At 44.2% G+C, this 132852-nt stretch overlaps 1 protein-coding gene across 4 annotated transcripts; it reads left to right on the forward strand.

The window, feature by feature from the left end:
• The first annotated feature begins 9677 nt into the window (after positions 1-9677).
• Positions 9678-120287, forward strand: TGFA (transforming growth factor alpha). Of its 4 annotated transcripts, none has more exons than XM_023732867.1 (6): positions 9678-9942; positions 46180-46233; positions 105108-105228; positions 111402-111551; positions 112758-112867; positions 115102-120287. In XM_023732867.1, the coding sequence occupies exons 1-6, from the start codon at positions 9903-9905 to the stop codon at positions 115107-115109; spliced, it is 483 nt and encodes a 160-aa protein (XP_023588635.1). In that variant the 5' UTR covers positions 9678-9902; the 3' UTR covers positions 115110-120287. The 4 variants fall into 4 exon arrangements, with proteins under 4 accessions (XP_023588635.1, XP_023588641.1, XP_023588630.1 ...); XM_023732873.1 differs by having other exon boundaries at positions 105111-105228; XM_023732862.1 differs by lacking the exons at positions 9678-9942; positions 46180-46233 and having other exon boundaries at positions 103743-105228; positions 115105-120287.
• Positions 120288-132852: the final 12565 nt, after the last annotated feature.

The following is a 132852-nucleotide window of genomic DNA, read 5'->3' on the forward strand; positions in this document are numbered from 1 at the left end:
ATATGTTCTATCCTATGTCTTATTCCTAACGCTATATAGTTTTTATTTTCTCCCCATTTTTCATGGTTAGTCTTGGCATGGTTTTGTTATTCTTTTCAAAGATGCTTTTGCATTTATTCATTAATTTTGCCTTTTCTAATTCATTAATTTCTACTTTAAATGTGATCCCATATTTCTGCTTTCCTTAGATTCGCTTAATTGCTCTTACCTTTCTATTTCAGTTAAATTGTTACTTCATTTAGTTTTTTCTGAATTAATAATAAAAAATTTTCAAATACAAATTTTCTTTACATATAGCTTTGCTGAATCCCAAAGTTTTGATTTTGTTCTCATCTTTATTTTCCATCATAGTTTTGATTTTCTCTTTGATCTAATATTGATTTAGAATTTTTTTTAATTTCCAAATGATTATATGTTCAAGTTGTCCTTTTATTATTAAGTTCTCATTTAATTGTATTGTAGTCAATGACCATAGCCTGAAAATAATTTTTCTGGAGTTTATTAAGATTTTATTTGAGGGTCAGCATATGATCATTTTTTAAAACATCTTTTAAGGATATTTGAAAAGAATGTGTGTACACTTTGTAGAATAGAAAATTTTGGTTTTTGTATATTAAACCAGTTGTATTGGATAAATTACTCCAATTCATCATGTTGTTGTTGTCATCTAGTTGACTCCAATACTTAATTTGTATCCTTTTGTGGTGCCACAGACACACAGAGATGCTCAGGTCTCACAAAGTGTATCCATTGTCTATTGCTATGTAACAAACCACCCCAAAATTTAGTAGTCTTAAACAATGATGTTTTATTATTTCTCAGGGTTCTGTGGGCTTGTTTGGCAGTTCATTGATTGGCCTTGCCTGGATTCATTCCTGAAGCTGCATTCAACTGGCGAGTCTGATTGGGGCTGTGAGGTGATTTGTCTCTGTTCCACATGGTCTCTCATCCTCTAGTACACTAGAATGGGCTTCTTCCCATGAAGGCATTCCAACGATGTCAGTGAGCAATGAAAGCAGTAAAACTTAATGTTGAGCCTAACTGCTGATTTTTAATATGTTGTCACACTCACTTTGATTGCCTATGAGATGGACGTTTTTCTTTCCTTCCTGATAACAGAATCCTAATTTTGTTTGATTACAATGTGCTCAGCCGTTCCAAGAGGGCTAGTCCTAATGTACAAGAGTGTATTAAGCCTATGCTTGCATTGTTCTGTTTACTGATGTCCCATTGAACAGACCAAGTCACATGACCTAACCCAGAGTCAACGTGGACGGGGAATTGAGTTACATGCCCATGCCTAAGCCAATCGTAAACAATGGGTAAGGGTGTGGATAGTGGGAAGTATGCTTTATTGAGGGCCACTAATACACCAGTCTAGCCCTGGCGGCGCAGTGGTTAAGAGCTCAGGCTGCTAACGGAAAGGTCGGCAGTTCGAATCCACTAGCCACTCCTTGGAAACACTGTAGGGCAGTTCTACTTTGTCCTATACAGTCACTATGAGTCGGAATCAACTCAACGGCAACGCGGTAATGGGATTATAATTTGTCCTTGCAATTATCCTTAATTTTCTAACAGTTTTGAACAAAATAATCCTGTTTTATATTGAATTGTTTTTTTGCTGCAAATTTTCGTTTTCTCATAATTATATTACCTCCCCAGATTTCTTTTGGTTTGCAGTTACTAGGCAATTGTTTTTACTTTTTATATCACTTTTAGGTGGGTTTCGTAGAGGTTCTAGTTGAATTCTGTATTTTAAAACAAGGTGAGTTAAACCTATTCGTGTTTATTGGGAACAGGGTTACATTTGTGTTTACTTCTACCATCTGATCATATGCTTTCTGGTTTTTACATTTTTTGGACTTTTCCTCTTTTCCTGTTATGTTAATCAGATTTTTAAAAATTTGCTTCCCTTTTTCTCTAGAAATTTGGATGTTATACATCCTATTTTTTATTTTATTACTGGTTTCCTTTATATTTTTGTTTTAATGAATGTATGTCTATATCAAAGAAAACTTCACAGTAGTTATTAATTCTCCTCAATGAAAGATGAGAAAATAAGCACGTTTTTACTTTTCTCATTCTGTGGATGGCCACCCTGTCCTCCCAATTTCTATAACAATAATCTAGGCTTTTAGATTTTTATTATTATAATTTAACCCCAACTCCTAACCAATGTGAATATTTTTTCTTTCAATAATTATTTCCCATACTTTTATTAAATTTCCACCCATACTTTCAATTTCACATATCAGGCTAAATGACTAACAGAGGCTCAGACATTAAAGACATTTAATTATACCACATAGAAAGGAGGGTGAAGAGAGGCAGGTCCAGATTGGTTCAGCAGCTCTTCAATGTTAGGGTGCTGTGTGGGCACCTCTCAAATTCTCTTGACCTTCTCCTCATAGTCACAAGATAGATGCCACAACTCGATATTGCATCCTTAAGCAACCATCTTCTAGTCAGGCTACCTCACTGCCTGTCTTTATTAAGAAGCAAATTCCTCCTGAGAAGCTTAACTGGAGACTTTCCCTGACATTTCATTGATCAGAATTGAGTCACATGCCCATGCCTAAACCAATCATCGACAAGGGACAAGGGATTGCCTTGACTGATTCTCTGGAGCCGGGTACATTGTCAATCAAACAAAATTGGGATTCCATTACCGTTGAGTCAGTTCCAACTCATAGTGACCTTATAGGACTGAGTAGAACTGCCACATAGGGTTTTCAAGGAGTAGCTGGTGGACTCGAATTGCTGACCTTTTGCTTAGCAGCCAAACGCTTAACCACTGTGCCACCGGGGGTCCAGATTCCATTAGCCGGACAGAAAGAAAAATGTCCATCCCATAGGCAACCAACAGCGAGTGCAACAATAAAATGTATTAAAAATAAGTAGTTAGTCTCAACATTAAGTTTTACTGCCTTTATTGCTCACTGACATTTATGATTTCTTTTACATTATTGAGTTCATTATTGGCTTGGCTGGAATGCTTTCCCTAGATTTTTTTTTTTTTTCCAGTTAGAGTAGTACATGAATGATTTACTTTTTTATAGCTGCTTTTCTCAGATATCTTGGTAAGGAACAGAATTTTGTGTCACAGGAATTTCCTCCTCAAAATTCTGTGAATTTTGCTTTGTTGTCTTTGGCATTTAGTGTGGCAAATGTCCATATGACTATTTCCTCCAGAGGTAACTTGATTCTTCTGCCTGAGTTCTCCAAAAGAAACACTTGACTTATCAATCATTGTGAATCCCTAGAGCCTAGCCCAGTGCCTGGGACAGAACAGGCCCTCAGTGGACATGTGTGTGGAATGAATGGGTGGAAGAAAACAATTAAGATCGAATTATCTGTGGAGACTAGAGAGGGAACAAAGAGTGTCTTCTTCAAAATGAAGAGTTTCTTCCCTCTGTGTGTTGGAAGTTAGCTGGGAGCTGGTGTCATGCCCTCATCAGGTGCCCCTTTGGCAACGTTCTCTGTGTTGTTAGCTGCTGTCAAGTCAGCACCCGACTCACGGCGGCCTCATACACAACGGAAGGAAAGGCTGCCCCATCCTGCCCCATTCCCATGATCAGTTGTGGATCAGCCCGTTGTGATCCACAGGGTTTTCATTAGCTGATTTTTGGAAGTAGATTGCCAGGCCTTTCTTCCTAGTTTGTCTTAGCCTGGAAGCTCTGCTGAAACCTGTCATCATAGCGACATGCAAGCCTCTACGGATAGACGGGTGGTGGCTGCGCATGAGGTGTATTGGCTGGGCTTCAAACCTGGGTCTCCTACGTGGAAGGAAAGAATTTTACCGCTGAGACACCACTGCCTCATTCTCACTGCACATCAAATGTGAGCGCCCTTCCTCCCCTACAGTGGGATCCTTGCTCTGTATGCATGTCAGTACCTGGGCACTTCCTGGACACTTCAAGAGGATGGAGATTTGCCCCATTCGACTTAGGTGTGATTTATTTTTGCCTGCAACCTGTGTCACAATCAAGCTAGTGGAGGTCTTGGCTTTGTTTTTCTCTCATATCTTCTTTTACATATTTTTTTGTCCTTTTCCTCTGAGTTTGGAGAGAATTTCTTGAGTTTGTCAGGCCAACTGATTTATCACTAGAAAAATAAATTATTAAGCCCCCTTTCTAGCTCTCTATAATTCTTTGATTTCTCTTTCCTTAATTCTTTGTATTTACTTTTCCTGTTTCTCTTTTGCTTCTGTTGATCATCCTTACCCTACTCCCATCAACACTGTCAGTTTTACTTCCTGAAAGAATCTGGGCATTTGACTTAGGATTTTACCCCGAGGACTCCTGAGAAGTCTAGGGTCAATCTTCCCAGACTTCAGAAGTGTGTGGCAGTACAGTTGAGGCTGTTGGGAGACAGCAGCAAAGACAACTGTAAAATGGTAGTAGTAGTAGCATCAGAACCTATCGAACTTCAGGATGCGTAATGACCCAGGGCAGCCCAAAGCTGATCCCTACGAAGTGGAGGTCAGACATACCTTCACTCTCCAACCGTTTTGCCAACTCTGACACCAGCCGTGTCTCCCATGGCACTCTCTACTTCTTCTGGGTTTGATAACCCATTGCAGTGGCCACACAGAACTCACAGAGCACACTTACAGTTAAGTGGTTTATTAAGGAAGCAACAGGGTACAACTCGGGATCAGTTTCAACAGGCTACAACCCAGGATCAAAATCAAGAAGCATGTACACAAAGTCTCCCTTCTTCAGTGCAGGACAGCTCTCTCAGCTTCTCTCAGCTGTGTCTGCCTTCTCTCAGCCCCTTGAGGGCAAGCTCCTTTCGGCCTCCTGAGGACAGGCTCTTCTCAGCCCCCTTAGGACAGGCTTCTCTCAGCCCCGCCATCTTCACCACTGACTCTGCTGCAGGGCCCCTCCAGGTCTATCACCGCTGGCTCTGCCAATGGCCCCCTTCTGGGCCTCTTGCTTTCTTCAGTGTTACAGTCCTCAACCCCTATAACATCTCTTTTAAGAGGTTCTTTGCCTCCTTTCTCTCTCTTCTCTCTTCTTTCTTCCTTCGGCTTCTTCTTGCTGCTTCTCTTCCGGCTTCTTTCTGTCTGGAAAGCCTCTGTGGGGTTGGCTGGTTATATATACAAACTCCTCGTCTATTTCAAGGCAGGGACATCCCACCGGGGCTACGAACTGACCAATCCCCTCTCAGTAAGCCACAGACACTTCATTTGCATAGTCTATTGACCAATCCCTGCAAGGTGCATACCAATTGCTGGGCAAGCTGCAGCCCAGGACCAGACAAAAAGTATCAAACCAAGTTGTTTACAGCTTACCCAGGAAATGTCAGTCAACATGGACAAAAGTAACATAGCCTCTAGGGTAGAAAGTTAGGGCTAAGGTAACTCCTCAGGGCTTAGGGGAGAAATGTCTCAAGCTGTTTTTCCAAAGAGTTCCACATAAGGGAACTCATTTCACCAGAACAGCCAAGACAGGATTGAATGCACAGTTCTTCTGCCTCCAAGCAGAACTCGGCTGTGCTGACTTCTATTGCATCCTAGTCATCCGGGCAGTTCATGGGCTGTGAGAGAAGAAAATGTCTTTAGCTGCAGTGGCCATCTAGTGACCTTAGTAGCAGAGACTCCAACAAACCTAGTGCCTTGACATCATGGAGCTGCTTGAACCAACGGTGGACCACCAACCTCCAGACTTCACTAATGGGCTTTAGAGCCATCTGTGATATCCTTTGGGAAGGAAGGATTCGAGCTTAATAAAAACTTCAGGGTGCATTCCTAAGGCAGACTTGAGAGCTGGGGGTTGATAGATGTTAGACAGTGGGACTAGTCTTGGGACAACACTGGCAATGTAAATCACCCAGGTAGCTGAGGACAAAGATAACTCCTCTTATCTCTTCTGCTGCTGCCCATAATGCTGGTGATGAAAACTGCAAAAATGGGCTCAGTATAAGGTTTCCTACCTTCTGCTTTGGCTAGAGATAAGGAATATACTAATAGCTGATACTTGGACAACACCTTACTTTGGATTAGATTTCTTTTCCTAAATCCCTTATCACATTAAAATTGCCTCACCAAAACTCAGTTCTCCAGAGTCCTTTATAAAGTTTCTCTCTTTTCTCTCTCTCAGATGATTTCTGACCTCTGCCCTCCTACTGTGCCAGGCACCCTTTTCTGTTTTCCTTTAGAGCCTTCTGCTGCTGCTACCCAGAAAGGCCCTGTGGCCACCTGCAGCCCGCTCTGGCCATTGCTTTCCGAGGCTTGTCTGCAGGAACTGTAATTCCTTCAATGCTGTGGCCCATGGCTGTGCTTCCTCCCTAAGAATGTCTGGGCTGTTTACTCATGAGTATCTTGGGTAATTGCCTGATGTAAACAGCAGCTCAGCTGCCTGAATCACTCAGGGAAGACTCAGGTGCTTGCGGCCCCACAATCACTTCCACAAATGATTCAGGAAGGTGGGGGAGGCTGATTACAGTGAAGAAAGAGACTATTTAAACATACACTCCGTAATAAGTATATAGAAGAAAGGAAAGAGAAAACTGACGGGGGATTTTACTGGCCTCTGAGTAGGGCATAACATAGTTATCTTGTTTGCATAGCTAGTAGGAGAGGCTAATGGTCCATGGGTTGGGATTTTTACAGAGGGATTATACTGACTTTAAGGCTACCTGAAGCAAGGTGTGTGTGACGGTAGTCGAGGCGTCATCCTCGTGGGAAGGCCACGTAGGTCCCACATCCACACAGAAACAGGACTCCAGTGGCAAAGCAAGACAGTGGGTACAGTGCCTGTATGTGAAGGAACATATCCGAGTCTCCATACAGCTTCCAGAGGCTACAGCTGGAATTTTACTTGGTGCAAAAATGTTGGAGAGAAATATCCACACTGCTAAACTGCAGAAACATCACATTGTTCTTTAGGAAATGTGATTTCTTTGCTCTAAATCACATTCTGTAAGTTTTTTTGTTTGTTTGTTTGTTTTTTTCTCTGACTTTCCTTACACTACAGGCCAAAAAAACTTGAAATTGTTGGCCCCTGATTTTAGAGGTTAAGAGCTTGGCTGCTAACCAAAAGGTCGGCAGTTTGAATCCACCAGCCACTCCTTAGAAACCCCACGGGGCAGTTCTACTCTGTCCTATAGGGTCGCTATGAGTCAGAATCGGCTGGATGGCAATGCATTTGGTGTTTTTGGTTACCTGGGAAATTATCTCCCATAGGAATATGCACATTTTCATATACACAAGCAGGGGTACTAATTTGGAAATGATAAAATAAAGATAATGGTAGGGAATTGAGAGAAAGGAAAGGTATGTCTGCTGAGGGAATTTTTCTTTAAATAATAGCTAGATTCATTGAACACGTACATCTAATTCTGTGCTAAACTTTCAAGTTCTTGCATTTAGTCCTCACTTCAATCCAATGAGTTAGGTATTATTCTTATTTAAAATGTGGAAACTGAGGCAGCATAGCAGAGAAGCATACATTTGGGCTCCGGAACTAGCTAGTTTTCCTTTCAAAATTGGGCTTTTACCACCTGTTGGCTGTGTAACTCTGCATACATTATCAAACTCTCAGCCTCAGTTGTTTTCATCCTATCTATTTTATAGGATATCCTATTGTATAGAATAGGATCTATCTCACCAGGTTGTTCTGAGGCTTAAATGGGATAAATAAGTCAGAATGTTTTAACATTTTAAGACATTGAGTTTCCTCCTAGTTCAATAAATAAATGTTCCAAAAAATCATTTCAGATCACTTTCCAAAGATGGTGTAGAAGTTAAAAAAAAAAAATCCTGATTATCTGTTTTACTTGAATGAATTGGGAGGTTATAAAACTACAGATATGGACCAGCTCTTGAAAATGTTGAGTGAGAATGAATGATTTCCAAGCATTAGAATGTACTTTGATTTGGGTACTCGCCGAGTCGGCGTCTACTCGAGGGCAACAAGTTTGGCTGGTGTTTTCTTTGTAGATTACAAAATGGCAAATTATCTCCGGATTAAAGAGATTTTACAGTCATGAAGGGGACAAGCTCATTGGCTTGATTCTGCTGCTACTTCCCTCCACCCCTGACTTTGTGTGTGGGAAGGGGGCAGAGAAGAGGAAACCGCTGAGACTGACTCTTGACAGTTGGACAGCCAACCCTCAGCCACAGTGAGTTTGTTGCCTGTGTCCCAGGAGGATCTATTCCCAGTCTTTGTCTGGGGCCTGGAGAACAGAAGGGCAGAGAGATCAGCTGATTCCTTCACTCCTGCAGTCAAAGAAAGCTGTTCCAGTGAGAAGACAGGGGAGTCTCCAGGACAGGGAGACACAAATTGGAAGGAGGTGGGCACAGACACCCAGGGAGTCTGGGACACCCCACTAAAGAAAGTGTGTATGTGCCCATGTAGGGGGACTGCTCATGCACAGGGGTCACCTGAGGAAAAGATGCACCCAGAATTTCCCATAATACCCTCACTACAGATCATTAAGGATTGAAAGGACAACAAAATATCCTCTGACAAATGTATTGAAAGGTATAATCTGTCAATGTAAATTTGTATCATTTTCAAAATTCCTTTTTACACTAGTGCTTCCTGCTCAAATGTGGAGACCAATGGCCTGGTGTCTCCTTTTTGAAACTAGGCCCCTGTGCTCATATGAAACAAACTTAGCAAAAGTCTACCCGGAGTCTGAGCCGATGTTCAAGGAATCAACAAGAGAATTCCCTCCCCCATTCCCACCTCCGTCAGGAGAGTGGGCCTACGTCTGAGCAGTCAGGCCAGAGGGGACAAGAGAAGAAGGTCTGTCTAGGCTGCGCTTTGCCACCTGGAGAATATGACTGGTCACTGCCTCGCTGGATGGTCCCGAGGAACTTAGAGATCTTTCATTCTTCACCCTGAATGGTTTTCCTCTGTCTCCTCCACCTCCCCAAATTCCAGCACCAAGGGTCAGCTCAAGGTCCACAAACCCTGAAAGGGCCACTCAGGTAGCTTCAGCCCACACACTCCTCTTTCGGGTGCGCATTTCGTCACACACTGCCTACTCTTGGCCTCAGTGCCTTGGAGCGAGGCGTGGATAACGAAGTTTCCCGTGGACCCATTTCCCGAGGCCAGATGTATGGAGACGGGCTGATCTTAACAACGTACCCGCCTGGGAACGTGGTTGCGCCCAGCTGGCAGGCAGCCCTAGAACTGAATGTTCCTCACTGGGATGGGGCGCAGGTGGGAAACGTGGCTCAACAAATACTTTGCTTCATTCTGGGGAGCACTTTTGTTAGGCCAAATCTTGGCAGGCTGCCGGCGAAGCTCGAAGGTCCGGTTCCTAGCCCAGCCCGGAGGCGCCCCCTGGAGCGGCCCTCCGCGCAGGTGACCGTCTCCTGGGCGGCTCCATTACGCCGCCTAGAGCCTAGAAGCGGCCACTGCGCCCCAGGACGCCCGGGCTCCAACGCGGGCATCCACCCCGTGCGCAAGGACCCGTCGGCTGCCAGGCGCTGGCAGTCTGGGGGTGGTGTCTGAAGTCGGGCGCTTCCTGCCTTTTCCTCCACTCGGGAGCCAGTCTCCCGCGGCCGGCTCCGGGAATGCTCAGCCGCCCTGCCCCGCCTGCTCGGAGTGCGCAGCGTCCCCACCCCCAGCTCCAAGCCCCCACCCCCTGTGCCCTTTAGGGGGGCACCCCCATTGGGGCGGGAGGGTAGTCGGCCTTGCCCTGGTAGCCAAGTGGCGGAGAGGTGACGGTAACCGCCTTCCTATTTCCGCCCTGCCGGCGGCGCGGCGGGGTGGGTGCGCGCAGAGAGGCGCTCGGTCCGCCCTCCCTCCGCCAGCCCGCCTGCGCCGGGGGCCGGCCTTGCCTTCCCTGCTCCTTTTTCCCCCCGTACCGCGGCGCCGCTCCCACACTCGGGCGCGGCAGGTAGGGCAGGAGGCTGGAGCGCCTGCTGCTTGCCCGCCCGTAAAATGGTCACCTCGGCTGGAGAGCTCGCCCTTTTCGCGCTGGGTAAGTACGCCGCCTGCTGCGCGCGCCCTGCGACCTATACCCTCCCTGCCACCCCGCTTTCCCTTCTCCCCTCCATTTCTCTTTCCCGGGGGCTTTCCATGCCCGCCTAGGAGAGTGGAGGGGGACTAATGCTTTTAAGGGGGTTGGAGGTTGGGAGGCAAGAAGAGTCATTAGTACCAAGGGGATGGCGTTCGGGGAGCCCATTCCAAAGTGGAGGCCGTTAAGCCCCCCAGGCGTCCCTCCGGGAATTGACCGCCTGGGCCATGCGTGAGAACGCCGGGGAAGGGGAAGCAGTGTGTGAACCGGAGCGAACTTTAATCCGCCGCGGCTGTGTGTATCTGCTGGTACGCTTGCCCACACCTATCTGCTTACCTGTGCCTCCAAGCCCATCTCCGCTAACGTCGGAAGCGTGTAGACTAAGGCTCCTCGGAGCGGGTGGCGGGTGCCGGACCTTGTGGCTGGACCTTGCCTGTTTCCCTTCTGTCCCACACTGCCTACCCTTTAGCCCCAGAGACGGACAGATTTTCACAGTCAGTAGAGGCGCCTTCAGTCTTGGAACTTGAAGCGCTTTCGAGCCTCGGGGTAGATTTTGAATATTTGTGTGTGTGTGTGTGTATTAATTGTTTTTTTAATTAACTTCCCTGGGAAAAGTGGTTTAGCTGACTGCCAGGCAGGAGTGAAACCCTAGACAGAGCCTTGCCAGTTTCCTTTGCGTTTGTTCTTGGGCATGAACAAGGGATGGAGGAGGGAAGAGTAAATTACACTCCGCAAACCCAGGTTGGGACTGCGGAGCCGCTGAGGTGTTCAGCGGTCGGTTCACAGGTCGGTCTGTAAAGGGTGAGGGGCACAGCTTGCCTCCCCGCCTCTTTCCCTCGTGCTGCTGGGTCTCTCCGGTGTTGTGGTAGCTGATTAACAGACCAGGTGTCCCGGTTATTGCTGCAGCCTTCCGTGAAATGACTTGCTCAGTCGTTATCCCCTGAATTTAACCCTCTGAAGCAAGTTGCGCGCGACAGGGTCATCTGCTAGAGGAAAGCTGTGGAACTCTTCCCCAAAAATGCCCAGAGCCGCAGCCTCACCCAGTTCCGTGTACAATTTCAGGGGGTTCACGGCCCCGCCTGCAATCCTGTCCTTGAAACACCGATTAAGAATTTCAGCCAAAGGGGAGCATCATCTAGGGGAAATACAGAGCAGTCGTGGAACAGGATGATCCAAGCAGCACCCTCACCTGACACTCGCCAACAGGTGGCATGATTATGGGTGTCTTTTGTTTTTTTCCTCAAAACTACCTTTTTTGTTATGACAGTTGTTTTGACTTCAGATTTGTTTTAAAGCAATAAAGCATTCCGGATACAGTGGAAGCCTCCTGTATTTGTCATGTATTTGCAAATAGTAGTAGTGGTAGTAACTAACACGATTTGAGCACTTACTCGGTGGCAGGCACTGTTGTAACTGCTTTACATGTGTTAACTTATTTAATTTTCACACCAACCTGATGAAGAAGGTATTCTTACCACTCCCATTTTATAGATGAGCGAAGTGAAGCATACAGGGCCCACAGTAGTAGTCGAACTGGGATTATTAAAGAGTGTGGAAGGTATGTGGACATGAAAAGTCACCTAACTTGCAGTCAGTATAGTCCTATCTCCCAGGTTTGGGACTTTACGTTGAGGAGAGACTATGTGGAAAACCCTGGAACTTGCTGTGAAATTGGGTTTTCTGTTGAACTCATGGGATCTCAACGTGGTCTTAGGTTATTCAATGAAAGTTAGAGGCAGGAAATGATGAAGGTAAGCAAATTGGAAATTTGTCCCCACCCCATCATAGTATATTCACCAGTGAAGACTGAATTCATTTATCTTGTAGTTTTTCTCTTTGACTGAGAACGTTCTCTTCAACTTGATCTTTGTTGCCTTCCTTAAGAAAAAAGGTGTATAAACCTAGAAAGACTGAGCAGTATGTAAAAGCTGGCTCATACGCTTCCAAAATATGAAGCAGTTGGAAAAAGTAGAGAAAAAAAGGCAGTAGCAATTTACACCACTGAGGACTCCTTTTTATTTATATTTCTTTTAAAAAAGCAGAGCCATTAGTCCTGTGCATTGTCTAGAACTGGGGCCCCCCGCCTCACTTTCTGCTAGATTCCTAAATACTCATCAGTGCAAATCTTTAATTAGCACATTTCCCCCAGAGCTACTTTATTCTCTAATTTTTCTTAAATTTGTTAAAGGCAGTTTGGGTGAATTAGCCAGTGTTCCATTGCTAACCAAGATCTAGAAAACAGGGATCTCTCTCCATCCTCAGAGGGATAGTCTGGGAACGAATTGGCTTTTATGATCTTGAGTTGAAGCTCTCGATTACTTGGAACTTGAGCATTGATTAATGTTTTAGGGAGAGATATTTTTGGGAGAGAGTGTGGAATGACAATATTGGAAACATAATCTAGGTTCCTGTGGTCACTGCCCTCCCATGTCCAGTTTCCGTCTCTGGCAGGGCAGACCTCACAGGGGCTTGGCACTTCCAGCCACATGTTTTCCTTTGCGTCTAGGGAGCAAGATGTGTAATCTTGGGCAAGTTACTTAGCCTCTCTGTGCCTTGTTTTCCTCATCTGTAAAATGAGGATAATAATAGGGTTGTTGAATATTTTTAATGTACGGAGAATGGTGCCTGGCACTTAGTAAGAGGTTAATTAATTAATCTTAGCACCATCGTCGTTGTTTTTGTTTCTTTGAAGTCCATAGAATTCTAGATGTCATTGCAGGTTCTGTAGGCTCTGGAAGTGGGAGAGTTTGTCCGTCTTATCTCATCTTCCTGCTCCCCACCCTTCCTGAATCAGAAAAATACTACCCAGCTGAAAAACCTACCTAGTGATTTCTGGTAAATATCTTCTGGCAGATGACAAATTCAGGCAAGCTTAGAGGTTTTTCAGAAATCTTGAATTCTTTCACTTTTGATGCAAAACATTTGTATTTCCTCGTTAATGTTCAATGATCAGTTATTTATTGAGGTCGGCACTAATTTCTGGTTTTCTCGTCTGTAAAGTAGGAATAATAAAATTGTACCACCTCACAGGTTGTTCCGAGAATCAAATGAGATGTTAAATATGGAAGCTATTTATAAACTGTAAAAATAATGGGCTCCATACAAAATGAATTTGATTTTATAATATAGAAACTGGGCAGGAGCTTTTGTATCACAAGGCCTCTTGGGGCTTGTCCATGATGCGGGGGATGGGAGAGAAAGTGCCAGGCAACATTAGTTATTTTTATTGGAGCTCCCAGAAGTGAGGACTGATGTAGACCTAAAGAAGGACGTGATAGGACACACAGGGGCATTAAGTGGACTAAGGATGGGTGGCGGTGGAATAGGTCAGCTTGCCCGTGGAATTCGGGACTGAGGGACCAGTAGGGAGCATGAAGTAATATGTCTTTTCTGCATTACAGGAAATGAGGTCTTTCACAGTAGACAGTGGAGATTTGCCTAGAACACATGTTTTCCTTATTGGCAGCCATATTAGGGAACGTTCGCTTAGAACATGGGCTGGTAAAGGGGAAGACTTAGAGGCTGAGTTTCCCGTGTTTGCTTTTCCAAAATTTGCTTTCCTCAGGATAAAGTCATCTTTCTGTAAATCCTCAATGTCCCCTGCAAAAGGGACCTTTCTTATATGAGTAAATGATGCTTCATGTTACTATGGTAACATACAAAATAGAGATGACTTTTCCATTAGACCTATCTCTAAGGACCTTTTGAAAGTGTGTTTTGAACAAGGTCCTATTCTTTGGGTTGCCCACTAAAAGGGATGGGCAAAGGGAAGTGGAGGATGGGTCAGTCAAAACGAGAGTTAATAGCCTGCATGCACGAATTAGAAATCGTGTTCTTGATTTCCCACTCAAGGCTCTATGGTATCTTCTACAGCAGTGTCTTCAAACTTGGACATGTATCAGAATGACCTGGAGAGCTTCTTAGAAAGATGCTGGACTCCATCCCCAGAGCTCTGATTCAGTAGGCCAGAAAACTTGCATGTCCAGCAAGTTCCCAGGTGTGGCTGATGCTGCTTGTATGGGTTCTCACTTTGAGAACCACTGTTCTACAGTTAAGTTGCTGTTAGGGAAATGTCTGGCTTAACAGATTACCTTTTACTAAAAGTACGTTCTGACGTTTATAAATACCACTGTGGATTTATGAGCCGTTATTAAAGGTGCCTCTATGGTCTGTCTTGCAGACTAGGGCAGACTTAGAACTCTTGCTGAAACTTCTTAATTGTTATAAGTGTTCTTGTAGTTTTTCCATGGAAAATGTAATGACCCTGTGTTATTAAATTTAAGCTTACCAACGCTAATCATGTCAGGCTAGCTGGCTTGCTTTCTTTTTGATTGCCAAAAATTGACCATGTTTTTGCTGCCGTTTCAAATATTTTTAATCACTTATATGAACTTAATTCTATGCTAAAGGCTAATATGTTTAGATTGCATTTAGATAGAGGATTGGGGGATTTTTACAATGGCTTTTTGGTTTTGTTTTGCTGGGTTATTTTTCCTGTGAAATGTCAAGTATAAGAAACACAGAATCAGGAAAGCTAGAAATTCAGACTCCAGAACCATCTCTTGGGGGCTCTTCATTCCAAGTATAGGGCACATTCCCTTTAGATCAACTCTAAATATTTGGGTAAATTCTTTTGAAACTTTATGAGTTTATTGTACTAAATATGACTTAAGAAATAGCTGCTAATGGGTTTGGAGCCTTGGTGGCACAGTGGTTAAGTGGTCAGCTGCTAACCAAAAGGCTGGCGGTTCACATCCACCAGCTGCTCCTTGGAAACCTTGTGGGGCAGTTCCACTCTGTCCTTTAGGGTTGCTATAAGTCGGAATCAACTCAAGGCAACGGGTTTGATTTTGGTTTTTTTTTTTGTTACTTGGGTTTAGAAGTTGAAAGCTTATTGAAATAGAATTTTACCTATTTGCTAATGCTTTGTCTAGTCTTAGGTCAGAGGAAGGTTCAACATAATTTCTCTTCATATAGAGTTTTAATAGAGTCCAGTCAAGTGAATTCTGTGCTGAGTACTTTTGCCTTTAATTTGTTAGTGTTGTTGTCCCCACCAACCCTCCCTCTGCCCCCACCTTACCTTGAAAAACTTTGCTTTCCCCGCCTTAGTGTTTACACTCTTAAAGTATTTGTAGATAATTAGGGCCTCTTCCAGTCCCTGGGTGGTGGAATCAGGTTAAACACTTGACTGCTAACTGAAAGGTTGGTGGTTTGAACCTACCCAGAGATGCCTCGAAAGAAAAGCCTGATGATCTGCTTCTGAAAGGTCACAGCCATTGGAAACCCAGTGGAGCACAGTTCTTCTCCGACACACACAGGTTTGCCACGATTTGGAATCGAGTTGACAGCAGCTGGTGGCGGTGGTGGTAAGGGATCATCAGGAAGGACTTCTACATGTGACTCCTTTCATCCAGCCTGCTATTGCCTGGTCTTTTTGGGTTTTAATCTTTGAATGTGTTAACTTTTCTGACTGAGAACCCCAGTAGCAGAGTCCTGGCTCCTCCATGTTCTGCTTCAGACTATTGTCTGCCGGCATTTGTCCTCTCTTCCCTACTAATTGGATGGCTCCTTGAGGGCAGGGATCCTTGGTCTTCAGCTCTGCTCTTGGCACTTCTGAGCATAGGCCAATCTTCGGACGAGACCAGTAAGCATTCAGTGACTCCGCAGAGCAGCTACCCAGCGCAGGATGCTCCATTGTGGGCTCAGTTGGCAAACACTTGGCTGCTTCATTAACATGAATCCCGATAAACTCTTATTATGACAATCAAAGGTGGTCACATAGGAAGTCTTGCATCACTGATGCAACTAGTTCTCAGAATGGTGTTTTGGTTTTGTTTTAAAACCAGATTATGATTTAATATTTTTCTATGATTGCAAAAACATATTTTTACTGTGGAACATATGGAAAATGCAGGGAAGCACAGGAGAAAAATGTTTTAATGACCTATAATCCCATCACCCAAAGATAACCAGAGTTAACATTTTGATGTAGAACCTGATAGATGAATGTGTAGGTAGATATTATTTAAAAGAATATATGAATTTCCTTGGGCTCACACTGTTTAAATTATTTGTTTTTGTAACTTAATCTTTCATAATAAACATTTTTAATGTCATTAGACATTCATCCATAATATCACCCTTAGTGGCTGGGTAATATCCCCTTGAGTATGCTTGGTTGGTTGTTGGGTGCCATCAAATCCATTCTGATTCATAGCGACTCCATGTGACAGAGTAGAACTACCTCATAGGATTTTCTTGGCTGTAATCTTTACAGAAGCAGATCACCAGGTTTTCCTGCAGAGCCACTGGGTAGGTTAGAACTGCTAACCTTTCAGTTAATAGCCAAGCACGTAACAGTTGTGCCACCAGGGCTCCTTCCCCTTGACTGTATATACTATAATTTAACCAGTTTTGAAATACTTTGGCCATATAGGTGTTTCTAACTTCTCGTTGTTGTGAATAATCTGCACATTGTTATTGGAAATTGATACAACATTTTTTGGAAGTCATTTTGGCAGTAGTTATCGATTTTAAACGGCATAACTTTTGAGTCCATAATTACCTTTTTTGATATATAGCCTGCATAAATCCTTACCTAAATCTGCAAAGAAAAATGTAAAGGGTACTTGTTGTTGCACCTTCTGTAACAGCAACAATTGGCTAGTACCACGCTATGATAATTATTTAAAGAGATCCCTTAAATAAATATTTATATATTCATACAGTGTTTTACTACGTAGCCATTTAAAAGAAGAAAGAAAGGTTTCCACGATACATTTCAGAAGGCAAGTTGCAGAACAAAATGTATAGTACAATACCATTGGTTTGAATTGGTTAATTTTTTACAGCAAACATATATTAAACATATAATGCTTAAAGTCAATTAAGATAAATAATGATACAATAGACATTCTTGCGCATGAATTTTTAGCTCTTATGTGATTATTTATGTAGGACAAATTGCTAGAAATTGGCCTTTTCTGTCCACCAGCAGTGTACAGATGCTCATTTGCTTGAATCTTCCATAAAACCAGAAGTTAGTTTTGACATTTGCCAAATTGACTAGGGGAAAAAGATCTCAGTCCAGTTTTCATATTTACTATTTTTTGGGGTGAATGTTTTTGTCTGTTGGCCATTTACCATCTTGTTATTTGCATCTTAAACCTTTTCAATTTTTTTTTCTTACTGAGTGATCATCCTTCTCTTAGAGCTTTCTAACAACGCTTTCCATAAAAGCGGATTAATCACAGGTTGCAAGTCCCCCACCCAAGTTTATTGTGTGTCTTTTGCTGTTTTGTTTATGGTAGTTTGACATACCTAAGGTTTTTATTTTTATGTAGCAGAAACTATAAATCTTTCCCCTTAAACTTTCTACCATTGCTTGTATATTTAGAAAAACCTTCCCTACCCTATAGTGGGAGTCCCTGGGTGATGCAAACAGTTAATGTATTTGGCTGCAACCGAAAAGTTGGAGGTTCAAGTCTACCCAGAGGCACTTCAGAAGAAAGACCTGGTGATCTACTTCAAAAAATCAGCCATTGAAAACCCTATGAAACACAGTTCTACTCTGACACACACATAAGTTGGAAACAACTCAACAGCAACTGGTTGGTTACCCAAGATGAGGCAAATATTTACTCATTTTTTCTTCTAATTCTTTAGTGGTCTCATATATTAAGTTGAACTATTCTATTGATAGTTTATTTTAGTCTATAGTGTAAGGTACAACTCATTTTATTAAAAAAAGAAAAAGGACAGCCAGCTAGTAACCTCATTGCCATTTATAGAATAATCTGTCCTTCTACTTGTCGTTTGAAATTCCATTTTTATCGTGTGCTAAATTCTTACAAGCACTTGGATCTGTTTGTGAAATTTCAGTTAAGTTGTATTGTTTTGAATTTTGCCCTTGTGAATTTATTTATTCTACAAATACTTTTCGAGCACCTATTCTGTACTAGGACTACTTCTAGATGCTGAGAATCAGCCAAAAATAAGACAAAGCCCCTGTTCTCATGGAGCCTGGGTTCTAGTGGTGAGAAATTTCCCCCTGCTATTTAAATGGTTATATTGCTGGTATATTAAAGCTTCTTCCCCCAATATTTATTTTTTAATGGGCCTTATTCTGATAGTCCTTCAGTTGATTCTCTTGGGTTTCCTATGCAATCATGAGTGAATGATGATCACATAATTTTGAATAATGATCATTTTGCCTCCTTTGAATATTTTTCTCTACTTTTTCTTATAGTGCTGGCTAGAACTTTTTAAGAACAACTTTCTTTTTTAAGCGGTAGATATCCTTGTATTTTTCTTGGCTTTATTGATTTTGTTTGTAGCATTTAACAGTTAAGTATGGGGTTGACTTTGGTTTTGTGGATGGATGTGGATATAGTTAGAGATAGAGATAGGGATATACTATTCTTTATCATGTTAATAAAATGTACTTTCATAACTTACTGAAAGACTTAGCATTTTGTTTTGTTTTTAAAACAGGAGGAGATAATGTGTTATGGTTTTTTTTTCCCAAATGTTTTGATAATATTTATTGACTCAATTATATTAAAACTGTCCTTAAATGCCTAGAATAATCCCTTATTGGCTATGTGGTATTATTCTCTATATATACTGCTAGATTTGATCTGTTGTGATCTGTCATGGATTGAATTGTGTCTTCCAAAAATATCTGTCAACTTGGCTAGGCCATGATTCCCGGTATTGTATGATTGTCTACCATTTTATCATCTGATGTGATTTCCCTGTGTTGTAAATGCTATCACTATGATGTAATAAGATGGATTAGTGGCAGTTATACTGATGAGGTCTACAAGATTAGATAGTGTCTTAAGCCAATCTCTTTTGATATATAAAAGAGAGAATTGAGCATAGACACATGGGAACTTCATACCACCAAGAAGGCAGTGCCGGGAGCAGAGCGTGACCTTTGGACCTGAGGTTCCTGCGCTGAGATGCTCCCAGACCAAGGGAAGACTGATGCATCACAAGGACCTTTCTCCAGAGCTGACAGAGAGAGAAAGCCTTCCTCTGGAGCTGATGCCTTGAATTTGGACTTGTAGCCTACTAGACTGTGAGAGAATAAATTTCTTTGTTAGAAGCCATCTACTTGTGGTATTACTGTTAGAGCAGCACTAGATGACCAAGACAGGGTCCTTGTTTTCTCTTTTTAGATTTTGAAATCACAGTTATGCCAGCTTTATAAAAGAAATCTTAAACTTTTCATCTTCTTTTATTCTCTGGAATAGTTGAAATATTGGAACCAGTGGTTTAAAGGCTTGAAAGAAATTGCTTACGATGCTTCAGGCCATGGCCCCTTTTTAGTGACCAGTTCATGTTTTCTATTTCTTCGCTCAGTTCTGGTAATTATTTATTTTCCTCAAAATCTATTCAGTTCAGATTTCTAAAATTTTAGCATAGATTTATAAATAATCTCCTTTTAATTTAAATTTTTTTCTTTTGCATCTGTGGCCCCAGTTAATGTGACTCTACCAAATGTGAAAGAAAATTAAAACCTAGGCTACAAAAATAAACTATGTTTTTAAGTTGGTTTTTCTTGATAATGATATTTTGAGGAGAAAAAAAACAACTTCTTTTTAATCAATAAACCAGATTCCAGTGAAACTTTCATATTGAATCCCATTGCCGAGATCCATTGCTGTCGAGTTGATTCCCACTCATAGTGACCCTATAGGACAGAGTAGAACTGCCCCATAGGTTTTCCAAGGCTGTAAATCTTTATGGAAGCAGACTGCCACATCTTTCTACCATGGAGCTGCTAGTGGGTTGGAACCACCAACCTTTCAGTTAGCAGCCAAGCACTTAACTACTGTGCCACAATGGCTCTCTCATATTGAATAGTTTTCCATAAATCCAGGTAGATAGCTTTTTAGTTTGTTTGCATAGCTGCGTATGCCCAAATTGTTATAGTAATGCCATTTCTGCTTTGAATGGTGAATGGCATTGCAATTTATTGCATAGCCTGCTAAGTAGCTTCCTGATGGCTCCTGAGCTCAAAAACCTTCAAATACACGTTTGCATTCATTAGGTTCTGCTGTAGTGTTTGGAATAAGACAGCCAATGCTTACAGGGGAGATTTTTGTTGTTCGTTTTTACTTTTGTTTTGTTTTGTTTTATTTTTAAGATCAGTACTTAAAATTCTGGACTCTTACAAAGAGACCAAATTCAGCTTAGTTTTTTTTAATGCCTTTAATCTGAGTTTAAGAGGCTCTGGTGGCATAGTGGTTAAGCGCACGGCTGCTAACCAAAAGGTCGGTGGTTCAAACCCACCAGCGGCTCTGTGGGAGAAAGATTACAGCCTTGGAAACCCTATGGGGGCAGTTCTACTCTGTCCTATAAAGTCGCTATGAGTTGGAATCGACTCAACAGCAACAGGTTTGGTGTTGGTTTAATCTGAGTTTGAATGAGGTCAGTAAACAACTCCCTGGGCACTTAGAAGAGTGATGTGCCTTTACTGCCCTTGGAACTCTTTGTCATCTCTTGCCAGATCTGAAGCATTCTCTGTGTAACTGCTGTATTTGCAAGAGGCACAGGAGATTAACCAGCTAAGTGGTACACAGAATGTGGTGACATAAAGGTGGCTGGAGCTGGTAACTGGGAGGTTTGCAATTACACCCTCTGCTCCCCTCCCTCTGCCAAGCCTTGGCACCTGTCAAGGGAGAAACAAACTCACGGTACTTCTCTTGGCTGAAAAAACAGCTTACATCCCTTAACTTTACCATGGCAGTGACTGTGAGGAACTGACATATGAATTCTGGCAAGGCATAACCTGTTCCACAACCCGTCAGTTTGTCATACTGTGGAGACTTGTGTGTTGCTGTGATGCTGGAAGCTATGCCACCAGTATCTTAAATACCAGAAGGGTTATGCACGGTGGACAGGTTTTAGCAGAGCTTCCAGACTAAGACAGACTAGGAAGTAAGGCCTGCTGACCTACTTCCGTAAATTAGCTAGTGAAAACCCTGTGGATCACAGCAGAACATTGCCCAACTCACTTGCTTTGGACATATCATTAGGAAGGATCAGCTGCCAGAGGAGAACATCATATTTGGTGAATTAGAGGGCCAGCAAGCGTGAGGGAGAACCTCAGTGAGATGGATTGACATAATAGCCTCAACGATGGACTCGAACATGCTGGTAATTGCAAGGATGATACAGGACTGGGTAACATTGTATGTATATAAGGTCACTATGAGTCAGAGTCAACTTGACCACAGCTATCTGTCTGTCATCCACCCATCCATCCATTCATCCATCCATCTACCCATCCCCTGTTCAACTCATTTGTCACCGAACTCAACTGGAAACTCCGTGCTTGAGCCCTTCACACCTTGGTAGGGTTTCTGGGTTATAATTTTTGCTCGGGAGGAACTCATCAGACAGTTTGCATGCTGTACACAGTCCCTGCCAGCAAATTTAAACAATGACAGATGTTTCTTTGCACATAGCAGACCTTGGGTGTTATAATTAGGGTTTTAGGGGATGAATCATAGGTCCCTGAACTAGAATGAAAGCAAGCCTGGGGCTTGAGCATTTTTTTCGGGATATGAGGTAAACCCATAGATCACACAAATGGGTAATCCTTCTGGAGCTGGACTTTCCCTGAACCTCATCAACCACTCCCCTGGCCCCCAAAGAAAACTCCCAGAGCAAACACACCCCTTGCACTGGCCACAGTCCAGGCCACTTCGTGCTTACAGAACACGCACCCTCTTGTCAACACCTACCCATGCAGGCTATTCAGAACACGCTCCTTCTCCACCAGCGCGGGTTAAATCCTGTTCATTCTTCTTCCAAAATGAAACAGAAATCAGAACCTACAAACAAAAGAATCTGAAGCACAGCCCCAAAACCTGAGCTCCCCAGAGATACCCTCTTACTAGGTTTCAGTACCAAGCAGACTACCAGATTGCTTTCTGTGCACAAATACAGGTATTGGCATAGTCATTTTTTTTCGTACCTTGAACAACGGCATTTGGTAGATTCTGTTTTGAAATCTGCTTTTCGCTAGCAACACATAGTGAATATATTTCTGGGGCAAAAATAAAAATATATCCAATGACCTATTATTCTTTATCCATTCCTATTGATGAGATGTAGATTGTTTTAGATTTTTAAATATTCCAACCTGAGATGAAAATACTGGCAGCTAAATCATTACTAACATTTTAAATGTTTTTTATGACATACCTATGGAAATGGGTTATTAGATCAAAAGGAACTTACCTTTCCCACCTCTTTAATATGTTTTGAAAACCTGCTTTCCAGAAAGGGTCAGCAAAAAAGAGGAAGACCCTCAGTGAGATAGACTGACTCAGTGGCTACAACAGTGGGCTCACGAGCATAGCAACGATTGTGAGGATGGCGCAGGATCAGGCAGTGTTTCACTCTGTTGTGACCCTATGGTCGCTATGAGTCGGAACTGACTTGACAGCACCTGACAACAACAACATCACCTGTGTGGAGCCCTGGTGGCGCAGTGGTTAAGTGTTTGGCTGCTAACCAAAAGATCGGCAGTTTGAATCCACCAGCCGCTCCTTGGAAACCCTGTGGGGCAGTTCTACTCTGTCCTACAGGGTCACTATGAGTCAGAATTGACTCGATGGGAACACGTATAAGAAGATGATCTTTCAGTTGTCAACTGGTGTCACTTCTGCAGGAAGGAAGGTTTGTATTTTGAGCCCTCTGTAGGCATAGTGGTTCAGAGTTTGGCTGGTAACCAAAAAGTTGGCAGTTTGAATCTACCAGGCACTCCTTGGAAATGCTATGGGGCAGTTCTACTCTGTCCTACAGGGTCATTATGAGTCAGAATCGACTTGACAGCAACAGGTTTGGGTTTTTTTGGTAGGTTGTAGAAGGTTTCAGAGACTGGACTAGTTATGCACCAGTGGGCCATTGAAAGTTCGAGATTTACGCTTAAGAAAACAACATCAGCTCTGTGTAATGTGAGCTTGTTTTCTTGTGAAGTGCGTCTTTCCCCTACTCTGCAACAGAACAAAACAAAACAATCCTTTCAGCTAGATTGGATTTTCGGGGTTTCAGATAAAAGGCAGGGCATTTTTCTTTCAACGCTAGTAACAGAGGCTTTGGAGTATCTCACCTGTCACCCATGTGGGATGTATCTAAGTGATCAAACAGTACTTGTGACCTTTGTGAACCAGGCATAGCATAGAATTTGGTTCTTAGTTCACTCAAGGAGGCGACTTCATTCACTTATGCTGGGTTATAGAGCCAAAGGCATGAATAACGAAAATAGCATCTGTCAGTCCAGAATGAGGGATGCTATTTATCTTTTTTGTTTTTATATGTGGATTTAAAAACACTTCAGCAAACATTTACTGTGTGTGAGGTACTCTGCTGGGCTATGGAGATATTAATAAAAGGGGACTCTGACCTAGCCCTTGCCCCCAGCCCCTGAATTCTTTGCAGACGGTGGCAGAAACAGACACACAGTGTTTCTCAAAACAGCATTAGGTACTCAGCAGGCAACTTGGGCTCAAAAGAAGAGTTCTTGATATGACATGGCTAGGACACTTTCTTAGAGAAGATAATGACCAACACTTAAAACAGAGCCTGGCGCAGAGTACACTCTCTTAAGTGTAATGTACATGCTGCACAAACTCCTTTAGTCCATTTAGCAGTCCTTTGAGACATGGTGATTATCCCCATTTTACAGATGAAGAAACTGAGGCACAAAAATGATAAGTAACTTATGCAGGCTCCCACAGCCAGTGAGTGGCAGAATGAGGGTTTGAACCCAGGCATTCTGGCTCCAGGGCTTGCCTGCCGTCCTAGCCACTCTGCTATTCTGCTTCTCTGAAGGCTGTGGATGCTGAAGTACCTGGAGCCATTCTGTGTGAGGGTGCCATACTGCAGTAGATGTTAGGCTATATATAACCAGACTTTCAGATATCCGTTGCCCTAAACATTTACCGTATCGAGAGTAATTGCCGTTCTGGTAGTTGCTATGCTGGTTAAAAAGAAATACTGTACTTCTACTTCCCAAAGCTGTGAAATATAATAAAGAAACAGGTGTGTAGGACTGCTTTTTCTCCTCTTTCAGTCAAGAGTGCAGATGCTCAGAAGACAGATAAGCACGTGAGGCATGCTATTTAACATGTTTTGTTGTGACCAGGAAACCTCTAATAATCATTAATGCTGGGAATCTGTTTGCATTTCTAGAGTCCCTGGGTTGTATAAATGGTTAATGCACTCTACTGTTAACCAAAAGGTTAGAAGTTCGAGTCCTCCCAGAGGTACCTCAGAAGAAAGACCTGGTTATCTACTTTTAAAAAGTCAGTCATTGAAAACCCTATGGAGCACAGTTCTGCTCTGACACACTTGGGGGTGCCATGAGTTGGGTTCGACTCGACGGCAACTGGTTTTTGGTTTGCATTTCTACCATAAATTATTTAAAAGGTGTTTGCTTTAAAGGGTGATCTCTTCCATTTATGCAGGCAGCCTGTCCCCCAGTGGGTGACATGCCTGAAAGTCAGTGCATGTGGACTGCAGCCTCTAGGACCTTCTGCTGGGGTCCTGGCTTCCCCTCCCCATCACCCACTTCTAAGTCTCCCCAGTCAACGTTTACCCCAAGTAACAGCTCAAGATGGTAGTCTTTTACACTGTTACGTTAACATTTTTAGTTCTTCACAGTCCAACTAGATATAGAACCTGCAGCATTAGCACATTTGCAACATTGGGGAGGACATGTACCCACAGAAAACACCGGCATTTCCACTGACTAATAGCAAATGAGAACAAAAATGCCTTTGCTGTTTCATTTGTGCATAGGAACTTCATTCAGCTAGCGGCATCTTTTTTTTTTTAATGGCCTTTGCTCCGCTGTATAGATACTCAGACACTTTAGTATCTGGCTCATGTCTGGATCCTCAGGTGTTAGAGCCGGGCCATAGTGTGGGCATTCTGCAAATATTTGTTCAAGGTGGATTTTTTTTCCAGGTAAAGGGAAGGGAGTTGTATGCATTGGCAAACAGTAAAACAGCCGATGGGGTGGACCTCTCTTTTGCAATAAGTGAACTTTTGAAAACAAACACACAAAAAATGTGGGTTTTAAAACTCTGTATGCTACTTCAACTTGTTTGATAATCCTTTTCTAGAACAATCTCCCCTCAATTTGTTTGTAAATCCAAATCATTCATTTCGCTGCTTTGCTTGAAGTAGATGGATCTCCTGCAGTGGCCAAAATAAAAAAGTGGACAAGTTGGTGACTATAAAAACCCATGCTACTGGTCTATTATGGGGCTGGGGTAGGAGGGGGACAGTTGATGTTTCAGAGAGCCAGGAAAGTAAACTACCTCCTGAGATTTAAACACACAGACAGCAACTCTTTATCGAAATTCTGTCGTTCTTGGAGCAGAGGCTTTGCATTTCCCACGGTTGCACGGTCGGCTTCCTTGATCTTCCTTTGTGTCAATTAATCTCTTAGTGACACATTATCTAATTTTTTTTTCCTGGTCCAGATGATGTTTAGTTGTAACATTCAGCAGGATTAAAAAATAAAAAAGATTTAATCTTTTAAAACAGAGCAGTTCCCTTGGGTCAAAATGTCTTCATCTTTCAGCTTATACCTCACAGCCCAAGGAACCAAAATTGTGCAGAGCTGGTGAGTGATAACCAGGAAAAGACTTTGGTGAAATAAGCCTCGTTGTTTTCCAGCAGTAAAGAAAATAAACTTGCTTACTCATTCGTAGATGCGCTTCACCCACTAATCATGGAACACTTTCCAGTGTTTTCTGTTCTTCTGTGGGAGGAACTGCCTGAAGCAGGGAGATGGTTCTGCCCCAGCCGTGACTGTTCATGGGCCAAGGATGGAGGCTGCCGTCTGAGGGAGGACGCCCCCACCTCAGAGAGTCAGTGAGTCAGCTCTGCGAAGGGACAGTGGGTCTGAGCTCCTAGCCTTGAGAAATGAACTGCAGGGCAGTGTGTGGGTAGTGTTTGACCCCAGAATACAGGATCTGCTATGCGCCTTTCTTTGACTATACTTCATTAAACAAGGCAGAGCACCAGCTGCCCTTGGAGTTGGGGAGAGGGTCAGGCTGGAAGGTGAGACTCCCGCTCATGAGTGTGGTCTCCTTCCCTGGGTTGCCAGGCCCAGAGGTTGGTTCTCCTCAGGCAAGGATACGCCTCTGGGGCTGTGATGTCATCTAACTCCACTGCAAGCGTAGCAAACACGGAGAAATGGCTTCACTGTTTGGCCCTGAAGATAAGTCATTCACTTTTGTGAAAAAGCATGATTAGGCTCCCAATATAATGTTTAAAAAGCATTAAGGAAATCTGGATTGTTCTAAACTACCTGGCTATGTGCTGTTTTTCGTTTTCTCCATTTTACTTATTGCTGTTGAGTTGATTCTGACTCATAGCGACTCAACAGGACAGAGTAGAGCTGCCCCATAGGGTTTCCAAGGAGCAGCTAGTGGAATCGAACTGCCAACCTTTTGGTTAGCCACCGTAGCTCTTAACCATGGTGCCACCAGGGCTCCTTTTCCATTTTCGCTTCTTTCATAAATAATTCAGTCTCTGCTTTCACCTGGGCTGTTCATCACCTGATGAGCTATTTTCAGAGGCTTCACAGGAAAGATAGAGGCAGAAATTTTCTGAAAATCTGGGACTTTGTTTATATAAAAACCTTTTGCTTTGAGGAGATGAATAAATTGGTATGAATAGCTGTTGATATTCTTATGTACTGTCTTCCTTATGCCTGGGGAAGAAGAATCCACTTCCTTTTGAAGTCATACCAATGGATGTCTCTGGAGGACCCCTTGCTCCATTGACAATAATTGTGTGTGAGAGTGTGAGGGTGAGCGCGTGTGAGAATGAGTGTGTGCGTGAGTGCACACATATGGGAGTGTGAGTGTGTGCGTGTTACATCTTGAGGTTACATATGCTACTTCATGGACTTTTTAGTTCACCTTTGCTCTTTCCCCTGTTCTCATCTTCTGCCATGCCTTGCATAATACCCAACATGAAATGATTGACCAGTATATCTTTATTGATCATAAAAATATTTACCCCTAGGGTCTCTCTTTACTTTCTCCCCCCCCCCCCACTGCTTTCTCCCAAAACATCGTTAACATAGCAGGATATAATTTTTGAGCACAAGTATGAAATATTTCTGCCTTGTAGGCTAACTCCATCATATGGTAGTAGCTGTTGAGAAGGATTTTGAGGCTGCATCTGACTTCAGTTTAATGCTGTGATCAATTAGTAACGTCTGCCGTGTGTTCAGAATGGAGGTGGTGATATATGTGTAGTTTATTTGTATTTCTACTTGAGATGGTGGGACATTGTTTCCAAGGAATTAGTTGAAGGTGTTCCCATTTCTGTTGCTTCCATTTTATACCCTTTTAAAAGTACAGTACTCTGGTTTTGGAGCGCTGGTGGCACAGTGGTTAAAAGCTCGGCTGCTAACCAAAAGATCAGCAGTTCAAATCCACGAGCTGGTCCTTGGAAACTCTATGCAGCAGGTCTACTCAGTCCTATAGGGTCGCTATGAGTCAGAATCGACTTGACAGCAACGGGTAGGTAGGTAAGTACTCTGGTTTTTAAAAGGTGTCCCATAAACTTAACACCATAGCCATGTAGAAGTGCCACTGAGTCCTGTTAGGCAGGATTAGCATCCCAACAAGACAAGAAGCCTGTGAGGGTGTGGACTGGTATGTCCTGTCGTCATTTAGAACATACTGGGGTATTTGCTTCTCTTCAAAGTAAGAAGCAGAAAACCGTAGCTAATGCTGTGTGACGAAACTCCGTGTTGACGCTCAAGTCTGCCAGTCTTGCGCCCTTTTTGAGTCATTAGGAACAAACTCCATCAGTGTTCTGGCTGCCTCCTTGTCAGAGGGAACACTGACTTCTGCCTCTCTAAGAGGCAAGGACTCCTCTTCCTGGAGGATACGTGGTCTGTCATAGTGCTCCAGCCTGGCAGCCATCTCAGCATCATTATACCCACGTTAGTGGGTGGCTGTGTCTGTTAAATTCTCTCTGCCAGGCACTGGGGGGAGGGCAAAGGAGGGAGGAGGCATGAAGGAAAGTATAGACCTGGCTTGTGCATAGGAGGTTGCTGCAGAGGCAGGGCATAGAAACCCAGAGCAGAGAATATTTCCTGGGTTTATCTGTTTGCAGCGAGTATGTGCTCTGGGCACAGGCTGGAGCTGAGCCTGTTTACTTTGCTCCTTGCAGGCCTTTACCTCTGAGTCAGTGGTGCTCTCAGGCCAGCCCTGCAGGCAGTAGTGGTGGGATGTATAGTGAGCAGGATTGGATACTGTGTGAGCTTCCCGAAAGACTTGAGCACAGAAGACATAATCCGGAGGCTGGCTTATCCTGGATGTTTAACGAGTGTCCCATAGGTAAGCCTGGGGTTACCTTGGAATGAGATTCCCAGGACTTGCCTGGGGACGACCATGGGCAAAACCTTCCTTCTGGTTTGTAGCAGAGTCTATCAGGGATAGTGGGCAGAATACTGGAAGAGAATTATTATGGAAAGGTCTTCAGAGAAGTTTTATACTATCAGGATCAAGATAAGATTTACTTGTGTGTATTTGGCTCTTGTGGCAGTTGAGCCTGCTGGTCTGTTTCTCTAGGCTGTGGTTTTGTTGTTGGTTTGTTTGCTTGCTTGTTTAATTTTTTGAGGGAGTCGGGGTCCTCCAGGTGTGGTGGTCTGGGAGGTTTTTGAAGGAGTCGAGGTTTAAACTGGCGTTGAAGTCTGGACATGGCCTAGCAAGGGGAAGAGAAGGGAGGGGAGCGTTACAGGTAGAAGCAAAGTGAAGCGAGGAGGTTCTTAGTGAGCAAGGCCGAAGGACACCTGCGATGGATGTTCAGCCCATTAGCAAGTCCTGTCAACTCTGAGTTGTACTCTAACCCCAACCACTTCTCATATCCTTCATGCTACTGCGCTCATCTTTCACCAGGACTGCTGCAGTAGCTCATCCTCATTCCTCCAGTTTCCATTCTGGCCTCCCTATGGCCTTTTCTGTCCCCAGCACCCCGAGCAATCCTTCTAATACACACATCCATGCTGTTGCTTCTCTGCTGAAAACCTTCCAGTGGCTGCTCAGCTCAGAGTGAAATCCAGACTCCTAGCACGTCACACGAGGGATGTCTGCCTTGTTGTCTCCAGCCTCGTTTCCCACCACTCTCCTGTTCCAGTCACTGCAGCCTTTTGGCTCTTCTTGAACAGGCTAAATTCACTCCCACCGCAGGACCTTTACACTTGCCATCCTTCTGCCTTAGATGTTCTTCCCTTAGATATTTGCAAGACTGCCTTCCTTATCTTATTCAGGTCTCTGTCACTTATTCAGAAAAGACCTCCCTGATGGCTCTATCTACACACACACATATACACACACACACACACACACACACACATTCTCTCTCTCTCTCTGTCTCTCTTCCTCTTTTCCTATTCCTCTCTCTTTCTTTCTCATGATGAAGAAAATACTCCAGTGTCTGCATTATTTTTTGGAGAACTGTCCTTACAGAAAGATTTAAAGGCATTTATTTATTCCAGAATGAAAGAACCTAGATTCCACAAAGTCCTTATAAAGTGTTCCTTCTCAAATAGGAGTTAAAATGCTGTCTCCTTTGGTTCAGACTCCCTGGACTTCTCTGTGGAACTGCCTGGCAGGTTTGACTTGAACTGAATTCATTCAGCAAGTGTTTGTTGAGAGCTGTCTATGTGTCAAGCACCGTTCTGGACCCTGAGGATACAGTGAACAAGAAAACACCATCCCCCTTGGTCTCAAGGAGACAGAAAATAAACAAACAAATACGTAATAAAATGTCAAGTTATGATAGTGATGTGAACAAAAATAAAGTAGGGGATGGGGAGTGAGCCACTTTCATCATTACCTTGCAGAAGGTTTTCCCAGAAGGATGATGCTAGACAGTTAAAAGGACCCTTAGCTCACTCTATTCCTTTCCTGCCTGAAATGTAAGAAAGGGCAGGAAAAAGATGGTGGAAAAGCATTCTATGTTAGTGTCGCTTCATTAAATAAAGAAAGAAAAACCAACCATTGCCATCAGGTTGATTGTGACTCATAGTGCCCCTATAAGACAGAGTAGAACTGTCCCACAGGGTTTCCAAGGCTGTAATCTTTATGGAAGCAGACTGCCGCATCTTTCTCCCACAGAGTGGCTGGTGGGTTAGAGCCACCAACCCGCTCAGTTAGCAGCTGAGTGCTTAACCACTGTGCCACTGGGGCTCCTGTAGCTTCATTAGTTAGGATAAAGTCTGGGTTTGAAACCCACTTGGGAACCCACTCCTAGGTGTAGCTGAAGGGCCAAGAAGTTGGATTAAACCACTCTTGTCAATGACTGTTGTGTTCTGCCCCTTGGTCCCAGAGCTGACATCTGGCTGGCTACAGATTGAAAACCGTATTTATGACTTAGCCCCAGCTGAGAGGGAGCACGTCTAGGATATGTCAACTATTTTAGGTTAGAAACCGCAGAAGCAAGGCCAGTTGCCCTGAAACTAGGATTTCCTTGGTGGTTTTGAAGGACAGATTTCCCGACTGTGTGATGTTACCCTCTCTATTAGAAGATTTCTCTGGAAGACCCTTACAGGTTGTTCCCCTCCCCTGCCTTTTCTGTCTGCAAAGGGAGCGTGCTTGTCCTCTACTTCCTCTCATCTGACACGCCCCTGGTTTGAGAGTGTCTTCCCCTGGCCCAGTCGCATCTGCACTGAGCAAGGCCACCACTTCTTCTCCCTGGGATAATAAATGCTTATTGACAGAGCCTGGAAAGACAGTTCATGGCGTATGAGAAGTAATTGTGCTTCTCACCCTCTCTAAATTTTCAGCCTAATAGTGATGGCAAAGGCTAGCTGGGAAGCGAGTTGTGGGATCTTGTCTTTACATGAAGACGAGCCACAGGAGCAGCAGATGATGCTGAGAGCCAGGATGCTTCATGCCCGGCTGTTGGTCCATGGCTGAGCAGTGGCTCCTCTGTATTTCCAGAAAATACAGCCCCAAACTGCTTCCCCATGGCCTTCCTAGGAGGACACTTTACTTGAACTTAGGGAAACGATAAGACCGGACAGTTCTAAAGCAGAGTGGTATAAGTCAGCTTCATAGAGTTGTAACTGCTGCCAGCTGATTTTGATCCCCACACCACTTTGATTTAGCTGATCTGACTTTTAGATCTGATTTTCCCGGGAGATACTTCAGAAGTCCACTTGTTTTTGTTGTGTGCCATGGAGTCAATTCCGAGTCCTGGTGGTCCTATATGACAGAGTAGAACTGCCGCATGCAGTCTCTAGGCTGTCGTTTTTATGGGAGCAGACCTCCAGGTGTTTTCTCCTGTTGAGTGTCTGACGGGATTGAACTGCCAACCTCTCAGTTAGCAGCCTCGCCCTTAACCATTGCGCCACTAGGATTCTTTAGAAATACACTGAATACTGATAATATAATACCCTTTTCTGACCATACTCTCATGTGGGACTTAAATGTGAAGGGAGTGTCCCCATAAAGCGAGGGCAGGCCAGTGTCCCACCTCTCAGAGACCACTTGTAGGGCTCTGATGAGTGGCCCTTTCGCTGCCTGTCATCCGCCTGCTAACCTTCCTATCCTGGGTAGAGCTAAGCCATGCTAGGAGAAAACTTCCTCTTTTCCCGTCTTTTCCCTGTTCCCTCTTCCCTTTTGCTTCTCCTTTCTGTTCTTTCTCCACCAAAAGTCATGGGGCTAAGTAGGGAAAAGGGGTTTAGGAGACACTGAACTTCTGTTAAGGGTGATGGAAAAAGCTGGAAATGGATAATGGTGATGCTTGTACAACATGATGAACACAATTAATGTCAAAGAATTATACACGTGAAGAATGTTGAAACGGTGGTTGTTTTGCTACACACATATTTACCACAATATAAAAACAATTAGGGAAGGGGAAGAGTAGTATTGGGTGGTGGGGGCAGATCCTGCTTCCATTTCTCGTAGAAGAGCTGTTCCTGTATCTTCCCCAGGCTTTTTGTGTTCTTTTAAAATATTTTAAGTTGACACTATCAAAAGCTACTCAGTGTTCTCCACCCCACAACTGTGGCTTACCTCGTTCGTACTGGTTTGTCTCCAGAGTCAGCAAATGAGTCATCTTGTGCTACCCTCTCCCCTCGTACAATTAAGTGTGCTTGAGTTATTTGGTAAACAGCTTTCCCACACATGACCCTAAGAACAAGTACTGGCCGGGGAGGAATACGCTATGGGCCCTAAAATCAGGCAGTGGACCTAGAAAGCCAAATGCATTCACATTCCTGTCTGTTGCCTCGCTCCTGGGCCTCCTGGGAGTCTCTTTGGAACCCCATGACTATAAAACCCCGGGAGTGGGCTTTGTTTGTGGCTGGTCAATCTTGTTACTTTATAGGTATGCTTCGTACTGTGGAACCCAAATGCTTTGGGTTAAATGAGAGAGACAGACAGATGGGCATAGGGAGGGACGGAAGAACTGGAAGGGGAATGGAGCGTCCCAGTTAAGGGAGGGTGGGCTAGTGTGCCAGCCTCTCGGAGACCACTTGTAAGGCTCTGCTGAGTGGCTCTGTCAGTTCATGTGACTGTCAGCTATTTCCAGTTCCCCTGAGTTTTGGGTACTTTTGCACATGTGCAGTTGGAGGCTAAATGACCTATGCTTGTGGGGACTTTCTGTGCTAGGGTTCCGAATTTCTCAACAGGCTGCACTATTAGCCCCTTAAGCAGGACAAAGTCCTGTTCATAACAGATATTTAGCATCCATGGACCCACCCACTAAATGCCAGGGGTGCCCCCAGTCATTGTGACCATCAAAAGCCCCCACAGGTTTCCAGATGCCCCCTAGGGGGTGGTACCAGCAAGTGAGAACCCCTGGGCTAGGGGGCTGGGCTGGTCGGGGTCTCCCACCTCCTGCCCACTTCCTCCTCTGCCCCCTTTCAGCATCTGGTGCCAGCAGTTGTCCCCAAGTCTTTTCTTACCCACTGTCTCCTCTTCACACTCATCCTGTTGCTCACTTCTGGAGCCCAAAGAAGAGAATTTAGACATCAGTCTGCAGTGCGATGTGGGGCTTTAAGAACTGGCGGGTTTTTTCCCTCATAACTTTTGTAAATCTGTAGTTATGGGATTTGTGTCCTCACTTTGAGCCTGGCTTCATAACCAGCAGCCTTTATCTTGTCACGTGAGTTCTGAGGGGCGTTCTGTGGCCAGCACTGGAGAGCACCATGCCCTCCCCAAGGCTGATGCTCATTGGTCTGACATGCTGCCCAGTCACACTGGTATTTACATTGGCCCAAAACCCAAGGCTGGAAGGCCTTCTGGAGAGTGGTTCTGGGGGTGTCCTGAGTATCGTGGAGCTGTGAGAAGGGATGAGTTTGTCATCAACAAGCTATTCACATGGAGGAAATGGGGCAGAGTTCAAGGATTGCTTATTTTCCCCTCCTCCCCACTCTCACACTTTACTTCCAAGCCACTTGCTGGGAGTGACGCGTACACATGGCACTGACAGAACAGAGGGGATGGGCCTGGCTTCGTTGGGGCTGTCGAGAGGTTAACTCTGCTGGCCTGCAGTCCACATGTACAGATCACTGCTGGCCCTGGGTCCAGAGGCTGGCAAGTGGCAGCTGAGACAGGACCAGTGGGCCTTCACAGATGAGGAGGGGCCTATAATGTCTCTAGTGGACTCTTCCAGAGTTGGGCATTGGCTCCTTTCTCCTGCCTGCCAAGTGCTCTCCACTCAGCCAGTTCACAGCACGGAGGGGCCTGGGCCTTGCTGATAGAGTCCTTGAGTCTGCCCTCTTTGTCCCCAGTCTTGCCTCTAGTCCACTGCCCTGCCCCTTCTTACCTCTGGGACTCTGGGAAAAACAAGTGTAACCCTTTCCAGAGACAGTCATGCCTCAAATCATAGTGTCAGTCAGCTGGAACAGGTTTTTGGAGCACCTCAGCTTGGCACAGCTTCTTTGCAACCCCAGAGCACAGCCCTGGTAGAGCCTGTTGGTGATTCAGCAGCTGGGGAGCTCCAGCCAGCCTGGGAGGGCTCAGCGATACTCACCCTGTTGGCCTTGTAATCCCAGGAACTTGGGTAGGGGCCTCAGCCAGCCAGCATGGGAGCAAGCCCTGGGGAAGAGGAAGTTTGACTCAGTGCCCAGCCCCCGGTCCAGGTCTTTGATGAGGCTTTCATGCTGCAGAAGAGACAACTGCTTCCTCTTAGCAAAAAAAAGGGCGTGGGGCAGTTCTGCACAGATGTGGAGCATGTACAGGGCCTTCCTCACCCGCTGGATCGTGGTTGGCTGATTGTTTGATAAAGATATTTTGCTGCTGTATGCTATTTGCTCTACTCGGTCGAAGGGGATCATCTCAGACGGCCAGATCAGTGGGCAGCATTATTGTATCAGGCTTTGCAGTGGGTGGGGGTATAAGGGGGAGTAGAGGAGGAAGATGTGAGGTGTTGCCTAGTACTTGCTGACCTGTAGAAAAAATGAGTCTGAGCAGGGCAGGGCCCATCTCCTCCTGAGAAGGATATCTGCACCTTTTTATGTAGCTGTTCATTTTTTGCATACTTTCCAGATGTCAGGAAGACAACAAGTCAACTCCTTTTGCATCTGCATTGTTACTCTGATTCTGTGCATATGATGTCAGTCCTGGGTATTTATGAGGGCCTTGACTCTAAAGAGGAGTTCCTGGGTGGCACAGACAGTTAAGTTCTCGACTACTAACGGAAAGGTTGGTGGTTTGACTCACCCAGAGCTGCCTCAGAAGACAGGCATGGCATTCTGCTTCTGAAAGATCACAGCTTTGAAAACCCTATGGAGCAGTTCTACTCTGCACACATGGGGTCACCATGAGTCAGAATCAACTCGACAGCAGCTGACAACAACAACAACTCTAAAGAGCCCAAACCATTTTGTAAATATTCTTATTTGCCCCTTGAAGTAGATAGAGATCAGTAATCAGTTCTTCTAAATCAGAGATGGTGGGAATGAGGGATGGGGGTACCCATCTATGTACGTGGCTGCAGTGAGGTCCTCACCCAGCCCTAGTGCTGACGGGTGTTAAGGGAAGAAAGGAGAGAACACTGCCCGCTGGTATGGTCAGAAGGGGGTCATGGAGAGTGTGGGATTGAGCTGGGCCTGGAAGGCTGGGGAGAAATAAGACCAGGGCAGCGAAGAGGGTTTTCCAGGCAGGAGAGAACAAAGTAGCATATTTAGGAGACCTAGACGAAATGGATACATTTGGGTGGAACAGAAGTCTTGAATAGGGAGCGTTCGGAGATGCTCTAGGAGTCCCTACGTGGTGCAGATGGTTCATGTGCTTGGCTGCTAACCAGAAGGTTGGAAGTTCAAGTCCACCCAGAGGTTCCTTGAAAGAAAGACCTGGGAATCTACTTCTGAGAAAATCAGCCATTGAAAACGCTATGGAGCATAGTTCCATTCTGACACACATGAGGTCACCATGAGTTGGAATCGACTTGATGGCAGCTGGACTGGTAGAGATACTCTAGTGCATTAGTTTCAATTGTGTGCCCTCATCCAGATTGTAAGCTGCTAATGGCAGGTCCTGCCTTTGCTTGAAGAGCCCCTGGACACGTAGTGCTCATTAAACACTCATTAGGTTGGCTGACCTCTCGCCGCAAAGCCATTTAATGAGCTTTATGCACCTTTTCCCTCCCTCTGTCTTCTCCTCCCTGGGAAATGGTCAGGTTTCTTGGGGTCACTGAGTGCAGGCCATTCTCATTTCTCATAAAAGTTTCAGGAAAATCTGCCAACACAATGAGTTAAAGGTGGCAACTAACACCTTTCAGGGGCCATCTCATGGAGTGACCACACAGCTCAGCATCATCCTGGCATGGCAGCAGACTGAATTCCAGGCCACAGATAAGAATGACATGTCCTTCACTCCAGCGATTTTTCTGTATTGAGACAATTTAACATCATTATTTACATAGAGGACACATTTTAACTCACCACCCAACTGAGTGGTGGTACACCCAGGCATTTACAATGGAGTTCTATGTGCTGGATTTCAAGAATTGGAAGGATTATTACTCATATGAAGAGTACCTTGTAGGTGCTTGTTCCTCGCCTTACCTCCAGTACCTGGAACAGCGTCTCTCAAGTAGTCTGTGCTCAGTAAGCATTTGTTGAGCTAATGAATGCCAGGTGTCAAGTGTTCTCCATCTCCGCTGAAGTCAGAAGAAGAGCCAAGACTTGGAGCTGTAGCTGTGGAATCTAGGATAGACGTGGGGAAGGAATCCCTGAGGCTCCGTTGGCTTTCCCATTCCGCATCTGCACATTTTCAATACTTGTCTCCCTTTAGCTCTGTTTTCAAGCTGATGACCCTCTTAGAGAAATTCAGTTCAGTGTGTTGTTGGGTGCTGTTGAGTCGATTCCGACTCATAATGACCCCACGTGACAGAGTAGAACTTCCCCATATGGCTTTCTTGGCTGAAATGTTTATGGAAGCAGATGACCAGGTCTGTCTCCCGAAGAGCAGCTAGGTGGGTTCAAACCACCAACCTTTCAGTTAGCAGTGGAGCACTTAACCGTTTGTGCCACCAGGGCTCCTTCAGTTCGGCATACATTTAGTGAAGACTTAGCCAGGTGTTATGGCCTGGGTGTGAAGATACAGAGATGGATGAGGCACGTGACAGTTCCTGACGACACTAGAAAGGGACACAAACAAGACATGAAAATTTCTGAATTACAAGGTAGAATAAAGTAAGGACTGCTCTGAGGAAGAAATGAATATTTCTGATATTTGAGCAAGGCTTTGAGAGGCAAACTTGATTCCTTGGGGAGAGGAAGGGGCATACCAGCTTGAGAGATCGCCATAATAATGATATTAATGCCAATTCTAGTAACAGCTGCCATTTGTTGTGTGTTTATTATTGGCCACTCAACGTAACCAGTTACTATCGAGTCAGTGCCAACTTAGGTCGACCCTTGTGTCAGAGTAGAACCGTGCTCCGTAGGGTGTTCAATGGCTGATTTTTCAGAAGTAGATCACCAGGCCTTTCTTTCAAGGTACCTCTGGGTGGACTCAAACCACCAACATTTTGGTTAGTAGGTGAGCACAATAACTGTTTGCACCACCCAGAGACTTCCTTTACATGTGTTACCTCATTTAATCTTTACAACAGCCCTCTGTAGGAAATGGATATCTTTATCCCTTTTATAGCTAAGGAAATCGAGACTCAGGCAACTAAGCAAAGGTCACACAGCCACAAGTGCCAGAGTCAGGAACCGTGCACCAGAGTGGCATGAGCCCAAGGCACCACAGTGGTTAAAGGCAGGTCATGTGCAGGGGATGGGGGGCAGGAGTGTGTGGGAGTAGTTTAGGTGGACATGGGGCTTGGGACCAAATTATAGACCTTAAATGCTCTGCTAAGGACTTTGAGTTGGGCTCTGTGAGCAATGGGGAGCTGCCGGATTGTTTAGAGGAGGGGAGTGATATAGTCTAGCCCGTGCTTCAGGAAGATCACTCTGGCAGCAGTAGCAAAGGTAAGAAAGCTTTTGGCAGGAAAACCAGTCAGGCAACTATTGTAATAGCCCAGGGAGAGATGATGAGGCCTGAATTGGGGCAGTGGCAGTAGGGATGGGGGTGGGGGGTGGTGAGGGGATGGATAGACACTGTGGAGGCAGTGTGTGTAGGAGGGCTTGGCTTGGATATGGGTTAAGGGGAGGGAGGGGTTAACAATGGCTGTCGGGTCTTCAGCCCTGCCCAGAATGAGGAGGAGGAGGAACAGGTCGGGGACAAGATGAGTTTACTTTTGAACAGGTGGTTTGAGGTACCGGCCTCTAGAGTGGTCTGGGTTGGAGATGGTTTTAGGATGTGGAAGCCAGGGAAGTGTCTGAAAACGTGAGATCAACATGGTGCCTTCCGTGGGCTGTGGCAGTGGCTTCAGCAGCCCATACTCGCCTGCCTTTGCTGGCGAAGATTCTGTTTACCTCTGATAATGTGGCTATTGTTGCTATACCATCCTGCTTGGAGATCTTAAAGGCAGAGTCACGTGTCTTAGATTTTCTTTCTTTTTTTTTTTTTGGTCAATATGTGTTTGATTATTTGACATAAGTCAATCGCAGTTTTTTTTAAACCCTCACAAGGCTTAGTATTCCAAGGTCAGTGTCACGGAACATCAGTACTCTGTGGCTGAGTAAACCTGGGATCTCAAGTGAATCTTCTTTGTTATGTCCTCGTGGTGAGTTCCCCAGGGAGGACAGGAATGGGTAGTTATGACCACCTTCTCCTCGTTCCCAAACTTCTTGGAAATCGTGAAACAAGTCAAGGAGGAAGTACCACCACTGCCAGAGTTAGTGGGTGCTCACAGCAGTCCAGGAAATTTATGTGCTTTATTTCATTCAGTCCCTGCAATAGTCCTCTGAGGAGATGATGCTCCCTATTTTATGAATGAGAACACTGAGGCTCAGCGAGCTTATATAACTTAGCCAAGGTCTCACAGTTAAGAAGCAGCAGAGCCAGGATTTGAACCCAGGCCTGACAACAAAGCTCCATTCTGCTCTGCCTTGACAGACCCTGAGTCAGAATTAGAAAGTGATAGAGGGTTGCAGTGCGGGCGCCCATCTGCTAGTCTCCCCCGCCTCCCTGAGTTCATTCTGTCTACTTTTGCTTTTCCCATCCTCAGATATATTTAGTGCAGGCAGATGGATATGAAACATTCCTATGAGCATTCAGATAATACTGGCTGATTTTCCATGACATCATCATCATGAGATATTGCCAAGACTCATCAAATTGGACTTTGTCACCCCAGGGGTCATCAGGGAGGGCAGCTGAGGGTCCAGAGATCAGTAACCAAAGTGCATTCCTTCACTGGCTGTGAGCTTGGAATAGATTATTAAGTCAATATCAGACTACATTGATTGGCATTTTTCTCATCTTCAAATGGAAAGTGCTTTGGTTTGGAATCCTTCCTATCTTCTAGTTGATGTAAAACCAAAACCAAACCAAACCAGTTGCTGTCAAGTCGATTCCAAACCATGGTGACCCCAAGCGTGTCAGAGTAGAACTGTGTTCCGAAGGGTTGTCAATGGCTAATTTTTGGAAGCAGATCACCAGGCCTTAAACGCCATGCTAAATTGAAGATAGAATCACACAAAATTGTCCTAAACTGTACACACTCTCATTCAGCCAACGGACCTACACTGCCTTTTTACCTGTTCCCCTCCAAGGCAGGGGATCCGCCTACAAGGGACTGGAATAAGGCCAGTCAACCCCCAGCTAGATGGTTGAGAGAGACGGTCAGCCTTGTGTCTTCTTAGATGCCAGGATTTTAGGGACTTTACAGATCTTCTGACCCAGCTCTGTCATATAAAGGTAACCTGAGGTTGAGAAAGGTGAAGTGATTTTCTGAAGATGATACCATTCATGGATGGCCCTAGTCTCTGGGCTGCCCTGGTGGCCTGCGTTCTCCATACTGTAGCACATACCTAGCTTATACCAGGTGAGAAAGGGAGGAGGGGTCTTTGCAGCATGCCTGTGTTCTTTGATTGTGCTTCACAGGGGGAAGCCCAAGCAAAGTGGGTCCAGTTGACTCTTCAACCTGAGACTACAATGTCTGTCAGGAGTCCCTGGGTGGCACAAACGGTTAAGCTCTTGGCTACTAACCAAAAGGTTGGAGGTTTGAATCCACCCAGAGACACCCTGGAAGAAAGACCTGATGATCTGCTTCCAAAAGGTCACAGCTTTGAAAACCCTACGGAGTACAGTTCTACTCTGACACGCATAGGGTCGCCATGAGTCAGAATCGACTCAACAGCAGCAGCAATGGCCGTCACTTACAAGCTGGGGGAACTTGGGCAAGTTATTTAACCTCTTATACCTCTGTTTTCTTACCTCTAAAATGGGAACCTGATAGTACCTACTTCGTAGGAGTTGCTTTGCATATTCAGTAAGATGTTACTTGCTGCTATAATTGTTAATAACAACATCAGCTACAATAATCGTCACATCCTGAATGATGTGAGGAAGGGAAGTCAGGAGAACCATCTGGCTCCTATGGTCCTCCCTTCACTCCCCCCCCCCGCCCCCGCTGACACAGCTAACTTGTATGATGTCACAGGCATGTATGGGTGCGGGGACTAAGACCTCACTCATGGAGTTTCATGACTAAGAGCAGCCCCTTCCCCACCTGTTTGGTTTCTTTGCTCTGTGCATCAGACCTGGCACCTGAAACACAACACCAACCTTTTCAAGTAGTTTCTCAATGATAAGACTGTCTGCTTGGGCAGCAGGGTCCCACCTGCGTTTTTAAAGCAGCGCTCCTGATCTGGGGTGGTAAAAGAAAGATCCCTCTGTCCCTGAACCTCTCTGTCCAAGGTGAGTCATTCCCGTGTCACATATATTTCTAAGCTCCTCTCCTTGCCATCCCCAGAGTTTTCCTAATCCCATCTGGCCAGTTCCTCCATGCATTCCTCTTCAGCTTTGCTGACGTCCTCGGGAGCGATGTTACCGATGTCACCGATGTCACTGTGAGCAGGGGCAAGTGTGAACCGTCACCTCTCCCTTGAAGAGCTAGCCCAGCTCCTCTGTGGGTTGCCCCCTGCTATGAGCTCTGCACCCCTCCATGTTTGGTGCCACGTGACGTTTATGGATAATCTCCTGGGGGCAGGCTCATGGTCTCCTGGTCCTACCTGCATACCTCATTGCCCTTACCTGCATTTCCTTCCCTTTTACCTTCTTCCTGATCAGTTCTTACCCTGAAGCCAGCATATTTACCTAGCTGTCAAAACCTCTGTGATGTAAAAAGATCGATAAAACTGTATAGTATTGCAATTTTTTCTATGTAGTTAAAATCCTGCAGTGTTTGCAGATACAGTTTAACTGTCGAAATGGAATTCGTACAGAAAGATGCTTAAGCTTTGTACCAGCCAGCCCTGGGTTCTGTGTGACCCGTTGACATATATTTTTGTGTGCCCGTTGCTGCCCCCATGGTCTCCCCTGCTGACCCCATGCTGAGCTATAGGATTCTGAGAGGGGAGCACCCTTAAAAAGGCAGCTGGCTCACACCCCACCCTTGAGGTACCACCCGCCTCTTCCAGAGTCCCTGGCTCTGTTCATGACCCCCGCCACAAGCATGGCGGGAGAGGAAAGGGGGAAGCTGGCTGTGCCCCCAAACACACACACTCCCCTCTGTTCCTCCTGCCCTGTGTTAGTTCTTCTCCAGCAGCCCTTTCCTCTCTACCTCCTTCATCCAAGAGAACCTGCTGCCACTTCTCTCCATCCTTCCACCTCCCCCCAACTCCAAACCGCACCCTTCTTCACCCCTTCCCTCAGGAAGCCTGGCCTAGAGAATCAAAAAACCATTCTTATATACTCTGTTGATTTTCTTGGGGGAACAAATGATGCGTATAGAGGAGCAGGTGGGAGCCTAGAAACCAATACTGGCTGCAGTTGAGGCCAGAGCAGGGCCTGCGGGGGTGGCAGTGGGCCCAGAGGTGCTTCTCAGAGGTCCCAGCACTAGAGTCAGGCTCCACAGGTGAAGCCATCCCCAGGCTGACAGGCAGGAGAGGGCGGAGGCTGTTCCCCTCCAGAAATGGCGAAACTCTTGCCTGAGCGAGGGCTGCACAGAGGGTGTGTGGTGGGACCTTGCTCTGTGGCCGGGAGAGGGGGCTTCCCAGCTGTTCTCAGTAGCTTTTCCTGTTGGCACAGCAGCGGATGGGGTTAAGGATTGCTCCGCTTCTGTGAACTGACAAGACAAGTAGATTAGCCTCAGTTTTTCCATTGTTTCTGTTGGAAACTTTTATCTGAGTTCAGAACAGCTGATTTATAAACGTTGCAGCCATTATCCCTCCTTGGGGGCAGGCCTGGAGTTCCCGCCGTGCTTTCTGTGGGATTAGCCTTTCATCGAGTTTTTCTTCCATTGTCTGTGGTTTTCCTTTCACCCTAACCCCTTTTTCTTTTCTTACTTTTCCTTTCTTAAGTCCACCATCTAGGGATTCCCCTCTGTGGGGCGATTTAAACAGAAGTGGGAAGCTGTCAGGAGCAAGGGTTCCTGCCCCAGAGGGAGGGGAACTGGGTGGCTCCGAGCCGGCCCTTCGATCCCAGACCCGTGGTAGCTGAGGTCCAGCTTTTCAACTCCCACAGGAAGAGCCTGTGGCTGCCAGACCATCTGCTGTCTCCCTGGAGCCACTGTGTGGCGCGTGCCCTGTGGCTCTCCTCTCCCCACACAGCTGCCTCCAGGGAAGGATTTCCTTGGTGTCAGATGAGCCTCAGAGCCTGCCAAGGCCTCATGTTTCTGGAAGGTCTTCACACAGCCTGTCTTTCCCAAGCACAGCCATGGGGCCAGCAGTCTAGGCTCTTGGGCTTAAGCAGATTGGGCAGCCACTTCCCCTCAGCTGGGCTTGCTCCTAGCAGGGGAATTAGAAGCAGTGTACATGTGGAAGAATCCCAAGAGGCAATAGATATGGCCTCCTGGAAGAGAGGGATCATGCCTCACCTGCTGGGCTTGTTTCATCTGGGTGTTTGGACTCATTTGGGGGCCGGCAAATGGGGGCAGTGCTGGTTCAGGGGTAGAATTCTTGCCTTTCATGCAGGAGACCTGGGTTCCATTCCTGGTCAATGGACCTCATGCATAGCTACCACCAGTCTGACACTGGAGGCTTGTGTGTCACTATGATGCTGAACAGGTTTCAGCGGAGCTTCCAGACCCAGATGAAGTGGAAGGAAAGGCCTGGTGATCTACTTCAGAAAATCAGCCAGTGAAAACGCTGAGGATCATAACTGTCTAATCCCAAACCAATCATGGGAATGGTTTGAGACTGGGCAGCATTTCGTTCCCTTGTGCCGGGGATCCTCATGAGTCAGGGGCCGACTTGACAGCAGCTAACAACAATACGACAACTGGTGAATACACATCTACAGCGTTTCATGACGTGCTGTGGTCAGAGGACTGGTGTGCAGTGTGGTAATGAAACGCTGTCTTGGGCATGGAGTCAGACAGACTTGAGTTTGAACTTGGCTCTGCCACTGGCTACAGGAGCTTGGACAAATTTCTTAACCTAGTCTCTAAGGCTCAGTTTCCTCATCTGTAAAATTGAGTGTTTCCATAGGCTAGACCAGAAGGCAGGGAGGGTGGGCAGTGCTTGTATTCTGGGTTATTATGAGGGCTAAATAAGATAATGCATGTGTCTTAGTTATCTAGCGCTGCTGTAACAGAAATACCACAAGTGGGTGGCTTTAACAAACAAATTTATTTTCTCACAGTTTAGGAGGCTGGAAGTCTGAATTCAGGGCGCTGGCTTTAGTGGGAGCTTTCTTTCTCTGTTGGTTCTGGGGGAAGGTTCTTGTCTCTTTTCAGCTTCTGTTCCTTGGTTCCTTAACAATCTTCACATAGCGCATATCTTCCCCTCCATTTGTGCTTCCTTCTCTGCTCCTAATCTGCTCTTTTTATATCTCAAAGACAATTGGCTTAAAACACACCCTACACTGAGATGACCTCATTAATATAACAAAGAAAACCCTATTCCCAAGTGGGTAAGTATAGGGGTTTAGGATTTATAACACATATTTTTGGGGGACACAGTTCAATCCATAACAGCATGTGAACCCTAGTGCTGGGCCTGCAACTCGTAAATGCTGAGAAGGTGGTCTAGTCCCACCTGATACATGAAGGAGGCCCCAGCAGACATGGCTTGGTCTGAGGCCCTCGTATGGAGCTCAGCACACTGTGAAGAGAGAGCAGGGGCCTCGCCTCTCATCACAGCGCCTTGCTGTTGTTATACATCAGTGACAATGACAGAGGGGAGCCCAGGGCATTAAGAAGTTGTTCTCCGTGGGAGTGTGAGGACGCAGAAAGGAGCTATTCTTCTCAGAGTGCTCAAATTATGAATAAATCCCAGGGCCTTTCATCTGTGGAAGATGGTGGTTTTGCAAACTTTATTTCCGAAAGCACCTTTGTGACTTTGGCAGCTGACAGCTGAGGAACAGAGTGGGGGAAGTAACTTGCCCCAAGGCTGGGGGAGTGGGGCCCCATCAGCACGGCCTCCTCCTCTTCCCAGAGAGTTGGTGTTTGCCTGTGCCCTGTCCTGGATGGCAGTTGTACGGTATTTGTTTTCTTGTCTTGGTTTGGCTTAAATTAAGCAAAGGGCAACATGGAGCCCAGGAGCTGTATTTCCCCTGACTGCCTGGATGTAGGGTGGCGAGTGAGGTGTTCAGGGACAGTGAGTGACAGGCCTCTTGAGAGGTATGCAGAGCATCCCTGTGTCTTCCTTTGACATTACTGCAGGTCACTGGCTGGCAGTGGCCCAGAGTGGTTTGTGGAGGTTCCAACAAACTCAGCATGTGACCGTTCCCCTCAGCTGGCCGTGTTGAGTCACTAAGAGTTCGTGTGACTTTGGGTAGGAGTGCCTCGCTCTGACTCTGGGTGTGTGGATTACAAACTGAGCCTTTTAGATTGTCCAGGGGAACCCTAAGAGCCATGCTCCAAAGTTACATGGTCTGGCTCTCTGGGTAGAGTCCACTGGGCACCAAGAAAGACTTGCACAAGGAAGATGTGTGTGATTTTACTAATTTTCTTTCTTGCTCCTACCTCCACCCCAAGCCCAGATATCTGGTTCAGGGCTCTGTGTTGTTGTTGTTGGGTACTGTTGAGTCAACTTTGACTCCTTGTGACCCTGTGTGACGGAGTAGAACCACCCCCATGGGATTTTCTAGGCTGTCATCTTTATGGGAGTAGATCACCAAGTCTTTCTCCCTCGGGGCCTCTGGGTAGATTCAAACTGCCAACCTTTTGGTAAAGAGCCAAGTACTTACCTGTTGTGCCACCAGGGCTCTTTTCAGGACTCTGTAGTACAGGGTATTTGGGAGCCCCACGCCAGGCCTCCAGTGAAAGCTGTCTGAAGTTTTTTTGATGTTTCTCATTTCAAAGGCCTGAAGGAAAGTTGTGAGCATGACTGTTTTATCTGTCCCCAACTTTTTCTCTCCTGAGCACCAGAACTTCTTTGTCCGCACCCTGAGGGAAAGAGGAAAGGAGCCCTCACACCCACATGGTGGGGGTTTGCAGGGGTCCTGTGCAGTGGGGCGTGCTTATTAACCTGCTGGGTTAACCTGGAGGTGGCCTAGCCTCTCTGCCTGTCCACTATGGCCTCTTTTTGCATTTCAGTTTTAGGAAGTCATTCTAACTTAGTGCTTAAACTGATTGTAAAGCTCCTAAGAGGTTCCTTCTTCACGGAAATTTTGTTGCTCTGTTTTCAGAAACCTCCAGTACTGTAACATGAGGGTACCTAAGGTCATCTGTTGGCAGGGCCGGCTTTATGGGCATGCAACCTGTGCAAAAGAGCTCTGAGCTTGAAGTTTAATGCTTGGCAGTTGCAGTCTTGGAATTCTTAATAGTTTTATCTTTGAATTTGTGTTTTGTAAGTGATGTCCAGTGGGGCAATGGAGGATGCGCTGGGGGCTTAGAGAATTGGCTCCTGTGGTGCAGCCTCCCTGCCCCCCACCGGGTGAGTTCTCGTCCCTGCCATGCTTTGCCCCTGGTAGGGGCCTGGACACAGAGGTCAGGTCAGGTGTGTGCACCCCCCAGTATCTTGGGGAGGATGAGTGGTGGCCATCCCCATCTTGGGCTGGCAGCATGTTCATAGCGTGTTCAGTGGGTGACAAGACAGGGGTGAGCCTTTCCCCTGCCACCAATCCAGGTATCTACATGTCCCAGTGTGGAGGTTGCAATACCCTTAGGGGTCACTTTTCCGCCATGGGTTGGGGCTGCCGGTCCCCGGGAAGCGGAGATTCCTGACTAGACTTCCCCACCCCCAACTGGGGCAAGGCATGTCATTTCACCTGCTGGCGGGAGGGGAACCCGGCAGATTTGTGGGTCACCTGAATGCTTGCCTCCTTGTCACTGGGGGCCCCAGGCATCTACAAGAGTCTGCACTTACCCCACGAATATCCCTGTACTAGAGGAGATGGACGACATTACATAGCAAATAAAAAACACCCTGACAGGCCTAGAGAGAGACCACAGAAGAAAGGAAAAGTTTATGTTAACACCTTTGATGGTGCTTTTTTCCTGCTTTTTGAACAAGGAGTCCCACATTTTCATTTTGCCCCCAGCCCCACAAATTATGTAGCCTGTCTGTTGGCTGCATTGTAAAACCACCAAGTTTCTGTCTTTCAAAGGTCCTACCCTTGAATCCTTTGCAAAAGTCATGTGCTGAATAGACTCTTATCTTATCTCTCTTCTTCCTGGTCACAGGTGTTTTACTAGCTGTGTGCCAGGCCCTGGAGAACACCACGTCTTCCCTGAGCGGTGAGTCCAGCCTTTCCTCAATGTGTTTATGGTGTGTGGGGACAGGGGAGGTGAGCAGACCTTGGCTGGTTTGTGGAGATGGATCTCTGGCCTTGACCTTGAAGAACCTCCTGTCCACTGAGTGCCCGGTTGTCCGCTGAGCGCTGTCCGTACTCTCATTGCATAGGCTAAAAAAGCACTCTATGGAATGCCTTAACCATAGGACTGAGGAGGCTGTTCCCAGCTCCCTCAGTGGCTCACCTTCTCCCATCTCTCACCAGTGGTTCAGACAGTTCGTGTGGACAAGCTCAGTAGAAAACAGAGCCTTCAGGACCCCAGAGCTCAGGACTGCCTGCATTTTCTAGCTCATATAATAATCCATAAAGAAGAACCCAGATTCCTGAACCCTCTTGTCCGCTTCTGCCTGGTGGTCTTTGTTGAGTTATTTTTTGGTTTATGTTTTGAAATTTGTAGTACTATTTTCCTTTTTTCATTGTAAAGAACCTCTATCAACATTTTGGAAATATAAGAGGCAAAACTGCATGTAGTCATGGTACTACAGTAAAGCAACCACTCTGACATTTGTGCATTGCCTTTAGTCTTTGTCCACGAGTGTTAGTATTTTTATAGTATTAGTCATGGTGAGGAAACTATTTTGATTCCTCCTTTTATTTACTCAAGTTTTGGGGTTGTGCATTCTTTCATGTTGCTGGAAAGCCTTGAAATTGATCCTTTTAAAATGTCAGGATGTTCTACTCAAATGGACATGCATAATTGAATTAAACATTCCCCATTGGATATATATGGGGAATTGGATATTTATGCCTGAGTTTTTAAGTTGAGATTCTGCATCGTCATGCCCAAAAGCTTTTTCCTTCTCTTGGATGCTTTCCTTAGATGTATCTCCAGGAGCAGGAATAAACATACTTAGTGATTAAGAGCTTGGCTGCTAACCAAAAGGTTGACAGTTCGAATCCACCAGCCATTCCCTGGAAACTCTATGGGGCAGTTCTACTCTGTCCTGTAGGGTTGCTAGGAGTCAGAATCGACTCGACGGCAACAGGTTTGGTTTGTTTTTCTGAATGACCCTTGGTACCAGCTGCCAAATAGCTTTCCAAATGAGTTGTGCTGATGTTTACATCAGCAATGCATGAGTGCCCATTTCACGATCCCTTGTTGACGTGGAGTATGTCTCACTGACTTGTGCCTCATCTATTATTGCAGTAGCCCTTGCCTCTGTCCCCTAGTTATTTCAGGGAGTGTTTCTTAGGTACTCATAAATACTCTAATCAACCACACTGTGCTCTGGTACTTTTGCTCTTCTCCTCTTCCAGAACTTTCCCTCCAAACACACAGGAGGTGATGTTGCCACTTCTGCTGGGCACCACTGCTGCTATAGCCCCTAGCCTCCCCTTGACCCTGTTATCGCTAATGCACTTTGGTGGTCTGTGATGACATGGAAAAAACAAAACGCCTCTCTTCCTGTTATGCTTTGTTGGGGCTGGGGAGGAGGGTTATGATTGTGTCGATCCCAAAGCAGTGTTCCTGGGGTCCAGGTCTACCAGAGTTTCCATGAAGCAGTTCTTTCCCCTTTTAATTACCTCCCACACGACAAAGGGCTCAGATGTGAATATATAGGGGGAGGATAGCCAGCTTACTGAAGCCACCGCATTGTTCTCAGAATTGCCTCCTAGGATGCATTTGACCTCAAGTGCATCTTCAGCCCCTCCTGCTGATAGACCTCCAGTGACTTACCCTGATGCCTTAGTAACACTCACATACTGGACATCATTTGAGAGAACCTGGACACTGGGCCAATTTGGGGTCATCACCTGTTCTGATAATTGTCACTGTTATCTTCAAACATCTCCATGGGTTGAGATGCTTGCTGTGTTTTCCATGCCCTTCTTGCACCCTTCTAGGCCAAACTGGGTAGAGCTGAGGCATAAAGGCCTTGAGGTTAGGCCAGATGGGTAGGTTAGAGGCCTCTGTCCCAGGCCTCCATCCCTGTTCCCTGGCTGCCTTGCAGAGCCCCCTTCTCATTGTATGGCCTGGTAGGGGACAAGCCGGTGCTCTACCAAGTCTCTGTCAGGTAACAGGTCGCAGTGATAGCTAGTGCTGGTGCTGCCCTCCATGGGGAGGGAGTGTGCTCCTGGTAATTTCACCCAGAGCCATAGCGGGTGGAGGGGGGGATGCAGGGCAGAGGGGGACACTTGCCCCTGGGCACCAGTCCAGCGGGGCACCAGACTAGGCGCAGAATGACATCCCGAGGCACCACAAACACGAATGGCGCCTGATTGAGGCGGCTGGACAAGAGGGGGGAAGGCATTTCTGCTGACACATCTCCACTATCAGCGTCTGCTCATCTTGAAATTGGGGGCGGATACAACTTAGAGATTGCCCCGGGGCGCTCATTACACTTGCTGTGCCCCTGATTTCACCTCTTCCTCCCAGTCTGCATCTGTTCACACAGACAAGAAAAGCCTAAGGAATATCTAACCTGAGCCCGTTCCCTTGAGGGGCCTGGCATGGCTCCTGCCTAGGCCTTTTGGGTTTCCCAGCCACTCCTGGGCAGACATGGGTGGACCTGCTACATTTATCCAAAAAATGACCGTCCTTATTGCAATATTGATACAACCTCTGTTCCATCTTTACTTTCTGGACTTCTATGAGAATGTCTCTGACATCAGTAAGAACCTGAGGTTTATTCTTCATTTTGATGTCTGTTCAGAAAACCACAGTTGAGCCCCTGCTGTGTTACACATTACATGTAACTGGTTGAGGGCCACTCTGTGGGTAAGAGCTGGGTCGGTACCACAACTTCTAATGTCCAAGGGCCTTGAGACCCCAGAACTTCTTGGTGGTCTGTGGAGAAGGGAGGTGGACTGCCTGCCTGGCCTCTCTGGAGCTCTTGGTTTGATGGGCTACTAAGATACAGAGCTTGCACTGTAGTGTCTTAGTGTTTAGTGAAATAGCTCTTTCCATTTTTACTTACTCCCTGTCCTGCCCCAGTGGACCCAGACATGAGTCCAGAGAGGGCTGGGCTAGGAGACAAGTCCAAATGGTGATTATCATGTCATAGTCACCTCTCCAAAGACGGGGGCCTTGTGACTGAACCATGCTAGTTTGCTTGACTTTCTTTTCCGTTAGGATGGACTTCCTATTCCATAGAATACCCCTCAGGTCCGGGTAGGCCTTGGCCACCCCCACTCTGCCCTCACCGGACTTAGTGGTGCAGTTCAAGCTGGGGGCCACCCCACCACCTCACTTACCACACCAGCATTGGAGTGTGTGTGTTTAACTCTTGGCTAATTTAAGAAATAAAGCTATATATTAACTCTTTATTATTGAAAGTTTCCACACAGAATAGTGAAATCAATCCCCATATACCCATCCCCAGCTTCAACAATTATCAACACGCTGCTATTTTTCTTTCATCTATTACCCTGCTTTTTAAATTTTTTTTTCTTTGCTGCGATATTTTAAAGCTAAGGCCATTTCACTTGTGAGCACTTCATTATGTATATCTAACAGATAAGGACTTTTAAAAACTTAACCATAGGCCCATTATCACACCAACAAAAGTAATAATCCATTTTTCTCAAATACGGAGACTAGATGATGCTGTGTTCAATTTCATGGCACTTCGTTTTATTTTGCATCACTATAATGTTTTCATAGTTTTGCTTTCTACTTATATTTTCTTTCACTGAACACTGTTTTCATTAGATGTATTCATCTATATACTGGGTGACCTTCTTTCACATCGGAGTCTTCCCTAATCCCTTATGCTCTGGATATTGATGAGCTCATTTACTAAACCCTGGAACTATCCATTTAGGCGTGAAGACGGGTAGTTTTAAAACAAAAGCAACAAGGACTTTACCCATGATCTAGTAAATGGGCAGGTCTCTTTGCTCTAAGAGTTGATGGGAAGGAGAACCAGTAATGGCTATAAGAGAGGCTTTGATACATTTCTGAATGATAGCGCTGGAGCAAGACTATAGGAATACTCAGAGTGAAGTCTTCACATCCTAGTGGAGCATCATCGTGCAGAGAAAATTGCCAACTCCATGTGCCCAATCAAGGGTGGTGTATGGGCTTGAAGGACGGTGGGGCTGACTCATGTGGCTTTCTTGTGCTTTTTGGAAAAAAAACAGAGTTCCATGTTCTTATTGCTTGACAATTGCCTTTAGCCTTTCTTATTGAGGTTTCATCTTCTGAACTGTCCTGTCTCTTAGAGCCCCAAATATGGAGGGTAGATGATGCCAGATGCATAGGAAACTGGCATGATTGTCATCAGTAAATGCTTCTCAGACATCTGCATTGGGTGGGATATTGGAGGGATATAGTGCCGAGGCTGGAGGTCAGGAACTCTGGGTGTTGGGCCCAGTTTAGTGTCAGTTTTGCCAAGTCCCTGGGCAAATTATTTATCTGGATCCTGTTTGGGTCTTTGTTTCCCTATCTGTTGGACTTTCATCAGAATGGCCTGTAAGTTTTTTCACATAAGCACTCTGATGGATTGGTAGAGCTGCATTGGGAAGGATTATAAGGCTGTTAGAAATACTGTGGTGATCACTCAGTGATGCCTGATATGGACCCAGGATAGGGAGGTGGTAGTATGACTACCACACGTTTAATTCTCTTGGAACGAGATGCTATTTTACATTCAGATTCTAGCATTGGAGTGGCTGGGGCTATCCAAAGAAGGATAGCCTTCTCTGTCTTTGCCCTCAGGGAGCCCACCATACAGGTGAAAAGACAGGATGGGGAATCTATAATGAGACTCATCATGATACAAGGTAGCCTCGGCTGACTGCTTTAGTGCGTGATTTAGGAAACAATGGCTGTTGGTGTTGTGTGTCCTCACATCGCTTCTGACTCACAGCGATCCTGTGGGACAGAGTAGAACTGCCCCATAGGGTTTCCTAGGCTGTAATCTTTACAGAAGCAGACTGCCACATCTTTCTCTTGTGGGTTTGAACTGCCGACCTTTCTGTTAGCAACCAAGCGCTTAACCATTGCACCACAGGGCCCCTAAACAATGGCTAGGGGACTGAAATCAATAGTCTAGGGGTTGGGACAGAAAATGTTTATCTGGTTGGGTGTCCATTTGTGAAGTAGGCAGAGAAACATTAGTTGGAGGTAGGATGAGGGTGGCAGCACCTCCAGCTGAGAACATCTGTCACACCCTGCCCAGGGAGAAGTTATGAGCTATCTTCAAAAGGACCTTTTAATGCCCCTTAAGAGGGACAGAATGCACCCTAAGAAGTTGCTGGGTGACTGCTTGCTTAACCCTCAGAAATGTCGCACAGTTCCCAGGCTGCCCATCTGGTTCTCGTATTTTAATGAGGCTCCCTCTAATGACCAACAGGGTGTGGTGAGTGTCTTGCTCAGGTACCATCTGCCCGGTACCATCTGGGTACTCAGGGTGGCTCTTTAAGCCTCTGAACTTCTGCTTCTTCCTCTAACCTGTGCCTCAATGACACCCCCTGGAATCGGGGTGTGTTTGAAGGCTTGCCTAGTTTAGTGTTTGGGAGACTTTTCAGAGGTGATGATGAAAGAGCATAGAGTATTCGCAGTGGTGTTATTCATGGGGAATGTCCCCATTACCAGCTTCCTTGGGGGAGATGGTGGTCAGAACTTGGTGGGGACACTGGGCTTATATTTTTTGAGATGGTGAGTTTGAGCTGGGAGTGCACAGAGAGAGAGCAAATCAGATTATAGGGAAGAGTCTTTGAAGGCTTTACTTGTTTGGAAAACAGGTAGTACGTGGGTCAGCCAGCAAGCAAGGGATCTGATTATTGCTTGTCTTGCCTAACAAAAGCTTTGCAGAACTGCAAAGTGCTTCCCCATTCCATTGTCTGGAGTTTTCCCACGTGGAGCTGAAGTCATTCTAAAATTAGAAGGCTCCTGTGTTCCAGCTAGGTACATGGTTCACCTGTTCCAAATATGTGACTAGAACACAAGAGACTTGGTATGTCTTGGTTGGGGATAAAACCGCATGCACCTGTGTGTGCTGATGCTTGCTTGCTTTAGCGAATGCTTAGAGGAGCCAAGAGAGGCAGGAGGGAATAAGAGATTCTTTCCTCACTAGGCGTGATCTTTGTCATCCAGTACCTCATTTCACCTACTTTTTGCAAAGGAAATTATGCTTGGTGCAAACAGTTAACACTCTTGGTAGCTAATCAAAAGGTTGGAGGTTCGAGTCCATCCAGAGGCACCTCAGAAGAAAGGCCTGGCAATCTACTTCTAAAAAATAAGTCATTGAAAATCCTGTGGAGCACCGTTCTACTCTGACACACATGAGGTCACCATGAGTTGGAATAGATTCTACAGAAACTGGTTTTTTCGGTTGCTTTTTGAGGGAAAGAAAGTTGCCCTGGATAGTAGAAAAGCCACAGGATATGGAATCAAGGATTTTAATTCTGATTCACTGGCTGTGTGACCTTAATATATCTTTTAAATCTCTCTGAACCTCAGTTCCCCATCAATAAGATGAAGGAATGGGATTAAATCAGTGTCTTTTCAAACTGTGAGCTGTGAAACAAAAATTTAGTGGATCACAACCAGGGCTTTGAATCAGTTCAAACTGGTTCAGTCGTGGCTAATGAAGCGAAACCTGAACAGACCCAAATTTTTATAATTTGGGTGATCTGAAATGATAACCAGAGTGGGAAAAATGTACAGATGAAAGCTCTGGAATGGGAGACTTGGAAGAGGCATAGTGAGCGTTTTCTGGGGCCTGGTGCACGAGATTGAATTACTGGCAGGACTGTGGAGAGCAACACACATCCAAAGCAGCGTGGTTGGCCGCCATCTTTGAGCGGAACACCACTGTTTCTGACTCTGTTCAAAATCTGAAGGGCAAGAGATTTGGTTGCTATGCAACGAGTATGCTGCCCTTATTTTCTAAGAGGAAGATTAGGTTCCTAGCAGGCCTTTGACTCGTAATTTTTCCTATTCCAGATATTATTCCAATTCACCCAAATTTTTAAAATTCAGGTCTGTTCCATTTTCACTTCCTCAGCCATGACTGAACTGGGAAGAACCAGTTCGAAGCCCTGATCACAATCAGCATTTATAAAAGGTGAAACTGAATAACTTAGAATAGAGAATTCCTGAGAGTATCACATGAAGGAAGGGCAAGTATTGTTTCATGACACTTGTGTTTTAGTTATTAATGGATTCACATTAGTGTTCTGCATCGTCTAACTTGCATAAACTGCACCCATAGTGTATCCTCTGTAATTTCCTGATTTGATTTCTTTTAGTGTAAGAATTTAGACACTTGCAGAATGAGTGCTATAAAATCTTTCTAGACCTGAACATTTCCCTCATAGCCCTAGTTTCTTTTATAGTTGTCTTGCCCACCCCTAATTGACAGCAGTTTTTTTTGTAATCTATTCCTTATCAAGCCTTTCCAAAACATTCCATTTATAATAGAAGCAACAGCTCTTTCCTTGTGCCCAGATATTTCATTAGTTTGCCTAATATGTGTTATGGATTGAATTATGTCCCCCCAAAATATGTGTTATAAATCCTAACCTCTATACCTGTGTTTATAATCCCATTTGGGAATGGGTCATCTTTGTTATGTTAATAAAACAGGATAAATTTAAGCTGTATCTTGAGTAAATCTCTTCTGAGATATGAAAAAGATTAAACAGGAGAGCAGAGTGGAGATTGAGTAAGATAGATGCCAAGCCACATGAAGATCGCCCAGGAATAGAAGCTCAAAAGAGACAAGGACCTTCCTCCAGAGCCAACAGAGAGAAAGCCTCCCCCTAGAGCCAGCACCCTGAATTCAGACTTCTAACCTCCTAAACTGTAAGAAAACAAATTTTTGTTTGTCGAAGCTATCAAATTGTGGTATTTCTGTTATAGCAGCACTAGATAACTAAGATGGAGTTTGGTACTGAGAAGTGGGGGTGCTGCTGTAACAAATACCACAATGTGGAAGTGGTTTTGGAATTGAGTAATGGGTGGAGGGTGGAAGAGTTTTAAGGTACCTAATAGTAAAATTGTGAGGATGGCACAGGACCTGGCAGTGTTTCGTTCTCTTGCACTCCATGGCACCTAACAAAAGCAACAATGGCACCTAACAACAATTGTAAAGGCCTAGATTGCCTTGAAGAGACTGTTGGTGGAATTATGGACGTCAAAGACAATTCTGGTGAGGGCTCAGAAGGAAGTGAGGAGAGTTACAGAGAAACTCTATCATCTTAGAGGATACATATGACACCAGCAAGAGAATGTTACTAGAAACGTGGACATTAAATGAACCCACACAGTGGCTCCACAGGAGAAAGACCTGGTGATCTGCTTCCGTAAGGATTACAGTGAAAAAAACCCTGTGGGGCAGTTCTACTCTGTCACATGGGTTTGCTATGAGTCGGAATCGACTCAATGGCACCCAGCAACAACATATATGCTAAGGACTACCTCACACGAGGCACTCTGCTAGGGCAATGGAGATGTACACAAACATTAAATGTGAGCCTTGCTATCAGAGGACTTAGGGTCAAGCAGATAATTATGATGATTTTGACATCTCAAAGGTAAATCGTTAACATAGGCCAAGCCATGATCTACCATAATGGGTTTCTTTGAAGAAAACAGCTGCTCTGTCATATTCAGACTTCTCATTTCTAATCTAAAACCTGTTACCATCAAGTCGATTCTGACTCATAGTTCCCCTATAGGACAGAGTAGAACTGCCCCATAGGGTTTCCAAGGAGCCACAGGTGGATTTGAACTGCTGACCTTTTGGTTAGCAGCCAAACACTTAACCACTGTGCCACCAGGGCCCCATTTCTAATCTATGTGTCTAACTGTATACTTTGTATTCTCTTTGTTAAATTATATCTTGCTCAGTTTGGCCGGTGGGTGCTGGGCTGGTTACCCATCTGTTGGTCACTCTGCTGGGCTGTGGCTGTCATCGTTAAAGTTGACAAACAGGAATCTCTGCCAGGCACTTATTGTTGCAGGAAGAGAACCCAGCACATGTCAGCTTAAGGCAAAGAATCCACGGAAATGCTGAGCAGCCACGACCGAGGAGTGCAGGAACCAGGGTGGCTGCAGGGATCTCAGATGGAGCGGTTTGTGGCTGTTTCCTCTCATACCAGCATGAAGAGAATTCCCGTAGCAACTCGTTCCATCTCTGCCTCTTAGCTTAGATTCTCAAGAGAGAGAACTGGGTTGGTTTGTCTTCCTTGGTCAAGTGGTCACCCATCAGCCATGGCAGAATGGGAGGAGGAAGACTGTAGGGTAGTGAGGTGCCAAAGGGCAGCTTAAGGCTTGGGCAGGGCGGGTTCCCTCGTTAGATTGATTCACTGAATCATTCATTCAACCAACAAATGCTTATTGAGCACTTACTGTGTGCCAGGCCCTGATCAAAACAGACAAAGGCCCTGCCCTCAAGGACCTTGAACTCGCCTGAGAAAGGTAGATATAGTATTATAGAATTATATGCGCATGCACCATAAAATGCCGGTAGTGCTGAGTGCAATTTTTTTTTAAAAAAAAAAAAGGAACAGAATAAAGCAACGGAGAAAGATGCATGGTGGGGAGGTCTGTTTTACACAGGGGGCCTGGGCGGTCCTTGTGAGAAAAGTGACAGAGTGAAGACCTGAAGTTGTTGTTGTATACTGTCGAGTCACTTTGGCCCCGTAAGGTTTTCTCAGGTGTAATCTTTATGGAAGCAGATCACCAGGCTTTCTCCCAGGGAGCCGCTGGGTGGGTTCAAACTGGCAATCTTTCAGTTAGCAGCCGAGCACTTAACTGTTGCTCCATCAAAAAAACAAACCCATGGCCATCGAGCTGATTCTGACTCATAGCGACCGTATAGGACAGGGACAGAGTAGAACTGCCCCATAAGGTTTCCAAGGAGCAGCTGGTGGATTCGAACTGCCGACTGTATAGTCAGCAGTCATAGCTGTTAACCACTACACCACCAGGACCTTAAAGACCTGAAGGAGGTGAGGCTATTAGGAAAAAAAAAAAAATCCAGGCAGAAGAGAGAGCAGCTAGTTCAGAGGCCCTGAGGAAGAAACGTGCTTGGTGAATTTGAGAAATGGTGAGAAGAACTTCGTTGTTCCACTCTCTGTCTTTGTTACCATGTTGTCCACATTTCTCTATCTAATACTATAGGATATAAATGTAAAAGAGAACCCACTGCCAGAAAGAAATGTGCCAAATCAGGGAAGGGAGGAAATGTGTATGGGTGTTGGTTTTTTATAATAACGATAAATATAAAATTTTTCTATGCTCCTTGACATTTATAATGGGGAAAATGGACACGTTATGGAGAGATTCTGATGGAATCTTTGCTTTATTTTACCAAGCTCAGGTCAGAGGTAATTTGCATTTCTAGGGATGCAGAGCATGTTGCTATATTTTTTGTTTGTTTCAATAGTTATTTTTATTTATTTTGGGGGGTGTTTTTATTGTCCTTTAGGTGAAGGTTTATATAGCAAATTAATTTCCCATTCAATAATTCATACACAAGTTGTTCCGTGACATTGTGTCTCTATGTATCAGCACTCTCCCCATTACTACCCTGAATTCCCCATTTCCATTCGTCTTACCTCTCATGCCCATCAACGGATGAATGAATAAACCAACTGTGGTACATACACATAATGGAATACTACACTGCTGTATTTTGCTATAGGGTTGCTATGAGTCAGAATCGACTCGATGGCGATGGGTATGTTTTGACTGACCCTTGATATTTTTGAAAATGTATGTTTACCGATAAGCTTCTGTGTGTTTAAAGGGACCAAACGGGTCCTGGGACCACATCTTGTCCTTGCCCCTTCATTAAGCTCACGAGTGGCCCCCATAAAGTTTGGCCCAGCCACCCTCCCTGCTAATGGCTGGTACCTGACCTCAGGCTAGACTTCCCTAGATCTAACTCACATGCTCAGTGAGGCAACCGAAGGATAAATACGAGGAGGGATATGTCCAGTGCTGTATCTTTCTTTCTTTGTGAACATGCTACGGGATAGAAATAAAGCATTCAGTATTTTTAGGTACACTTGATCACAGATCATTCAACTGCAGTGTGTTCCATATGGGATCAATGGCGGCAGAAGCAATATAAATTGGCTCAAAAGTGTGAAAGGGCTTGAAAAATTATAACTGATATAGATTTATTGAAAGGTACTAGACATGACATCAAGTCTGTAATGATCCTAAGTAAAATTGGTTCACTAGTGTTTCACCAATTTTCTTTTTCAAGCAATCCACAACCATCAGGGATAATTGTTTTCAAATATGGTTTAATATTAGAGAAATAAATTAATATGTTATATCTCATCAATAGGCCACATGAGAGAAACTGCGGAATCATCTCAATAACTTCTAAAAGGACACTTTATAAACTGCAGCAGCCACTCCTGGTTGAAACAAGAGCAGCAAAAACAAGTTTGGGGAGTTTAGTAATGAATGAAAGAATTTTGTTTTTTTAATGATAAAAAAAAGTTATCTTAAACCAGCAATCAAAATCATTCTTAATGGTGAACTTCAAAAGGCAATTCCGTTAAAACCAGAAAAAACAATAAGGTTACCAGCTGTCCTGCTTTAGAAATACATTAGGCAAAGATTAGGTGGGTGAATGAACGGATGGATGGACAGGTAGGTAGGTAGTAGGTAGATAGATAGATGGTATCATAATTTATAGATGATTCTATACCCAACAAATATAAGATGATAAACTGAAAAACAAAAGCAATTAATCATGAAAGATTATTGTTAATAAGAAATAATGTATATTGATCAACAGACAGGAATAAATAGCTTTCCTGTTAATTAACAGTTAATAACTAGTTAGACAATATAGGGAAAATGTCAGATTCACAATAGCAACCAAAATTATAAAATACCAGAAAATGGTCCTATGCAAAAATGATAAAGAATAAATACTACAAATCATTACAAAGAGACATTTAAAAATATTTGACCAAAGAAACAACATATCTGAGTATTGGTTGTCCAAGTGTTATTAAAAACATCGGTTATGTATACAAACTCACGTGTATTTTTAAGAACCACAGAGAAAAACAGTAATATTCAAAAAAGAAAAAATAGCCAAGGAATATGAACACGTCACAGAAGGAAAAAATACCATAGAAAAATAAACACACCGAAGATGTTGAATAATGATAGGCTATTTTTTTTAATCTATCAAGTTGACATATTTTTGAGAATAGGAATACTGAATGCTAGTGTGAGTGAGGTGAGACTCCTATGTGTATTGCTAATGAGTGTGTATATTGGCCTACCCTCTCTGGGAAACGATTTAGTATTACATACCAAGAACCTGAAAATTGTTCATGCCCTATGGCCCAGCAATTGCTCTTTTAGGGACATATATTCTACAAAAAATAATCAGAGATGTTCACTGTTTGGGGGTGGGCTTGGCATAAATTAATAGGAGTTTCATGTGGGAAAAGAAGTATTTTACTTTGGCTTCTGAGTTCCAGCCTGTGCGTGTACAGGTATTAATTTGATATCCCTTAAGCCACTTGTTTGCGCATTGTTTGTGTCTAATCAGGGAAAAGGTGCCCACCTGGCAGCCCAGCCTCACTGCTAATTTGCCTAACAGTCATATGCAGTTCTGTGGGTGAAGAGTGGCACAGCATTAGTTGCTGAACTCTGTCAACCTTCTGATATGCTCAGAAGAGCACCTGTCCAAAGTTCCTCTGTTTTTTATTTGAAGGATAAGGCTGTAGGCATTCAGCTTCTTGAGGTGACCAAATAGAGCTGCCCCACACGGTTTCCAACGAGCAGCTGGTGGATTCAAACTGCTTACCTTTTGGTTAGCAGCCAAACACTTAACCACTGCACCACCAAGGCCCCTTGATGTAGCTAAGCTGCTGCAGTGATTATCTTCACATTTGCACTCCTTTTTTATTTTCCTTCAAAAAGCAGTTTCTACCTCTCTGTGTGCCTGAGTGAAGATACAATCACTCTTTAGTTAATAGCTGAACAAATTCACAGGGTGGGTAAAGATTAGAGCCCGAACTACACCTTGATTCAGTTACCTAAGCTTGAATGTAAATATATACAGTATGTATTTTTTTTTAAAAAAGATTTGCTTGCAGCAAATTTACACATGACTTTTAATATCATAGCATGTAAAGGGTTTGAAGTTTGTTTTTGCTTTAGTTTTTTTTAATAAAAATTATAGAACCTTCTTAAAAAAAACCTGTAGAAAAAACAAGCCAACTTAAATGTCAGCAAGAGGGAAATAGTTATGGAACAGGTATATAGATGGACTATTATAGATCCCTTAAAAATCATATTGATGAAGAATATTTAATGATATGGGAAAATGCAGATGATACATACATGGAAAAAGTAGTTTATAAAATCAAATGATATAATATTCCCAGTTTATAAACTATAAACTACAAAGCTGCAAAAATAAAGGCAAACATAAAATAGTGTTAACGTTAATTATCTCTGGTTCATGGAAGTATAAAACCCAAAAAACCAGTTGCCTTCGAGTCAACTCTGACTCATGGCAACCCCATGTGTGTCAGAGTAGAATTGTGCTCCATAGAATTTCCAATGACTGATTTTTTGGAAGCCTCTGGGTGGATGTGAACCACCAACTTTTTGGTGAGTAGCCGAGTGCTTAGCCATTTGTACCACCCAGGGACTCCAGTAGGACTATATGTGATTTTAATTTCCTTTGTACCTTCCTGTTTTTCCACAGTGCCTACAGTGAGGATGTTTTAATACTATAATCAGAAAAAGGGGCTACATTTTTAAAAGGAAGAAAAGACAGTGCCCTGGTCTTTCTATCCAGAAACTTCACCTGATAGCGACACTCAGGCATTGCTGCTGTTTCTGTCCCATGGGGGACCCTGCTTCCTGCCGCGTGGACAGGACTTTTCATGAAGCCCACCCTGTTCCCTGCAGCTTGGTGGGCCCTCCCAGGGGCCTTGTTGTCCAGATAGGTTGGCCCCACCAGAGCAACGGTCAGCTTACTTTAGAGTTCTGTGAAAACTCGTCCACTCTCTCCCTCAGTAGCCCGATAGCTCTTAAATTTTGATCCACTTCTCAAATTTTGAGTACGTCGTGATGCCTCTCAGTTCAACAAAGAGGTTGGATCTTTCTGGGCTCCTAGCCCTAGGATCAATCTCTTCATAGTGAAGACTCTGGCACTAGATAGGCTGAGTTTAAATTCCACCTCTCCACTTACTAGATGTGAAACCTTGAGCAAGTTGCTTAACCTCTCTGTGCCCCAGTTTCCTCATCCGTAAAATGAAAATAATAATGGTACCTACTCATAGGGTCACTATGAGTTGGAATCGACTCAACGGCAACAGGGTACTCATAGGGTAAGGATTCCTGGTGGTACAGTGGTTAAGCACTAAGTTGCTAACTGAAAGAAAGGTCAGTGGTTCGAACCCACCAGCCACTCTGTAGGAGAAAGATGTGGCGGTCTGCTTCTGTAAAGATTACAGCTGTGGAAACCCTATGGTGCAGTTCTGTTGTCTTATAGGGTCACTATGAGTTGAAATCGACTTGAAGGCAACGGGAAGGAAAGGGACTCAGGGTTGTTGAGAGGATTAAGAGATTAATATATGTAAAGCTTTTGGAACTGTGCTCCTATGTATTAAATACACTAAGTGTTAGCTGCTGCTACTACAGTTATTGTTCTTGGTTGCCTTTGAGTAGAACTGCTCCATAGAGTTTTCAAGGCTGTGACCTTTCAGAAGCAGATCTGTCTTCTGAGGTGCCTCTGGGTGGGTTCAGACTTTTGGCTAGTAGTTGAGCACTTAACCATTTGTGCCACCAGGGACTCCTGCTGCTATTACTATACTACTATTACTAACGTTATTATTAGTAATGTATGTCTTGTGATGCAAGACCTGTATCTTTATGGTGCTGGCTATCACCTGGAGTTAAGTCCTAAGGCAGTGCTTCTCAACGCTTTAGTGTGCCTAACAGTCATTCTATTAAATGAGTTAGAATGTAGATTCCTGGGATCCAGCCACATTTTGATGACTGCTTACGGGCAGAAGCTGAGCAGTGTGTGCACTGGACGTGGCCCGTGCCATATAGGTCATCGTGCTTTAGCTAAGGCCACCGCTCTCCCTCATCCCTGGAGCCCTCGCTCCTCGGCTGGGCAGTGGTGGTTTTTGGGAATCTGAAATGTTTGTATTCCAGGCCTGATCTTCTAGCATTTGCTCAAGAGTTTGGTGAAGAAAAGTCAAAAACCTCAGACGTTGAGCCATCGCCTTGAGGCATCGTCTTTCTCCTTAGCCTTGCTGTGGTGAAATGCTGAGACACAGCAGTCCTTCCTTACGCCATCAACTTTGTTTTCAGGGAGCCTGACCCCAGCCTTCAGCTTCTGAGTTTGGGGAACAGCCTGGAGCTACTATTGGCCAGTGAAAGACCTGTAGCTGTTTCATCCAACCAGGCTCAGATGTCTTACTTAGCAGGCTCAGCAACTGTTTGATTCACGGATTCTTTCTGAATCTCCCATCTTAGTTTCCCGTCTTGAAAGTTATGACCCAACTTCCTTATCAGAATGTGTAATAGAAGGTGATTTCACACCTCTAGCCATTTTATCACCAGGTTGCATTGACTAAAATGTTTCTTAAATACTAAACCATGGTGACCCAAAGTGTGGGCGGTGGGGCGTGGGGGAGGACAGATAGGATGGAATAGAATGGGGGGCCTCGGTTCTGCTCTCCACGAGCTGGTGAGACACAGCTTGGGGTTCAGAAGGAGAACACTTTTCTTCCCAGTTGTCACTTAGCAGCCTGGTTAGGAACCCCTGTTTCTGGGCCTTTTCTTCATCCTGACTTTGGGAGCTTAGAATATAGTGAACATCTCTCCCTCATCTGCATTTTCGGTCTAAGAAGGCATTTTTGAGATCTTGGAGGTGGGAGGTGTCAGATCTGGTGATGAAATCTGCCACAAATAAATCTTCTGGTGCTCTGAGACATAGAAGGAAAATCATTACTCATGTAACGACCTCTTCATGGAATTCCTTTTTCAGCAAGCTTTCCGTCTGATATCTTGTTAAATGGACACAGCTCAGCCCAGTAAGGTTCTGGAAACCTAGATGCACACCTTATCAAATGATAACCAGATTGTAGTTGTCATTGTGGACCATTTCCCAAGATTTAACCTGAGGTTAGTACTTCCCAGCCTTTTTCAGAATAAAGGCTGATTTTTAACATCAAAAAGTGTGTGAGGCCCCACAGATAGTAGTTGTACCTTTGTATATATTTTAGTTAATAGACAAAATGGCCAAAGGCTGCTATGAGAACTCAGTAACACTTTGAAATGAATTTGTATTTTATTGATCACAATAGAATTCACACAGTAATAACATGAGCTAACTCTTAAAGACCTCTCACTGTGTGCAGGCACTTCTATATACCCTCACTTAATTCCCACACCTAAGAAGAAGGTACTATTATTATCCCCATTTTACAGTTGGTAAAACTGAGGCACAGAGAAGTTAAGTAACTTGCCCAAAGTCACACAGTTAGAAAGTGGCTGGGCTGGGATTTCAATCCAGGTAACCCGGTTGCAGAGTTCCAAGCACTTCACCACTATGCTTAAAAGTATAATTATACCCGTACAAAAACACCTGTATTTCATTCAGACTGCAGATATTGCTTGAGGGGAGATTTCAATTGTCTTGCGTTAAATGACTCAGTGATTCTTTTTCCCCCTTCCCAAAATATTGGGAACTACTTTTTTGGGTTTCTGATGCTCCATTTCATTAAAAATTAGGTATATATATTAAAGCAAAATATGTATATGTGTGTGTGTATAATTATATGTATACATATGCACATATGCATGTGTGCATGTACCTGTGTGTGCAGATGTGTATATAGATGCTTTCATTTAATCTTATGTTCTTAACATGAGACTAAGGAATATTCCTTTATTTATTCTTCCATTCAACAACAGCTGTCTCAGTTCCTACTGATGTGCTGAGTGTCAGGGGAGCAGATAAGATATAGTTTCTGCCCTTGAAAATCTCACCATCTCCAGGACAGTATTCTCTGGCTAACGAATAATTGCACTCTCGTGTGGCAGGTGTGTTAACATGGGCTGCACCCAGGGTTGTGGGTGGGACAGAAGGAACCTCCCTTCAGGAGGTATTAGGGAGGTCTTCTCAAAGGAAGTGACTTTTGAGCTGAGTTTTGAAGGCTGGGGAAGAGTTGGTCAGGTAGACTTTGGGTTAAAGAACCCAGGCCCTCTATGCCCAGAGGGAATAGGAACAGCCAGGGCCCAAGGCCTGAGGGGTTTGCTTGTGGGGTATGGAGGTGAGGTTGGAAGAAAACAGCAACCCGCTGAGGAAGGTGTGTAAATTATTAATATTATAAAATTATGTTTTTTCATAGATATGGTCACAGATAGGTGCTTCCTAAAATAATCTTCTATAAATTTATCTAATATGAATGTTACCAGTTATTAGCTACTGTCAAGTCGGTCCCTCACTCATGGTGACCCAAGCACAACAGAATGAAATGCTGCACAGTCCTGCACCATCCCCAAGTTCCATGACCAATGGGACCTTTGTGATCCATAGGGTTTTTACTGACTGATTTTAGAAGTCGATCTCCAGGTCTTTCTTCCTAGTCTGCCTTAGTCTGGAAGTTCTGCTGAAATTTGTTTAGCATCATAGCAACATGCAAGCCTCCACTGACAGACGGGTGGTGGCTGCGCATGAGATGCATTAGCCAGGAATTGAACCCCCATCTCCCTCTATTCCTGAACCACCTGAAATAAAAGGGATTGAATCTATAGGTGTCCAAGGTCACATAGTCAGTGTGGATAAAATGACAGCTCTTCTGCTTTTTAGCTTTATTACGTGCACAGTGTTCCCCATTTCCTAGCTGCCTTGGGTATGAATCCAGTGGGGGTGGTTTCTAGGTTAGAAATTCTCAGGTTATTCTTAGAGCTTATGTTTCACTTGATTTCAGCTTCTCATTAGCAGGTAAGGGAATTATACCTTTTTCATCTGTTTAAATTTGGCTTGATGGGAAGGTGCCTAAGGATAAAAATCATAAGTATTTGATAACACAGTGGTGAGAGCAGAATCTGAAGGCAAATAGCCTCAGTTCAAATCTTAACTATGCCCCTTGGGTACTGTGACCTTAGATGAGTTACCTGACCACTCTGTGCCTCAGTTTCTCCATCTGTAAAGTGGTGATAACAATAAAACCTACTTCATGGGGTCGTTGTTAGAATTAAATGAGCTAATATATGTGCGGTGCTTAGAACGGCTCCAGATACATGTAGTAAGTTCTCTGTAAGTATTTGTTATATAAATCTCTTCATATAAATTACAAAGGAAGAGAATGAGAAAGCAATAACATACTTGTAAGAAAGGTGTCTGAAATACCAAAATGGCGTGGGCTAATTGGTGAGAGGGACATGATACAGTTTGAAGTCATAAAGGATCTTGACAGAGTAAATCCCATAACTCAAGTGCTAAGGAGCATCCCCTTGAAACTCAAAGAACAGATAGAAGGGGGCCTCCCATTGCCTGTTGTATTGTGGAACCTGCTATTCCAGTAGAGAGTCCCTGCATGGTGCAAGCGGTTAAGCGCTCAACTACTAGCCAAAAGGTTGGTGGTTTGAACTCACCCAGAAGACAGGCCTGGCAATCTGCTTCCAAAAGGTCACAGCCTTGAAAACCCTATGGAGCAGTTCTGTTCTGCACACATGGGGTCGCCATGAGTCGACATCGACTCGATGGCAACTAACGACCACAATTCCAGTAGATGCCAAAAAATTAAGCTTTACTTTTAAAATTTACTTTTAGGATTATGGTACCTGAAGCAGAGGAAACAGTCTACCCCTTCAGTGACAGTTATGGGAAACATGGGATGTGGTGCTCTATTCTGGGCAGCATGATTTAGGAGGAGCAGAGAAATTGAGGGGAGCCACAGGGGGTGCCCCACAGAAAGGCTGAAGCTCCCGAGATGGAGAAGCTAGGGCGGGTGGGGGGGCACCAGAGGGCAAAAAAAAGGATGACAGAGGAAGGTCTCAGCTCCCTATACCAAGTGCCCAGTGAAAACAGTACTGTCACTTGGTTGAGGAATTCACATTCTTGCTTGCTACATGGAAGCACTTTTTACACCATATTTAAAATAAAATACAAAAGCGTTGTGGTCTAATTTCCACTTCATGTGAAAAGTTCAGGGAGAGGTTGATGATCACAGTGGAGACTATTTATAGCGATTTATGTGGGAAAAGTTCACGCCTCATTTCCCTCTTGATTATAATGCATTAAGAATCTAAGTGGGAGTACGGGTTTGAAATGCATAAAGATGGGAAAATAGTTAGATAATTAAACTGCAAGTATAGCTAATTGAGGAATTAGAGCTATTAAGATTAAATTCTTAACCATCCACAGTGGCATCATGGAAGAAATTATATCTTTTTAAAACAAGAGAAAAAAAGTTCCTTAATACTCTTGAGAAAGAGGATATTATCCTGAAGGGATCTTTGGCCCATTTCAGGTTGAATTTTCTTCGTTAACATTCCTATGACTGAATGGGAGGGCTTCCTGCAGAGGTCTGTGCTGGGGATCAGAGGTAGACAAGGGACAGTCCCTGACCTCAAGAAGCTTTAAGTGATAGGGGTCAGGAGTAGAACTGCAAACTGATACTGGAATTAAATGACTGCCCAGCCAGTTATAAACGAAACACTTCCAGGACAGTGAGGCTGTGCTTGCCTGCGAGGACTGTAGAAGGATCCCTGTAGGTGTGAACTTTTAATCTGCACTCTAGACTAACATGTTTGATCAGGAGATATTAGGTTATGTGGCAGGAACAAAATCTTAGTGACGTAACACAACGTAAGTTCAATTCTCACTCACTCGAAGTCCACTGTGGGCCCTGGTTGCCTCTCCAGGGCAGACTGTTGGTTCAGGTTGCACCGTCACGTCAACAAGTGGGGTGTGAGGTCTAGCAGCAGCCATTGAATGCTGTCACCCGGATGTGTGTCACTTCTACTCACATTTCATTGGCCGAAGCGAGTCATATGGCCAGACTCAACTTCAAGGGTTGGAAAAGACCAAGTCTTCTACCTAGAATGTTGTTATTATTGGGTACCATCAAGTCAATTCTGGCTCATGTTGAGCCCATGTGTGCAGAGTAGAACTTCTCCATAGGGTTTTCCAGGCTGTGACTTTTTGGAAGCAGATTGCCAGACCTGTTTTCTGAGGTGCCTCTGGGTGGGTTTGAACCACCAGCCTTTTGGCTAGTAGTCAGGTGCTTAACCGCTTGCATCACCCAGGGATTCCTGTGCCTAGAATAACCAAAAACCAAACCCATTGCCATTGAGTTGAGCCCGACTCATAGCAACCCTATAGGACAGAGTAGAACTGCCCTATAGGGTTTCCAAGGAGTGGCTGATAGATTCGAACTGCCAGTGTTTTGGTTAGCAGCTGTAGCTCTTAACCACTGTGCCACCAGGGCTCCTAAATAGAGGAGTGCATATATTGATAAGCCATAATAATATCTGCTACACAAGCCAAATGAGAATCTCAAGTTGCGCCTGCGAATCTACATTTTTCCCTCCAGAGGTGATTCATATTCACACTGAAGTTTGAGAACCATGGTGTAGGACAGTGGCTCTCAACCTTGGCTGCACATCAGAATTCCCTACGGAGCTTGTACAAAAACACGGATGCCCTGGCCCTACTCCAGAGGTTCTAATCCAGAGGGCCTGGGGTGGCCTCCGAGCGTCAGTCCTTTTAAATCTCCCCAGGGATTCTAATGTGCAGCCAGGCCCAAAAACCACTGGTGTAGGAAAAAGAGCAAGGACTTGGAAGCCAAATCAAACCCCCTAGGTTGACTCCAGAGTCTCATACTGACTGAGCCCTGGTTTGCATATCTGTCAAATGGCACCAAAGATCAAATGAATGTGAAGGTATCTGTCAACTCCAGTATTGAACAAATATTGGCCGTTGCTGTGTACTGGCAGGTGTCGACTTCTTTACAAAAGGGATGTACCCTCTTATGCCCTTGGCATCTCCCTCCTAGAGAACCAGGGGAGGAAGGAATGCGCCCTCCATACCCCCCCCTTACCTTGGCACCTGGCTCCTTTGATAATCAGTAAATGGGTTGTCCGTTCTCCCTCCCCTCCCCTCAGCTTATCTTGGGGATAAAGGAAAGAAAAAGGGAGAAAACAAAACTCCTTCCTTGCCTCTTTTCCTGTCTCTCCCCAGCCTGTTCAAAACCCTTAGCCTGGGGCTTTATCCTGCCATCCCCATTCCCCTCACATTCCCTTCAACCTAAGACCTGTGCCTTACATCTCTGACCCCTGCAGCCCTATCTCCAGCCTCTTCCTGGGATCCATCCTCCAACATTCCAGCCCCAGGCCTGCAAAGGCAGTGAGCGCCCTGGCCCTGGTTGAGGCCCTTGCCTGCCTTCTGATGGGTTAAGCTGCATAGGAGGTCACACTCTTAGAAAATGTGTGCCCAGAGCATGATCCCACAGTGGTGTCGGTCAGGGTGGCAGGTTCAGTAGCACTCCGTTTGAGAGGTAAGGTTCGCAGTAGGTGAGGCTAGCTTTTGTGGTCCGGCACTCTCACCCACCCTTTATACTCTTTTGTTCCCTGTGGATTCTGGGATCTAACCAGCCGATTTCCAAACCTGCCCTTCGAATACTACCAATCTGCAACTGGAATTTACCCCAGAAGCTGGTTTTCTTTGGTTATAAAAATATCGTACCAGCTTTCTCCCGTTGACAAGAGTTAATGCTGGAATAAGCTGTTTTTTGTTATTTTTCCTCTCAGGTAGAGCGCTCTAAATAAATGCAGTGTTGTTATTGTGAGTTGCCCGTCGTGTCGGCTCCAACGCATGGTGACCCCGTGTCCAGCAAAAGAAAACACTGCCAGGCCCAGTGCCATCTACATGATCGTTAGCATGTTGAAATGCATTTTTGCAGCCACTGTGTATTTTGAATGCTTTCCAACGTAAGGACTCATCTTCCAGCGCTGTATCTGACAGTAGTCTGTTGCAATCTATAGAGTTTTCGTTGGCTGATTTTTGGAAGTAGATCACTAGCCCTTTCTTCCTACTCTGTTTTTATCTCGAAACTGGATTGAAACTTGTCCACCATGGGTGACCCTGCTGGTATGTGAAATGCTGGTGGCATAGCTTCCAGCATCATAGCTACGTGCAAGCCATCACTATACGAAAAACTGGCAGACAAATGGTGTCATAAATACAATACTACCTAAGAAAACCCAGATGGCTGCTAAAAGTAAATTCGATGTGAACTGTTGACATTACAGCTGTGATAGAGATCCTTCGAGATGATTCTTCCTGAGAAGGCTGATAAGCTGAGGTTCTTTGCAGTGGAAATTTTACATCAAACATCAGACTTGGGCACCCCAGCCTTTCCAAAGGTTGGTGGCCACTTTCTTCTGTCCTACCCATCAGCCTGAGCCTCCTCTCCTCCGAGAAGTTGGCAGGGTTAGAATGAGATGTGCCCAAAGGAAAAGATGCTTAAGGAGCTCAGCTCCTAGTAGGGAGGGACCACTGCTGCATCTTTTCCTTATCCCCAGTGCCTCCTACACACTGGGTGCAGTAGGTGCTTTTCCTTGTTTTGTGTATGGTGTTAGGTCTGGCATAAACATAGGAGATTCATTGAATTGAACAGAGATTTTAGCAATCTTAAAATGAACCTCTTTCCGTACGATCTCTGTGGTGTATTTTGTTGCAAATGAGATATTTGAACATGTATAGGAATTTCTGGAGTCCTTGCGTGGTGCAAACGCTTAACACACTCAGTTGCTAACTAAAAGGTTGGAGGTTCATGTCCACGCAGAGGCACCTCAGAAGAAAGTACAGGTGATCTACTTCTGAACAATCAGCCATTGAAAATCCTGTGGAGCACAGTTCTCCTCTGAAACACATGGGATTGCCATGAACTGGAATCAAGTTGATGACAACTGGTTTTTTATAGGAGCTTCTGGTTTAAATTGCAAACCCAATGCAGTCTCTCCATGTCAACATCAACTTATAAGAACAATAGCAACAGCATCCTGATCTTAGAGTAAAGCCACAGCTCTTGGCCATGCCCTGTGAGTCTCTGCTGGATCCAACCCCCCACCTCCTTCTCCAGCTACAGCTCACACCTCTTTCCTCCTTACTTTCTGTGTTCCAACTCTCTGGCCTCCTTCTTTTTCCCCAGGTGTGTCAGACCCCTCTCTCCCTCTGGAATGCTCTTCCCCCAGTTTTTCCCATGGTTGATTCATTTGTGTCCTTCAGGTCTTAGCTCTGCTTCACCTTCTCAGAGAGGTCTTCCCGGAAGGGTGTCTCCCCCAGTAGTTCTCTAACACATTGCTGTTCATTTCTTTCATGGCACTCACTACTGTCTGTAATTATTTTATTTGTTTAATTACTTACCATTTGACTGCCCCCCCTATTAGACGTAAGTTCCTTGAGGGCAGGGACTTTGTCTGTCTAGCTCAGTAATGTATTCCCAGTGCCAGCACGGTGCTTGGCACATAGACGGCACTTGGTATTTTGGTGGGTGGGTGGGTGAGTGAGTGAATGCTAAGCACTATACCAATCACTTTGTATCACCCATTGCATCCTTATTAACATTACATGTTGATATATGGGGAAACTGAGGCCCAGGGGGGTTTCAGAAACTTTCCCAAGGTTAGAATTAGTAAGTAACAGCCAAGACTTGATCTCAGCTCTACCTGCCTGCAAATGTTCATCCTAGACTCAGGCCTGAGGTTATGGTTCAGTCTTGAGTTCTGGCCTTTTTCTGTATCTTCATAGGTATTTAGTATGAAGAGTCTTATTTTTTCCTGCAGCTCGAAACATTTTGTCTGTGGCCTTAGAAATAGGCCCTTGCCCACTCCTTTGTGCAAAAAGAACTTGGTGGTAACAAGGAAGTTTCACGGTAGAAGCATATTTGGGAGAGAGTTGTATACATCTGCTGGAGCATGAAGATTACGGATAACCCTTATTTGAAAAGTAATACACGCCTTAAAGTCTGGATTTTGGGGAACAAAATAATAAAAGTAACTATGGCTGCAATTGAAAAGCAAGGCCAAGCTCTAGACAATACTGATGATAGTCTGGTAACAACACCCCCTTCCCCCAGTGCAGGAACTTCCGAGATTCCCACGTGTGGACGCAACTTTGCTTTGCAGCACTGCTGACGGCAGCAGCTGGACTCCTTTAATTTGAAGACTCACAAAGGGTTCTCAGTAACTCCTGATCAGAAAGGAGATAAGTGACTATTTTTACAAACTATATAGTTGTATACCTAGAAAACACATGGGTGCAAACTACCTGAATGCCTATTAGAAATATTGAAAGAATGTCCAGTAGGGTGCAAATAAGAAAATAAACAATCAGTGGTTTTCTTACAAGCCATCAATAGTCAATCAGAAATATACTGGGGAAGATCACATTCAAAACTGTTACAAAAATATAGACTATAGACTATGTAGGAATAAACTTTAAAAGATGTGTTCACAATCTGTTTGAAGAATCCTGTAAAATTTGCCTTTTGAGGTCATTTGTTTGCATAAATAAAGAAACCTGTGCCTGAGTGAGAAAACACAATATTATAACATTTCTAGTTCTTCCCATGAATTCAGAAATTTAAGGAAGTTCTAGACAGTCTTTCCACAGAACTGAAATGGATTCCAAAGAGGGAACTTGACTAAATGATTCTAAAGTTCGTCTTTAACAGTAAGGCATAAGAAAATGATGATTATAAAAACCTGGAAGGATTTGTACCATCAAATATTAATAAATATTATAAATCTGTCATAATTTAAACATTGTGACGCTGGCACAAGAGTAGATACATCCATGAGCCAGCATGCAAAGCTTAAGAGACCCAAAATTCTAACTCACAAAAAAAGACCAGGTTTACTGGCCTGATAGAGACTGGAGAAACCCCCAGAGTGTGGCCCCCGGACACCCTTTTAGCTCAGTGGTGAAGTCTCTCCTGAGGTTCACCATTCAGCCGGGGATTGGACAGCCCCATAAAACAAAACGGGACTAATGAGGCACAGCAATCCATGGACAAGGACTAGAAGGCAGGAAAGGACAGGAAAGCTGGTGATAGGGAATCCAAGGTTGAGAAAGGACAGTGTTGACATGTCATGGGGTTGTTAACCGTTGTCATAGGGCAATATGTGTACTGACTGTTTAATGAGAAACTATTTTGTTCTGTAAACCTTCATCTAAAGTACCCCCAAAAAAAAAAAAAAGAATTATCTATGTGAGATCAAATTGACAACAGCAACTCAAAACGTTTGATGGGAAGCCTAGGGGGCAGTGAGTTGAAGATAATGGTGATGGAATAATTTGGAAAAGGATAGTGAGAATAGCAGCACAACTGGAAGAACATAATCGATGTCACTGAATTGTACATGTAGAAATTTTTGAAATGGTGTATCTTTGGCAATGTATATTTTCACCAAAAAAAAAAAAAAAAAAAGGTCCTCCGAAGTCGAGAAGGGAGAATGTTGACATGTCATGGGGTTGTTAACCAATGTCATAAAATATGTGTACTGACTGTTTAATGAGAAAATATTTCTTCTGTAAACCTTCACCTAAAGTACAATTAAAAAAAAAAAAAGAAGAGACCCAGTTATACATCACAACTTAATTAATATGTGATAAAAGTAACATTTCAAATCCGTAGGGGAAAAGCAGATCACATCACAAATGACTCTGGGATGATGGGCTCAACATTTAAAAAGAAATAAATTTAGATCTGAAAATTTACTCACATTCTAAAATAACTTATAGCCGATTGAAATATTTAAATGTTTAAAAAATGGAAGCATAAAATTTCTAAGAAAACGTAGGTGAATATTTATATAGCCTACAAAAAGGAAGGACTACAAAAAGAAACTATAAAGTAAAATAAAACTGTAGCCATCAAGTTGATTCCAACTCATAGAGACCTTATAGGTCAGAGCAGAACTGCCCCATAGGGTTTCCAAGGAGCAGCTGGTAGATTCGAATTGCCAGCCTTTTGGTTAGCAGCCAAGCTCTTAACCACTGCACCACCAGGGCTCCTATAAAATGAAATAGATACATATAAATTATAATTACACACACACACACACAAAATAGTATAAGGAAAATCTATAGGCAATATTGGCCAATGTTTGAATCCTAGAGAGAATTCATATCTTTAATACACTTAATACTCTTACAAACCAATAACAAAAATTTTAACACACCAGTAAGAGAATGAGGTAGACAGTGGTAGACAATGCACCTTATCGATAGCCCCCACCCATCTGTCAGTGGAGGCTTGCATGTTGCTATGATACTGAACAGGTTTCAGTGAAGCTCTCAGAGTATGATAGACTAGGAAAAAAGGCCTGGCAATCTACTTCCAAAAAATCATAGATCACAACGATCCAGTCTGCAACCAATCATGGGGATTGCACAGGACCAGGCAATATTTCGTTCTATTGTGCATGGGGTCTCCATGAGTTGGGGGCCAACTTGATGGCAGCTAACAACAGAATGGTGTTTACTTGTGTTTTATTGACTATGCAAAGGCATTCGACTATGTGGATCATAACAAATTACGGATAACATTGTGAGTAATGGGAGCTCCAGAACACTTAATTGTGCTCATGCGGAACCTGTACATAGACCAAGGGGCAGTCGTTGGAAGAGAACAAGGGGTTACTGGGTGGTTTAAAATCAGAAAAGGTGTGCATCAGGCTTGTGTCCTTTCACCATACTTACTCAATCTATATGTTGAACAAATAATTCGAGAACCTGGGCTGTATGAAGAAGAATGTGGCATCAGGATTAGAGGAAGACTCATTAACAACTTGCAGTATGCAGATGACACAACCATGCTTACTGAAAGCGAAAAAGACTTGAAGCACTTACTGATGAAGATTAAAGACTACAGCCTTCGGTATGGATTACACTTCAACATAAAGAAAACAAAAATCCTCACAACCGGACCAGTAACATGATGGTAAATGGAGATATTGAAGTTGTCAAGGATTTCGTTTTACTTGGATCTACAATCAATGCCCATGGAAGCAGCAGTCAAGAAATCAAATGATGTAACCTGTTGCATTGGGCAAATCTGCTCAAAAGACCTCTTTAAAGTGTTAAAAAGCAAAGATGTCACTTTGAGGACTAAGGTGCGCCTGACACAAGCCATGGTATTTTCAGTCACCTCATATGCATATGAAAGCTGGACAACAAATAAGGAAGACAGAAGAAGAATTGGTACCTTTGAATTATGGTGTTGGTGAAGAATATAGAATATACCGTGGACTGCCAGAAGAACAAACAATTCTGTCTTGGAAGAAGTACAGCCAGAATGCTCCTTAGAAGCGAGGATGGTGCGACTTGTCTCACTTACTTTGGACACATGATCAGAAGGGACCAGTCCCTGGAGAAGAACATCAGTTTTGGTAAAGTAGAGGGCCAACAAAAAAGAGGAAGACCCTCAACAAGATGGATTAACACAGTGGCTGCAACAATGGGCTCAAACATAGCAACAATTATGGGGGTGGCACAGGACCAGGCAGTGTTTCATTCCGTTGTACATATGGTTGCTATGAGATGGAACTGACTCAATGGCACCTACCAACAACCACAACAAGAGAATGAGCAGATCTGAATAGGCAGGTCACAAAAGAACAACTCCATATGGCTAATGAACATAGAAACATGTCAGGCCTTGCTAGTCATCAAAGACATGCAAATCCATGAGATAATATCATTTTCATGTATCAAATTAGCAAAGGTAAAAATAAGTGTCGGTACAAAGGCGATAAAGCTGGGCACTCCTTGGGTGCATAAGTTGTTACAACTTTTATGAGAGCCATTTGGTAACATTTATCATAAGACTCAAATGCCCTGCTTACCCATTGACCCAGAAATACCACTTCTAAGAATTTATCCTAAGGAAATAAGCATGGAGGGATCTGTGTCCAGACTTAGCTATGATAATGTTCATCACAGCAAGCTATTTATCAGGAAAACTCCTGATAATAACGTTAAGATGGTAAGAAGTGCTGGGGAAGGTTTGGAATTGCTTTGAAATGGATAGGCAGGGCCTATGTGGATCTTACTGGACCACAGGTAATTTTTGGTGCTCCGGTCACTGGCTGAGGGTTGAATGAGGCATACGTGTCAATGGCAGTGATGCATTTGGTGGTTTGTCATTTTTGTTTTGTTTCCTATTTTGAGAGAAGTTTTTCAGGCTTGTGTCTTTCAACTTACTTTGAATTTGGGGCCAAATTTCTCATTTCTAGCCTTGCTTTTGAACGCCTGCATCGGTTTGTATAGTATTAGTGGATTTAACCCTGGTGGTGTAGTGATGAAGATCTATGACTGCTAACCAAAAGGTCGGCAGTTCAAATCCACCAGGTGCTCCTTGGAAACCCTATGGGGCAGTTCTACTCTGTCCTATAGCGTCGCTATGAGTCAGAATCGACTTGACAGCAATGGGTTTTTTTTTTTTTTTGGTTGAATGTCTACATAGGTTTGTATAGTATTAGTGTATTTAGTAATTTGCTTGAATTCTGACTTGATCTTGGCCCTCAGATTATAATTATATAAACAAAAATTTGTAGATTTCCTCCTGCTGGACAACAAACAGATGACTGGACAAACAGGGAATTCTTTTTGTTTGGTGTGGTAGACTGAACAATGGACCCTCAACAGCGTTCACATCCTGATCCCCAGAACTTATGAATATGTCACCTTATATAGCAAAAGGGGCTCCTCAGTATAATTAAGTTAAGGATCTTGAAATGGGAAGATTATCCTGGATTATCTGGTAGGGCCCAATGTAATCACAAGGATCTTTTTAAGAGGGAGTCAGGAGGGTCAGAGTCATAGAAGGAGATGTGATGACAGAAGCAGAGATCAGAGTGATGTGACCATGAGCCTAGGAATGCAGGCAGCCTCTAGAAGCTGGAAAAGATACGGAATTCTTCAGAAGGAACCAGCCCTGCTGACACCTTGATCTGACCCCCATAAGACTCATTTCACACTTCTGACTCTAGATCTGAAAGATAATAAATTTGTGTTGTTTTAAGTCACCAAGTTTGTTGTCATGTGGTACAGCAGCAGTAGGAAACTAATACATTTAGAAAAGGAGGGGAAATTATCAAACTTATACTTGAGCCCTAGTTCTGCCGTAGTTGGTCTTGGGTGAGAAGTTCAGCCCTGGCTGCTAGTCACAACCTTGGGAAGGTCACCTCTTTAGATCTCATTTGCTTCATCCCTAAGGTTCCCTTCTTGCCTTAAAGTTCTGTTCCTCCTAAAGCATTTGTTTACCATCATTAGATTGTTATTACCCTGATAAGTATGGGTGAGGCTGGTGAGTGGATTTTAGTTTATTTGTTTTGGAAGCTGGCTACACTATTGTTAGCATTTTCCTTTTTGGGACGTGCGCCTGGGTGTGTGGTGTGCTCGTATGGAGGATCTGCAGCATTGCAGTGAGTGCTATGGAGGCGAATGAAGACAGACAGCGGTTAGAAGCCATCAGAACCACGACAAAGGGATGGCAAATGCACCTGGAATTAGGCATGTGGGCCTTACAGAGTATGCCATGGTGGTTCTAGATCTTTCTAGAAGGATTTTCTGGAAGGATGCCTCCTAATCGGACCTCCTACTCCAAATCACTGCAAAGTTTTGCACATACAGAATGGGAAGTTTGAAGCTATAATGTTGCATCAAGGTCCTGCAGTGGAACAGCCTGGGTTTCCAGTCACTCACCCAGTAGGCCTACAGGACCTGCCCAGAAGAGAGGGCGAGCCTTAGCCAGTCTTCTCTGTTTACATGCTGTCTGCTCTGTGGCCCACAGAAAACACATAATAAGTGTTGCTGAAGGAAACAGTTCAAAACATTAATGGTGAGAGTTATCACTCCATGCCATGGAGCATATGATATGTTCAATAAGTCAGTATGTGAACATTTATGGATATTGTCACGTCCGTTCTTCCTCTGCATATAAGCACAAGAACCATAATGTATATTTGTTACGGTTTACTTGGAATATATTAAAGCCAAATGTATATATGTAGTCTTCAAATTTGTGTTTATGCCTATAAAGAATCAGGGCTACATTCAAAAATGAGAAAGAATTAATTTTATAACCACTGGGAACAAACTGCCGTAGAATTTAGAATTCACACAGAAATAAAGTCGTTTTTATCAGGGAATGACATGAAAGCCACCTTTGTTTTTCAGAGCACGTTTGAAGCACAACTAGTGATTGAGAAATGTGCGAGGGGATCACAGTTACAACTTGTTATCCCATCCTGTAGAAAGGTTGTAAAATGGAACTTGGGTTTTAAAGTTAAAGATGGGAAGATGGAAAACCCCTCCTTTACGCAAATTCATTTTAAGAGTTAGAAGAAAGAACAAGGAACTTCAAGGTGAACAAAACAGCCTAGGAGTCCCTGGGTAGTGCAAATGGTTAAGCACTCAACTACTAGCCAAAAGGTTGGTGGTTCAAACTCACACAGAGGCACCTTGGAAGACAGGCCTGACGATCTGCTTCTAAAAGATCACAGTCTTGAAAATCCTATGGAATGCAGTTCCACTTCACACACGTGGGGGTCACCATGAGTTAGAATCGACTGGATGACAACTAACAGCAACAAGGAAAATCCCTGGCTTGAAAGGCAGGTGGTCTTGGGTCTCAGCTATGGCACTAGTACCAGCTAGCATTGCGACCTTGGGCAAGTCACTTCACTTCGCTGAGTCTTGTTTCCTTGTCTATTAAGTGAGGACAATAGTACCTGCCTTGTCTGGTGCCTATGAGAATTAGGGGTGATGCTGACACATGGCAGTCATGTATCTAGTCCATGCCTGACCTCAGGAGGTATGCAGCCCCGCTGAAAAGATGCCAGGACCATGCTCAACTTCCGTGATCCAAGACAGAGCCCGTGAGTTCCTGCTGTAGAATCCTCCCACCTTAGCCCCACCTTGGCCAGGTGTGGAGAAGGAAATGCCACATTCAAGTACCTGTTAAGGCCCAGTCTGTGGAGTGGCTCAGATCAATCTAGGACAAGCTCTATTGCTTTTCTTCCCTTTCCCAATCCTTTGTTGTCTCGGCTCCCAAGGTTTTGTCTATAGTCTTGTCTCCACTCCCCTCTTCCCTTCTTGACATCTTTGTTTTCCTCTTTCTTATATCTCCATAAGTTGTTGTTAGCTGCCATGGACTTGGCCCCCAAGTCATGGCTACCCCACGCACAATGGAATGAAATGCTGCCCAGCCCTGTGCCATCCCCATGATCGGTTGTGGATCAGACCATTGTGGTCCATAGGATTTTCACTGGCTGACTTTCAGAAGTAGATTACTGGGCCTTTCTTCCTAGTCTGTCTTAGTCTGGAAGCTCTGCTGAAATCTGTTCAGCATCGTAGCAACACGCAAGCCTCCACTGACAGATGGGTGGTGGCTATGCATGAGGTGCATTGGCCTGGAAATCAAACCCTGGTTTCCCATATGGAAGGTGAGAATTCTACCACTGAACCACCAATGCCTCCATCACCGTAAATTAGAGTGTGGGTATTAACAACCTCACCCAGGTATGAGATCCTGTTAAGGCAGAGCATGACTTGCTTGTAGCTTTTATCTTCTGCAGCATCTAGTAAGTTACTCGGCACAAGGAAAGAGCTCCATTAATATTTGGTGAAGACATTGAGGGACTCAAAGATCCTGCGTACAGTAAGTTGGAGGTGTACCTTTGTGCCACTGGGCTTAATGCACTCTCAGTCTATGCCATGTGGACTGGTTCCTGGTACTTCCAAGGGATTAGGATAGAAAATTTTCAGAGCCATGGTATCATCCATATGGCAGCAAAGTGGTATGTGAGCCTTTTTTGTGTGGGGAGGAGGAGGGCAACAAAGAGAAAATAGGGCCCATCACTCATCAGAATAGAGCCTTTTCCAGAAAGTGATGCTAACAGTCATGTGCATGAGACCCTGTTACCTCACTGTCTTCGGGTAGAGGGCCTGGCTATCTGGGGACAGGGAGAGAGAGAAGAGACTTTTCACAGTATACACTTTTATTCTTTTTGAATATTCTAGAAGATGAAGAGAACTAAAGTTTTTAAAAACCCAAGCCATATACAGGCCAGTTCACAATCTGAGGAGGCTTAAGAAAGCCATGGGTGGGCTTTAGGGGAACCGTCTCTCATGGAGCTGGTTTCCTTTGGATGTGTGTGTTGGAGATGACTTCTCTTAGGTCATGCCAAGCTGGAAAGTTTTGTTTGGGTCAGGAGGGTTACTGGTCACCCTCACTCTACTGAACTGAAAGCCAATGGCCCTGGCAACCTCCTGACACCTCATCATGGCCCTGCCTCAACATGGGTTTGTCCTGGGAGGGGGACTCCATTCCAACCTCATTCCTGACACTGCATACCTGGCTGCGGAATGGCATGAAAGAAGCACCATCCAGGAGCTTTGCTCACTGTCCTCAGCCCCACTCTCAACAAACTTGCTGGGTTTCTGGGAGGGCCATGGGAGGTAACAGTGCCTTCTTTGGGAGTTAAATTAAAGGCAGATAGGTGGGTGGTGAATTCCGTGCTTCTTCTGGGCTTGGAAGTGAATACTGACAGTTTTTCCTCTGTTCGTTCCCACTGAATGGGGTCATGTAGTATATAAAACCTGATTATGGTTAGGGAAACTTGTACGAGGCATCATTTTGTATTTCCCTCAGTTGATTTTATGAATGGCTTGAATTGAAGGGAGCTGAAACTGGTACACAGATATGCCTATACTTTTGGTTTTCTTTATGGGCATTCTTCGGGACCAGATAAAACACGCAAAGTGTAGAAAGCACGGGAAACCAAGACTTGTCTTTGGGACTGACGTCCTGCCTAGGTGGCTGGAACGTTAGTCAGGGCACATGTCTTTTCATAGCTCAGCTATGAGTTTAAAGCAAAACAAGACAGGAAGTTAGAGAGAGACCAATTCATAGCCCCTTGATTATTTACTCAACATGATGCTGAAAGACATTTGTGTTTTTTGGAAGTTCTATCCCGAAATACCAGCTCTGGCAGTGAAATAAAACCTTCTTTCTAGGCTAGAAAGATTGATGTCCAACTACATTAAAGGAGTGTGTAGTAAAAAGAAACTCTGTATTCTGCTTGTGAATACAAGAACTTCCACTGTGCAAAGCGCATTATCAGACCTGAAATTTGCAATGCAGAAATAAAATTGTACTAACAAAACTGAAACACAAAAATAATCCCATTTGCCATGGTTTGAAAATTGTTATATGGGGAGGGGTTTGGGGTTTTTTTGTTTGTTTTTTAATTAGTCACAAGGTGAGACGATGGGAGAGAAGAAGTGTTAATCTTTTATCTTCACTGAAAATTGCGATTAAACATTGTTTTTATTTTTCTCTTTTTAATTAGCTAATTTATTGACACTGTATGGTAAAGAGGAGCCCCTGGGTGGTACAAACGGTTAATGCATTCAGCTGCTAACTAAAATGTTGGCAGTTGGAATCCACCTGGAGACACCTTGGAAGAAAGGCCTGGTGAGCTGCTTCCAAAAACTCAACCACTGAACACCCTGTGAGCACAGTTCTCTGACACACATGAGGTCACCATGAGTCAGAATCAACTTGACAGCGACTGGTATATGGTAAAACCAAAAACCAAACCCACTGCTGTCGAGTCAATTCCAACTCATAGTAACCCCAGAGGGTTTCCAAGAGGGTCTACGGAAGCAGACTGCCAGATCTTTCTCCCGTGGAGCCACTGGTGGTTTGGAACCACCGACCTTTTGGTTAGCAGTTGGTCGCTTTAACCACTGCACTACCAGTTATATGGTAAAGGCACATCAAATCGGTGATTATATGTTCAGTTTATTCTCAATCAATTTTGCTTTAGTTGTTTGAAAAGCTTTCTATGATTCTATTTACAACCTGACAAGGGATTTCTTGGTCTCGTTTTTCTCTTCTTTCTGTTCATTTGTATGTACTAGACCAGTGGATCTCAAACTTTGCTGTCTATTAGAATCGTCTGGGAAGTTTTGAAAATCCCATTGTCCAAGCTGCACCCAGAACAATTAAATCATAATCTCAGCGGGGGGTAGATATGAATACTTTTTAAAAGTGATTCCAGTGTATGACCGAGACTGAGACAAATCTTGTTCTAGAGCGCTTCTCAACCTGCAGTGTGCGCACGAACCTCCCGGGCATCTGGTTAAAGCACAGATGTGATTCAGCCACTCTGGGGTGGGCCTGAGATTCTGCATTTCTAACAGCGCCTGGGCGGTACCAAGGCGGCTGGTCCATGGACCACACTTTGAGCGGCAAGATCCTAGACTCTGGAAGAGAGTGTACAGTTAGACACCAGGTTGTAGACACGGTGATTCTAAAACGCTACACAGGTTCTTACTTGTCCCTTGACTGCTGCCCTGGCTTTGTAAACAAACAGTAAAGTCCCCAGAATCTTTATTTTCCTTTTCCTGTAAAGACTTTTGTTTTTTATTTGTAAACACCAAGGAAAAGCCACTGTTCCTGAGACTTTGCCTGGTGGTGTTCTTGTCCTTGAGAACATCAGTCACCCCGAGGTGTAGATAGAGTGCTTCCCCCGAGTGGGTGGCCCGGGTGCTGCAGCCTGTAGAATGGCGACCCTGAGATCCCTCGCCAGGCGGCTCACCCGGTTGTGGGAACATTCCCCCGGCACCCCCAGGAGTCCTGGTCTCGTGCTTCGTCTGGTGGGGAGGAGAGATTTTGGTAAACACTGCGTAGGCAGAGGAATGAGATGGGGAGAGAATGAGGTTAAGAATGGGTGTATGAAACACCAGGTTGAGCTAGGCCAGGGTGCCTTGGAGCCACATTCCAACGCCCACCTCTCTCTAACAGCTGGTGGGAGAAGGCGCTCACCTGCTGCAGAGCCTGGGCACTTGGCTGCTAGGCCAGTACCTTCTCCCCGGGGCTCAGGCAGGTGGTGCACAGCATTGGGATGCGTGTGCCTGCAAGAGCTAACAGAGGGCCTGGTGTCTTTGGCATGGTTGGGTACAGAGGACACCAACGCCTGTCTGAGCCTCACTCTGGGGCCTAGGTGTGGAATGAAGGTGCAGCCCCTGCCCAGGCATTGCATACCCGGCCCTTCAGAAAAGGCCTCCATGTCCTGTGCTCTATACTCCCCACTCCCACACAGCTCCTAGAGGAGTCTAGTCAAGGCCAACACTCCTAAGTTAATTGACATGGATTCTTTGGTCATCCTTTGGACCAACGAAAACTTTGGCCCAAAGCTGGGCTTTCAGAAGTAGGCCTTCTTTATTGAGAGTTAGTAGATTCTGTAGAATTACTGCCCAAGATTGAGCTAAAGGAAACACATTTAAAAACTTCCTCAAACACCATTTTCCTGCATTGCTATTCTCTACTCAAGAATCTACCATGTTCCCGCTCTCCAGTCACATCATATCTAATCTGCCTCCCCCACCCCGTCCCCTGGCCTCCCACCCTCACCTCACCCCATCCCTGACCCCTGCACTTCTGCACATGCATTCCACACAGGGTATGCTAGTCCCACATATTCCCTGCACCCTTCAAGAGTCCATATTCAAGCCTGCCTTCTCCAACAAGACTTCTCAGATTAAACTAACCTCGTTTAAACAATCACCCCTTTATTCTTTATTCCTTCGACACCTAAGCATTCTGTTAAGAATAGACCAACATTTGAATTTCTATGGGGCTCTCCCATCCACGGTCTCATTTTTTTATAGAATCAGAGTTTTAAAATGAGAAGAACTTAGGTTATATGTGCTGAACCCCTCATTTTATAGAGGTGTCAACTGAGACCCAGACAAGGGAGCAACTTGGCTAACATCGTTAAGAGTGTGTGTGACCAAGTTACCACCAGGACCCAGGCTGCCACCTTGGAGTCTTTTGCTGCCTTACAGCCCCAGGGTGCACCACATCATAGCAGCCACTGTGGCTGGAGGCTTTTTCAGATTCTAGCAGGGGTGGGTAACACTAACCCTAGGGTATTACATAGAAGTAATAAATCCAGCAGTGGTTGTTAAATGCGGAACTTCAGTGAGGGATGCAAAAGGGAGATTTGAATAAATGGAGAAAACAGCATGTTTGTCACTGGAAGAACTCAATGTTGTAAATGGTCCAAAAAACCAAACCAAACCCCTTGCCATAGAGTCGATTCCGACTCATACAGACCCCACAGGGCAGAGTAGAAGTGCCCCATGGGGTTTCCAAGGAGCAGCTGGTGGATTCGAACTGCCAAACTTTTGGCTAGCCACCAAACTTTTAAACCACTGTGCCACCAGGGTTCCGTAAATGGTCCAGTCATCTCTAAATTGATTTATAATGTCAGTCCCCAAAAGATTATGATAATGGGGGAGGAAACTTATAAATGATTCTAAAATTCATCTGGAAAAAGTAAACAGGTGAGAATATTCAAACTATTTTTTAAAATGAGGGATGGGGAAAGGAGGATGAGAATGTTACACAGCTCGAAGAATGTAACCAGTGTCGCTAAATTGTACATGTAGAAACTGTTGAATTGGTGTATGTTTTACTGTGTATATTCTCAACATCAACAACAAAATCAATAAAATTTGGGAAAAAAATGAAGGGTAGGGGCCAGGGAGAATGAAAATTTTATACTGCCGATATAGAACCATATTACAAAGTTACAATAAATAAAATAGTTTGGTACTGGTGCAGAAATAGAATCTCAGTGAAACTTAATAGAAAGACCAGAAAGTATTTAGTATATGATAAAGGTAACATTTCAAATCAGTAGGGAAATGATGAACTATTCATTAAATGATGCTAGGATAATTGGTTTGGTGTTTAGAAAATAATAAAGTACACACTATACACTAAAATAAATTATTGATAGTCTAGAATTAAAAGTAAACAATAAGATAGGTAAGTATTTATATAATCTTAAGAAAGAAAATGCCTGTAACACAATGCCAAAGTGACTTCTATATAAACATAATGAAGACACTAACCATAAATTATTTGCCATCTATGTAACAGGCTACAGCTTTATTATTCTTAATATTTTAAAGAGCTCTTACAAATAAACAAGAAAGAATGTATGAGTAGAAAAATGGGCGAAAGATATAAACAGCTAATTAACCAAAGTTGAAATACAGTGGTTAATAAGCATGTGAAAAAATATTGGATGCCACAAGTAATCAAGAAAATGCAAATTAATATGAGATTCCCATATACGGCCATGAAATTGGCAAAGAGGGAGGTGAAAGATAACAGCCAGTGTTGGGAAGGATGTGAAGAAATGAGCCCCTCCTCCTAAGGGGAGTGTAAATTGTTACGAATGTCCTAGAATACAGTATGTCTCAGAAATGTTAGAAATGAGCATTCCTTTGACACAGTAGTTCTGCTTCCAGAGAAATAATCAGAAATGTGCATGAACAAAGATCTGTGTGAAGGGAGGCTTAGTTCCCTATTATTTACATTAGGGAGACATGGGGAAGCGATCACAATGAGCAACAAGAAGAGACTGTTTAAATAAAATGTATCGACGGAGAAGTTCAGCCAGTGAAGATTACCTTGTAGTATAACATTCGTTAAGTTCTGGAAACGTTCATGATACTGTCCTTGTCGTTGTGTCCTACTGAGTTGATTCTGACTCATAGCAACCCAATGGGACAGAGTAGAACTGTCCCATAGGGTTTCCAAGGAAAGATGGGCAGTTCAAACCCACCAGCAGCTCTGTGGGAGAAAGACCTGATGATCTGCTCTCGTAAAGATTACAGCGCAGGAAACTGAGCAGTCAAGCACTTAACCACTGTGCCACCAGGGCTCCTGCATGCTCATGATAACCCCTTGCCATGGAGTCGATTCCAACCCATAGCGACCTTATAGGACAGAGTAGAACTGCCCCACAAGATTTCCAAGCAGCTGGTGGATTCGAAGTTCCGACCTTTTGTTAGCAGCCAAGCTCTTAAGCACTGCACCACCAGGGCTCCTGTATGTTCATGATAGTATCATTTTATTCCCTGTTAGGGGTAGAGTGGAGGCACAGAATAAAGACAGGTTATATTACAAAGTGCTAACAGTGGTTATCTGTGAGTGATGAGCTGTCAGGTGATTTGGATTTTTTCTTTGTGCTTTACTGTTCTCTCAAGTTTTCTCCCTTGAATGTGTGTTGCTTTTGTAATTTCAAAAGTTACTAACACAAGAAAAGAAAGAAATGAAAGTGAGGAGGGGAGTGGTTATAAAATCTGGAAGCAATTTGCTCAGATATTTTTGAAAGACCATTTTAGACTCTTGTGGTTAGGGTCTTGTACCACTGTGAGGCATACACCCCACAGGTATACAAGCAAGGATCAAGGGAGGGCTACAGTAACCATCCTGCCCTTGTTCCCTGTGCCCTCTTTCCCTTAAGGCAGCTGTGGAATAGATCAGAATGTTCATTGTTTCACCATCTCTGCCTACAGAGGGCAATTTGCCATGTTGGCTGGAGGCAAAATACAGACATTCTCAATTTGCAGGAAGCATCTCACAAATGGGTACATACAGAAAAGATCCATTCCAGTGGGCAGTAGAAAGCAATGACTCCCTGACTGGGAAGACTTAAAAAAACAAAAAACTAAAACCGTTGCTGTCAAGTTGATTCCAACTCATAGCGACCCTATAGGACAGGGTAGAACTGCCCCATAAGGTTTCCAAGGAGCTCCGGGTGGATTTGAACTGCCAACCTTTTGGTTAGCAGCTATAGCTCTTAACCAGTATGCCACCTAGGAACAATATATTCAAGACACATTAATTAGCATACTTGCTATGTGAGGTTTTGCTTTTCAAATACCATCACCTTGACTCCCGGGAGAGTTAAAAAGAAAATAGGAAAACCAAATCTGTTGCCATCGAGTCGATTGTAACCCATAGCAACCCTAGAGGACAGATAGAACTGCTCCATAGGGTCTCCAAGGAGCAACTGGTGGATTTGAACTGCTGACCTTTTGGTTGGCAGCCATATCACTTAACCACTGTACCACCAGGGCTCCCCTGGGAGAGTAGAAGATCCTAAAAACCTTCAATTCCAGGAGGAGGCAATATGGTTGTGAATGGTGACTGCTGCAGGGTATGGTGTTGATCCTGATGTAGCTTATTAGTAGATGTCTGATCTTTCTTGACCATCTATCTGAGACATGATGGAGAATGGCTAACATGGATGGCCATTAAAATGAGATTGCTGCCTATGTAAATATAATATATAAATATGACCTTGGCCTATAGGGATTCTAGCAAGAGATGGACTTCAGTGTGCAAGACAGGGAAGTACATGTTTGACAAAAGAGTCACTGTGTTCATAAATATGTCCTTAAGCAGAAATTCAGGGGAGGGAAAGCTAAAGACCTAAGTAGAAGTGTACAGCACAATACTATGAAAAGGATACAGGTATAGTTTGAAAATTAAGCAGCACTTGGCATCTTTGTATTGTTTTGTTTTCAGTTACAATATTTTTAAATTTTACAGAACATTAAAGGAGGGCAGGAATTTGTCATGTTTTATCAGATTAAGGAGGAGGAACCTGAGTTAAGAAACTTGAGTTAAGAAAGAAGTACATAAAATGAAAAAATATATAAAAGAAAAATTTTTTAAAACAAAAGAAGAACAGTAATGACACAGAACACAACATTACCATAAACTTCCAACCTCAGATAACTGTAGACTGCATAGAGCTCATTATAGGGGCAGTGAATATTAAACCTGAAATTTTAATCCAATTTGTGCCTTGTGGGCTTATTAGGCAAATGTTTTTGAAAAACTGAAATAAAGGGATGATTCCAGTGCGTTAAATGGGTAATTCCAAGATCCTGTTGGTATTGTCGAGATTTGATGGGACGGAGCATCATTGGAATAAGTCAGTGGAAGAATATACCTTTTCTGGGTACATCAACTAGTGTTCTTTTGTGGCAGCAATCAATTCTAGGTAGCAAACAAAAGTAACTTCAGTGGAAGTCTATTGGAAGCCCATAGAATCATCAGGAAAGCTGGAGAACCATACTTAGAAATGGACAGTAAACCAAGATGGCTCCTGGGAGCCAGGAATTAGGAATTACAGAATCCATCTCGAAGCAAAACTTTACTCTGTATACCACAGTTGGATTGCATGGGCTCCAGCCGCATTATTTCTTTGTCTTTCTTCTCAAGGTTCACATTCTAGGGAGAGAGAATATAAGGGAAGGCAGGGCATCTGATTGTGGCCATAAACCAGTATAACTCAGTGGGAGAAGAGATAATTCCCCAAAAGAAAAGCTGGGTACTGTTAGGAAGTGGGGGAATGTATACCAGGCAACCCTAAATGTAACTCAACAGAGACATGGACGCTTGATCCAAGATAAAAAGGAGATAATATCAAAAGTTATATTGTGGATATGTTCTATGGATATATAGCCTATCCAAATTATTAATACTGTCTGAGCCCTGATTACAAAGTAGTCATAAGGGTAGAATGTGGTTTGACAGGAAACTTCAGATTGGTACATCTTCTGGAAGTCTCAAATTTGCATGCTACAAATTGAACACCTGAAAAATTCTTTACATACCTCTGCTGTGATATAACTCAGAAGGTAGAGAAGAGAACAGGGACACCTGCTTCTTTGAATGCAGTCTTGACCAGAGAGGATAACAGATAGCAGCTAAAGAAGGAAACATGAGATGTGGATAGACTTTGGGAAAGCAGAGTCTCCAAAAATTCAGAGAAAAACTCAGATATGATCCCATGAGCAGGATTCTGAAAGGAAATATGTCCTAGGAAAGTTGAGAAGCTTGCAGTGATTCTGGGTTTGTAGTCAGAGGGTGCATGAGAAAGAAGAGAAGAAAAGGGTGAAGAGACATTTAAAAAAAAACCAAACGTGTCTGCAGAAGATGTTTTCCGGTACACCATTTAATAGCTTGTGCGGGAAAGATCAAAAGAAGGGCATGTCCTAAAAGGCAACAAAGAACAGTCTAGAATGACACTTTGTTAAATGAAATGAACAAGCATGTTGGTGCCTCCTGGGTGGCAGGTGTTGATGAGAAAGACAGGAAAACTGAAGGACAGAAGGAACTGAGGCCTGCCCACATGGCTGCTGGCCATACCAAAGAAAAGGGAGGGGTTTTCCTAAAGCTATATTTGGGAGCAGACAGGTGAAAAAGAAGGAATAAGTTCTTTCTTGGGATAGATGGAATAAGGTTAGTGCAAGACCAGCAAAAGACTACTACTGGCTATTATTTTGCTTTCATATTTTCTGTCAAGAAGAAAGATCTTCAACTAGAGAAAGTAAAACAAGCACAGTAAATAAGAAATAGAAGGAGTGAGGATCCGAGTGAAGACCACCTGACACCATAAATGAATTTACTATTCAAGGGTGCAGATGAATTACACCTCAGTGCACTGAGGTAACTTGTAGCAAAAATCATTCCATCCTTACTGGTAATTTTTAAGAAATAGTCACAAATGTAAAAATTGTTCAAAGAGTGGAAATAGATATGTTTCTGACTTTAAATAAGTAAAAATGCCTGAAAATTCTTCAGAATATATATGATTAAAACTTAATGATACTCCCAGGAAAATTCTAGACCAAATTATTAAAGCAGATAGAGAATGATGAAGATCAAAGACTACAGCCTTCAGTATGGATGACATCTCAACATAAAGAAAACAAAAATCCTCACGATTGGAACAATAAGCAACGTCATGATAAATGGAGAAAAGATTGAAGTTGTCAAGGATTTCATTTTGCTTGGATCCGTAATCAATGCCCATGGAAGCAGCAGTCAAGAAATCAAACTATGCGTTGCACTGGGCAAATTTGCTGCAAGAGACCTCTTTAAAGCGTTAAAAAGCAAAGATGTCACTTTGAGGACTAAGGTGCACCTGACTCAAGCCCTGATATTTTCAGTCACCTCATATGCATTTGAAAGCTGGACAGTGAATAAGGAAGACCGAAGAGGAATTGATGCCTTTGAATTATGGTGTTGGCAAAGAATACTAAATATACCATGGACTGCCAGAAGAACAAACAAATGTGCCTTGGAGAAGTACAGCCAGAATGCTCCTTAGAAGCGAGGATGGCAAGACTTTGTCTCACATACTTTGGACATGTTGTCAGGAGGGACCAGCCCCTGGAGAAAGACATCATGCTTGGTAAAGTAGAGGGTCAGCAAAAGAGAGGAAGACCCTCAAGGAGATGGATTGACACGGTGGCTGCAATGACGGACTTAAGCATAGCAACGATTGTGAGGATGGTGCAGGACCAGGCAGTGTTTCATTCTATCAGTCAGAACCGACTTGACAGCAGCTAACGACAGAGAATGAATACTTAGGACCCTGAATGAATTCACCAAAAATTAGACAAAGCTGGCTTATTTAATTTCTTTTTTAGCATTATAGAACTAATAAGGGAAATGCTATAGGGATAATGCTATCGAGATAATACAATTAGATTTCAGCAAGGTGCATGACAGAATCTTTCAAAGTATTCCAGTGGACAGAATGGAGAAATATGAGTTAAAAGGGTCCACAGTTGGCTGGTCGGTAAGATTGGAAAATGACAGTAACCTGCTGAAATGAATGGCTCCCCAGGCATATCTACATGGTTCACTTGTGAGCTTCTGGGAAGGGCAGTAACTTTTTAACCAGGGACATCCCCAAAAATGTTTGCTGATGTGTTTATATTCATCTGGAAAGGGGCCTCTAGAGTATACCAGCAAGATTTATCCTCCTCTTTTTCTACGGAGAATTTTATGAGCAACCTGAAAGAAGACATATAAGACAAATTTACCAAATTTAGAAGTGACATAAAGCCCAGAATGATAACTGAAATGATGGATGATAAAGGCTCAAAAGGAAGAAGAAGAAGAAAAAAAAAGTATTAAGCTAAAATGATGGGTCAAAGCTAACCAATCAGGTTAAATTGAACGTGACACACTTAATACTTAGTGTTTAGGTTAAGAATAATGATTTAATAAGGAACGATATGAGTCCAAGTTTGACAGCAGCTTATGTGGAAAAAAGTTAACAGCCTTAGCTGACCGCAAGCTTATACAATCCAACAGCATTCTAGGATTGCTAGCAAAATTGATGGAGAATGAAGTTATATTAGTATAGAAATCAAGTAATAGGAAATGGTATTCCTACTGTACTCTGTTCCCGTAGCCCAGGGCTTTAGAGCATGAGTTCTGGAGTCACTCTGTCTGTTTTTGGATTTCCCCTCTTGGTACATTGACTTTGGAGAAGATTCTCAACCTCTCTAAACCTCTGTTCCTCATCTGTAAAATGGATAGAATAATAGAACTTATGTCATAGGGATTTTCTAAAGGGTTGACTTACATGGTGTGTGTAAAACACTTAGCACAGTGGCCAACACCTAAGCATTCCATGAATGATTTTATTATTGTCATTATTGTTGTCATTATTACTCTGCAGTCTACTAATTTAAGAAGGGCACTAAAAAAAAAAAAAAAAAAAAACTGGAGTATGACCTAAGGTAAAGAGTCTACAGACTTTCTCTCTTAAAGAACATTTATAGGAACTTGAAGTGTGTATTAATTCATTTATTGTTTTGTAACTAATTTGTAGCTAAATTTAGTAGCTTTAATCAACAAACATTATCTCACACAGTTTCTGAGAGACAGGACTTCAGAAGCAGCTTAGCTCGGAGGCTCTGGCTCAGGGTCTCTCATTGAAGGTGCAGTCAAGATGTCACCTGGGCCTGCACTGTCATCTGAAGGCTTGACTTGGGGCTGGAGGATGGCTCACTCACATGGTTGTTTGCTGGCGGCCTCAGTTCCTTGCCATATGCACCTCTTCATTGAGTGTCCTGATGACCTGGTATCTTAGTTAATCTACTGCTGCTATAACAGAAATACCAAAAGTGGATGACTTTAACAAACAGAAGTTTATTCTCTCACAATTTAGGAGACTAGAAGTCCAAATTCAGGGCACCAACTCCAGGAGAAGGCTTTCTCTCTCTGTCACCTCTGGGGGAAGGTTCTTGTCTCAGTCTTCTTCTGGTCTAGGAGCTTCTCAACGTAAGGACCCCAGGTCCAAAGAACACGCTCTGCCTCTGTCTCTTCTTGCTTGGTGCTAATAGGTCCCTCTCCTCTCTGCTCTCTTCTCTCTTTTCTATCTCAAAAGAGATTGCCTCAAGATACAACCTAATCCTGTAGATTGTGTCCTGCCTTATTAACCTAACTGCCTCTAATCCTGCCTCATTAACATCATAGAAGTTAGAATTTACAACACATAGGATAATGAGGACAGATCACAAATTAGAGGACAACCACACAATACTGGAATCACGGCCTAGCCAAGTTGGCACACTTTTTTGGGGGGACACAATTCAATCCATAACACCAGGGTATCTCAGAACAAAGCCACCACCACCGAGTCCCTCTAAACAAAAGGACAGGAACAGGGCCCCTAGCCCACCACTTATGGACACCATACCCACAAAAGGAGTCCTGTTGGGCAGGGCTGAGTGCAGGTTGGTTGAGTAAGTTGGGTCTTCCCGAAGATTGATTCCTTTAGCCTGGCTTCCCCATTAGCCATCCAACGTCCCCACCAAGAGCAGCCAGCCTGCCGACCAAATGGAAGGATTAGGGAGAAATTGGAGAAAAGAGACGTCCTCAGGTGTTGACCCAGCCAGGCTTTGTTTGGGTCCTCAGAGGCCGCCCAGTCCCAGCCCTGCCCCGTCTCTTCTAGGGTCTCTGGCTGTCCCTCCTCCTGTGACCTTGCACCCATCTACTGTGACGTCCCCAGTTCTCCTTCAGTCTCCTGCCTGCTCTCCTTCCCTTTCTGCCAACTCCACACATGCCCACTCTCTCTGTGTACTGTTTGAGTACCCTCACTCAGAGATAGCATATGGAGAAAGGCTCGAGACTGGCTAGAAAGTTAGACTTGAGCACTTCAAAGGTCCCTTCCAACTCTGTGATATTTCATTGCTGGGGTACAGAAGAATTTCATGAAATGGAATCCTTTAGGGCATCATTTCTATTATTTTACTTTTGATGGAAAAGAAGTCTTTCATCGAAGCTTAAGGCCTTTGTTCTGAACCAGTATGGCTTGGAGAAACTATCAAAAGGAAAAATGACCCTACTGTTTCTGAAATCCCCTAACAATTCATCGTTCTAAGAACAAAGTCCAGAGGTGGTTGGTTTATATGTAGCCCCTGGGATTTAAACCAGGAATACCCAACTTTTTATGAAGCAAAGCCTTTAGATCATGAAAGGGACAGGAAAATTGGCACTAGGAACCCCAGAAGACCTTGCAAAGAGGGATGAGGCTGCAGCCTGGTGGAGATTGGCCAAGTAAGGCTCAGCCATCCACGCATGGAAACCATCTCTTCAAGCATGCAAAAGTACTTGCTGGCACTTTGCTGGGGATACCCTTAGGGAGAACTGGGCATGCACTCATTTTTAAAATTGCCTCCTAGAGCACCTTTTTAAGTGGTTTGCGGGAGTGGTGAGGCAATGTTAGATTGCTCACCCTCTGTGCAGATAATATAGAAAATGCCTATAGGAAAAGGAAGGGCTTCCAGGTAAAATGAAGGGAGATGAGCATACCACCTTTACTCCTCCCTTCCCCATATGGAGCCCTGGTGGTGCAGTGATTAAGAGCTCAGGCTGCTAACCAAAAGGTTGGCAGTTCGAATCCACCAGCAGCTCCTTGGAAACTCTACAGGGCAGTTCTACTCTGTCCTATAGGGTCGCTATGAGTGGGAATCAACCATACGGCAATGGGTTTTTTCCCCCATATGCCATTGAACACTCACTGAAATAAACAGTCATTGGAATATGAAACTCTTTCTAAACTTCTATCAGTACTAGAAGCTTTGAAGAATTTCTGCCAGTGAACATGCAGATGGGACCCATCCTACCCCAGTGCAGCAACCACTCTTCCGGAAGGCTTGGGATTGTCATGGGCAGAATCACACCAACAGCACAACCTTGGAAGGCCAAGGTCTGGGGTGAGGTAGACAATGTGGCAGTGGGATAGGGGAAGCACATCTAGATCCTACTAACACCTCAGGAAAGGGCTCCAGTCAGGGCCACAATTGATGAACCCAGTCTGCTCTTACGTCTGGTGTAGCATGGCTGGCCTGGCAAACACAGGGGAGAAAAACAAACAACAAAAAACCATCTTCTGGCCCAAAGATAAAACCCTCTGCTGTACCTGCTGTCTGTTGCTTCTACCAAACAGACTTCTCAGATATTTGAAGCCAGTAAATTTAAACCTTTTGTTTTCTATCTTTATCTGGGCCCAAAACATTGACAAGGGTCTCACATTCACTGACTGTGAACCTACCTTAATGCCCTATACCAGTTGCATCCATATTGAAGGCTGTAGCCTTTGACCTTCATCGCCATGTGCTTGAAGTCCTCTTCATTTTCAGCAAGCAGGGTTGTGTCATCTGCGTATCGAAGGTGGTTAATGAGTTTTCCTCCAATCCTGATGCCAGGTTTTTCTTCGTATAGTCCAGCTTCTTAGATTATTTGCTTAGCATACAAATTGAATAAGTAAGGTGAAAGAATACAACCCTGCCACACACCTTTTCTAATTCTGAACCACGTAGTATCCCCTTGTTCTGTTTGAATGGATGCCTCTTGATCCATATACAGCTTCCACATGAGCACAATGAAGTGTCTGGAATTCCCATTCTTCACAATGTTATCCATAATTTATCAAGATAAAAATCCCAAAATGGGGACGATATGATGTAGAAAAAACAATGATAATATATGTCCATGTTTCTATTACGGATTTAGTTATACTGGTACAGATGTCAAAATTATTATTAAAATAGAAGTAGCATATAAAAATAATGTAATAGAGATCTCAAATCAGATTATAATAACAAAATCTGGTAACTGGGAAAGAGAGAAAGGAGGAAGTAAAGGTATGCTAAATTTGTTATCTAAAAGAACATTAGATTTCATTTTTAGCATTTATAATTAGAGAAAATAAGCTAAACTAAAAAACGCAAAGGTAATCATCAAGAGATTAAAAAGAGAGTGCATACATTCTAAATCACAACGGGAAAAGAGAGCAAGGAAACATAGTCCATTATGCAGAAGACAGAAAAAAAAAAAAAAGAAAACCAGTAGAAACAATAAGCATTTGTAGAATGTTCCAAAGAACATACTGGTTATTTCTCAGTGGTAAGATGGCAAGTAATTTTCTTATTTAGGATTTTGGTATTTTCTAAAATTTCTGCAGTGAACATGTATTAGTTTTTAAATAACAATTTATAAAAACCTTTGTGGGGCTTTTATAAAAATTTGTTTTATATACAACACACTGCCAGTAAAATTAAAGAACGTGTGAAAAACCCACAATGAGATATTATCAGGATATTATGGGTCAGGGTAGTATTGATCTAAGACTTTGCAACTGGTGAGATACAAGACCATGGCAGTTTGGAGAAATTATAGTGTTCTTGTGTTCCATATTAAGAAGACTAACGTTATAGTATAGTGCTGTTCTGTCTTAGTGATTTATGTCAAGAGGGTTTTATTGACTCAGTATATTTACATCAGCTGTGTCATTTCAATCGAAAGGTTTTGCGCCCTGCCTGCTGTCGACTGTGGCAGTACTACCCTATGTTTTGTTTTGTTCTCAGACTGCAGCTGAAGAAGCAGCCTTTGTTCCATCTGTACTTTGTTCAGTTACAACTACTGACCTCATAAACATTCAGAGCAAGCACAGGTCACCCTCACCCCCAAAAAACTGTTACCACCCCTAGAGGTTTGTAAAGGTTGACTGGGACCCTCTAGGCTGGAGAATGGACGGGGCATACCTTAAGCTGAAGAGCAAGGATTTCAGAATGGAGGCTTCCCATCAGGGCCAGATTGACTTCAGATTGTAAGTGCATTGTTGGTGTTTAAATGAGGCTCCCAGAAGGGACAACAGGAGAAAGGAAAAAAGGATTGATTTATTATAAGGATTCCTCCCTCATCTGAAAGTCACTAACCAACCCCTAAACACTGCTCAGACTTCAGGCTTGGCATTAGAGTGACACTCCCTGCTGTAACAGATAAGCCCTACAGACTTCTTTCCATGTGGTTATTCGGGGCCCCAGGAACCTTCCTTTATGTGGCTACTCCCTCCTCCAACCCTTGGAGGAGTCCTCTCCATTCAGGTGGCAGCTGGGGAAAAAGATCTCCCCAAGGAGGTTTCTGTGGACCAAACCTGGAAATGGTCACACCTCATTGGCCATAACCTGGTCACATGATCACACCTAATTGCAAGGGAGGCTGGGAAATGTAGTCTGTGTGCCCAGGAGGGAAAAGGGCATGGGTGCAGGGGAACTCATAGGAGTCTCTGCTGCAGGCTTTTTCCTTCTTTTCATATTCCCTGTCTCCCTCATAGAACTGTTTCCCTGCTGCCTTCTCGCAATAAAAATTGATATGAGTGCAGTAGTTGGAAATGGAGTAGTAGATCAAATAGGCTGTATTCTTCCTGGCTTTTGTTGCTGTTATTATTTATAGTGTGTGAGGTTCTGCCCCTAGAGCCCAAGGACAACTCTTACCAAACATCTTTCATCTGAGCATCTTTTGTCTTCTCTAAATAATTGTCCTCCTCCTCATCCTCCCTTAATGATAAAACTTGAGTTGATAACATGACTTACGTGCCGATTCAAATCTAGATTCCTAAAAGCCAGTCCTCTATAAAACTAAAATTCCATCTGTGAGTAAAATCCTAAAATAAAAAAAATTTGAAATTTTAACTATGTTTATGAATTTTTTATTTTTTTAATTTTAAGTAATGTTTATATTCAAACTCTAAAATGTTCATTTTGTAAAATTTAGAAGATTATAAAAGAGAAAATGATGTCCCATAATCCCACCACTCTCCTAACATCTTAGAGCGTTTCTTCTGGAATATAATTTTCATTGAAGGGCTTTTATCTAAAGGCAACCAAAACACATCGATATGAAACTCAGATGGGGGAGGAGGTGCTTTTTTGTCGTGGGACAAACTTACAGCCACAAATTCACTTGTTTTCAGGGCTATTGAGCTTGCCTTTGGCCCCTTAAATTTACCTTTGTGTGCCTCAGTTTCCGCACTTAAAATGAAGAATACCCTTCATCTGCCCAGACTGCATCTGCAGACTGCAAATGAAAGAGGCATCTGTCAAAAGTTTGGAGGACATAAAATGTTCCAGAAAAACAATCATCCCAGTAGTGCTTACAAGTACTCACTGTGAACGGTTTGAAGGGATTACAGTTCAAAGACTCAACAAGAGGAAGCATTTTTTCCTGAGGGTGGATTGAGGGTTTCCTGCCAACCACTTTACCTAACAATTTTGATATTAATACAGAGGAGAACAGAGACACACAGAAACGGCAAAACCAGGTAGCCCTGGGCTCCAACGGGACTGTTCTGTTACTAAGCCAAGACAGAATTCCCCGTCCAACAGACTCAGCTATTCCAGAGCCATTCACGTTCTGCTTCAAAGGTGGCTAATGAGAGCCAAACATTGATGTCCTTGTTTACTTTGTGAATGAAAATTTGAAGTGAAGTGTTTTCAAAATGCTGGTTGATACCCAAGAGGATGTAATTAGAATAAGGGGCTTTCTAGTTTGAAAATAATGAAAGAAGTGATCTGTTCTTTGAAATCAAATTATTAAATATTAAAAGAGAGAAGAGAGGTTTGGCTTTTACTCTTCAAAGAGAAATCGTGACCTGCAATTTTCCTAATTGGTTTTTTGCTTAAAATTACTAAGGCCAAGACAGGGATCAAGGGAGCAACCTGGGGGCTGGAGATGGGGTGGTGAGGAGGAGGAGCTGAGTGGAGAGGGTGTCATTTTTTGTCCTGTGCATTTCCCTTCTGCTTCCATCTCATTTCAATCCACCGTGAATCTAGAGTGTAGATTGACAGGCCAGGTGGGGCACCTCACACATGTCCTTCATCCTCTTGCCCTTTGGGGGAAGAGGTGGTTTTACTGGCAGGAGTTGGGGTACAGGTAAGGGGCCAAGTTGATATCTGTGTATTGTGTGTTTTTAGAGGGATACACACAGGCTCTGATTTTAGCCCATACGATTCCATTGAGGTTTTATTTTAGATTCCTCAAGCCACTTTGCTAATTAAAACCATTTTGCCTTATGTCTCTTAGTCCTTTTCATTTTAAAATGCCCCTGAGAATTTCGAGGTACTTGCCAATTTGTTTACTCTCCAAATGAAAGAGTGTCTTGACTGCGCCCATAAGGAGTTGTTAACCCTCATTTTGTCCATTCATATTCTCTCTCTCACACACACACACAGACACACACACACACACACATTCTCTGAAGTCACAGTGTGGTGTATTAGAAAGAGCAAGCACTTTAGAGCCAGCCAACCATGGGTTTTGGTTTCAGCTCTGCCATTTACTAACTTAGCAAAACTGGACAACCTTGACCCCCTGAGTTCCTTCAACTTCAGTTTTCTTGTCTGTGAGACTGAGACAGGAATGACAACCTCACAGGGCTTTTGTGAGTATGAAATGGAATCCCCTCTATAAAATGCTGTTAGTAGACAATCTATCAGTAGTAGCTGCTATTAATAATAGTTGTCATCATCATCATAGTCCAACCCGAGAAAACACACATTAGATTAAAAAACTCTAAGTCTCGGTACCTTAGATGGGCTATGAAGCTAGCAAAATATTCCTATGTTCATGTTATCTGGTTTTCTTCTCTTTGTTGGAATGAAAAAAGGCGCCAAAAAGTATGCAAACCCTGTCTTTGTCTTAAAATTAAGCACAAACAGGATGAACCCCATTGGGGCCATCTGGTGACTTTCTCTCTGAATGTATATCTATTCTCCAATCACACACACACACACACACACACACACACACACACACAGATGTTATTAATAACCAATATCTTTGTAGGAAATATGTCGTCTGCTTCTTTAACTGATACCTTTCTTTGAATTTGGGTCCATCACATCGGATGCCTCTTGGGTGTTACCCGAAGGGATAAAAAACCAGAAGGAACTAAACTGGATCAAATATTCAGTTGGGTTGCCCAAGCATCGTGTTTTAAGCTACAAAATCAATTCAGGAGTTGGTTTTAGCCCATCTCTGAGCAGAAGCTCCCAGCCTTTTGGACCAGAAGTGCCGTGTAGCCCAGAGGTACAGGCTGGTAGGGTAGGGTGGGGTGGGTAGGGTGCCGGCACTTGTTTTGTGGGGAGGCATGGTATCATCATGTGAACCAGCCGCATACCCTACATCAGGCTACTCCTTAATTAAACATCACCCATGGAAGTATAAAAATCTCTTTTGAATCTGTTTATATTTCTCAGCTACCGCTCCCTTGAGGGAGTAGTAAGTTCCATATGAATAGTTCCCCACTTCTACCCCAAATAAAGTATTACTCCCTTTTGTTTGTCCTAAAAGTGCCCTGTTGTGGTTACTAACAACCCAAAACCAAACCTGATGCCATTGAGTCAATTCCAGCTCATAGAGACCCTATAGGACAGAGTAGAACTGCCCCATAGGGCTTCCAAGGAGCAGCTGGTGGATTCGAACTGCCAAACTCTTGATTAGCAGCTGAGCTCTTAACCACTGTGCCACCTTTCTCACCGCCAGCATGATGGGTAGATTTTGATCATGTGCTTTCTCAGCATTTGTCTCCCTGGGCTTGAAGAGTCTTCAGCTCTTCATCCTCTTAAAATCAGAGAGAAAAGAGGTAAAATTCCAGTTCCAGGTACTTTCTAGCCACATGACCATTGGCAAGATTATTTAAGCTTTCACTTAGTTTCCTTACCTGAAAAATAGAGAATAATAACTGCTTACCCCACAGGGTGCTTTTGAGGTTCAGTGAGGTAATACTATGTTCCTGCCCCATTATGTGAAAAGTGGATGGAGGAGAAAGACGGACAAGGAAAAATGAAAACCAAATAGGGCCAAAATTAGCCAGTATTGGAAAAGATTGTGTTCAGGAATCATTTTATAGGAAAAAATATCTCTTTGAAGAATAAGAGTTAACTCTGTCAGTAAGTTGAGAAGCTTGGGACTGGGGGATGACAGTGACAAAAACGGATCTACTTCCACAACTCATCCTGTGGAATGGCGGGAGGAATTGCAGCCCCAGTGAAAGTGACTCCTTCTTTCATTGCTTAACTGAAGTGAATGCTCTTCTCTCTTAAATTATGGTACTATGAAGCCAAACTCTGTTTTTAAATTATTTTATATCTATTATTTAGAAAGTATTCACTGTTCTTGGTTTCCATAGTGAATAAGTTGAGTGATCATATTTATCTCGTCCCCACAACCACATGCACACACGCAGATGCCCAAAACAGCAAAATCAAGTTCCCCTTATTGGTCAGTAATGCTTGAGAATGAGATGAATTTCAATTTCTCACTCCTTCTGTAAATGTAATTTGGATTAATTTGCTGAATTCTGTCATCTTTCCCTGCTCATTTTAAAGTTTCCCTCTTGCTCGTCTGCTCACTCGCCCACACAGCCTCCGGAAATATCTTTATTATCTTCTCTGATGGGGCTTTCCTCTCTATGGCAAAAGGCAATGCCCTTCTTTTTCAGGATTGTTAATTTCCTAGTGCTGCTGTCACAGAAATACCACGAGTGGGTGGCTTTAAAAAGCAAGCATTTATTATTTTCACGGTTCTGGAGGCTAAAAGTCCCAATCAGGGTTGTAGCCGGGTCAGTTCCTTCCTTGCAGGTAGTCTGAGTCTTCCTTGGTTCCTTTACTCATAGAGGACCCTCACATGGTATCTGTCTTACCCCTTTTGTGCATCCGTCCATTTTTGTCTGGTCTGCTCTTTTTATAGCTAGAAATGATCAGGTTTAGGACCCACCCTATACTGACAATGGCCTTATTAACATAGCAAAGGAAATGCTATTTCTAAACAGGATTACAGCCACAGGTATAGTGGTTAGGATTCTAGAACATTTTGGGGGAGGAGGGATACAATTCAATCCATAACAGGGATCATTTATAAAAATTCTAAGAATTATTATTCTAACCCCCACCCCACCCCCAAATGCACAGGGGACCAGAGCCTCTACTCACCAGTCTGTACCAGGAGCATGCCTGTGTGTTCTATACCTTTTTCTTCTCTAAGCAGGAAGTGAGCCTCTCTCACAGCCTTTGGTTCACACACAGGCTACTTTTGCAGGTTTGCCCATTGTTTCATGTGAGCTTGGAGTTCCATCCCTATAAAATGGGCGTGCTAAGCACAGAGCTGCCCTGGGGTTAAAATAGAGGCCTAGGTGCCAGGGGCATCAGAGTATGAATCTTAGATGTATACACCCCCTAGCTTCACTGTGGTGTCCCTGGGTGGTACAGGCAACACATTTAGCTGATAACCAGAAGGATGGAGGTTTGAGTCCACCCAGAGGCACCTTGGAAGAAAGGCCTGGCAATCTACTTCTGAAAAATCAGGCATTGGAAACACTATGGAGCACAGTTCTACTCTTGACACACATGAGGTCGCCATGAGCCAGAGCCGATTGGATAGCAGCTAGTTGGTTAGCTTTACCATGAGTTACTTGCTCATTCCCATTTTTATTAGATTAATCTACTGCCTTTTCTCCCAGACACTCAAGAAGCATTAGTTAGCTTTGCCATCAGAGTGTCTGAAGAGAAAATATTTAATTCCAGGTCAAAAACCTTGGCTGAAATTTCTACTGAAAAGCCAGACATCATTATTAAATTGTCAGAAAGTTAGCCATATTTGAGGAAGTAAGGAAATGGTTATAAATGACGTAAGCTTTTTGACGGCCAAGCTTACTCACAGTTGTTGACTTCTGGAGAAGAGAGTGAAGAGCCACCACCTCAGCCAGCTCCCACCGGCTGGCTCAGCAGAAAGTCCAATTGGAGCTGCTTTTAAGGGGGGTTATTATATTCGGGAGTATGGACGCTGCTCCCCTGGGAGTGGGGCTGTCGGGAGTTGCTGTCCACATGGCTGCGTCTGAACTGGAGACAACCCTCCCGTGAATCGAAGCTGTGATTGTCTTGCCCCTTGATGACTATTCCAGGCCATCCTCCTGTGAGTGGGGCGAGGCTCCGAGTCTTATTAGTGGGTCTGTGGTCTCTGGGCAAAGGTTTCTTAGCTTCCCTGGAGAATAGTGGTGTTTGCAAGATGTGTGTTTGGTTAACATGTTGTAGGAGCCGTTCATAAATTTCACAGCAACAGGAACTGAGTGACTCTGAAACTCCAGCTGCTGATGGGCTCGGTATGAGGTCTGCTCCGAAAACCAGAACGTTTGCTTTTCGTATCAGTCCCGAGTCCTAATCAGACCCCGTGCCTGGTGGAGACACAGCCAGAGCCTTCTCCTCTCTGCTGGGACCTCACCGGAGGCCTTCTGTCTCTGTCACCCCTCATTGCCTGCCTTTCTACGTGATTTTTTTTTTTTTTTCCATTTTAAGTTTCTAGGCCTTTTTTTTTTTTTTTCCTTCCCTTGATATTTCCTTGAGTGTTCAGAAGGAAGAGAAAGAAAAAACAAAAGAGGGGAGAGGGAGAGAATGGAGGGAGGTAGAGAGAGAAAGAATAGGGAGGGGAAGAGAAGTAAAGAACGGGGCTGGGGGAGAGAGAAGCTTGGAGAGAGGCTGAGAAACATACTCCTTCGGAAGATGCTGGAAATGTAGGGATTTGCCTGTAACGCTTACTTTTATAAATTAACTAGAGGCAGTTTACCCTAATGAAGAAATGGCGCTTTTTGTTATTGAGCAAATCCTTCTGGAGCCAGAAGGCAGCACCTCTTCACCTGTTGTGACCACCTGCCCCGTCTCTATTGATGAGATGATACAAGACAAGCACCTGGCACATAAGAAACCAAAACCAAACCAAACCCCTTGCCATTGAGTCAGTTACAACTCACGGTGACCCCATGTGTTACAGAGGAGAACTCCTCCATAGGGTTTTCTTGGCTGTAATCTTTACAGAAGCAGATCACTAGGCCTTTTCTCTGTGGAGCCGCTGGGTGGGTTCAAACTGCCAGCCTTTAGGTTGGTAGCCAAGTGCAAACCATTTGCACCACCCAGCAACCCTGGCACGTACCAAGCTCTGAATAAATGGTAACCCTTCCCTCCTTTCCCTTCTCTACCCCTCCCCAACGTTCCTTTCTTCCTTCTGGAACCTTGATGAAACTTCTAGGACTGTCGGTAGGAATAGTCTTGTCTGTCGGGGATGACCTTGCTGTGGTGTCGGGGTTTTCCTTGCTGACTCTGGTGGTATCTGAGACAAACACCTAAAAAACCACTTAAGAACCACAGTAACTCCCCTCTCTCCCTCCAGGCATGTTTCACACTTTGCAGAAGGCTTTGAAGTGCACTAGCCCACGAGGCCTGCATAGCACCTCTAGGGATGGACAAGTCCCAGTGGCCCCCTGGTCCTCTGGGTCAAGTGGACTGGCTCCCCTGGGATTGCACAGTGGAGCAGAATGGCGCTCAGCTTGGGGTTGTTGCCCCATCTGCTCCTCCTTGTCTGCTTATTTCTCAAGTGCAAATCACATCGCCTCATTGAAAACCTGTGAAGAGCTCCAAAGCTGCCGAATATGCATTTGGAAATAGGACCCATCCCTCACATTATACACATTGAGCCTCTGTGAGTCAGGGTCCAGGACAGCACCCTGTGCAAAGAGTCTTTATGAGAAGAGGCAAACTATACATAAATACAGGTCAAATGAGACAATGCACTGAGTCCACCAATCAGTTTGTGAGTAATGCTCACAAAAGACAAACCCAGGGTGTTTTTTTGTTTTGTTTTGTTTTTCCTTTTCGTGTATTTCTGTTGACTTGAGATTTTACCACAAAGAACCTCAGCAGATTTAAGGCTTTAGTAAGTGTCACATAGGATTTGAAGAGCTGCAAGTTGATCAGCTCCAAAAATGATACCTTGCAGGACCTTGCTGTTTGACTTCTCTGAGGAAGAAAGTGGTCATTTGTCTCTGTCCTTTGTTGCCTGTGTAATGTAAGCTCATGCAGCTCAAACCTTAGCGTGCATTAGAATCACCTGAAGGATCAATGTTGCTATTGTTAACTGCTGTCTAGTCGGCTCCCAACTCGTGGTGACGCCATGCACAGTGGGAAGGAAACCCTGCCTGGTCCTACACCGTCCCCATGATTGATTGTGGGTCTAACCATGGTAATCCATAGGGTTTTTTTTTTTTTTCCGCTACATTTTTTTTGAACATTTTATTGTGGTTTGGGTGCAAGTTTACAAAACAAATTAGTTTCCCATTCAACAATTTATACACATTTTGTTTCATGACATTAGTTGCAATCTCCTCAATGTGACAGCACTCTACCCACTTCCTCCCTGATTCCCCTGTTTCTGTTCACCCATCTTTCCTGCCCCTTCCTCCCATAGGGTTTTCCTTTACTGGTTTTCAGAAGTAAACCGCCAGGCCTTTCTTCCTAGGATGAACGTTACTGTGTATCTCAGTAGACCTGACTTTTAAAAAAGCATCTGGAGAGCTTGGCAAGCATAGATGCCTGGGCCCCACCCCAGAGATCCTGGGTGAGGCCCTTGAATTTGGCTTTCTAACAAGCTCCCAGGGGATATGAGCTCCTGGTCCACAGACCACGCTTTGAGGATGGCATCTCTAAGCCCTGATAAGGGACTCCCTCTAGCTGCCTGGAGGTGGTTGTTTGATTGAATGATCTCTTTTGGAGCTCATCAAGGGTCTTTTTGAATATCTAAATCAAATTAGATGCACTGGTCCCTTGCCCCTTCATCTCTGTGTATTTGCTTCTTGATAAGTTCAGTCAGCACAGAGAAGCCACTTACACGAATTACAGCAGACCCTCTCCAGTCTCACTTTAACACCCCAGTGCCCACTGTTCATGAAGGACTGAGTCTCTTCATGAACTCCCCCAGGTCTGGGACTCACAGGTAACTGTAATCAGCCATGGCAGTTGAACCACGCTTCCTGGAGGCCACTGCTTGGCAGGGAATCCGGCAGCCCTGGGTCAGCAGCTTCTCTGTTCATCTGTCCACGTGAAGGCAACCATCATTAAGGGCTGAAGGAGACACTGGAACTTTTAGTTACACATCACTGAATTTATGGAGGAGGGGGAGATTATATACTATGGTGGTCTTATATGGGGGTTCATTAGTATCTTGGGGTTGTCGATGGTATTAATAGAAGAGCTAACAGCTGACACTTTGTTGAGTATAGTACTTTACAAGCTTTACCTCATTTAATCCGTAGAGCCACCCATCGCTGTTGTTAGCTGCCATTGAGTCAGCCCCGACTCATCTTGACCTCATGCACAATGGGATTGGACCGTTGTCATCCATAGGGTTTTCACTGGCTGATTTTCTGAAGTAGATCACCAGCCCTTTCTTCCTAGTCTGTCTTAGTCTGTTGGCTCCACCGAAACCTGTTCAGCATCATAGCAACACGCAAACCTCCATTGACAGATGGGTGGTGGCTGTGCATGAGGTGCATTGGCCAGGAATCAAACCTGGGCCTCCCCCATGGGAGGTGAGATTTCTACCTCTGAACTACCACTGCCCTCTACCCCTCCCCCACTAAGCATGAACAGATGGAATTCCTATATTATAGCTGTGGAAGCAGACTAGAAGAGGCCAAGTACTTCATACCAGTGGCAGAGTTAGGATTCAGACCCCTGTCTCTGACTCCAAAGCCCATGCTCTTAATCACTACACCCTCTCCACCTTCTGTATCAGAGACTCTGTTGCATTTTTAGCCTCTGCTTTTTCCAGTAGAATTATGAGATTTCTAAAATTATAACACTTTCAGAAGCAATTTATGAATAGAGAGATGTCAGCATGCATTTAATATTCAGTTGGGGTCTAAAATCCCACAATATGAAATGTTCTGCCCTTTCTCAAAAAGCAAGAGCTCCAAGAACATACTTTTTCAAAAAAAAAACAAGTGGGAAAGGCCCACTCACCCAAATACCCAAAACACAAGCAAAAGAGGACTTATTGAAAGAAGCTATGGAAACAATATCCATCGTGCCATCTTGAAATAGCTACCCTCTGGGTCTTAAGTGTTAGTTGGATAAAATAAGGATATTGGAGTCAAATAAAATAAATCAAAAATGAAGCCTTTCGTGCTGATCAGCAGGTGTATTAGCATGCTTGTTCCTTACAGTGCTCCTGAACAGACTGTTTTTATTCCTGTCTGAAAGCAGAGGAAGAAAACCCCCAAGAGACTTGGTGACCACCCCAAGCTCATAAGAGTTATGGGTGCTGCAGCCGTAAAGAGGACCCATCTCTGTTCCCTGACTGGCTCCCTTTCCCAGTCAGTGCTGGCTGTGCTGCTCCCAGATAGCTTTTTTTGCTTGAAATAATCTTCATAGCCTTACCACTCCTCATCCCACCACACAAGAGAAACCCTGCTGCTATTTAGTGTCTATCTTCCCAGACTTTTTAATGTCTAAATTTCTGGTTTTATTTTTATTTTTTTAAATAAAATCATACTCTATAGAACATACTGGAAACCCACTTATTTCACTCACGATATATCATGAACATCTTTTTGCATTGCTAACTCATCTTCCTCAGCATCCATTTAATGGTTATATAGTAATCTCTTGTACCTTTATTCTGGTTTCTTGCTTTTAACAGAGATTTTGGTAAAGGTTAACTTGAAAAATGATTACTGTCACCTTGCAAAGGTAAAATTAGATAGTTCTTGGATAATAGGCTTTGAATAGTAAAATTGCTCTGGTGTCTTTCGGTTACACTGAATCTTTTGAGGAGATTGTTTTGTTTTCTACTCAAAAAATACCCTGCTGGAAAACGCAGATGTGTCTGGTCCTGGACTGGCTGTTAGCAAGTGAGTGAGAGCTGAGAAGAGAGGTGGTACCATGCAGGGCCTGCCACACCCCCTGAAAACGGGGAGGGTGTGCGGGCACTTCTGTCTCAGCTGTGCCATGGATCTGAGCCTAATGCCTTTTCTCTCCCCAGCAGACCCGCCTGTGGCCGCCGCTGTGGTATCCCATTTTAATGACTGCCCAGATTCCCACAGCCAGTTCTGCTTCCATGGAACCTGTAGGTTTTTGGTGCAGGAGGACAAGCCAGCTTGTGTGTAAGTGTCCCCTGGTCTCCTGAGGTCCTGGGATAGGGGTGGCCCAGCAACCACTTGAGGGCACATTTACCTTATCTAATTATCAAGTGTCCCCTGAGGGGTAAAATTGCCCTTGGTTAAGACCACTAACTATATCAAACTGCCATTTTTATAGGTCAAAATGGTCAAAAATTGGCAATTTCATATGGTTCAACCTAATAAACCAAAAAAACCAAACCCGTTGCCGTTGAGTGAATTCCAACTCATAGCAACCCTATAGGACAGAGTAGAACTACCCCGTAGAGTTTCCAAGGCTATAATCTTAACTGAAGCAGATGGCCACATCTTTGTCGCGCAGAGCGGCTGGTGGGTTCAAACCAGTGACCTGTCAGTTAGCAGCCAAGCACTTAACCACTGCGCCACCAGGGCTCCTTACAACCTAGTAGTACCAATAAATAATAATAAATGTTAATAAAAAGCTAACATTTCTTGAGCTTTTGCTTCGTGCCAGGCACTGTTTTAAGCACAATGCATGTGTTTAAGTCATTTGATCTTCATAACGGCCCCATGAGGAAGTCACCAAGAGGTAGTGTGCAGGTCACTTAGCGGAGCTTAGATTCAAACCCAGACTCTCAGGCTGCTGAAGCAGAGCTCTTAACCATGATGCGTAAGGGTGTCAGGTGCCTTAGCCCAGGAGAGATGGGGCCAGAGGAGGCTGCCGCAGCAGCACTGTGAGCAGCAGTGGGTGGGCTGCCCTCCTGAGGTAGCAGCCTTGTGAGCCTGGGCCAGCCCCTCCAGGTACTCTTAGCCTCACCTGGACAGGCAGCCAGGCCACCTTCCTCTGGGAGGAGACTGTGTGAGGCCCCCAGGCTGTGCCTGCAGAGCTAAGAGATTCTCCCAGATGAGCGGCCTCCTCATCTTATAAATCCAAAGCACAAGAATGATGTTAATAGGCACTGTCATTATTTATTATTACCATTCTTATTAAAATACACATTAGGTCACTGAGCCAGCCCCTGGGGGACTGATGGGGTTGTTTTTATTGATACCCCAGTCAATGTGAAAAAAAACTATTTGCGTCCAGACTGACCCAGAAGGGGGATTTGCCTCTCAGTCAGTTACAAGGAAGCCTCCCAGTACCTTTGTGCAACAGACTGAAGGCAGATTCCCCTCCAGCAGTCTCTGTACTGGGCCCAGAGGGCAGGCATGGGGCCTGGAGTTAGGGGAATCCTCTGGGAGAGAGGGCAAGTCTTTGCCAAGCTCTGATCAGAAGTGGGTTGGAAGCTCAGATTTTCCTCCTCAGTTACCTTCCACACCAGATCCAGGGCTGGTGTAAACTTTCCAGAGCTAATGGCCTTGAGCCTGGGGCATCAGACAAGCCAAAACAATGACTTTATCTCTGGCTAAGACCCACCCATGGCTGGGTGGAAACACTCTGAAAGCTGGTGGTGGCTGTTGTCCGGGTCTCCTCAGTCTGGTGTAAAGCCCTGCTCCTGACTCCGGAAAGATAATTAGCCATCACATTCACACAACATTAACATCTTGGTAATCAGGATGACTGGATTCGTGTCCAATTACACTGTGGTAATCGGAAGGATTGCCCATCTCTCTCTTCATTCACATTATAAATATTACTCTTGGTAATAATAGTAATCTCTCAGGAGAAGCTGTAGCTATGTGCCAGGCTCAGTGCCAAGCACTGCACATCCATTGTCTCATGTAGTCCTCACAAGGACCCTCAAAAGTAGGTATCATTACCCTTCTTTTTAAAATGAGAACACTGAGGCTCAGAGAAGTTAAGCAACTTGCCCAGAGACCCAGAGATAGTAAGTGGCAGAGCTGGGATTCAGTCCAGTTGGCTCCGATCCTAAAACCATACCCAGAGAGTGCACTCAGCCTTAGCCTCGCAACGTTCCCCTTAAATCACGAAGCCCTTTCGTTTCCAGGAAAGGTGTTGACATCTTCCCCTAGAAGTAAACCTCCAGAGAGAGGTCACGGTCACTCCCAAGATCGTTCCCCTGACCACAGACCCTTAGCGAGTCCTTCCTCTCCCCACTGCTCATCGACAATGAAGCAAAATGTTGGTCCCATCTTCTTTCTTCCATTGTTAATGTGCTTATACTGGTCCACTTTGCTTACTTCTGCCTCTGGTGGCTGTTAGCTGCCGTCGAGTCGGCCCCCAGTTCATGGCAACCCCATGCAGAACGGAATGCAATGCTGCGCGGTCCTGCACCACCCACATGATCAGTTGCAGATTGGACCACTGTGATCCATAGGGTTTTCATTGGCTGATTTTTTTAGAAGTAGATCACCAGGCCTTTCTTCTGAGCCTTTCTTATTCTGGAGGCTCCGCTGAAATCTGTTCAGCATCATAGCAACACATAAGCCTCCACTGACAGGTGGTGGTGACTGCGCATGAGGTACATTGGCCAGGAATTGAACCCAGGTCTCCCTCATGGAAGGCGAGAATTCTATCACTGAACCACCACTGCTCCTTCCGCCTCTGGAGTGACCCCTAGGGACATGTGAGTGTTTAACCCCTAGACGGGAGTCTTCTGTAGACCCCTCCAGCTCTGATAGCTTTGAGCAGGGCAGGGCTGTGGGGGCAGAGGGTGATGTGTCACCCCATGTGCGCAGAGCTCTGAGGGCACACAGACTGGCAAGCGAAGCCCTTGGCACTGACACATCTCCTGATCTGCTTCCCTTACCCTCTGGCTGGCTTGTAAGCTCTGTGAGGACAGGACCACACCTTACACCTTTTTGTATTTACAGCACCTAGAAGAATGTTCTAATTAATTGGTTCCCACGAGACCAGAAACTCTGAGTCTGTGCAGAGAAAGTAGAACATTCTGTCCCTGTTCATACCTCCCCAGCTTTGAGGAGCTGACATACACATTCTGGTCAATAAAACTGACATACCTTGAGGTGAGGCCCTGTCTGTCACCACACTGTAAAGAAAACCCACAGATTATAAATGGAAGATTAACTGCGAGCTCTTTCTAAAATAATGTCGTTCTTAAAGCTTTTCTTTCCACAAGAACAAATAGTCTTTAGGTTTCCGGAGAACCTAAAATGACATCACACACTATTAAACAATGGGGAGAAAAGAAAGTTTAAACAAATAGTCAGAAATAGCCAAAAGTAGTGAAGATTATACTTAAACATTGGTACATCAGATGAACTCTAGAGCCCCACTGGTACCCAATGACATGAGAAAATAATTGAGAGAAGAATCCCCAGAGACAATAAGGTACTGTGTACAAATGAAAGGCTAGGACTCTGTGTACCATTATCTTCCCTGAGGCAGATTCCCCAAACTGCTGGGCTGCTGCCTGCGGAAGCCTTCAAACAAAAGAAAACAATTGAAGGATGCCACCGTCTTCAAGTGTTAAGGTTTTCAGTGTCAGCAACCAGTGACAGACAGTTTGAAGTTTCTCACCTGTCCAAAACACACCTGAGCGACTGAACTCCCTGACTGAACTTTCTCACAGCAGAGTGTGAAAACAAATTGCTGTCAGCCAAGGAAAGCATTCCACACGGCCTTGGCCACATTCCACTCCAGTGGAACTCTGAAAAGACTCGAACACCCAGAGAGAGCGCCCATCAGTGCTCAGGCAGGCTGACCAGGGCCTCACCTCCTGAGAGATCAGGATTGTGAGAGGTTTTCTAGTTGCTGCTTGAGTCACTTTCTGTAGATATAATATCCTTTCCCCAAAGAGCAGGTAGGTGGGGTGTAGAGGTTGAGGAGGGATGACATCATTCCCACTGACCTGTTTGAGGGAAGCATGCATTCTCGTTCTCTTCTCTCTGCCTTACCAAAAGCAGAAACTGAGGTCAGATCCTAGATAGGATAACTTAGCAGCTAAGGGTACGGATTTGGAGGTCAGACAGACCTGAATTAATATCCACGTAAGTCACTCATACAAGTGACTTAGCCTCATTAAGCCTCAGTTTCTTTGTGTATAAAATGGAGATACTAATACCACATAGGGTTATAGTGAGGACCCAGTGATGATGACGCAGGTAGAGCTGTTCTGACTGAGATGCAGCCATTAGACATATGGGGATATCTTAATCAGTTATTTTTATTAACTAATTAATTAAAATTTAGCTTTTCAGTCCCACTGGCCACGTGTCAAGTACTCAATAACTTTAAGTGGCTAGCAGCTACTGTGTTAGACAGTATAGATGTAGAATATTTCCATCATCACAGAAAGTTAGCCCCAGGGAACATGCAAGCCCAGGTCCCAGTGTTTGCTGTTGCAGCTGCCATCAGCACCATCATCATCATCACCTCTGTTACCACCACCACCACGGCTGGGACCCTGTGAGGTGATGCTGAAAGGGGTTGTGAAAGTAGGGTAGACCATAAACCCAGTGGCTGTCCCAGTGGCTTCTTGGATCAAAGCTGCAAAGGAAGCCCTTACCCCATCCAGCCCACTATCCCCGCTGGAGCAGAGAGGTTATAGGACTTGGAGAGTCCAGTTCTTGAGAGACCAAGAACAGGATTAGCCCAGTACACATGTCCGTGGGCTGATTGCCTTCCATTCCTATCCCCCACCCTGTGGAATTTCTCCATGTTAAAGGCAAGTTGGGGTAAAAGATATTTCCAAAACCATTTTAGTCATTGGCTCCAATATTAACAACTTTATCTTGGGGCCTATCCCAAAAGACTTGGCTAAAAATCAGGGCATTAGCCTCCTGCCGGAAGAGTTTATCAATTGTATATGAAGACAACAAAATGTTCCCATCCTTTTATTTGTATGTTTAACAAACACTTATACAGCCCTTCCTTAGTGTAAGGCAGTGTTGTTCACACTTTACAAGCTGTTAACTCGTTTAATGCTCGTAACTCTATGAGGTAGGTTTTATTACTATCACACTTTAAAGATGCAGAAACTAAGACACAGAAGGGTTTAGTAACTTTCGCAAGCTTACACAGGCAGTAAGTGGGAGATGGGATTTGAACCCATGGCAATTTGGTTTCAGAGTCTGTGCCATGTTGGTCCCACTTCTGGAACTTTGTCCCATGGAAATAATCTGAAATGCAAACAAAGATGTGTGCACAATGATGATCACTGTGTCATTATTTATGATATCAAAACTGGATATGGCCTTGAGTTCAGTGAAGCACATTGTGGTACCTAAATTACTGTTTTAAATGATGTCTGCAAGAGTTTTCTAATGACATAGTAAAACGGTGGAGAAATGCTAAATGAGAAAAAGATACAAAATTATGTATTTTTTGAAAAGTGTGAAACTCAACTATGTTAGAAACTGCATAGAAATAGTCTAGAAGGAACCATGTCGTTTGGACTGTCATTGGGGGTGGGGGTGGGAGGATAATGTGGACCTTATTTTTTTCTTTCTGCTTTATTATAATTTTATGTACTTTCCAATTTGCTTATAATGAACATTCATTTTCTAGTTGGGGAGAATTTTTCTTAAGAAAAAGAATACATTAAAAAAACCTTTAAACGAGCACTGTGAACCAGGTGAAATAGAAACTTAGGGAAGAAACTGAGCAGCTCGACAGGACAGGAAAACCTTGGGCAGAGAGAAATACTGATGCCCAGGCCCCACTCCCGGAGTTGCTGATTTAGTTGGTTGAGGGTGTGGCTTGGTGCTCAAGATTTTTTCAAGCTCTGCAGGTAGTTCCCAATGAGCAGCCAGAGTTGAGAACCATTGGTTATGCTGCTAAAACCTCCGTGGTGGCTCTCAGCTCCGACTTCAACAGAATTACCTGTGTCCCTTTTTTTTAAAACACCTGAGTATTTCTTTCTTTCAGAAAGATTTTGATCTGGGAGGTCTTGGGGGAGTCCTGGGAACCTGGACCACAGGCTGCTGGATCTCCTAGCTGGAGTTGAGGCCCACAATACACATGGAGCTCACCTAGGCCATGGAGCCCCATTGATTAGACAGCAACCCCAGGTGTCTGCCCACGTTGGGGAAGTTTTCATTCAGAGACTAATAACAACAATTCTCCAGCAACAACACTTCTGCAACCAAGAAGTGCCCGTGGCAGAGCAGTAGCAGTTATTTTGCTGACACCTTTCCCTCAAGTAGCAAAGACTTGTGGAGCCCCTGGGGCTCTCCCTGTGGGCCTTGGGTCCCTCGAGCCCAGCCCACCCTGGGGAGTTGGGAGAATGAGACCTTCTGTCTGGAAAGCATGCTGATGTTCCTTCCCTCCCCAGCTGCCATTCTGGGTATGTCGGTGCACGCTGTGAGCACGCAGACCTCCTGGCTGTGGTGGCCGCCAGTCAGAAGAAGCAGGCCATCACCGCCTTGGTCGTAGTCTCCATTGTGGCCCTGGGTATCCTCATCATCACGTGTGTGCTGATCCAGTGAGTATTTGCTGCCCCTAAGACCAGGTCTACCACCTGCCTGCCCCTGCCAGGGATATCTGCGGCATGCCCAGATAACAGAGCCACCTTGGCACAGCTTGTTGCTATGATGTCTGATTGGTGTCATCAAAGCTAGAGCAACTTTGATGGCTCTTGGCATGGTGTGGCAGCCATGCTGTGTAGTGGTCATGCATCCTGGGAGGGTGCCCCGGCAGTGGGTGTATGCACTGCGGGAAGCCAGAATCAAGGCTTCTACATCCCTCCAGCATGTGGGGTCAATGCCTCTAGATCCCCCAGGCATGTGAAGTCAAGGCCTCTAGATCCCTCTGGCATGTGGAGTCAAGGCTTCTAGATCTCTCTGGCATGTGGGGTTAAGACCTGTAGGTCCCCCAGGCATGTGCAGTGAAGGCCTCTAGATCCCACTGGCATGTGAGGTCAAGGCCTTTAGACCCTCCAGCATGTGGGGTCAAGACCTCTAGATCCCTCCAGGATGTGGGGTCAAGGCCTCTAGATCCCTCTAGCATGTAGAGTCAGGGCCTCTGGATCCTTCCAGCATGTGGGGTCAAGGCCTCTAGATCCCTCCGGCATGGGATAAGCTGGTTCCAGCCTGGCCTCTGCAATTCAGGAAGGTTCTACCCACAGGCAGAGTGCTCTGGTCTCACATTTTCCACTCATGAGAGAGGCAAGTTGGGCAGGAGGGTCTCAGGTCCCCGTCTCTGTTCTGCTGCCCAAAGATCAGGGATCCCAGTAACCTTCCCAGCTTTGCACTCAAGGACATGGCCGAGCAAGAGAGGCTGGGATGGGGATGGTGAAATGCCACCCTGGCATGGCAACAGGCTCACGTCCTCATCTCTGTCTCTGGGCTCACATCAGTCAGGAAGCTCCCCACAGGCCCAGCCCATGGCTGCATAGGTTATATATACATTAAGGTTAGAATAGTGGAAACAGGATATCCCAAGGGAAACAGCCAGCAGTGTCTCTGTAGGTAATTGAGATATTCAGGGCAGCAAACACATGCTTTTGTCTGCCCCAGAGGGCCACCATCCTGCACAGCCCTCAGCCCCCTGTTGTGCCCTCTCAGGAGGCCCCCACGGGAAGGCTGGTTTAGAGCCCAGAGCTTCCCAGCAGGCCCCTCAAGCAGACGTGCACCAGCCAGGCATCCCAGCCAGGCCCCCTGCCCACACCACATTCTCTGCTTCTTTGCAGCTGCTGCCAGGTCCGAAAGCACTGTGAGTGGTGCCGCGCCCTCATCTGCTGGCATGAGAAGCCCAGTGCCCTTCTGAAGGGAAGGACTGCCTGCTGCCACTCAGAAACAGGTAAGGGGCTGCACTGGGGCAGGGGTGCGGGGGGCTTTACTCTCTTTGGAGGCACTACTGGGTGAAGAAAATGATCACCTTCTCCAAGTCAGAAGTTCCTGGAGGATGAAGCAGGAAGAGGGGAAAAAAAGGAATCGGTTGTTTTATCCTCCCAAGTCAGGTTTAGTTTATTCTAACGTGTGTTTTACATAGCAGAGAGCTCTTTTGTCCTTGCTGATGACTGTGTGACCTTTGACAAGTTACTTAACCTCTCTGGGCCTCAGTTTTCATACTCTTAAAAAGACCGCTGTGTAAATTGAATGAGTACTAATGTAAAATACCTAGTATAGTGTGTGACCAATTGTAGACACACAACAGATGTTCATTCTTTTTCCCTTGAGAAACTCACGTCCCTTTCTCATCAGTAAAATGAGGGATTTGAAGAGGTCTCTAAGGACGTTTCAAACTCTTAGATCCTAGGACCTTCATTTTTGTGTTAATATCTTCGCTAACACCCATGAAGGAGTTTGGACTTCTGGATGTGGGGCCAAATTCACATCTCAGGAGCCCTCATCTGAGCGTCACTAATGCTGGGATCATGGAGTTGAGTAGCTCGTTTATCCAGACAAGCCCTGAAATTTTCACGCACATCAACAAGCTTCTCTGGGATACTATTTTGACCAGTAGAGTCCATCATAAACTTAAAATTCCTTTTAAGGAAGTAGTGCGTCAGGAGACAATTATAAGAGGCTGTTCTACACTGGGGTGTTCTTCTCTCGTAAACAGCTGGCATTCCAGAAGCTCAAGGCTGCATGGCAAGGGTAGGCAGTAAGGCAAATGGGAAGCTGGAACCCTCATATGTTCATTAAACCACACAGTAATCTGAGTAGAGGGAGCTGGAGGCCAAGGAGCATCGTTTACTAATTCTTCGTTTCAGTAATCATAATAATTGCGCGTGAGCAGGCCTGTTGATCCTGGAGCCCACAGCTCTTGAGGATGGTAATCCATTAATCTTCATAATGGCCTTAAGAGAATGATTTGTGAGTGATGTAGGGAAACTGAGTCAGCCAAAGGCCTGCTTGTGTTGTACCAGGGTCAGGGATTGAGGATAGAACTGGGCCTCTAAAAGCCCCACTCAACGTATCTCTTCCACTAGTTGGGGCAAGGGAGGGGGTGCATTGAGCTAATAAAGGTAAGTATTTCTCCTTTGGGTTTTACCACCAATAGAAAAATTGTTTAAATTTTTAAAGAAAATTTATAGTAGGTTTGTAGCATTTATCTGCACCTCAGCAGAGTTGTTTGGGAGGGAGGATTCGGTTTCTCGTTACTGTCACTTCTTCTCCACCCATATTTGAGCAAAGGTTAGTTTTGAGCCTAGGGGTGGATCTGGCCTTTCAGAGATGGCCCCTTTCCCCAAGACAATGCATTACCTCCATGACCTCATATAGCACCAGGCAGGCCTGTTGGATGTAAGATCGGTGAACCAGGTGCTCACATGTAAGCTTTGCTGAAGCAGCCTAGCCATGATTGCCCCTGGGCCAGCACACTCCCCTCCTTCAGGGAAACCACAGGAAGGACCAGGGCAGGAAGAGTCGAGGCTGAGCTGGACTCAGGAGCTGCTGAGGAGTGCTTCCATGCTGCCTCATCCTGATACCCTAGGGACCCCACCCAATGAAAAAATAAGTGGGTCCATTTTTAGATGGCCTTAACCAAAAAAAAAAAAAAACCCATTGCCATCAAGTCATTTCCGACTCATAGTGACACTATAGGACAGAGTAGAACTGCCCCACAGGGTTTCCAAGGAGAGGCTGGTGGATTTGAACTGCTGACCTTTTGGTTAGCAGCCAGACTCTTAACTACTATGTCACCAGGGCCTTAGGGGATGCAGATCTGCCACCAGAATCTTACACCAGCTCATGACCTGTCCACCAAGCCACCTCTTGTAGGGGAGCCAGCCACAGGCTAGCATCATCTCCAACTGAATTAAGATCCTCACAACAGGGTGTGTCTTGTTCTCTTCTGCTTCAGCTCATTTCACTTCAGTGAGCCTTTCTGGCTTTCTTGGGCACTGAAAGCAGTTTCAAAAGCTTCTCCTCTGAGATTGGACCAGCGGAATTTGGACCCAGGCCTAACTGCCTGAGAGAGAACCCAGTGACGCTGGCTGATGCTATCTCCAAGTTTCTGTCCCCAGTTTGTTTTCTCAGTGAGACTGGGGTCTGGCCCACAGTGATTAACTTGTTTTTCCTTCTTCCCAGCAGTCTGAGGAGCCCAGAAGAGAAATTCAGCCAGGTGGACTTCAGCCACCTGAGAAAAAAGGACTTCCTGAGGACAGCCCCGTGAGGGATGCCTGGCACAGGCCAGCAGATCCTTCCTTCTTTGCCTGAAATCACCTGTGCAGCCTTTTGTCTTTGTGGGGCGTTCAAAACTCTGTCAAGAACTCTGTCTGCTGGGGTTATTCGGTGTGACTGAGAAGAGAAATCAGCGGACCACGATGTAAAAACTGGTGAAAAAAGAACTGCAAAGGGGCAGACACCCTGTTTACATAGATGAGGGGTGTGCATCGATCTGTATTTGGTCCAGTTGTGTGTAGTTGTCTCTGCCCGTCATGGACCCTGGGCTGTGCTTCTTTTTAATGGGACCGTCTGCTCATTACAGCATCCTGCCCAACACCAGAGAGTCCTGTACTTGTTACAGGTTTTTCTCATTGGCTTATTGGGGAGGAAGATGGAGAAAGGGTAACTACTCACTGTTACGTGAAGACACCAAGTGTAAGAGGAGCTAAGTCATCCTCTGTCATCCAGATCCTCTTCCACAGACACAAGATCTTGAAGACCTTCCCAAGCTGTTGCCACCCTCAGAGATGGTCTTATTTATTAGATGGATAATGTTCTGTTTTTTATCTCTTAAGCCAGTGTAAAAAGCATAAAACCCCTTCAGACTTCTACATTAATGATGTATGTATTGCAGTTATACTGATGGGAAATGTCTGGTCTCTTTGGGATAGCTGAGACTTGGGAGAAGGTACGCAGGGGTACAGAAATGGAGCCAGAGGATGAGTTACTGATGGGAACAAAGATTAGGGTTTAGAGGTCATGCTATTTAAGACATAATAAGCAGGTAAATGCCCAGGATACATTCCAGGTAGATTATCAGCAGAAGGAATTTGTCATACTACACTGCTCAGCTATGAAGCATAATTGTTAACTTCCTAGGAGTCCCTGGGTGGTGCAAACGGTTAATGCACTCCGCTGCTAACCAAAAGGTTGGCAGTTCGAGTTCACCCAGAGGCACCTCGGAAGAAAGGCCTGGTGACATACTTCCAAAAACTCAGCTGTTGAAAACCCTACGGAACACAGTTCTACTCTGGCACACATGGGGTCACCATGAATTGACTCAACAGCATCTGATTTGGCTAACTTCTAGCGAGCCCTCTGGGAGAGTATGCTTAGAAATAGAACAATCGCAGAGAGCTGTGGGCATTTCAGGCCAAATCTATGAGAGAGGGAACCAATCATTTATTTTCTGTTTTGTTGCTTGCTTGGTTTGTTGCTTTATTTTTGAAAGGAGAAATTTAACTTTCCTATTTATTTTTAAGCATTTGGAGAAATAGCCCAGTGATTTTCTCCTTTCCATTCAGGATGCCAGTTTTATTAACAAAAACTCTAACAAGCATCTCTGCTGAGTGGATCTCACTTTCCCCTCAAAGGAGAAAAATTTTCTCCTGAGCATCTGGGTACATTCTGACCCATTGGGCCTCCAGGGCTCTCCAGCCTGTATGTGGGAAGCAGCCGTTTCCTCCAAATGAACAGTGGATATCTCCTCCCTAGGAATTTTCATGAAAATTTGAAAGCAGAATAACAGTGAAATAATATATAAACTCCTTATGTGAGGATAGTCTTTAATCACGAGTACAGGTATCCCCCGCTTTTCGAAAGTTTGCTTTACGCCACTTTGCTTTTACAAAAGACCTAACCTGTTTTCGCTAACCAAAAAAAATCTGAAGAGAATTTTCACTTTTATGAGAAAAGCGGAAATAGCATTGAGCGTTTGTTTTGCAGTGAATTCTTAAAGAGGCAGCACACCCTGAGCAGCCGGAGTGGTGTCGCCAGGCTCCTTCCCGGGGAACTACGCTCAACATCTCAGCATCAAGCTGCCATAGCTTTAAACTGTGTCTGTGAGCATCTGTGCTTTATCTTGATTTATTTTGTGCATCCATTAGCGACTTGTATCTTAAGGTATCAGAAAAGCCTGAGATAGCTCGTAAGGTTTTTATATGTTATTTAGTACGATTTGGCAGGTTATTTTTTAGATCTGGGAATGCTGAAAAAATTTTCCCGTATGAATTAATGGTAATTGCTTCTTTGCTTTATGACACTTCGGCTTACGAAAGGTTTCATAGGAACATTCTACTTTCAGATAGCGGGGTAAAGCTGTGTTTGAAATATGAAAGATTTCTACCTATTAGCCCTTCAGTGCATCCAGCTCCTCACATCATGAAAGGAACTTTTAAAATACGTCAAGTTGGCTTGAAATTTCTGTCAGAAAATACTGTCTTCTCCTTAATTCTTCTTCTTCCCCAGTCTGTCCATTTCTATGAACTTTTTGAGTTTTAGAATTAAGACAATTATGTGCCCCGTGTCTTAACTTGGGCACTTTTATTGAATAGTGCTGCCCTTGAAGTACTAAGAGCAGGAATTTCGTCTGCTCACTAGCCGGTCCCTCTAACAATCTAGCACCCAGGTTTTAACTGTGAAAGTTTGCATTCCTTGGGCCAGTCCCACAGCAGCAGATACATGGGCTAAGGCTTGTAGCATCTTAAAAGCTCAGAGAGCCATCAAATTGACACTGGTTTTTAGACCCCATTTATACTCACCTGTCCCCTCAGACTCTCCTGAGAGTGTGACATGCTGGTTGAGAGAGACTAAGAAAGTGGAGCGGTGTCCCTCATTTTTAACTTGAGTTCACATACATTTTTACTTTAGGAAAATCTTTCCTCAGTCTTTTAGAGGCTATTTGAGCTCTTAACTGCCTTTTAAAAGCATGAACTACTGTGACAGTGTTCTGTGGAGGTGGGCTTTCTTCACCTAATAAATGAAATGATCCGTGTCCCGCGTAAAGACAGTATCAGTAATTGGCATTCAAGAGCCTTTGCTGGAGTGAGGGAAGTTGATGATAGGCAGATGATGGAAGCGGAGAGAACTTTCTGGGTTCCCTACGGGGACCCGATACTTAGTGTCTGTGAAGGCTCTGGTCCTGGTGTCCAGCAGTCACAACTGCGGTACCTCCCTCCTTGTGCCAGCACCCCTATGCTCGAATGGGTGCCTCCCAAGAAGTGCCTTCCAAGTCAGTTCTTTGTAAACCAGTGGGTCTGAAAAGGGTTGGAAGCAAAGGCTGGGGCCAAGGCAGTCTGGACTGGACCTGCATACATACCCCAGGATACGAGAGCCTTGCTTGCTTGGTGATTTCTCTTTTCAAATCCTATGGCCATCTGGCATTGGATTCCTGTCTCATTTCATGGCAGTGACACTTCTTTGGTTAGCTGTAAAAATGCTTCCTTCTTGGGTTAAAAGATGCATTTTCTAATCCATCTCTGCAGGTTCCTTGTGTTTCCTTGCCCTTTAGAAAGCTGACTGTTCCTCACGCTTAGGGAATCATTCTGGGAAGCTGACCTGGTCAGCAGCCTCATACCTTGCAGTACGAACACAGCCATTTCCAGTGTCTCAGGAGACAATGAAAAGCCACCATAGGAAAAAAGGCCCCGAAATCTATTGTAGAGCCTGGATTCTCCCACTGCTTTACAGGCTGTGACTTCTTTAAACATACTGGCAGGAAACATTTTCTTCCAGATGGAAAGATCTACAGTAGCCAACCCTGATCTGAAAGATCCACTACTGTTGGACACCTGTGGACCCAAGCAAGGGATGCGCTTGCGGTTGGGTCCCAGCAGAGGAGGTGGGCACAGTGGCCCCAGAATCCTTTTTCCTGAGAATGGAGGAGGAGGTGGAATTGAAATGCATCCACCAGCACTAGTAAGAAAGGAGAATTTGTGGTTCTAGAGCTTCTTGGGAGATTGTTCCCTCAGGTGGAAAAAACTGCCCAGCACCTTCAACCTGGGTTATCCGAGGTTATCTCATGCACGTGCACCAGACGTTGCTTTTCCAGGCAATTTTGGCAGGAACCAACTAGGCTCAAACACTACTCATGAGACCCTGAGCCCTTAGTAGGGTCTGGGCTTTGATCTTCCCAACCTGCCCAGCCACAGAGGAGGGATGATGGGATGAATCAAAGGCCCAAAAGATCAAGGGAACAACACAGAAACAAGCAAACACTCATGTTTGTTTTTAATGTTTTATCGTAAGACCTTGTTCTCTCTAGCCACTGATTTTATCAGGCTTTCTGAAAGATCTAATGGTATACACACACACAGAGTAGAGAAAAGCAACCCCTCTTCCTACTGTAAAAACTTACAAAATGTTCCACTTTTCATTATCTTTATTATAACAAACCTGAGGCTTTATATATATATATATATAGAAAACTTGTTATTCTGACTTCTGTATATGTTGCACTGAAAAGGTTAATATTTAATGTTTTAATTTATTTTGTGTGGTAAATTAATTTTGATTTCTGTAATATGTTGATGTGATTAGCAGTTCTTTTCCTTAATATCTGAATTATAGTTATTTAAAGTGTAGTGAGCAATAGAAAATGCAGTTGTGTTTTTCCAGTCATGTACATTGTTGTCCACTCGTACGGTACTTTATTTGGAAGGATGAAGGAATGAACTCTTATTTTTTTTTCCTAACTCAAGACGGAGTCTTTTCTTTAATGAGATTGGGGTATTGCTGAAGCAAATTAAGATTTTTCTCTACAAATGTGAACTATGAGAATAAATTAGATGATCTTTTACAAAATGTGGGAATCCTAAAATTAGCCATAGTTGATCCCTGTCTACTTGAAGAAACCAAATTCTCTAAAATTCCTCCCAAAATGTAAGTATTTAATCTACTATGTGCCCAGCAATGTGCTAACTGAGGTGGAGGGAAATATATAAAACACAATTCCTGCCCCAACGTAATTGAGATCAGGCTGGGAAGACAGACTGACATGCAGTAAATAATTCTGGATTATTTGTAGGCAAAATACAAATAAAGCGTGAGATCGTAAAGGAAAGAGTATGTGCTATAGTACTAGTTCTCGAAGTGTCGTCCCCAGACCAGCAGCATCAGTGTGACCTGGGAACTTTTTAGGAATGCTAATTCTCAGGCACCACCACAACATCTACTAAACTCTGGGGGTGGAACCCCACAATCTGTTTTTTAACAAGCCTTCTGGACATTCTGATACATGCTCAAGTTTAAGAACCACTACTGTGCTGTAGGACTCACCAAAGGGATAAATTAGTATGAGGCTGGAGTTGTTAAGGCAAGCTTTGTAGAGGCTTTGCAGAGGAAGGGAAACTTAACACAGTTTACCCCTTAGGGTTCCAATTTCATAGCTTTCAGGAAATATGGCCTTTGAATTTAGGGCCAGCATTTATTTGGATCTTCTTTGCTCTGCCTCGTTGAGAAAAAAACAGGCCTGCCCACCCCCACCTCCTCATACCCAACCCCCTACCCAGTTTCTAACTGTAAGAAATCGTTAAAAAATTGTCAACCCTGTTCTTAAAGTCTCACTGCACTTGAGTTCCCATGGTGTTAAATCTCTACACTTCCAACCCACGTGTGGACCTCACATGTGCCTCATATGAGGAGTTCATGGAGAAGAGGCTAAGAGTGAAATAGTTGCTGAATGGCATGAGATCTTGGTCCCAAAGAAAATTTGGTTCTCTGTAGTGAGGGATGAGCATTTGGAGCCTGTTGTCCAGGCCTCAGCAGGCTTGGAATCGGTGTAACTTGAGGGAAGATAGAAACCCAGGTGACTCCTTGCCCCAAGTTCCCTTGCCTGGCATCTGTCTCTCAATAGAGCCTTTACCCACCTCGTAGGAGGGGGAGGGAGAGACCTGCTGCTCGTACTTGGCCTTCCCCGTAGTGGCCCTATTCAGTCTTCAGGGATACCTCCAAGCCTTATTATTAAACTGGGGGATTTTCAGCTCATTCCCCTTTCTTTTCCTTCTCCCTGATTTCCAAGCACTCCTCTTCCTGCCTGCCAGAACCTGCTTCCAGGGACTATTCCTGCTTCTAGTCAGGTGCACTGGACTGTCCGGGGTGAGGAGGAACCTCTCAGGAAAACACATCTATGAACTTGGAGTGAAGCCAGACCTTCCCTCATGTATCCAGGTGACTCGCAGTTGCCAGCTTGAATCCATAGTCCAGACTGTCATGACCCAGCCTTTTAGTTCCTGTTGGCCCAAACATTAGACCCCTGTTTTTCCTGGTTTCTGTATGCCCTGACTTCTGCCTGATCCACTTTTGAGGATATTTGCCTGTGACCGTAGCCTACCTTCCTCTCTGGCTCAGAGCTCCTTGCCCCAGGAATTCTACACCAACACTCTTTCCCCCATCTCCTGAAACTCCCTCTCCGGCATTTGCTCTCTGCAGAACATGCTACTTCTAGCAGGCCTTGTGCTTTCTGCCATAGTCTTCCACCTCTGAAATAAGGAATGGCGTGCCCACGGTCACACAAGTTGGGTCTAGCGATGCCTGTTTCACTGAGCTAGTGTCTCTCACCCCAGATCAGTTGAAATAGAGTCATTGGGAGTGGACTTGGGCATCTTTTTAAAATCTGTTCAGATGATTCTAATCCAATGCCTACTGCCCTCTAGAGTGCATCAAGCAGGTGACAAGGGAGGGGTCTGAGGCCTGGAGCTGGGAGTGCCCGCTGCCACACAGGGATCCCACCTTGGTCCCTGGTCAAGTATTCCTTAATAGCCAGCAGGTGTCAATCCCTGGGGAGACACAGAGGCTTGGGCCTCCTGTCCAGTGGGATTACCTAAGGCATAGAAGTGGGAAAACTCCCATGAGTACAGCACCCTGTAAGGAGTGCATATGGCTGGGGCTTGAGGTCATGCACAAGTGGGTGATGGCTTTTCAGGAGCCAAATTTTGCGTTGGAAATCAAAACAAGGTGAGTGTGTAATGCTGAAAGGGAAACGAGCAAAAAAAAAGCCTTTTTCTGGGGACACTTGGTCCAACGGACACTTCAGGTCGTGTGGGTGGCTGCACATGCGCCTTAGGACCAGAGGAGCTCCTTCTGCCATAAAGTCATCCATCACAAGTTCTGCAGAGGCGGGGTGGGGGTGGAGTCCCCGCCCCCAGGGAGGTGCTGTTCAGAGCTGGGTATGGGAACAGCTCCACTAAACTGGGGTGGGCCTTCAGCTGGTGGTCTGCCCTGCACATTCCAGGGAGGGATGGATCTGGGAATGTGCTGTGAGAAGCCAGCATCACCTAAACCCTGTCCTGCCAGAACAATCAGCCACACCCCTCCCCTGTAACCTGACTCTCCCAAGACAGATGCCTTGGTAAACAAAGCCCCCCAACCAGAGTGCAAGGAGTCTGGCTTGTGTAGAAGGAATTGATTGCAGCCCGCTTGTTGCTGACTGTGTTACCCTGGGGTGTTACTGATTCTTTCTGTGCCTCAGGTGCTTACCAGTAGAGGAGCGTATTAACACCTGCCTGTTTAGCTCAGGGGTTGTTGAGATAAAGTTTATAAACGCGCTACACGTGCAGCCTGATTCTTGGAATTAAAAGATCTAGTGCGATCTTTCTTGTTGGGTGCCGTGGAATCAATTAAGACTCATAGCAATCCCATGCAACAGAATAGAACTGCCCCCTGGGGTTTTCTAGCTGTAATCTTTATAGGAGCAGATCACCAGGCCTTTCTTCCCCAGAGCCCCTGGGTGGGTTTGAACTGCCAACCTTTCAGTTAGCAGTTGAGTGCTTAAACGTTGTGCCACCAGGGCTCCATAAATGCCATTAATATATTGTCCAACTCAGGGGAGGCCCCACTCCCCCGTCCTCCATTGACCTTCAATTCAAAGTAGAGGAAGGCATAGTATGGGGGGATTGTCATGAGATCATTTCCAGAGGGTCAGTGGCAAATGGGTGGTGGTCCCAGGATGCCATCCTGGAAGTGGTTAAGGGCCCAAAGGAGTGAGGAAAACTGCCTTCAGACATAAGTAGGTGTTCAGGCTGGCCTCAAGCCAGGAGCCAGCAAGGTTGATTTCGGCTCAGCAGAAGCTTCTTTCTCTTTCTCAGAGCCACCTCCTGGCTCTGGCTGCCTCTTGGGCTAGTGTGCTTCAGCACACCAGAGGTGATCAAGCAGAGGCTACATGACTGCCAGGAGCACAAGGGGGGGTCCCCTGTTGAGCTGGAGCACTGCCAGTGTTCTGACCACTGAGATCACCGTGTCCTCCTTGAGTATGAGTCTGTGGGCTAGCCCTAGAGCTCCAGGCCTCCATGTCCACAGCATCCTTCTAGAATAATCTTTTTGATCCGAGACTTGAGCCTCTGTTCTCCCTTTGTCTGGTGTGGGTCCTGTGGTCTCCCAGGGCTAGGGGTGGAGTGGGATCTCAGGCCCACTGGCACCCTTCCCTTCCACCTGCTGACATTAGAGCTTGTGGCTTTTCCATTCTCAGGAGGGTCCCCAGACAGGGACAGCCACCTGAATGGCTCTCAGGAAAAGCTTTTATGGCTCTCCCCCTTCCCACTGGTGCTTAAGAGTGCTGGTTAGTCTCTGCCCTCCCCGATCCACTCTCCACCCTCCTCTGCCTGCCCTGTGCACAAGGCTGACCTGTGAGGCTCTCTTGCCCTCTGGCTTCTGGTTCACACAGTAGGAGGCCCTGGCCAGAGACCAGGGGCGAGAGGAGAGAGGTCAAGGTATTTCCTCCTCTCTCCCTCTCTGCTCCCAGGCTGTATCTAGGACTAGGTTCAAGGCCTCTCCTCCCCAGCTCTGGCCTCTCTTCCCCAGCTCCAGCTCTCATTAAGGCCCAGTAACACAACTTCCTCCCCTTGTCCCTGCAGTCCAAGGGGTGGTAATAGCTTCCCATAGTTGCTAGTTTAACTCTGCCAATCATCTCCTTCTTACTTTTTAATTTCCAATAATTCTGAACAACAACAATAAAAAAAAGTTGCCATTGAGTTGATTCCAACTCACGGCAACCCCATGTGGTCAGAGTAGAACTGTGCTCCCTAGTGTTTTCAATGGCTATGACCTTTTGGAAGCAGATGGCCAGTCCTTTCTTCCAAGGTGCTCCTGGGTGGACTTGAACCTCCAACCTTTATGGTTAGTAACCAAATGCTGAACCATTTGCACCACCCAGGCAGCCTAATTCTTAACCAAAAAAAAAAAAAGCATCGCCATCGAGGTGATTCCAACTCATAGCAACCCTATAGAACAGAGTGGAACTGCCCCACAGGCTTTCCAAGGAGCAGCTGGTGGATTCGAACTCTTAACCAGAGACTGGAAACTCAGACACCTACAGGAGTGAAGCTGGTCCTCTGAATTAGTGAGGGGGCTTGGCGGACGTGTGAAAGCCCTTGAGAATGTCCAAATCTAGGGAGGGGGTAGATGTTGTGATGAACTGGAGGGCATGGACCCCATCTGAAAGGGTCATCAGTCACTTCTCAGTGCCAACCCCTGGTAGACATCCAGCAATGTAGACCTAGGGAGGCCAGATTTTCCAACTTTTCAAGAGAAGTGGGAAATGTGGATTTTTTTCCTGAAATCTCTCCATTCCTAAATGTGGTTCAAATTTATAAGGCACTATGTGGCCCCAGCAAAACTCATCTGCATTTCACCATCACTTTGCAGCCTCCACTCTCAGCTGTTCATTTATCTCAGACTCTGCCAGACCCTTCCACACCTCTCTGCCTTCACAGTTCTCTGCTGGGAATGGCCTTTTCTACTTCTTTACCTGGGCAGACTTCTGTTCCTTCAAGATCTGGCTCACACCTCATCTTCTTTGGGAAGCCTTCCCCTAGTCCCCATGCATAGAAAGCTCCTCCCTGATGAACAACAACAACAATAACAATGCACCTAATGGTAATGAGATGGGTTGACAAAATAGTCATAACAATGGGCTCAAACATATGAAACATCATGAAGATGGTGCAGGACCAGGCAAGATTTTGTTCTATTATACGTAAGGTTGCCAGAATAGAGAGTTATGGTCCCTGAATCAATTCCCACACTTGAGCCAGTTTACAGACCCACAACCTCTTGAATGAAGGGGAGGCCAGGTCCTTTTGAGAAAGGACCCCACTAAACCAAAAAAAAGAAAAAAAAACCCATTGCCATCAAGTCAATTCTGACTCATAGAGACACTATAGGACAGAGTAGAACTGCCTCATAGGTTTCCAAGGAGCGGCTGGTGGATTTGAACTTCCAGCCTTTTTGGTTCACAGCCCTAGCATGCCGTGGCTCTTATCACAGTGCCACTAGAGCCTCAGGACCCCACTACACTGCCAAAAATTAATGCTGTTAATTTTTCTCCCAGCCTTCCCCAAAGGGGTTTACAGGCTCTTACAAGAGTGACTGCTCATTGGGGAAAAAGAAAATTATCAGAATTTTTGGGGATTACTGGACACTGGCTCTGAACTGACACTAATTCTAGGAGACCCAAAACATCACTGTGGCCCACCAGAGTACAAGCATTAAAAAAAAAAAAAAAAAAACCATTACCGTCGAGTTGATTCCAACTCATAGTGACCCTATAGGACAGAGTAGAACTGCCCCCATAGGATTTCCAAGGAGCGACTTTTGGATTTGAACTGCTGACCTTTCAGTTAGCAGTCGAACACTTTAATCACTGTGCCACCAGGGGAATATCAAGTTATTTATGGAGTCTTAGCTCAGGTCCATCTCACATTGGGTTCAGTGGGTCCCCGAACTCAACTTGTAGTTATTTCCCCAGTTCCAGAATACATAACTGGAATAGGCATACTCAGCAACTGGCTGAAAGCCCACATTGCATCCCTGACATTTGGAGTAAGGGCTATTATGGTAGGAAAAGCCAAATGGAAGCCATTAGAACTGCCCTACCTAGGGAAATAGTAAAACAAAAGCAATACTGCACTCCTGCAGGGATTGCAGAGGTTACTGTCACCATTAAGGACTTCAAAGATGCAGGGGTGGTGATTCCCACCACATCACCATTTAACTCACCAATTTGACCTGTGCAAAAAACAGATGGATCTTGGAGAATGACAGTGGATTATCATAAACTTAACCAGGTGGTAACTCCAATTGCAGCTGATGTTCCAGATGTGGTTTCTTTGCTTGAGCAAATTAATATATCTCCTGATACCTGGTATGCAGCTATTGATCTGGCCACTTCCTTTTTCTCAATTCCAGTTTCAACAGATTACCACAAGAAGTTTGCCTTCAGATAGCAAGGCCAGCAATACACCTTCACTGTCCTACCTCAGCGGTATATCAACTCTCCAGCATTATGTCATAATTTAGTCCGCAGGAAACTTGACCACATTTCCCTTCCACAAGACATCACACAGGTCCATTACATTGATGACATTATGCTGGTTAGACCTAGTAAGGAAGAGGTATCAATGACTCTAGATTTATCGGTAAGACATTTACATGCTAGAGGGTGAGAAATTAATCCAATAAATATCCAGGTGCCTTCCACCACAGTGAAATTTCTAAGCATCCAGTGGTGTGGGGCATGTTGAGATATTCCTTCTAAAATGAAGGATAAGCTGTTAAACCTGGCCCCTACTACAACTAAAAATGAGGCAAAATGCTTCCTGGGCCTCTTTGGATTTTGGAGGCAACATATCCCTCATTTGGGTATGCTACTCTGGCCTGTTTATCAAGTGACTTGAAAAGCAGCTAGTTTTGAATGGGGCCCAGAACAAGAGAAGGATCTGCAACAGGTTCAGGCAAGCTGCTCTGCCACTTGGGCCATATGATCCAGCCGACCCAATATTCTTGAAGTGGCAGTGGCAGATAGAGATGCTGTTTGGAGTCTTTGACAGGCCCCTATTGGTGAATCACAGCACAGACCCTTAGGACTTTGAAGCAAAGCTCCATCCTCTGTAGATAACTACTCTCCTTTTGAGAAACAGCTTTTGGCTTGTTACTGGGCCTTAGTAGAGACTGAATGCTTAAACATGGGCCACTGAGTCACCATGTGGACTGAGCTACCCATTATAAACTGGGTCTTGTCTGACCCACAGAGCAATAAAGTCAGATGTGCACAGGACTACTACGTCATTAAATTGAAGTGGTATATACAAGGTCAGACTCAAGCAGGACCTGAAGGCACAAGTAAGTTGCATGAGGAAGAGGCCCAAATGCCCATGGTTTCCACTCCTGTTACATTACCTTCCTTCTCCTAGCCTGCACCTATTGCATGATGAGGAGTTCCTTAGGATCAGTTAACTGAGGAAGAGACAAACTGTGCCTGGTTTACAGATGGTTCTGCGTGATATGCAGGCACCAGTCAAAAGTGAGCAATGACAGCACTACAGCCCCTTTCTGGGACCTCCCTGAAGGACAGTGGTGAAGGGAAATCCTTCAAGTGGGCAGAACTTTGAGCAGTGCACCTGGTTGTTCATTTTGCTTGGAAGGAGAGATGGCCAGATGTGCGAGTGTATACTGATTCACGGGCTGTGGCCAACTGTTTGGCTGGATGATCAGGGACTTGGAAGGACCATGATTGGAAAATTGGTGACAAGGAGATATGGGGAAGAGGTATGTGGATGAACCTCTCTGAATGGGCCAGATAGGGAAGATATTTGTGTCTCATGTGAATGTTCACCAAAGGGAGACCTCAGCAGAGGAGGATTATAACAATCATGTGGATAGGATGATATGTTCTGTAGATACCAGTCAGCCTCTTTCCCCAACCACTACTGTCATTGCCCAATGGGCTCATGAACAAAGTGGCCATGGGGGCAGGGATGGAGGTTATGCATGGGCTCAGCAACATGGACTCCCACTCACCAAGGTCAACTTGACTACAGCCACTGCTGAGAGCCCAATCTGCCAGCAGTAGAAACCAATACTGAGTCCCCAATATGGCACCATTCCTAGCGGTGATCAGGCAGCAACTTGTTTGCAGGTTGATTACATTGGACTGCTTCCATCATGGAAAGGGCAGTGTTTTGTTCTTACCAGGAAAACATTTACTCTGGATACAGATTTGCCTTCCCTGCATGCAATGTTTCTGCCAAAGCTACCGTCGATGGACTTTACAGAATGCCTTATCCACCGTCATAGTATCCCACACAGCATTGCTTAGGAACTCACTTCACAGTAAATGAAGTGTGGTAATGGGCCCATGCTCATGGAATTCACTGATCTTACCATGTTCCCCATCATCCTAAAGCAGCTGGCTTGATAAATAAAAAACCAAACTCGTTGACATCAAATTGATTGTGACTCATAGTGACCCTGTAGGACAGAGTAGAACTGCCCTATGGGGTTTCCAGGGAGTGGCTGGTGGATTCAAACTGCTGACCTTTTTTCGTTAGCAGCCAAGCTCTTAACCACTGTGCCACCAGGGCTCCACTGGCTTGACAGAATGATGGAATGGCCTTCTAAAGACACAATTACGGTGCCAGCTAGGTGTCAATACCTTGCAGGGTTGGGGCAGTGTTCTCCAGGAAACTGGATATGCTCCAAACCAGCATCCAATATATGGTGCTGTTTCTCCCATAGCCAGGATTCATGAGTCTAGAAATCAAGGGGTGGAAATAGGAGTGCTACCACTTACTATTATCTCTAGTTACCCACTCACAAAATTTTTCCTTCCTGTCCCTGTGACTCTATACTCTGCAGGTCTAGAGGTCTTAGTTCCAAAGGGAGGAGTGTGCATCACTGATTCCATTGAACTGGAAGTTAAGAATGTCACCTGTCCACTTTAGGCTCCTCATGTCGCTGGATCAAAAGGCAAAGAAGGGAGTTACCATATTGGCTGATGTGATTGATCCTCATTACCAAGGGGAAATCAAATTTATATTATATCATTGAGGTAAAGAAGAGTATGTCTGGAATACAGGAGATTCCTTAGGACGTCTCTTAGTACTACCATGCCCTGTGGTTAAAGTCAATGGAAAACTACAGCAACCCAATTCCCACATGACTACTAATGGCCCAGACCCTTCAGGAATGAATGTTTGGGTTACCATATCAGGTAAAGAATCATGACCAGCTGTGGTGCTTCCTGAGGCAAAGGGAATATGGAATGGATGATGGAAGAAAGTAGATCTAAATACCAGTTATGACCACATGATCAGTTGCAGAAACAGGACTATACTTGTTATGAGTATTTCTTCCTTGTTTTGTTATATGCATATGTGTGTTTATACCTATTTTTTTCTTCTCTTCCATATTCCATTACTTATTTTAAAATATAAGATGTAAACAGGGCTAGCACATTTTCAGTTATATGCATGTTGGTTGTATTATGTTAGGTGCAAGTACGACTCTATAATTGTCTTTGTTTAGAGATTATGTATGGTTTAAGGAGATGCGTACAGGTGCCATTGACAAGGGTAGACTCTGATGGTTTCGATTATGTGTCAACTTGGCAAAGACTTGATTCTCAGTGATTTGACAGATATTATGTAATCATCCTCGATTTTGCGATCTGATGTGAGCAGCCAGTCAGTTGAAAGGGGAGTTTTCTTGGGGGTGTGGCCTGTATCCAATATATATGGATGTTCTATCAAAGCTTGCTCTCTCTTGATTCTGCATCCAGCTCATCATCTTCTGACCTCCGGTTTTTAGGACATGAGCCTGCCATCTGACCTGCCAATTTTGGGTTTGTCAGTCCCTCAAATCACGTGAGTCAGGAGAAACCTCCAGCTTGGTGTTTGACACACAGATTGGGTACTTTCCAGCCTCCACAACTGTGTAAGCCATTTCCTTGAAGTAAATCTCTATATATATATTTATACATATTTATCTATTTATGCTTATATATATGTGTATATATATTTATATATACTTCACTGTTTTTCTCCTCTAGAGAACCCAGCCTAAGACAGTATCAAAAATAGTTAAATACTTAGGAATAAATTTAACAAAATAAGTGCAAGACATGTACGTACACTGAAAACTATACAGCTTTTTTGGAAGAAATTAAAGACCTAAATAAATGGAAAGATATCCCATGTTCATGGATTATAAAACTTAGTATTGGTAAGATGACAATACCCTACAAATTCATCTACAAATTAAATGCAATTCCTATCAAAATCCCAGCCAGCTTGTTCGTAGAAATTGACAAGCTGATCCTAAAATTCATATAAAAATGCAAGGGACCCAGTATAACCAAAACAATCTTGTAAAAGAACAAAGTTGGAGGACTCAAACTTCCCACTTTCAAAACTTACTATAAAGCTACAGTAATCAAAGCAGTGTAGTGCTAGCATAAGGACAGACATATAGATCAATGGAATAGAATTGAGAGTCCAGAAATAAACACATTTGCCTATTGTCAACTGATTGTCAACAAGGTGCCAAGTTCACTCAATGGGGAAAGAATAATCTTTTCAACAAATGATGCTGAGACAACTGGATATCCACATGCAAAACACGAAAGTAGCATCCCTACCTCACATTATACACAAAAAATAAGTCAAACTGGGTCACAGACCTAAATGTAAGAGCTAAAACTATAAAACTTAGAGGAAAACATAGGAGCAACTCTTCATGACTTTGGGTTGTGCAACGATTTCTTAGGCATAACACTAAAAGCACAAGTGACAAAAGAAAATATAGATAAATTGGGCTTCATCAAAAATAAAAACTTTTTTGCTTCAAAAGACACGATCAAGAAAGTGAAAAGACAATCCACAGAATGGGAAAAATATTTGCAAATCATTTATTTGATAAGAGACTAGTATCCAGAATATATAAAGAACTCTTGGAAGAAAGGACTGGCAATCGACTTCCAAAAAAATCAGCCACTGAAAATCCTGTGGCGTCCCTTTCTACTTTGACCCACATGGGGTAGCCATGAGTCAGAACTGCCTCGATGGCAACTAGTTTATGTTCTTGAAACAAGAAAAAATTGCTTATATTAGAGCCACCTGCCACTCAACCATCACAAATCTCTGTTGACATAACCTTCCCCTAACCACTGGTCAGGGCTACAACTTGCTCCTCTTTTCATACTCATGCTGCAACATGAAGCATGTGCATTTCAAGATCTTGTTCTGCGATAATTTCTTGTACTTAATGGGCTCATTTCATTTAACTTCATTTTTCTTGGAACTTGTGAAGTGTATTGTTATCTTTTGAAATTAAAAAAGTATTAAATATTTCAGATATGAAAATATAAAAGAATACTATGACACACCTGGACACTCACTGCCCAGTTTAAGAAAACAAATTGCATAGCCAATACAAGTGCAGCTCCCTGCGAATTCTTTCCATCCACATCCACATCCTTGTCCCAGGAAACATTTTCTTGATTTGGTTCATAGTTCCCATGCATTTCTTTATGCATTTATTTCATATGTAGGTAGCCCTAAAATATATGTATAATAGTATTGTTTTGTATGTATTTAGACCTTATATAAATGGCGTTATATAGAATGTGTTCTTCTGCAACTTGCTTTTTTTCATTGGATGTGGTTTTTAAAAATCCTTCCATGTTGACATTTGTAACTCTAGTTTATTAATTTTCACTGCTTGTATATCATTCAGTTTTATGAAGATACTTTTAGATACATACTCTACATATGTCTATACTGATTTATCCATTCTCCCACTGAGGGGCATTTTGATCACTGTTTATATATTTTTTTGCATTATAACATGCTATTTTAACAAAAAAAAAAAAAACTCTTACAAGTCAATGATAGAAAGACGTATAACTCATTAAAAACGGGCAAAGGATTTGAATAGACATTTCTCCTAATGGCCAATAAGCTCATGCAATGATGCTCAACATCATTAGTCATTAGAGAAATGCAAATAAAACCATAATGATATACCATTTTCCAACCACTAAGATGTCCATAATAAAAAAGATGAACTATACCAAGTGTTGGCAAGGATGTGGAGAAATTGGAGCCCTCATACACTGCTAGGAGTCCCTGGGTGACAGAAAGGGTTAAGCCCTCAACTACTAGCTGAAAGGTTAACAGTTCAAATCCACCCAGAGGCACTTCAGGAGACAGGCCTGGCGATCTGCTTCTGAAAGGTCACAGCCTTGAAAACTCTACAGATCTAGAAAGAAATGAAATGAAGACATGTCTACACTAAAATGTGTATATAAATTTTCATAGCAGCATATTAATAATAGCCAAAAAGTAGAAACAACCCATGCAATATTATTTGACAAAAAATGAAAAGGAATAAAGTGGAAAAAAAAAAAAAGGGAATGACATACTGGTACCTGCTACAACATGGATGAGTCTTAAAAACATTATGCTGAATGAAAGAAGCCAGTTACAGAAGAACACAGATTGTATGATTCCGTTTACATGAAATATCCACAATAGGCAAATCCAAAGAGACAGAAAGTTTAGTGGTTTCCAGGGGCTTGTGGAAGGGGGGAATGAAAAATTACTGCTAAAGGGCAGGGGTTACTTTTGGGATGTTGAAAAAGTTTTAAAATTAGATAGTAGTGATGGTTGCACAACTCTGTGAATATACAAAAACCACTGAATTGTACACTTAAAAAGGGTTAAATTTGTGGTGTATTTCATAAATTTATGGAAATTTAAGGTATATTTCAATAAAGTTGTTATTAAAAATAACAGACAACTAAAGACCCTATTACGGAAAAGGAAAAAGAAACAATTGTGACCAGTACACAGACAAGAATTCAGATCAAAAAAATTATTGAACTGAAGAAATTGGCTGAGATTTCAATTGTTTTTGTCTCAGAAGTATTTGCTGGAAATGTTGTTGCTCATCATCATGAATATAGGGTTCAGAACACGCAGGACAAGTTAGGTGGAAACAATTAGATAATTCGTGACTTTCTTGTAACTGATGAGAGCATAGATATAAGTAATATACAGCTAACTATACCTACTCATTGAATCCAATATGTATTGTTGGTTGTTGCCTTTTTTTTTTTTTTTT

This window comes from Trichechus manatus, unplaced genomic scaffold (assembly GCF_000243295.1).
Source record: "Trichechus manatus latirostris isolate Lorelei unplaced genomic scaffold, TriManLat1.0 scaffold00004, whole genome shotgun sequence".
Classification (NCBI taxonomy): Eukaryota; Metazoa; Chordata; class Mammalia; order Sirenia; family Trichechidae; genus Trichechus; species Trichechus manatus.

What these genes read in the sequence shown, in the direction of transcription:
- TGFA (XM_023732858.1), top strand. Translation starts at nt 105,008, where the DNA reads ATGCAGGGCCTGCCACACCCCCTGAAAACGGGGAGGGTGTGCGGGCAC. An exon ending in GAGGACAAGCCAGCTTGTGT is followed by an intron (nt 105,229 to 111,401) that starts GTAAGTGTCCCC and finishes TTCCCTCCCCAG; the next exon opens with CTGCCATTCTGGGTATGTCG. An exon ending in ATCACGTGTGTGCTGATCCA is followed by an intron (nt 111,552 to 112,757) that starts GTGAGTATTTGC and finishes GCTTCTTTGCAG; the next exon opens with CTGCTGCCAGGTCCGAAAGC.